The sequence below is a fragment of the Lynx rufus genome, unplaced genomic scaffold, assembly GCF_022079265.1.
Source record: "Lynx rufus isolate CCGP_SWC_20201006 ecotype Redwood Valley unplaced genomic scaffold, mLynRuf1.p SCAF_8, whole genome shotgun sequence".
NCBI lineage: Eukaryota > Metazoa > Chordata > Mammalia > Carnivora > Felidae > Lynx > Lynx rufus.
Window position 1 is genome coordinate 26,100,794 of NW_025814896.1, and position 142,588 is coordinate 26,243,381.

A 142,588-nucleotide genomic window follows, 5' to 3' on the forward strand; every position below is an offset into this window, starting at 1 on the left:
ATCTTAAGCAGTGCCCTCCTGGATTTTCAGGATACAAAAACCCTCTCCAAGCTCTTCTCACCTAAAAATTCTAGAGAATGTGAGCCGGAGCTGAAGAACCTATGTAGGGCTTTCTTAGGTTGGGGCTGCTTTTTCTGTCAGCTCGTTCTGATCCCAACAAGAGGCCGGTGAGGGAGGCATTTCGGCCAACCTCATCATCCCCATTTTGCAGGTCAGAACAAGAGAGATCCATTAACTCAGAAGTCACAAAGCTAAGAGGGGCCTGCAAGGACTCAAACCTGATGTTCCCCCCTGTCAGAATTAGACTTGAACTTGCAGGCACATACGTAAGGCCAAAGTGCAAGTCTGAGGGCTGCATCAAACCCGGGTCACCTGAGGTACACAGTAAGATTTTCAATCTTCCAACTCAGAATTTCTGGAGATGGACTTTAGAAACACGTTATGTCAGCCAAGTTTCCCAGCCCATGATTCTGAAGCCCATCCGTTTGAGGACCACCAGCCTGAGTGAATCCTAAATCCAAATCCAGCCAGAGGACCCGTCTGTTTACCTATCCTCAAACAACACGGAACTTGCCAAGCAAACCAAGCAGCTTATTCAAGTTAACTGCACCAGTGACCTAACCTGAACCAGTCAGATCAAAAGACTTCATAGGCCTCAGCCGAAAGAACGAGGTCAAAAGACTTAGGTCAGAGGTGCAGGCAGTAGCAGCTTCACTCCTTCCAGGGTAACTTCTCAGTGCAACTTACCCAACAGTATCTTCACAAGCTCTAAGCATGCCTGGAGGCATCTTCTTGTAGATTACCAACACATGGGGTATCAAATTCCTTCTGAAGGCGCATACTCTTAACTTCTAGAGGAAGTAATATGGATTTAACCCTACGCAAAATCATCAAGTTGGGTTTACAGAGCATCCATGATTGTGGCAGGCACCCTAAAGACCACACAGAAAATTACCTCCTACCCATTTATTTCATACTGAAAATGGCAGCAAGTCTCCTTCTGAACTCACTTCTTCTGGCACAGAATTTTTTAAAAGGAGGGAAAAATGATGACAATTTCAGGTTATTTCATAGATTCAGACTGTGTCCACTGCCTTTGAAACATACTTTCAGGGGGGAAAAAGTGATCTCCCCATGGCATCCAGCAAGCACTATCCAGCAGTACGTTTCTCAGGTGGAATCCGCCTGAAAAGACTTCAAGGCAGACGGGCCAAGCCTTGGACTTCTCAAAAAACCTCTCACATAACATGAGAATGTCTAACAGCAGGAAGCCGAGAAATGTAATGTCAAGAACAGAGAAAAAAGGAACAGGCTTAGAAATAAGCACATTTGAAAAAAACAGTGAAAGATTTGAAAAGATCAGTCCAAATTTAAGAAAGAAGAATTGGCCCCTTACCATTTGAACCTAAAAGAATATACCCAGGGCAAGACAAACTTCAGAAGACATGACACTCTTGAAATACAGAATTTTATTTAGAAACTGTTTAAAGTAGAAAAAAACCCTGTCAAGAAAGACCAGGTGGAAAATGGGTTCCCAATAAAATGGAATTTTAGGGCAACAAAAGTCTAAAAGGCCACAAAAGAGAAATAGCACCACTGTTATTTGAACAATGGCTAGTTACTTGCATTTTTTGGCATTGTTAATCACTGAATCTGGGTTTTCCTCTGAATCCCACACAGAGCATGCACTACACAACAATTTTATCATAAAATATCTGCTTTCTACACACATTTTAGGACAAGCTACCACCAGAAACAAATCAATACAAATACATCAGGGGCTGAACAATCTCAGTAGTGGGTGACACACATTTTGCAGAATTCTGCCAAACAAAGGAACTGAATAGGCTAGGGGTAAAGCAAATGAGGAAGAGTTAAGGAATGAAATATTTTAAATATTAATAATTAATTCAGACACGGTACTGTATTTTCTGCAAAAGAAAATTAACATTTAGTAACACGCTAACGAATTTTATCTCCAAAGAGATTAGTGCACTGGCAAAGTATTCCGATAACAGTGGAGGGCTGTGGACAGCAGGTACCAAGAACACCCAGCCTTGCAGAGCCCAAGGTAGCGACGGCCTTCACTGGTCACTCCCTTTGCCAGAGGTCCAGAAAGAACTTGCAGCGTGACCACCTGCCTGCTGAACTTACACTCTAAGCAGCAAACTTTAAGGAGCCAAAGAGGAGTCCCCAATGGGCAAGGGGAGCAGAGAAGAGAAACATGTTCAATGTAAACTTAAAAGACAGTAAAATGGGACACGACCCCCATTCAAATCCCAGAGATGTGGGCAAGTCCCCAAAAGTAGTTGTTAGATTTAAAAACTGGACACACCTCATTTCCCAAAAAACATAATACATAGAAATTTCAGGGATAACTGGAAAAATCGTCAGAGAAATGTTCACTGAAATTGAAGCTCTACAACTCAAACATGTCAGGGCTGAAACACACCCTCTGTTCGTCCAGGCAACAATGCCTCTTGTTCTCAGGGCAGGGATACAACTGGCCAAGGACACCAAATGGCTTTACAGAGCAACTTTTTAAACTTTCCTTCTGGGCCAAGGTGTAGGCCTTTGCAGATTCAAACAGCCCTGCAAGGCCTGTGAACAGCAGATACCAAAGGTCCAGAGGTCTGGCCCTTCCTTCCCAGACACAATGTCAAACACGTAAATCTGTCACGTTCCATTTTATATTTTGAAATATGGAAGCATATTTTAAATACTCTTAAGGCATTTATTTATTAAAACGTTCTCTGCCAAGATTTCACATTAGCTTAAAATTCAAATCAGTCTTTACATTTCTCTACTGAGGTCTCCACCTCAGTGCATTACATAAAAACACCTTCTCCAGCAATCAGTGTTACCAGCGTCCACACGGGGAGCCCCATGGTCGGCCTCTCTGCTCCCTAGGTGAGCCAGCTAGGTGTTAATACTGCTCCGCTACAAGGTGAAAGCTCCTAACTCAAACTCATTGGAAAAAGAGTGAAACTTCTGCAAAGTGCACTTTAAGAAGAGGTACTTTTTGCTCATGAAAAGAAACCAGTGAGTCCTCTAAGAATAATAAAAGGGAATATTTTACAGTTAAGCACATGATTTGGAGTGAAGAATTCGGATGTTGCTCTGCTGGTCCAGGCTGTTAATACTCTTCTTGCTCCTCCTGTGGGCCCCCTTCATCAGGGATCACAAAGCCTTCCTAAAATGGGGAAATGAGAGGGGAAAGCTATTACTCAGCACCAAGTGAACCATCAGTTTCTACTGTGGGGTCACTTTCCTCATACTGAAAGCCTCTCAAAGTCTACGGCTCTTCCTGTCTCTACCACACACTTGACATTTAATAGCACAAGGCCAGTGACCACTACTTTTCTTAGACAGTAGAAACAATCTCACAAAAGGCAAAAAAACTGAGCACAAATTTACTCTCAAAAGTTGATTTCTTGATTTTGGCGATGATTTCACACATCAAGTTGTACTTAAATGTGTACGGTTCGTTATGTCAATTATACCTCAATAAGGTTGTTTTAAAAAAAAGAAAATTTACCCTTTACCTCATGATGGAGTTCAATGTAACGCCATCTCCCGTCAATAAGCTGTCCCACAGCCTGCTTTTCCTTTCCGCATTCTTTTGATCACACTTAGGAACCACTCATGCAATTGCAGGTGCTGTGGGTTCACCCAAGACACTCACAATACCCACAAGAGCGGTAAGACTGACTCCGCCTCAGTGGCATGGGAAAACAGCAGATTCACGGCTCCCAACTCACACCGGCTCCGGGCATTCTGGCATGTGACAGTGGCTACACCACCATAAAAATCCGACTTCCCCTTCAACTACCATCTTTTTTTTTTTTTTTTAAACTAAATCTCTACAGCTGAATTTACCTAAGATATGACACCACTAAAATAATACTCAGACTAGCCCAAGGACCCCTATATCTTCGTCACCTCTGTTTTCATTAGCTGCCCAGAGCAAGCCCAGAATAAGGATTTATTGAACAAAGTATTTTTTTCATCATGTCTCGATCCCCCCCCAAATTCACTTGATATGTTTAGAGAACAGCGTTAATGACAATACTAATATTACCTTATGTTTGTACACTGCTATACCATAAAACACTCAGATATACACTGCAGTTTGATCCTACAGACCTTGCTAGGTATGCAGATTTACACAAAAGTAAAGCCAGTCAACAGTGAACATAGCGAGATAGCAAATCCTAAATCTAGGGAAAATCAGTCTTCCATGATCAGCTAATGTGTCATGATTAATATCAGCAGCTTCGGTTGTGTAATAATACACACGGATCCCAAGAAACTGGCCCATAAAGTACTGGGAGGAAATGGGAACCAAGCACAAAGATACAATCTGACAGATGTGGGCAGGGAACATCAAAAAGGGGCCAGTACCTGGTTCCCAGGTCATGATAAAATGGAGCTAGCACCTCAGGCTGAGGGGTCCAAGCCGTAGGGGGTGGAGTGGGGATGGTGGCGTTATGAGCATTTTGTAGCACTCATCGCCTATCAGGGGCCATGAACTACAGAAGCAGGGCAAGCCAGCCACCTCCATGTCCTTTTCCTGACTCAAAGGCTCACAGACCTCAAGGCAGAGGCGGAGGTTGAGCAGAGGTGTTCTCTAGCTGACTCTGAGGGGTCAAAGTTCAAGTCTTTTGATAACTGCTATGCTGGAACATACAAGCATCAGCACTGAGTCGGCTGACACCAACCAGATAAAATTTATTTTCTCTGGTGGCAAATGGCAAGAAAACATCATGTCAACACGTACGTCTGTGGCGTAGAGAATGTCCACGATCCTCTGCAATACAGGGTTGTTTTCCCCCTCGTTCTCCTGGCAAATCAATTCAATGTTCCTTAGCTTTCCAAAGTAGAAATCTCTCTCTTTCTCCAAGTCTTCAACAGTAAGTTTCAATACGTTGACCTGCATAAGACATTGAAAAGGGTGAGATACTTGGCATTTATATACCAATAACATATCACACCACCTGCTAACCCAGAAGAAGAGGTGGCCTTCCATCAAACTCTTAACAGGGACAAACACCCACTTTAGCTTAATATCGGTTTTCTTCATCTCCAAAGAAATAATGTGGGCCTGTTCATGGCCATCTTGACTCTAACAACCCCAAGGAAAAGGCAGGCCACACCATGAAACATGAGGGAACTTCTCAGGGACGGAGAAAAGATCAAGGAGAAAAAACGATGGGATCCAGAGACAAATACAGAAGCAGAGTCCACAACCCAGCAAAGCAAGGTGGCCAACAATCATAAACTGTGTGCTTATCAGGGCACTGGTCAGTCAAATCCAAGTCTTTCTGCATGTGAAGGTCAATGGAAAGAGACAGTCTGGTCCAGAGAATCAGGATAGAAATGGTGAGCCAGGAGGGGAAGACTAAAGATGACTACTGCTAGTCAAACACAGCTACAAGTGACAGAGGCCTGGGCATGGAAAACTCAATGGTTCTTACCGGGCTGCCGTATGTTGGGGACGGGGGAAGCGATCCATGACTCAAAAGAAGAGGAGAGGATCCTGGCACCTGTCTCTCTCCCAAGAGAGTTTCAAAAGGGAGACAGGACACGGAAGCAAGGAGCAGACCCACCATGTTCCACAGCTAGCTCCACTGAGCTAGCTCACCATGCGTGCTGCAGAATCCTCCAGGCGCCCTGCTGAGGGGCTCTCATTCCCCCCAAAAGGCCCATGAAGAAATAAATTTCAGTGCTTAGGCCAGGTCTATCCAACCAAGAGCAATAAAAGTCATAACAACTCTCAGGGCCCTTTGCATATTTGAAGCACGATACATATCTTCATTCCAGTGTATTCAAATCTATGACATGTGAATTTGATTTAACTCTCACGACATGAAAATTAAAAGGCATACCACGCAGCACAAAATCCTCACAGGACACACAGGCTGGGGCCACAGAGAAGGCCAAGCCAGGAAATCAAAGGTGCAGCTGCGGAGAACAATTGGGTAGCAGGGAATTCTGAGAGCCAGAAAGGCACTGCAGAAATCTAGTCCAACCTTCTGAACTGGCTGGAATCTGAAGCAAACCACTTCTTTAGCTTCCCCATGACCTCACAAAGCAGCCAGCTACAGTCAAAGGGATCAAGTCCTGTCCCAGGGTGGAAGAAAACTCCCCCTTCAGAAGCTGCCATCACGAAGCCTCCGGAGATGAGGAGCAGGTGACAAGAACCACCAGGACCATTCTGTCAATTACTTAATTTCAATGTTCATCATCAAAGGCCTGAACAGACCAACCCGATTCAAGGTTCTAAACAGTCTTTCACTCATCCTTTATCAACCACAGAAATCACTTTACTGCTGCTTGTTGCTTTCTTTAAACTATCAGCCCCAAAGCAGAACATGCCAGGGGATAGAAGGGCAAGAACTGACCAACCCCACCAGTAGGAAGCTGCCTTAAATCCTCAGTTCCAAGATCCAAGAGCCAGGGAAGAGGCCTTCTAATCACATCAGTGACAGAGGATGAAAAGGAAGTCAAAATGGCTTCAAAAGGTATGCTATACTTTGGAGTCTACCACTCATGATTCACTAGTGCCTCACCCACAAACCCACTCAAACCTCCTCAGGCCTACAAATCATCAAGGGCACCAGAACCCAGCCTTCTGGGCCCTACCTGTGGGGCCAACGCAGCATTCCTCCAGGATATCACTCAATAACTATGTATCCACAAGAAACACACACGAAATACTCAGTATACACTAATAAGTCACTGGCTTTCACTCCCCACTCCTCTAAATGCTTACTAATGAGGTTATTAAAACTCTGTGGCTAGTCATCAATGCCACTCTTAAACTTTCTCTTGTAGTAAAGTAATAGCCATAATCTAGGAAACCCAAGGAGAATGCTTTGGACCTACACTGGCCACTATGGTAGCTGGGGGCCACAAGTAGTCATTTGGGCACTTGAAATGTGGCCAATGCAATGGAGACCGGCTGTAAATATTAAATACACACTGGATTTCAAAGACCTAGTACAGTCTTCAAACATAAAATATCTCATTGATAATTATTTGTAATGATTACATGTTAAAATGATAACACTTTGGATAGATTCGGTAATGGGTCATGAGAAGAAATTTCATGTGTTTCTTTTCACTTTTTTAAATGTAGCTACTAGAATATTTTAAATTATAGATATGCCTCACATTTCTGGTTTGCATTCTCCTTCTTTCGAACAGTGCTGCTTTGGACTCAACCAAAAGTAAATTTCTCCAGGATGCCTTAAGAAGGTGCAATCACTGCAGCTCTCCTAAGGAAATGAACACCACGAGGAAATCTGTGAAGAATACACTGTTGTCCTCTTATCGTAAGAAGCGCATCTTGCTCTATTTCCCACATCAGTCACGTTCCCCAGACTTCTACACCTTTATCAAGGGGCACAAATTCAAACACTTCCAAGGGGCCAGACAGATCATGTAAATGAGCCAAGGGATCAGTGACACAGTATTATAGGTAAGGACTCTGGCAACCTGGAGAGAATCTAAAAAATCCTTCACATTAAAAAAAAATTAAAATGGAAACCCCGTGCAAGCCAAAGTACTTCTGAGGCAGGCGTGAGGCAGCTGGCTCAAACCCCAGCGCAGGTCCCGTGACCTCCCCAGGCACACTGTCCTGGTCTGCGAGGTCTCACAGGACTAACACAAAAGTGCAAAAGTGAAACTGAAGCACTCGGGAGAGCAATGGCAAACCGCTCTCAAAACGTCAGCTATTTTTGTTTTTATCATTAACATCTGTATATTTCACCGAGACAATCGGGCTCCTGTGAACTTTTAAGAAAGACAATTCAGAATCTATTTCACTCTATCAAGACCACAGACAACAGCCATAATAATTACAATGGTCTCTTATCCACTGCCATTTTCCCCATTTATCCCAAACCCCACCCTAAGAACCTGACAGCACATCAGCTCATGTGGCCCGCCCAACTACCATGAGCAAAATATTAGCCCCACCTCACACAACACACAGTTCAGAGAGGTTAACTGACCCCAAGAAGTTAAGTGGCAGAGTCAGGAAAATCCCCAAATGTATAGAACCCAAAGCCTGTGCCCCATCACACAGGACACGAGCTGAGTGAGCCAAGAGCAGCAGTCTCACAGAAGCCACTGTGTCTTCTCCTACAGAGTACAAGATCAACCCTGTGCTGGCCACCCAGCTTTGGCCTCAGCAACACTGCTTTTCTCTGAGATTGCTTCCTGTGTACATCCTTGCCTGAAAACCAACAGTTTCGGGGAAGTCTTTTTCTCCAGGACTTCTGTACTTCACAGTGACCACGCCCAGTGGGCACTCAAGGCAGCCACACTAATGGGGACGGTGACCCAGTCACCTTGACATTCCCATGGCACCTAGGAGCACAGGGCATGCAAAAATCGAAGACTGAAACAAAGCAAAACAAAACAAAATGAAACAAAACAAAATGAAATGAAACGAAACAAAAAACTGTGATCTCTTGGCAGGTTCTTACGTCCTGAACTCCAAGGAGCAGGGTTGGGGTCACGAGAGGTTCCAGGTCAAAGTGAGGTCATTGCCTCTAGGTTTTAAGACTTGGCTTTTAGGAAAGTGAAAGGATTCGATCTCAAACTCACAGAAATCACAGAGCATCCCTGACTTTAAAACTGGAATTAATCAAGAGAATCATCCAAAAGCAAGCCAACAAACAAAACTCTACGGACTGGTGAGAAAACATGTAAAAGTCTAAACTTTGTTCAGATCCACAGAGACCTCTGACAAGTACCTTCAGAACATCTAACTAATCCTGAAGTATGCATTTCAAATCACTGAACTGATTAAGAACAAAAGAGCAGCAGCGGGCTTTCCATACCAGTTCCACCGTAACTTGGATCTCTAGTGACCCAGGATTTCAGCAGAGAGCCCGTGCAGTCTTCTTTTAATTACTATTTAGAAAGGAACTCTCCTTCATCTTTTGTCAGAGCCAAAATTCAAGAGACACTCTCTGAATCCCACAGAACCCTAACAGTTCCAGAAACCTTCGACAGGGTTCTAGCGTAGGGGTAGGTTTCCAAAGACATCGGTCTCCATCACACTAACACATCTTAGAAACGCCTGACCCCTCTCTTCCACCTCCACCTGCACACTCTCAGTCCCCACACAGCACCCAAAGTGCTCACATGCCACGAGGACTGCTTCAGCAGGGGGACGAGGCAGGTCTTTCTACAAGAGCACCGACAGCCCTCCCGTGGTCAGTGCTGCCAAGTGTCCGTCCCCCGAAGTGACTCCCGTCTTGGACAGAGGAGGTGCCTACCTGCTGCATCAATTCAGCTGCTTCGTCATCCCCGTTGCCCACACCAGGATTCTTTCGCACCACACCTGGGCCAGCCTTAGGGGTTGCAGTAGTTCTGTGGGTCGCAATGGGCCTCTGTGGAGCTGAGAGAGGAGCAGAGCTTTTTTTAAGAGGAGAAATTTCAAGACCAAAAGAACGGATGGGGCAAGAGGAGGCTGTGAACAACTGCCCTCCACAGCTGTGTAGTGAAGGGGCCCAACGTAGAGAGCCCAGCATGCAAGACAGCACTCCCACGTTTGCCCAAGGTGGTTTTTATCCTGGCAGCAGAGTCAAGTACCGACTTTAGCCACCATCTTTGGTGCTGGGAATGAGTCGCTCTGTGAGGTCTTTCTTCCACTGGGGTTAAGAGGACTATCATCTGAAAGAGACACAGTCATTCTGGCGCATACAGACAGTCCACCTTAACCTAGCTCCAACCAAATCCACTAACAGGGACAACTCCATGGAGCAAAGGCAAACTTCATGCCAGGAGTGAGCTCACAGCCCCAGCTGCTGTCAGGTGCCCAAGGTTCCCCATCTGGGAAGTCAGATGCCCTCTACCTTAGAACCTCAAGCTTCTTGGCTTGGGAAGGGGAGGGTGGTAGAGACTGCTGTTACCGCTAATTACCTCAAAACCTGCACCTTGTTCACTTTTAGAAGGTGTTTAGGAGGGTTATGAGAGAAAAGCAGCACCCTGACTAGGATTTACAGACTTCTCTGTAAGTAGAGCCAAAAAAGGTAGTGAAGTTAAAACATGGAAAGAGCAGTCAAGTTAAAACAATCAAGGATGGGCTACCTTGAGGTAAATTTATCACCCATGATTTTAATCATGTATTCAGCAACTATTTTGTAAAGCTGCACATTATGCCAGGCTTAAAAATATCTGATCTTCCTGATACCCCAAACTATTCAGTAACCATAAGGCCTTTCACCCACAGGTACAGGCATTCCTCTGGGTGATTTCTAGTCTGCGTTCATCCCCAAGATTGAATGCTTACTACAAGTCTCCACATGCCTGTTACCAGCACCTGAAATACGAAATGCACAGGGTTACCTACACAGATCCCCACTCTAAGAAGCTAACACCCAGTATTTGGAGAAATCAGAACCTTCATACACTCTGCTGATGGGAATGTAAAACGCTGCAGCCACTTGGAAAATAGGTGGTTCTGCAAAAGGTCAAACAGAGTAACCACATGACCCAAGAATTGTGTTCCACAAGTATATACCTTTGGATATATGCCAAGAGAAATGAAAACATAGGCCCACACAGAAACCTATATAGGAGTGTTCAAAGCAGCACTACTGATAACAGCTCAAGAGTGGAAGCAACCCAAATAACCATCAAGTGGTGAACAGATACATGGTACGTGGTACGGCCATACAATGCAGTATAACTTAGCCATTAAAAACCACCAAGTACTGCCACGTGCTACAACGTGGATGAATCTGGGAAACATTATGCTAAGTGAAAGAAGCCAGACACAAAGACCACATACTCTATGATCCTCTTTATGTGAAATGTCCAGAATGGGTAAATCCACAGACAAAGCAGATCAGTGGTTGCCTGGCGTTGAGGGGAAGGGAAGAGCTAGGGGAAAACGGGAAGTGACCGCAACAGGGCACACACGAGGTTTCTTTTTGGGAGTAATAAAAATATTCTAAAATTGGATGTGGTGATAGTTGAACATATCTGTAGATATACTAAAAAGAACTCAATTGTCTATTTTAAATGGATGAATTGTACGGCAAGTGAATCACATCTTAATAAAGCTGTATATCCATAAAGCTATGAAAATTAAGAGTACTCAATGTCCCTCTCTATCTACCAGATGGATCAGCCTCTCTCTCAAGGTACTATGGGATCTTAACTAATATTCTTGCTACCTTCTGGAAAGGAGGAGTTAGCATTTGTAGAACACCTGCCCTGTCCCAAAGCGTATGTGTGTTTCATGAATACACTACAGGTTTTGGGAAACCTACCAGGCCAAAACCTTCTAGAGAAGGTCTCTAAAAACTGCCTCCCAGATTCTGCTGGCATCACAGCAAGCCAAAGCCACTCAGCAGCTCAAATTTTAGGGAGGACAGGGAAGCCTGAAGTAAGCACAGGAAGCTGGTCTGCAGACAGAACGATGATGCAGAGAGCCAAGCACAGTCCCTAAAAGACCTAGGAAACTCCTTCAGTTCCTAGGTATTCACATCTGGCTGTAACTTCCCATCCTAGGGTCCTGTGAAATGTCCTCATGTTCAAACTAAAGCTCTCTTCTATGTGAGCTGACCTGAAGAATTTCTACCCCACACAAGTAAACAGTGTTGACAAAATTAAATTCATTGAATTCATTCAGGCCTCAAGAATAACCCTCTGGGGCAAGTACTGAAATTCCCACTTTATACAGAAAGAAACTGTGGGGCAGAGATGAAGTGGCTTAAACAGAGCGACAGTGACCCAAGAACAAACACAGGTCTGCCTTGTGCCACAACCCATGCTCATACCACATGGCTGGGAGTGAGCTGCTTAATCTCCCAAAGCCAACAGCTGCTCAAGAGATTCTGACTGAAGGCTGAATGAATGAATACTTGGAATACTATTATTTGGAAATGGTGTTTTTGTTTTGTTGTTTTACCTGCACTGCTAGAGCTGAGAGGTTTCTTCGGTTTGTTCAGAGCTGGAGCAACAAGGGAGGGAGCCACTGCAGTTTCTTGACCTTGTCTGGCAGCTACGGGGTCATAGTCTTTTCCATCATAGTTTGCATCAAAAAACTTCTTGAACCACTGAACAAATTCAAAATTGTCCTGAAACTTTCCTTTTACTAATTTGTCCACAGGAATTATCTGCAGAGAAATATCAAGACTATTTAGCCCAAAGCAAGAGGCTTTTGGCAAGCATCAAACATGTCCATGCATCAAATCAGTATAAAGCTCTGCCAAAAGGAGAAAAAAAAATTTTTAGAGGCAAGAACTTAGTGCTAAGTAAGCCCCTGAAAGTTTATAGAGAGAGTTTAATTCAGTTTGCCTTCCACAAAGTACTTAGACCTGGCAACCACCCTCCCAGTCCATCAAAAGGAATTAGAAAGGCAAAAGAATAAGCATCATTTGTATCATATAGAAGTCACATACACATATCCAAAGGCATCGTAAGACATGTCACTGCACTGTGAAGAGTAAATCTCCTATGCAACCTGCACGGCCACAGTGCCTATCACAAAGTATGAAACCTAGAGCACAAACCAACCACCGGTACCTACAATGAACTGTTAAAGAAAATTCTGTCATGTCAACCACATCTCAGTAAAACTGGGAAAAAAAAAAAAAATTCATCCAGAAAAAAAAGAAAGGGGGAAAAAATTCTGTCTTAAAAACCGCTCAAGCGGTCCGTGAGTTCGAGCCCCGCGTCAGGCTCTGGGCTAATGGCTCAGAGCCTGGAGCCTGTTTCCGATTCTGTGTCTCCCTCTCTCTCTGCCCCTCCCCCGTTCATGCTCTGTCTCTCTCTGTCCCAAAAATAAATAAACGTTGAAAAAAATATATATTAAAAAAAAAAAAAACGCTCAAGGTACATAATCAGTCCCAGAACAGATTTCTACAAAACGGTTATGTTTTTCAAGTAATTCCAATCCTATTAAAATATACTTTAAGGACCCTATAAACTTTTTTATTGTACAAGGATCGTGTTATCAGTTATGACCTCAAATTGTTGGACCATTGGCCAGAGTGTAATTATCTTTTAACTCTTCAAGGATTCCAGTGGCAATTGTATTTTCATAAAGAAGAATGTATGTAATAATCTGAACCATATCTACCCCTCTAAGCAAATAAATACAATTTTAAGAAATTGCTTTGTATGATACTAAAGCATTTACAAACAAAATGTACAAACAAAAACTCACTTCTCAATACTCCCTGACTACAGCAGGTGGGGTAAAGGTATATCTGAAACAAACTGGCCATGATTTGATAATTGCTGAAGTTCATGAGGGATCATCGTACTAGTTGCTCTACTTTTGTATGCTTTAGAAATTTTCCTTGTTGAAAAAAATAAAGCATAGGGATGTATGGGTGGCTCAGTCGGTTAAGTGTCTGACTTTGGCTCAGGCCATGATCTCGCAGTTCATGGGTTTAAGCCCCGCATCGGGCTATATGGACAGCTCAGAGCCTGGAGCTGCTTCAGATTCTGTGTCTCCCTCTCTCTCTGCCCCTCCCCTACTCACGCTCCGTATCTCTCTCTCAAAAAACAAAATAAACATTAAAAAAAATTTAATAAATAGAATAAAATAGAATTCTATGAAAAGAAAAATTACTGCATATAATAAGCTACACCTAGTTTAAACTATGCCTGGTAACAAGATGATTTTCATTCAATACAAATGTATGTTCTATGTATTCTATAGAGACAAAACTAAAATAAAAATAAGACTGATTTCACAGCAAATACAGACCAGCGACACCAGCAAGATAATGAGTGATTACAAACTTTACTAAAAAAATGTTTTTCCCCAAAAATGACTTAAAAGAATAAACCATTCTAGGGGAGCCTGGGTAGCTCAGTTGGTTGAGTGTCTGACTCTGGCTCAGGTCATGATCTCATGGTCCGTGGGCTCAAGCCCTGCAACAGGCTCTGTGCTGACAGCTCAGAGCCTGGAGCCCACTTCGGATTCTGTGTCTCCCTCTCTCTCTCTGCCCTTCCCCCACTCAGCCTATCTCTCTCACTCTCTCAAAACTAAATATTAAAAAAATTTTAATAAAAAATTAAAAAAAATAAAAGAACAAACCATTCTAATGAGCGGGGAGGGGAGAAACATTAATTTTGCAGTAATACATTATCTATTAAAACAGAGATAACATTTGTCCTTAATGAAGTCTGGTGGACTGTGTTTCTGGTACCTTCAAATATCATTGGGGGCAAAAGGGAACTTGCCAGCACCCACAAGGGATCTTCCCTATACCCTGCTATAAAAAGCAAGTATTTCTAGAATCTTCTCTATTAGAACTACTTATTCTACCATATGCTATGCTTTACAGATGTAAATCCAGGGATAAAAAGGATTAGATCTCAGACTAATAAAGATTAAACAGTATTATTAAAAAAAAAAAAATCATGAGTACAGATTTACAGGTTGATTCCTCCAAACACGAGTAACTTCAAAATAAAGGAGAAAAACAGGAGAACCAAGGATAGGAGGGTAGAGGGAAACTTTGCTCCCAGTAAATTCTATGTTAACTGGAGAAAAGATAACTATATGAATTGGGCTGGGGGGGGGGGGAAGGGGGAAGGGGAGCAAACGTCCACTAGTAACAATTACTAGTTAAGAAACAACCTAAAAAGAAAAATCTAAATGAAAGAATAAAATTTACTTACTTTGTCAACACCCATTCTCTTAAAACCTGCTTGTAGTATTTTGAAGTTCTGGATGTATTCGTGTTCTAGCTTAGCCTGGAATTTCACTTTTTTCAGGGCAATGGAGCCAGGGAACAGCATGTCCATAAACTGACAATAGGCAGCCCCTGAATGAACAACAAGAGAATAAAATACACACTTAGGTCATTAAATGCTATGATTAAAAAAGCAGGATGAACTTTTGCTCAGACTTATTTAACCCACGTACAATTCAAAAAATTGTAAACTGGACCCTACTGGGGTGCCTGGCTGGCTCCATTGACAGAGCATGCAACTCTTGATCTTGGTGTCGTGAGTCTGAGCCCCACATTGGGGGTAGAGTTTACTTCAAAACAATTAATTAATTAAAAAAATAACAAGGTAGATCTATAAAACCCAAAAGCTTCATTACCACATGACTTCAAAGTCAATTTCTCAAAATCAGTAACAAGACTGGTTTCACCTAAGTTCTAACACACTTGCAATGCAGAAGCCTGTGATGAGGAGAAAAGAAATGTTTCTATGACATTTTAAAACTATTCTTTGTAACAAACCAGCATGACAATAAAATGACCACTATAAAGAAAAATTAACACTAGTGGCACATAGGTGGCTCAGCTGGTTAAGTCCAACTTCAGCTCAGGTCTCATGATCTCAGGGTGTGAGTTCAAGCCCCACATCGGGCTCTGCACTGACCCTGTGGAGCCTGTTTGGGATTCTGTCTCTGTCTCTCTCTGCCCCTCCCCCAATCACGTGTGCTCTCTCTAAAAACAACTTAAAAAAAAAAAGAAAAGAAAAAGAAAATGAATGCCTAGAAGAGCAAAAACAGAAAGAGAGGTGACTCTGGTTTTTTGCAAGGACATACCCTCCTCTCCACTAGCAAGAGTAGGGATTTCCCAAGTACTTTAAAGATCCATCCTCTGACCCAGGTTAAATGTTTTTCTAAGAGGACTGTCTCCCTGAGATTTCACATCTCTACATAAACTTAACCCAACAGTTTATAAACAAAGTTAAATAGAAGACATTTTTGTGTTCTCCCATTGAATTTTTTTAAAGTAACTACAGACAATCATTACATAGATTTCATCCCATTTGCTTTCCAATTTCATTCCTTCCCCCCACTTTCCCATTTTTTCCCATCACCACCCCCAAAAATATTTCCTTGGTGCTTAAAATGTCCATGAATGTAACTCCTCTAAAGCCTACCAGACCACACTCTCCTCAGACAGGGAAGGGTTCCCAGTGCACTGAACTGTCCCTGCAGGGCTAAAGGTTAAAGGGGCCAAAGGAGCCAACCAGCGGTAGGGACAAGAAACCCAGGGACGAACCAAGGGGCATTCTGCAGAGCGAGACTGCTGTAATACGCACTGTCAACTTACTTTAAATCAGGCCAATCTGGCTCCCGGCCAGTTCTAGCATAACAGTGCCATTATCATCATTTTTGGAAAGAAGATGCAAAGGGCAGAAGCACTTCAGTGACCACAGTGACAGTCTGAGTAGAAAGAAGCATCAGAAAGTGAAAGCCTGGTTTTCGAGGTGCCAGATTTACTTTCTTGTCCAACAAAAATATACTGAAGGAATTCTAGGTCCAGGGACTCAATTAGCAGTATTTATATTTTTAAAATAGGGACACCAAGAGCTTCCTACATTCTAGAGGACAATAACCAAGTTTCTTTAACAAAGTAAGAGCATAAAGAAGGGTAATCTGTTACATTTAAAAAGAGTCACAATTTGGGGTGCCTGGGTGGCTCAGTCGGTTGAGCGTCTGACTTCGGCTCAGGTCATGATCTCACGGCTCGTGGGTTCGAGCCCCGCGTAGGGCTCTGTGCTGACAGCTCAAGAGCCTGGAGCCTGCTTCTGCTTCTGTGTCTCCCTCTCTCTCTGCTCCTAACCCACTCACATTCTGTCTCTGTCTCTCTCAAAAATAAACATTAAAAAAAAAAATTAACAAAAAAATTAAAAAAATAAAACAAAAAATAAAGTCACAATTTACTAATTGTAATGTAAATGTGATGCATAAAAATCAGCTTAAAAAGCGCATGCACATAAACCCCCCCCCACACACACACACAGAAAATAATCTATTAAGCATCTATACCCACAGCACTGCTCTACACATGAAAGGAAATTTTCTGAAACAGCAAAATAATGTGCATTTACTAAATGCACACTATTCTCAAGCCATCCATGAACTTCTGGCTAAAGTCAACCAAAACCACTTAAAAGCAGTAGTCATATGCTTCTCAGAAAAAACCTGTTTGATGAACTATCACAGTTCCTTATTTTAGAGCCAGAAGAATCCTTAGAGCCATCATAAATTTAAAAACTGAGGACGAAAAACTGTGGCCCAAGACCACAGAGGCCAGAGAGCAAGCTTAGAACCAGACCCCAGGTATCCTGAACTCCCCGCCCACCGTTCTTTTGCATAGTACCATCATCTTACATCCTCTTAGAACAACTTATAGTTGAATAAAGCATTTCCTAGATGGGGAGAAAAGATATACCATGCTGCTACACTGTAGCTGGCTGAAGCAGAGAAATGATACATAAAGAAAAACATTAATTAACACCTCATAAAAATGGACAAGGTAATTGGACAATTCACAAAAGAAATATAAACACATCTGGGGATCCAGTCGAAGGCAGTTAATTAAAAAAAAAAAATAGGGCAAAGATTCACTTACAAAACTATGCTAACTTTATTCACGGGTGTTAAAAAAAAAAAAAATGGAAGCAACCTTTACGTCCAACAGTAAGAGCAATCAATTAGCACACCATCTTCCTGAGAAATTATGCAAGTATCCAAAATACATTTTTTGGGGGGGTGCCTGGGTGGCTCAGTAGGTTGGGTGTCTGACTTCGGCTCGGGTCATGATCTCGTGGTTGGTGGGTTTGAGCCCCGCGTCTGGCTCTGTGCTGACAACTTGAAGCTGGAGCCTGCTTTGGAGTCTGTGTCTCCCTCTCTCTCTCTCTGCTCTTCCCCTGCTCACACTCTCTCTCTCTCTCAAAACATAAATAAACTATAAAAAAATTTTTTTTAAATACATTTTTTTATTTTGGGGGGGAACTCAAGATTTAATATTAAAAGAAAGAGCAAGATATAAAAAACTTATCTACAAAATATCTTCATATATATAGTCATTTAATATATATGTATAGAAAAATAACTAGAAGAAAATACAACCTACCCGGTTAAACCATACGAAATTACTGTTTTTTAGATCAAAAATGACTAAATAGTGGCCATCTCTGGGGGATGGTACTGGATGCATTCTATCTTTTAAATATTCAATTATGTACTATGGTAAATATTACTTTAAAAAATTTTTTTGTTTTTAAGTAAACTCTACACCCAACATGGGGCTTGAACTCACAACCCTGAGATCAAGAGTCACACCCTCCACTGACTGAGCTGGCCAGGAGCCCCAGTAAATATTACTTCTATAATTAGAACACACAAAAAAAGGGGCGCCTGGGTGGCTCAGTCAGTTAGGCATCCAACTTCAGCTCAGGTCACGATCTCGCGGTCCGTGAGTTTGAACCCCGCGTCGGGCTCTGGGCTGATGGCTCAGAGCCTGGAGCCTGCTTCCGATTCTGTGTCTCCCTCTCTCTCTGCCCCTCCTCCATTCATGTTCTGTCTCTCTCTCTCTCTCTGTCTCAAAAATAAATAAAACGTTAAAAAAAAAAAGTTAAAAAAAAAAAAAAGAACACACAAAAAAAGAAGGCAAATGTTTAAAAGAAAAACATTTATCAGCTGCCTTTCACAAAAGGGCTGAAAACTCCTGGCCTAGAAATGTCTCAACTGGATACAGAACAGGTTAAAAGGAGCCTGCAGTCCAGTCTGCTTTAAGAACAAAGGCTGGCAGCACAAGCAGGGCCCCTCTCAGATGGCTGCTGACCCAGCGATCTGTGGCAGGAGAACAGGCCCACATAATCTGTGGCCTGAAGATGTAGACGGACTTAGGGCAGAACCAGCTGTATGTCACTGAGTCAACCACGAGTCTCACCAACTGCTACGGCACCCCCCTACCAAGATCTGTGCTGCAAGCAGAGAACACGAAACAGTGCAACCCCTACTCCAAAAGCCTGCGAGATCTCAAGTGCACTGGTTCTCAATCCTTTCGGGTGCGAAGAGCCCTGAAGCATGAGACGAAAGCTGTAGCCAACATTCCATGCGAGAGATGCTTGTCTATCAGAAGACTCCAGATGAAGAGCTCCCAAGGTTCTAACACATCACACGGAAAACACACTAACTATTAAATGTAAGCATGTTCAGACTTTAGAGAATAGGTGAGGCGTCAGTCATCTTAAAGGAGGAATAAAATTGGGAAAAAGAGGGCTATGAGGAGCCATTAATGCAGACATTAAGAACAGCCTTGGGCGCCTGGGTGGCCCAGATGGTTAATCGTCCAACTCTTGATTTCTGCTCAGGTCATTATGGGTTCAAGCCCCATGTGAGGTTCTGTGCAGATGGTGCAGAGCCTGCTTGGGATTCCCTTCCTCACTCTGCCCCCTTCTGTCTCCCTCTTTCTCCCACTCCCTCCCCCTCTCTCTCAAAATAAATAAACTTAAAAAAAAAAAATCAGCCTCAAGGGGCCCCTGGGTGGCTCAGTTGGTTGAACATTCGACTCTTGATTTTGACTCAGGTCATGATCCCAGCTTCATGTCGGGCTCCGCGCTGAGCACGGACCCTGCTTAAGATAGTCTCATTCTCTCTCCCCCCCCCCAAAATGAACATTAAAAAAAAAAACTTTCTCTCTGCCCCTCTACCCCACTCACATGCACTCTCTCTAAAAACAAAAAAATTTAAAAATTAAAAAAAAAAATCAGGCTCAAGATATTTTAACATGGGAAAAATAATCCTATTTTAATTTTAAAAGCAGGAAACAAAACTGTCCAACACATACATGCGCTTGTACTTGTTATTTAATTTAAGGGTCTGTACGAACAAGAGACTGGAAAGAAACCAAATGTCCACTGACAGGGGACTGCTCTGAGGAAACTAGGTCTTACACAGACAAAAAAGAAAGCAAAGTGGCATCAGCTATATGGATATGAAACACTTTGGAATATATAATGTGATTACACATGCTACCATCTGTGTAAAAAGGAGGAAAAGAGAACACACACTCATAAAATATGGATGGCTGTTTCTGCCTGTACATATACCCTCTCTCTGGAGCAAAAATGGGAGTGACTAGTTGACAGAGTTAGAAGGAAACTTTTCAATTTATCTTTTTTTATCTTTGTTTATCTTTTTGTTCCTTTTGAATTTTAAACCACTTTGAAACCTTCAGTTATTCAAAAAATAAAAACTATATATACAGTGTATGTCGATTATGTTTAACGCTTATAGGAAAGTACTGAAAGTACAGCTAAAATGAATGGCTTTGGGCAAGTTGCTTAACTATGCCTCAGTTTCTCCACATATAATATGGCGATGACAGTCCTCATCTCCCAGGTTATATATGTAAAGCACTCTGGAAAGTGTCTGGCCTATGATAAGTGCTCAATAAATAAAGCCATAATTAAGGGCGAAAATACATCTAAAAGATAACAATGACTATCACTAATTGTGACATTACAGCAAATTATGGTTTTCTTAATGTTCCATAAGGAAGACCTAAATTACTTATATTAGAAAAAAATTTCTTGAGGCATCTGGGTGGCTCAGTCAGCTGAATGCCCAACTTGGGCTCAGGTCACGATCTCACAGTTCATGAGTTCAAACCCGGCACTGGGTTCTGTGCTGTCAGCTCGGGGCCCGCTTCAGATCCTGTCTCCCTCTCTCTCTGCCTCTCCCCCGTGCACGTGCGTGTGCACACACACGCACACTCCCCCCTCTCAAAAATAAACATTTTTAAAAAAGAAAAAACTTTATCTTTTTTGTTTTAATTACAGCAAAGAAAAATCAAGGAGGTGGTTGAAGAGTCAGGCAAAAAATTGGAAGAGATACTTTCTTGAACAGAGTTGTGACTCAATAAACATGATCTCAGCGCACCTGGGTGGCTCAGTCAGTTAACCAACCAACTCCTGACTTCAGCTCAGGTCATGATTCCAGGGTTGGGCTCTGCACTGAGCATGGAGGCTGCTTAAGATTCTCTCTCCCTCTCCCTCTGCCCCTAGCCCCCACTCAGGCACACTCTCTCTCTTAAAAAAGAAGAAGGGGGGACTGGGGTCTCTGAGAAAGGCTGTAGACCACTGTAGTATGAGAGAGTGGGGGCAGGGGAATCCGAGGGGAACATGTGCCTAGTTAGGCCACTGTGGCAGCAATAAGCAAACTGAAAAGGGGCGGGATCCAAAGCATCCCTCAGAAGACATACTGCACTTGGTGAATTAGCTTCTTTTGAGGCCTGAAACACTAGAAGAACAGTGGAATCGTGGCTCCAAATGAGTGTCTGGAAAACCTGAGGAGAAAAAGTGGAGGAGGCCTGGCTAGGGGCGTGGTCACACTCGGAGCAGCATGAGCAAGCTTGACAGGCTGTTTAGAGAAACTCGAGGGCTCCTGCAACCAGCTGAGGAAAAAGGAAATCTAGCATTTGCCAGGGACTGCACACCTCACACCTTTCCTATTCTGTGCAGCACAGGAACCATGGAGGAGGCCAGGCTAGAGAACAGAAGACAATTAGAGAAAGCGGAGACGAGAACATTCAGTGAGGGCCACTCTACAGGTTCAAAGCACCACGCTGGACCCTTGGAAACATGAAGAGGGGCCTGAATATGGAACAGAGGACTGGTTGACAAAAAGCAACCAGCATCCCCTCTCTGACACAAGCAATCCCTCATCCAAATTATTCTCTGTGATTAGGGGTTTTTCCTTGATGGCTGTTCTTCCAAAATACTTGATGACTAGCTCTCAAAAACAGGGAGACTATGAAATGGAAATACATCTTGAAACAACCTGACAACTCTGTCTCTGAAAGTTATCCTCACCTTACCTCACAAGAGCCAAGCAAGGCTTGTTTCACTGTTGGGACGGGGAGGAGGGTGGGGGGTTCACAATGCTGACAAAACTTGGCCATTTCACAGGCAACTGGCACATTAGTTGTGTAGGAACTCAGAGCTTTGCCCTCTCCAGAGAAAAACCTATCCCTACCCTTCTAGGCTTGTATTTGGAAGAAAATTCTAGTCAGCTTGATGCTATGCTTATCAGAGGTGAGACCAGGAGGGACCAGGCACCAGCTTTGGTTAAAGGCTACTGGGAGGCTGCTTAGGCCTTGGGAAATTCAAGAGTCTGAGGAAGCTCACTTTCTCTATGACTCCAATCCCCTGGCAGCAGGCCTTCTCAGGGACATGGTTTCTGCAGCTCATCCTGTTTGGTCTCATGCTGAAAGCCGAGACCTGGTTTTCTAAGCATCAGGGTGAAACACAATGCAAACATCTGCATACTTGGAGAGAACTCCTAAACAGCTCTCCAGAGGAAAACTAGCTACGAATGAATAAAAGTTTGTTTACAAGTCACGGTTAAGTGTCCTGCACTTAGCACTTTCTGCTAGGGAAAAGCACTTTATCTAGGGTAAGAAAAACGGCAGGCAGCTTACAAAGTGGAAATTCTTCACAGGGGTTTTTAATGAGATAGTATCACTATAATTAATGATATGTAATTCACATTTGTTTAACTCTCTTCCAAATGCTTCTTTTTAAAAAAAATTATCATGTATGCAGCAGAGTGTAGGCTCTGTGGTCAGAAAGATGTGGGTTCAAAACCAGGCTCTGTAATACATAAACTGTGCCCCACGGGCAGTCTCCTCTCTAAGACAAGCATGCACCCTCCCCAGAGAGATCTACACTCACCTCCAGAGTCTGGCAAGAATCAGTATCTGAGAGCTATTTTTACAGACGAGCCTCAGAACAGCCCAATAGGTGGGCCTGGTCCTACTTCCCTAGTTTACAGATGAGGAACTAGAACGTGGAGGGACACGTCCAAAATCACATCGCTCAGAGCAGACTGAAGCCTCTTCATGCCCAGTCCTGACTATTCACAGCAGCTCCCTGTCTGAATGAGATAAATCTGGAGCCAGATCATATATGTACCACTTATCTACACATGAAAAGAGTTCTCATTTTCCAATTAAGTGAAATATACCTCAGAGTATATATATGGAAAGAGAGAAATTTTAGGGAGAAATTGCTGGTGAAAAAGCTGGCCCCAATGAAAATTAGGATGACCTCATCCCCACATTAGTCACAAATCACGGGGCAAGCAAGTGCTTTGAGAGCCTCAAACAAATGGGGATGCGGTGATGGGACTGAGGAAGTGAACGGAAACCAGGGGAAAGGAAGCACAGATCTAAGGCTGACAACCTGTGCCCGCACCCAACCTGTGCCCACTACGACTGAGAAACAAGCATGACTCATAGGCACCATTTCACTACAGAACTTTACATGAAGCCTTCCTCTGACCACCTGTAAAACCCAGATTAAACATCCCAGGGGATATAACAAGCCAAGCAAGTCAAACTAAGAGCAAGACTAGAACCTAGCTATAAAATAAGGAAGTACAGAAGCTGAATTCATTTAAAAAAAAACACACATAAATGAAAGCAGTCATTTTATTTTTAATGTTTATTTTTGAGAGAGAGAGAGAGACAGAGAGACAGAGTGTGAGCGGGGGAGGGGCAGAGAGAGAGGGGACACAGAATCCGAAGAAGGCTCCAGGCTCTGAGCTGTCCACACAGAGCCTGACACAAGGCTCGAACTCACGGACCGAGGGATCATGACCTGATCTAAAGTCAGACGCTTAACCAACTGAACACCCAGGTGCTCCTGAAACCAGTCAGTTTAAATCAATACAAATGGCACCACTAAAGGAGAAGTCTGGAGAGCAAGTAGGGCATAGGAGCTGAAGAACATCGGCTCTTGATTTAAACAAAGGTTCAAGTCTCAATTCTGTTCTTGGTTGTATAACTGGCGACTTGTTACTCAATTTCTCTAAGCCCATTTCCTCATCTGTAAACTGAGATTAATAAACATCTCTACCTCATGAAAGTATAGTGAGAGTTACACGAAGAGATACTGGAAAAACATTTACGTGGCCCTGCCACGTAAGCGTTCAATTAAAGGACTGCTACTGTTACTACCATGAGAAGCTGAGGGTTCTAATTCTCTACCCCACAAACAAGATTAACAACTGAAGGAGCAGCAGAATACACATCTCATCCTTCTGGCATATTTTTGACCCCACCTCCTATCTGTAGTAGATCCAATTCTGGTAACCCCAACACAATTCTTATCATGTCAGGACAGTCAGGAGCAGGTAGCACAACCCTCAAAAGGTGAGACAGAAAGTCTTCAGGGGACATAGAAACCAATAACACCTTCATGAAAAATAATTACCAAGAGCCTGAAGTTCATACCCTTTAATCTAGTAATTCCATTTCTAGAAATCACTATGGAAAAATTAGAAACCACCTAAATGTCCCCAGTCAGGAAGATGTTAAACAACTCCAGCATATCCAAAGAAATCGTACATAGCCATTAAATTTTTTTTTTAATGTTTATTTATTTTTGACAGAGAGAGAGAGACAGAGCATGAGCGGGGGAAGGACAGAGAGAGAGGGAGACACAGAATCCGAAGCAGGCTCCAGGCTCTGAGCTGTCAGCACAGAGCCCCATGCGGGGCTCCAACTCACAGACTGCGAGATCATGACCTGAGCCGAAGTCAGACGCTCAACCGACTGAGCCACCCAGGCGCCCCATACGTAGCCATTAAAAATAAGTCATTTTTCAGAGCACCTGGGGGCGCTCAACTGGATAAGCATCAGACTTCAGCTCTGGTCATGATCTCATGATTCGTGAGTTCAAGCCCCACATCAGGCTCTGTGCTGTCAGCACAGAGCCTGCTTCGGATCCTCTGTCCCCCTCTCTCTGTCCCTCCCCCACTTGTCCTCATTTTCTCTCAAAAATAAACGTTTAAAAAAAAAAAAATAAGTCATCTCTTGGGGTACCTGGCTCAGCTGGTTAAGCAGATGGCTCTTGGTTTGGGCTCAGGTCATGCTCTCACGGTTTGTGAGTTCAAGCCCTGGGTCGGGCTCTGTGCTGACAGTGCAGAGCCTGCTTGGGATTCTCTCTCTGCCCTTCCCATACTCATGTGTGTATGCATGCTTTCTCTCTTTCTCAAAATAAATAAATAAACTTTAAACAACAAAGTCATTTTTATGACAGTGAATGACACCAGAGAACATTCACAACACAGTTAACTGAAAAAAGCTGGGACATATACAAATATATATACGTGCACAGAAAAGTGAAAGCAAACCCCAAGGGCAGTTTTCTCTGAATACTGAAACTATGGGCATTTTTTATTTTCTTCTTTTCAGTTTTCTAAATGTCAATTAGTATACACAAAAACAAAACATGTTTTTGTTCTTGTTTTAAATCATTACCTCTCCGCGAAATCCTTGTTAAACAACAGTTCAATAAAACTGTGGTTGAGATGGCATTTGCAGGTCTTTGGTCTTGTGCTACTTGGGAATAAGAAATGCCACTGATAAAATATAAAACTAGAACAATTATAATTTCCATCTTCAAATAAAATATTTCAAATCTGGACGCACAAGCGTGCAGATGGAAAAGCCGGGCTAGGCAGCAGGCGGCAGGGTGTAGAGATGGTGGCACGCGGGCCAGAAGCACCCTCTCAGCACAGTTCCTTCTAGAAGTGGAACTAGGGCAGGGTTGACACAGAACCTGAACCAGTGGCCTCTGCAGTCAGATACAGGCCTGTGCATTACTAAAGGACCTGCAGGCTTTCCTGGAAAAATGGCGTAGTGGATTTCTCTTACCTGAACACAACTGTTCAATCTTTGTCAGATTCAGCTGCAGAGACTCATTGATCCAGGCCAGCATGTCATGTCGACTTAGGTTATCACTGGTGACGGACGTTGAGTATACGTTCACTGCCATCTTCTACAGGTGAGGAAGCAGGTGAGGAAAAGAGAAGGGCTCACATTATTAGGCATGCAAGGGAGAGCAAGCCATTTCCTGGAGAGTCACCCAAACCTGTAGTACACAATTTTTAAGCTTCACATTCTTCCCCAAGAGGCCAAATCAAACACTACGATTCCACCCACCAGCTTGGAGTGCCACACATAAGCATGACCCTGGATGAATTGCCCAACACCCACCAGCCTAAAAGTTAGGCCCCATTCTAATGTGATTCGTATAAAATTTGAAGATAACAAAGACACTATATAAAGAGATGATTAAATGCTTTATGAAGGAAGGCTAATGCATGAACAAGAATGTTCTCTGTTCAGAAAATGTCAGTCCAGGGGATCCTGGGTGGCTCCGTCGGTTAAGCATCCGACTATTAATTTCGGCTTGAGTCATGATCTCACAATTCATGGGTTTGAGCCCCGCATTGGGCTCTGTGCTGACAGTGCAAAACCTGCTTGGGATTCTGTCTCCCACTCTCTCTCTGCCCCTCCCCCTGCTTGCATGCTCCCTCGTTCACTCGCTCTCACTCTCTATCCCAAAATAAGAAAGAAAGAAAGAAAGAAAGAAAGAAAGAAAGAAAGAAAGAAAGAAAGAAAGAAAAGAAAGAGAAAATGTCAGTCCAAACTTACCCATTACCATATCAAAATGTTCACAGAAGTTTCCTTCAGAGTGGGCTTTTCTCTTTTAATGTTTATTTATTTTGAGAGAGAAAGAGAGAGAGAGAGAAAGCACATGCTTGAGCAGAGGAGGGGCAGAGAGAGAAAGAGAGGGAGAGAGAGAATCCCAAACAGGCTCTGAGCTGTAAGCACAGAGCCCAATGTGGGGCTGGATCCCACGAACTATGAGATCATGACTTGAGCCGAAATCAAGAGTCAGACGCTTAAATGACTGAGCCACCCAGGCACCCCCAGATGGTGGACTTTTATTAATTCTTCTTTTTGGTTTTCACTATTTTCCATATTTTCTTTAAAGACTATATCCACTTTTCTAATCAAACAGTAAATAAAACTTTTCAAAACCCTAAGTACTACAAACATGTTGGGAAATAACCTTACAGTGAAGAGACCTTGCTGCTATTCTCTGCTAAACCACCTGGGGACAGGAAGACATCTAAGGAGCTTCACAGACACTTGTCATTTACCCCGACAACTCTCTGCAAGGTTCACCTCGTTCTCCTCATTTTACAGATGAGGAGAGAGGCTCAACATAGAAACCCTGGGAATGGCAGCCAAACCTGTCCAGCCCCACCATCCACATTCTCTCCCAGCCACTAGAAAATGCTGCCCCTCAACCTTCTGCTAGGCTTTCGGGTGCAAAACAACAAACACACAGAAACACAGTAACTTAAAATGCTATTAAATGTGGATGCCATCATCATCCTCATTCAGTCAACAAATGTACACCAAGCACTGTTCAAGGGCCAAAGAAATGGAAAAGCAAGAGAAACAAGTTGTCTGCCCACCGGTAGTTCACGCTCTAGCGGTGGAAGTCTTGACACACACCAAACCCACAAACAAATGTCATTTCCTATCAACCATTTAGGAAGTAAGGGTGGTGGGGAATGTAGTCAGGGAAAGCCTCTCTGACTTGATGCTTGAGCTTAAGATTCAGAAGGACACAGCCACACTGAGATGTGAAAGGTGGCTGTGGCCCAGCAAGCAAGAAGGAGAGCAGGAACAGAAGAGGATAAAGAAATTAAGACGCCAGATCACGTCAGGACTCCGCAGGCCAAGGTAAGGAGTTTCGATTTTATTCTGTAATTGTTAAAGAATCCATTGTGGGGATTTAAACAGGGTAGAATCACACTCTCATTTAAGTCTGTGAAGGGGTTCAGGGCAGCCCCCCACCCCACGCCCCCAGAACGTGCCACTTTGGCATGTGGATTATTTTCAGCTGAAGGCACTCGAGACCCCGTGTGCACAAAAAACTTTTGTCCCTTCTTTAACCACACAGAAGAATCTAAACTGGGGGTCTTTCCCAGGAAAAAGGGTTATTAGCAGAGATAAATGTTATGAGCGACCCATCTGTATGGTAGGGCAAACATCTAATTACCTGCTCTTATCGCCCTGTGATGTGCATTCCTTTCCTCTGAAATCCCAGACCCCTCCTTAGAGGAACATATAGACCTCATTTTGCCTGTCTTTGGAATTCCCGTGACCATGCAAATTCTCCATACATACACCTACTAAATTTGATTTTCTCCTGTTAATCTGTATCATGTCAATTTGATTCTTAGTCCAGCTAGAAGAACCTTGAAGGGGACAAGAATTCTCATTCCCCGACATGTGAAAAAGACCAAATGACTTAACTGCTGGTAGAGGACTGTGGGAAAGGAAAACTCAAGCAATGTGAGTTAAGGTCACGTTAATCCAGACCGAGTGAAATCTCTGGGCAATTACCAGGAGGACACACAACGAACTATAAAGGACTGGATTTCATAGTGACCTTGACACTTAGAATTTCTCTCATTTCCTGAGACATCAATATTACCAACTGGGGAAACAAAACTCAAAGAAAGCAAATTTGGAACCATCATGAGACCTCATGCTCTCTCGTGGCACTTCCTTCCATCCACCTCGTGCCTACTACATGAGCTGGTTTTCCCACACCGGTTTCCTGCAAGCCTCATGAGTCATAGAGTTACCGAATGAGAGGGCTAGAAGAGACAGTGATCTACCCAACCAATCCCCTCTTTATGAGCAGGGGTGACCAAGGGTTGGCAGGATAAATAACTCATCAGGTCTGTGCTCTCACATCCCATATTCACCTATCCCCCACAGCACGTGGCACAGTGCCTTGCACACAGCGGGCACGCAATAAATGCTATTTGTTTTCAGGTGGGCAGGACAGTGTCAAAGGCAGAAAACTGTATCCATGTACACTTTTTTCAGAAAGCAAACCGTCAACGCTCTTGAGCTTTTAAATTCAGACGATAAAACCATTTTATACAGGAAGCCAACACAATTTAATTCCTGACTCCACTGGGAAATTAATTCCTGATCCCACAGTACTTCATTCAAATCTCTATGATAGGTATTATTACATTGGATTGTCATTATCTCTTCATTTCTGAATCATTTCAGATTTGGGCCAGGAGGCAATATGCTCTATGAAAAGAGCTGAGAATTTCCAGCTAAGAAGACCCGGGTTTGAGAGTGAGGCTGTCGCTCTTTCCCTGTATGACCCAGGGCAAGGTACTTAACTTCAGTACACCTCAGTTATCTTACGAGGGAATGCCACCTATCTAAAAATTACGGTGTGAGGTTTAAATGAGGTAAGGTACATAAAATACTCGGCATGGTATCTGACACATACCAGGTATTAAACAAACAAGATCCAGGCAGGGAGGGGCCTTGTCTCACTCATCCTCCTACCTGCAGTGCCAAAAACAGTGCCCAAGACCTGCCCCACTATCTCTTATCCCCATCCACTGCAGCAGCCTTCAAATTAGTCTCACTGCTTCAATCTGTCCTTACACAGCAGCCACAAAGAATTTTCTGAATCATAAATCCGATCAAGTGTCTCCCCCGTTTAAAATCCCTGAATGAATAAATGTAACGCATATTGTGTGCAAAACACTATTACCGAGGACCAAGGAGAGATACATCCAAACAAAAAGCACGGTCACAGGCTAAGCACTTGTAATCTATTTTGGCCACATTCATACACACTGCGGGTATTGTATGTGTCATGCTACCATAAAATGTAAGCAGCTGGTTAAGCCACGTGTGTCTCCTGACCACACCCCAGCTCAGAAAACGTTAATGGCCTTTCATCATCATATAATTTAAAACTCTTTCATTAGCAGTACATTAATACCTGGTCCCATGTGCTCCGCAAACTCTGCAGCCACTAAATACATGGGGTCAGGCACCCTGTGGACATACAATAAACATCCACTGACTCAACCAATTAATTGGCTCTTCCAGGCAGTCAAAACAGAGCCTAGTTCTCAGAGCTACAGCTACCTACAGCTTCCCCCGTAAGAATTCCATTGCTTGGCTTCAATGGCACACCCCATGACCATCATGCAAGCCTCACCTTTAGAAGGCTCCATGATCCAGGTTTCAACTGCCTTGAAAAAGCTCTTTAACCTCCCCAGGTATCTGTCCTCCTTCACAGTTCTCCTTGCAGGTTCTGAAACCCATTCTGATTGGATGCTGGCTGAGGAGCACCCTATTACTTCCAAGGCACCATAGTGAGCCCTATGGAAAGGGGGAGGGAAGGTGCCACCAGACAAAAGCCATGTGACCCTTTCTGGATCACAAATGGCTCACCTGTGAACAGTGAAGAATACATTCTGCACAAGGTGGTGGTGAGGATTACATGAGATCTAAGTGAAAACACTTCAGTGAAAAGCACATCATGTCTTGAGCTTCTCTGTGTGCCAGAAACTGTGCCAGGCACTTTGACACACCACCACAAGGGACACATTGCTATGAAACACACTAGCTCTCAGGGAGGTAGCATAATACAGGTGTTGAGAGCCTTGACTCTTGCATCACAGATGTGGCTTCAGTCAATTGCTGGACAGTATAAAGCAAATCACTTGACCTCTCAGAGTCTCAGTCCCTTATTTGTAGAAAGGAACACGGGATTGGGGAGCCTGGGTGGCTCAGTCGGTTCAGCACCCAACTCGTGGTTTCAGCTCAGGTCATGATCTCACGGTTCATGAGTTCCAGCCCCGGGTCAGGGCTCCGTGCTGACAGTGAAGAACCTGCTCAGGATGCTCTCTCCCCCTCTCTCTGCCCCTTCCCCGTGCGCACATGTGCTCGTGCTCTCTCTCTCTCAAAATAAATAAACTTAAAGAAAAAAAAAATGAACAGGGGGGCCTGGGTAGTTCAGTTGGTTAAGCTCTGACTTCGGCTCAGGTGATGATCTCACAGTTTGTGAGTCTGAGCCCCACATCGGGCTCTGCTGACAGCTCAGAGCCTGGTGCCTGCTTGGGATTCTTTGTCTCCCTCTCTCTCTGCCTCTCTCTGTCTCCCTCCCACTCAAACTGTCTCTCTCGCTCTCTCTCAAAAATAAACATTAAAAGATTTTAAAAAATGAACATAGGATCTCTTAGAGATAGTGTGATATTAAATGATACAATGCCACAGCAAGCACTTAACACAATACCTGGCACATAGCATATGCCCAACTAGCAAATAGCTATTATTATCAAATTCTATCGCTTCTTGGCCTTTTGGCTAAGATCAAGTGTATTATTATCACAATTCTTACAGCACCCCAACAGGAAGTGAATGCCAGGTTTAGTGTACCTTCCCTTCAATGGGCCTCAGGATCTTCATCTTCAAAATGGGGCAGAGGGTGAACTCTGACCTGAAGCACCTCAGGGCAGCTGTGAAGCAGGGACTGGAAAAGCACTGTTCCTATCACTCTGTTATACTGTCTTCATAGTAATTATATGAAATTATCCCGAAATTATCTTGTCCATATATTCATTTTCTTATTTCCTATCTGTCTCCCCACCACAAGGCAGACGCCTTTGCCTCCTGCTCCCGGGTTATAGCCAACGCTCAGCACAACACCTAGTACTTAGCAGGCGCTCAACAAATACCGCATGACGAAAGGAAGGAGTCCATTGAGCTGGCCTACTTCTTGCCCCATAATGTGATAAAAGCTTTCTGTAGTCTTATCATTGTCCCCGTTTTACAGATGAGGAAACTAAGGCCGTGAGGTTCCAGCACCTGCCCAAGGTCGCACCGCAAGGAATGGAACCCAGGTCTGAATTCAAAACCGAACGCTTGACCACCAGGCGACAGCTTCCTATAGTGGGGATCCCCAGAGCTCCTAGCAGGATTCACTTCAACCACACACACCCCCTTACCCGGACTGGCCAACCCGGAACCGCCCGCTACCGCGGTCCGGGTCCCACACCTAGGCCGCGGCCCAGAAGCCCCCACGCTACCGAGGGGCAGCCCCCACTTCCGGCCCGAGGCCCCGCCCATGGCAGAACTCGGCGCGCGCCCCCCAGCCCAGTCCGCGCGCGCCGGGTCACGGCCCCGCCCTTCCCCCACCCGACCCGATCTGCACGGCCTCGAGGAGGGGCCCAGGCATTGCCCGCAAGGCCCGCCGGTGCCTGCCCGGCCCGAAGCCCACCCGGCCACCCCCTGGCCGCCGCCCCGTGCCCGCTAGCCGGCTCACCGGCTCTCGGCGGGACCGCGTCCACTGCCTGTGCCCGGCTTCGGTTCCGTCTTCGTCTCGTTCAAACCGCCCGACCCCGCCCGCCCGCCCGCGCGATGACCTCACACGCACCCCCCGCCCCGTTACGCGCAGACGTACAGGCTCGTCAGTCCCCGCCGGCTCCTTTTATAGAGAGGGATTGAGCCGCGCGCCAGGGGCGGGGCCCGGCCAGTGATAGACTGCTCGGGCGCCCCGGGGGCGGGACGCCGGCTGCCAGGGCAATCAGCCACGTGGTCTGCCAAAGCCAATGAGTTCCCGCCCCAGTCCGGGTTTGCCTGCCTAGTAGGAAGAATCCAGTTACAAATTCCCCACCCCAGGAGCCAAAAAAAAAAAAAAAAAAAAAATCGGTATTACAATGAATTTCTACAAAAATGGGCTATTGGATAATAAAGATACTTGGTAAGAGCTTTGAGGAAAGACTTAAAAGTCACCTCAGAGACACATCCTGTGAACACTCTGTTATGACCCTGTGATCTCATCATCCGTTTATTTTCCTCTCAGTGCCTATGAAGTCCTCGTGTTTATTCGTTTATGCCTTTGTCTGCCTTTCCTTAAGTTCCACAAAAGCAAGGATCTTCTCAGTCTGTGTCCCACTGCCTGACTTTGCTGAAAGAATGAGTTACACCCACTTTAAAGAAGAGGAAGCTGAGGCTCAGAGACTGACTTGCCCAGCATCACAGAAGCTGACCCAGGTTTTGAGCTGGGTTTTGTCTAGGTATCATTTATTTATGCGTCCCACAAATATTTATTTTTTCTGATCAATCAGGCCCTAGGTATTTCATAGTAAGCAAAAACCAGACATAGCCTCTGAGCTTTTAGTTGTGACTTTTTTTTTTTTTTTAAGTAAGCTCTATGGGGGCGGCTGGGTGGCTCAGTCGGTTAAGCTTCAGACTTCGGTTCAGGTCGTGATCTCACGTAAAGTTCCAGCACAGCCTGGCGCTCTTTGTTCAGAGCGTGGGGCCTGCTTGGGATTCTGTGTCTCCCCCTCTCTGTGCCCCTCGCCCTGATTGTGCTGTCTTTCTCTCTCTCCCTCTAAGATAATTATATATATATATATATATATATAGAGAGAGAGAGAGAGAGAGAGAGAGAGAGGGGTATGTAAGCTCTAGGCCCAAAGAGGGGCTCAAACTCTTGACCCAAGTTAAAAAGTCCCAGGCTCTACCAACTGAGCCAGCCAGACGCCCCTAGCCTCTGAGTTTTTTTGTTGTTGTTTTAATTTTTTTTTAATGTTTATTTTGAGAGAGAGATAGAACAAGCCAGGGAGGGGCAGAGAGAGAGAAATTCTAAGCAGGCTCTACACTGTCAGTGCAGAGCCTGATGTGGGGCTCGAACTCACGAACTGTGAGATCATGAGCTGAAAACAAGAGTAGAATGTTTGACTGAGGCACCCAAGTGCCCCTAGCCTCTGAGCTTTTAAAAGTTTCCAGTCTGAATGTTACTCAGGAGGGTGCTAGCCAAGATTATCTGGGTCAGATTAAGCCTTGACTGCAAAAGGGCAGAGAATAGTGAAAAAAAAGTTTCTCTCCAGCAGGAAAAATAGCTTTGAAGACTTCAACATGGGTTTTTAAGCAATTATTTTAACGTGGGAGTGATCTCTTTATTGCAGGTAGAATATGTGAGTCCCCTCTCCAAAAACAAAACAAAAAGTATGACTTCAAGGCCTAAGCTTTCCAAAAGTATGACAAGTTTACTGAGCTAAAAACTGGTGTTGGGAGGTCTCGGCTGCTTTAGGCACTTCACAAGCTCAAGGGAGAGAAGACTACAAAACTAAGTTATAATACAGTGTGCTTTGTGCTAAGATAAATTCTCCTATCTATCCACAGGGAAGGAGGACTCAGATCAGGAAAGGGCTTCTAATCCTGCCTTGAATGGGGGCAAAGAAGGCTTCCTGGGAGAGTAAGAACCGGAGGACTAGTTTGGCAAGGAGGCTGTTCCGGACAGCATGTGCAAAGACTCAGAGTAAATATCACCAACTCCAGTAATGCCCACCTGTTTCCCTTCTGCGATGCTGAGACCTCAGGATGAACCAAGGCTCAGAGAGGACACTAGGTTATAAGGCCTGAAACACTGGGATTTATGCATGGCTCTGTATATTTCACAAGTTTCAAAAATAAATAACCAAGGGCAATGCGTGGTTCTAGAATGGATACTGGATCAGAAAATATATTTCTGCAAGATCCCTTCCACGGGACTCTGGGGTGCCAGATCCCAAAGCCACCCCCGTCAATCCTCCCTAACAAGGAGCAAGGGGACCCTAACATGATCGAGGGGTGGGGGGGGGGTGGGGGTGGTGATGAACACAACTTGAACACAAGATGTTGTTGCATCATCAGCCCAGCACCCGGGGGATTATTGCCCTGCTCTTCCTTAAGACTTTAATACATGAATAAATATCGGATGTCACCATCACTACCAGCACCCAGGCATTAACACTGCGTTGACTAGTGGCTTGTTATCACAAAGCCATCCCGTACACATGAGGGCTTACTACATGCCAGGCACCAGACAAAGCTCTTTACCCAGATCATGCCCTTGAACACTCACAGCAGCCCTAGGAAGTGGGCAGGATTTATGCTCCTTACCTGCTAAAGATGTTATCTTCCTGGATAGAGCTCCAGACAACTGGAAGACTGTTCCAGAAAAGGCCTACAGGTAACACGAGGTCCAACCCCTTCCCCCAGATCAGAATGTTCGTCGCATTTTCCCCCTTGCCGTCGGGCCAGGGATCATGGAGACACCAACCTAGCCCATCTCGCTTCAAGAACAGCTCCGACAGCCCCTCCAAAGCCAGCCCCCAATCTGCCCCACAAATGGACCAGGCCACCCAAGAGCCCCTCACCTGGAGGGCTAGTCCACCTCCTCTCTTGGGGATTCGAGGCCGGGGCTGTTTATTTCGCTTCATTCTGCCCTGGTATTCGGTGCAGCACTGCACACCAACCCGGCTTAATAGGGCAGCCGAGGCCCCTGGGACCTCGACACCTCAGGAGTGCCAGCCCGCTTGCTAATTGCCAACCGACTCACCATGGTGTCTTGCAAAACGTTTCTCATCCCCCATTCCAACAGTGGCCTTAATAAGGCCCACAACTACAGTCATGGAGGTGGCCAGGACTAGAACACTTTTTACAGGAAGAGACATATAGTTGCCACGTGCAGCTGATGTTCAATTGACTCATTGCATGTGCAGCCGTTTACAAACCTTTTTCCCTCGGCAGGCATCAGCTGACTGAGATGAACCTCGGGAGAGGCACTGAAATTTTTCACTGGCTCCTAGTCCCTGACCAAAGGCTAGATCTAGTAGATCTAGTGATAGGACTGTGGCATGATGGGCTGGGGTATTGGGACACCTGGCTGGCCGGCTGGGAAAGTCCTGCAGAGCAACGGGGATACTCTACCCAAAGAGGTGCGGCCACAGGTTAGACTCCTAGGGCCATTACCGTGAGTCCTGTGACTGAACAGGGACAGGACAGCTTGGGAGTAGTGCGTCCGGGTGCAAGGGATTCCAACCAAGGTGTAGAGAACTGGGAGAAGCAGCCTTGGGATTCTGGAGTCCTTAATCATCTTGATCAGCTACCCAAGAGCTATAAGAAACAGCCTGGAGGGGTGCTCGGGTGGCTCAGTCCATTGAGTGTGACTGTTGACTTTGGCTCGGGTCATGATCCCAGAGTACTGGGACTGGGCCCGGCATCAGCAACAGGCTTGAGTGTGGAGCCTGCTTAGGATTCTCTCTCCCACTCTCCCCGGCTTGCATTCACTCTCACTTCTACACCGTGCTTGCTGCGTGAACCAAGGGCCTACTTCGACTCCCACCTATTCCACTGGAATCAGGCCCTCCCACGTCCCACCCATCTGACCTGCAAAAGAAAGGACACCAGACTGTTAGAGAAATACTGATTTTAATTCAACATAAGGTAAACTCTAGGCATCTGTCATTTTTCAGCCTAAAAATTAGCAAGACTGTTGAAACAAGGCACAATTTTCCCCCATACTTGTTACGTGGCTCCAGTTACAAAAAAAAACTTTTTATGAAAATGTTAAAACATAAAAATAGAAGTCTGTGATTTAAAAAAAAAGTGTATAAAAAAATTCCCACAAAACCTGTCAACGTTGTTCCTTATTCTACAAAATAGCACCAGTAAGAAGAGTAAAAGGTGTTAAAAACCATTACGACAGCATTTCTGAAATGCAGCTTTCCCGACCTCCCATTCCCCCTAAAAACAACTTCTCATGGAATACAAAAGGACTTTAAAATCTCTGGAAGGAGGGTCGAGCTTTTATTGCAGTTTCCCCCTGCAATCTCTTAGATGAGGGGAGAGTGCAGGGAATGTGCTTGTGCCCCGGCTGTCATTGCTTCTCAGTTTAGAAAAAGGCTGAGGAATCGGGGGATCCTACTTCTAATGTGGAGACCTGTGCCTGCAGAGTAGTCTGGAAGGGTGCATTTTGGGGGTGGGCAGGGATGTCTTACCTAAGCCTACTCCTTTGTTCCCTTCTAGTGGGGAAGAGGGAGATAGCGAGAAGCCATACCTGTCTGCATAATATATGGCAATTTATACCCAGCCCACCCCTTCCTGAGCTCCCCGGAGGGTTCTATTGCAGTCACTGGGAGGGATATCGCTAAGGGTGGTCCTCCCTGTGGGTCTGTGGGGGGGAAAATAGCCCTGAATGTGATGATGAGGTCATCCCTGCTGAAATCATCATCATTACAGAAAATACTCTACACGGGCCCTGACAGCGGGTCCCAGCCCTTTATACTGAGGCCAGGGGAATGTGCTAGGGAAAATTCAAGAACGACATAGACATCATCTCCTCTTCTGCTAGCCCTAGGAAGAAAAACATCCAGGGCCCTTAAAATGTCCCTTAGCTACATGTCTACCACTGCAGTCCTGGGAAACAAGGAGCCGCAGATGTTTTTTAAAAATCATAGTCTTGGGATAACTGTCTTGGGTGATTTTTCAGCATTAACCTGAGTATTGGAGGGCTGTTGGCACTGTGGTTTTGGTATCTTAGCCATTGTTTCTCTGAGCGGTAAACCCGGGAGGGGAAAAAAAAAAAACAACCCATCTTACTACCTACTTCAAGTTTTAAAAATTTTAGAAGACAAAACGAGCACCGTGTTTGGCCACTCCTAGCAGCCAGGTCTGAATTGTGCACAAGGAGGCAGCACCTCAGGCTTTTCCTGCCAGGAGGGGGTCGCACGGCTCTGCTCCTGCCTAGGATAGGTGGCGCAACCCCACAACGCGGAGCAGAGGAAGGGCAGAGCTGAGGCTGTACCTCCTGGGTCCTGGCTCTGCCCCACATGCCCCAGTGCTCCTGGGCTCAGGGTGCCTGGGGGCTATTCACAGGCAAAGTAGTCCTTCAGGGGGGCGAAGAGGTGTCGGATGACAGGCACACTCCAGGACCTCCCAAGCAGCTTCTGGCGGGCACCACGGCCCATGTTGGACACATCCGTGTAGTGTACAGGAAAGCCGAAGATCCTGGCGGGAGGCACCAGAGTACAAAGACAGGGAGTCAGAAGCGCCCCCCTCCACCACGCTTAGCACCTCTGGAAGATCTTAAACGTGAACGGTATGGCACTGTTCTTTCTGCCCTTTATCCCATCAGGCCAACCAGGCCTGCACACGAGCCCTCTCTTGACCCCCAGAGGTCAGGCCCACCGGTTCTTCAGCACATGAGGGCAGGGTTCCTCTATGAGGATGTCTGTTTTGTGCATACCCAAGCCTTAGCACTGTGCTCCTGGCGCACAGCTGGTGCTCAGTGGACCTTTCCCATAAGAATGAGTGAATAAATGAATGGATGGATGAGTGAATGCATGCCAAGAAAGCCAGACAGCAAGCAAAGAGACATGTATCTGCCTTCAGACCACAAGATGAGAAAAGTTAGGCAATCTCCCTAATAAGAAATAAGGACACTTCCAGAAATGGATCAGCATGTGCTCAAATAATTAACCGTGACTGCATTGACTTATCCTGCATTTTCTTTCTCTCTTCAAAGCCAGTTGTTAGATCAGGGTCCAAGCTGGACGTAACGCAGGTGGCAACCAAATATACCAAGAGCTTCCTCTATGGGATTCTACCAGTCCTGGTGAGAGGCTACAGATACACTGGACCTCAGTCTTTCCTGGCTTTACAAACTAACCCCTTTAGTGTGCACACCAATGGGCCAATGGCTGAATGGGTTTGAAGAAACCTGCCAGAGACGTAACACCTTAGGCTTCTGTCTTGTTTAGCCTATAAACGACAGCCATCTGCACCAGCCCCCGTATCACAGAGCCAGCCCAGCATGTTAGGGTTAGGTCTCAAAATACAGAATAACCCACGAGATGAATGGCAAGAATACCCACCAGTTTCTTTCTACAAATCAGAACTTAACTTTAATACTAAGAAAACTATTGTTAAATCAAATTAGAAATAAAACCAGCTGTAGGACCGAACTAACTGGAATAAAAGTACTCTTATCAAATCCTTGAGACGCAGCCAAAAATGTAAAAAGGAGTATTCATAGCCCTTCCTACATTTTGAACAATAAGGGAAAACGAAAGAAAAAAAAATTGAAACCACAATAGGAGAATTGAAACCCAAGAGCTAGTTTTTTGAATCAAAATAGTTTAACTACCAACTTAGCCAAGTAAATGGAAGAAGATGACAGACTGTGGCTAAGTAGGAATCAGCTTTAGAACCAACAACTTGGCCGAAGGGATCTTCTCAGAAAGACCAATGGCAAGTCAATGGGGTTTTCTTTAGCTGGTTCCTCATACATTCTGGAACCCCAACATGTTGGGGGAGGTAAATGCCAGGGCAGCACAGCCAGAACACAGAGAGATGGTGCCATCTAATGACCTCATGTTTCAGATTCCTCACCACCACCACCCTTCTGTCATTTCTACCAGGAAAATCAGCACTAACTCTGAAAAGGTATTATTCCCAGCCCCAGGAACATAGGTCAGGGAGACCGTGCAGAATTAAGGCAAGCACCTGGCCATTTGTCCTGCCATCCTTAACCACGTATTCTTCCCCTTTCTCTCTGCCTGTGGGATTTCCCTCTTCACGTGCAGCCCTGCTCACCTTTCTAGCTCAGTGCACCACAAAACATCTTCTTTGCCATTCATGACAACAGGGAAAAGTTGGTTTTTCCCCTGTCTGATCGAGTTCGACTTGGTGGTTATTGTCTGTACTTTCTTTAACTGGAGAACAAAACGACATCATGGAGTGAGCACAGAATGAAGGATTGGGGTCAAGTCAAGGCTCAAAAGCACCTAGGGAAGATGCAGGAGGGAAGGCAGGTGTGGGAGAGAGGGGGGCAGGGATGGGCTCACAGAGGGAATGAGAAAAGGAGAGCTGGAAGGGCAAGAACATTTTGTGTTTCCCACAAACACCAAGAAGTTAATGAACATGAAGGACCAGCCTCACAGAGAACAGCAGATAAACAAAACAGTGACCATGAATGAGATCACATGGGGGCCATGAAAACACCAGAGTTATTGACCAAGCAGGATTAAGCAAAAGTAAAAAAACCCACCCAGATTGTAGAGAATGGCCCACTGGGTTTTGAAGGAATGAAACTTAGCTTGATATAAACATTACATTTATGGAGGTCTTGTAATTAACTATGACTTAACAGCAGACATTTTTTTTTTTTTTGGCAAAGGTAGAATTACTTGTTTGTTACCAGGAGGACGAGCTGAAATAATCTGTGTCTCTATTCACAATTGGAAAGTCTAGTTGCCTTTTCTCATGGTGATTATTTGTTTATCAAGAACCTCTCCTACCGTTGTGCTTAAAGACGGGAGAGAGCAATGACGTGGTGAAAGAGGCCCAGCACCAGGGAGTCATGTGGGGGGCGGGAGGGGAGGGGTGGCAGGAACAAACTGGACACCACGGTCAAGTCCTCGCTTGGAGGTCACCAAGTGTGTTTCCAGAGACCATTTGTTAGAACATCTTACCTTTGCTGTCCTATTGAACTCCAAGCAGTCCTGCAGCTCGAGTTTATCATTCTTTGATGCTATCACGGGCCTGGGAACATCCAAAACCCATTACTTTCTACCAACTACAAAGGGGCCTCGGCTAGGCGCTCCCCAAGGTGGGAGTGAGGGCCAAAGACTGCAAAATGAGCTCTGGCAGTGAACTTGCTACAAATTCCTGATAAAAAAATGAGCCTTGCAAGAGCACATGACTCTGCAACAAAGCTATGGACAGACTAGCCCCTTGAAGAGGCAGCCCAATGTCCCAGAGCAAATGCTCCCCGTTTCCAAATTTTAATATTAGGCAGAGCTCTCCCCTGAGAGCAGGATGAGGGAAAGCACACTGGAAAAGGTCAGGAAACCCTTCCAGTCCAGCCCCAACTGTTCACTGGCTGAGTGACCTTGAGCAAGTTAGGCCCCCTCTCTGGGCTTCATCAGGAACTTGGGTTAGGTCTTTGTGGGTCTACTCGTTACAACTAGCACATCAAACCCATGATTTGGTGGCTTACACTGGGGGGTGGATGGGACCTCCAGAAGCTTTCATGGCTAAAAGGAAGTACAAGTAAGAGAGACAGGAGGTGGGTTCACAATACTACCAATCACTCTTTTAACTTTTACCATTGAAACCTGCAAATGGAGAAAGGCAGACAGATGCCTGAGAAGGGGAAGGGCTAGAAATTGAGGAACCAAGGGGTTAAGCAGTTCCAGAGCAGAAAACCAGCAGAAGGTCTGAATGCACAGAGTTCACGAACACCACAGCAACCCCTGTGTTAGGAACTTCAAGGCCAAAAGGCAATCAGATGTAAGAATGAATATGGTGCCCATAGGAGGGGCCTCTGAATCACACAAAACATTCCCCTAGATTCTGTCAGAGATTCCCTTGACCTCACCTTCCAAGCTTCAAAATGCCTGCCTACCCGAATCTTGAGTCTTCCATGAACCCAAGGGAGTGAAGGCAGCTTGGACTCTACACAACCAAGGTGTGTAGACTAATGGCTGGATTTGGGTCTGTGATCACCAGGTGATGGCTGGGTCACCCCTCCTACAGCCCTGCACAGCACAGCTGTAGCCATTCAGTTCTCACAATTGGGCAGAAAGCTGTGGAGACTGCAGACTCCTTTCATCTGATACCCTACACCCAATGGGTCGGCAAATTCTGTTAGTCCTACCCTCACGTTACCCACAATCTGATCCATCCGTCCTGCCGAATTCCACAGGACTCCACCACCACCCCCCACCCAGAGCCATACTCACATTGTGTTGAGCATGTATGGGTGGTGCCTCCTGGGGCCCTCCTCTGAACACCCACCCTCACTGGTCTCCCCATTGCTGCCCTCATCCTGCTATTGTCTATCCTTCTATGAGCAAGTACCATGAACATGAGATCCAACTCTCACCTGCTTAAAACGGTTCACGAATTCCTATGCGATGACCCAGAAGGGCCACATAACTTGGCCCATACTTCTGAGTCCTTTGCCTTACAGCCCCAGCCACTCTGGCCCCTGGAACAGTTCTTGAGCCGGTCTTCCAATGCATTCTTCAACATCGCCCCTTCCCCTATTCCTTCTTCCCGGAATGTTTGTCTTTCCCTCTAATAGCCACGTGGCTCTATTCTTTCATTTAACGCCCTGCCAGAAGGAGAAGCATCCCCACTGGTTCCTACGATGCCCCCACCTCCAGCCATGACTGCAAAATTATTTACTGTCTTCTCTACCCATCTGCCATGAGCATGTCAACTCCATAAGAGCTGCGACTGACATCTAATGTGCATACCACTAAGCTGGCAGCACACACAGCAGTGGCTGGCACAGAGGGCTCAAGTGTTGAGTGAAAGAGCCCACTTCAGGGGCTCCTGGGTGGCTCAGTCGGTTAAGTGTCTGACTTCGGCTCAGGTCATGATCTCGCGGTTCATGAGTTCAAGCCCCGCGTCAGGCTGTGTGCTGACAGCTCGGAGCCTGGAGCCTGTTTCAGATTCTGTGTCTCCCTCTCTCTCTCTGACCCTCCCCCGTTCATGCTCTGTCTGTCTCTGTCTCAAAAATAAACAAACGTTAAAAAAAAAAAAAAGAAAGAAAAAGCCCACTTCATCCAGACATGGACATTTTCCATTTCACTGGCTGATCAGCCAAATAAAAACACAGCCTACCCAACAGAAATCCTACAAGCTATTCCAGCCCTTCTCCCCTCTGTTCACACTTTGCTAAATGCCTGAAAGTTATTATGCTTTCAGTCCTTCTTTCTAAAGGAGAAATTTCTTTAAGCTCAACTCATTTGCAAGTCTGGGATGTCACATTAACCATCACATTGTGTATCTTAATCAGCAGGTTGTTCTCCTGGAAACCACATATAGGAGATAACGAATCCTCAGCAATGCCGTTTACTTTGTGGCTTTGAACATGAAAAGACTGATAAAAAGTTGTGAAAACTCTTGATTAAGAAAATCCAAAGGAGACAGGTTAGCACAGTTCTGCCACCTGGCTGGTCACCACAGGCCTCATCCAGGGATCACTTCATCTAACAATTTACTTTTATTTCCCAATTGGATACCAACTGGGAGAACAGGTGGGGCATTAGCAGTCTGCTCTATCCCAGCTCCAGGCACTTTTAAGAACCTGCCCCATGGGCAGAGTGGGAACAAGTCAGAGAAGACTAAGGAATCCTGGCCTCCGATTTCCATGTAGTTGCTGTACTTCCCAACAGGCATCAACCACGACACCAGTCTGAATCCCAGCTGGGGCCATTTCTCAGCAGATTCGGTGCTTTCTAGAAGGTTTGAATGATTCTCTGGGTCACAAGACTTCACAGTTAGGGCTCACACCATTAGTTACATTTAACTCGGCCGTTACCTGACCCAGCTTGAGCCCCTTGTTACCTGTTCATTCCAGGCAGGTTGCCCCAGAAGTAGCGGGCCCTGTGAGCAGCAGACACTTTGATGGCATCGATCATCACTGGGTTACACTGCAGAGAGAAGGGCAGTAGCTGGGAGCTCATGTCAGTATTCAGGTGTAAGCCAGGGTGGGGCTTGACCGGGGCAGGTGACAGGGCAGCCTCTGCTACAGAAGAGGCATGGTTCCCCTCAGCAAGAGGAAAGACCAATTCCCATCAAGAATCCAGCTGGGTGCGCCTGGGTGGTTCAGTCTATTAAAAGTCTGACTCTTGATTTCAGCTCAGGTCTTGATCTCACAGTTGTGGGATCGAGCCCCGCATCAGGCTCCATGCTGATAGCATGGAGTCTGCTTGGGATTCCTTCTCTCCCCCTCTCCGTCCCTCCCCTGCTCGCGCTCTCTCTCTCTCAAGATAAATAAACTTTAAAAAAATGGTAAGAATCTGGCTGGAAGACAGAAGTGCCCAGATATTAATGGTGGCAAGAGACACCCGACCGGACCTGCAGGTTCGAAGAGAGGATATACCCTCGGACAAGCCAGATAATTACAGAATGTGCTATATGTACAGGGAGTAAAAGTAGCTCAAAACTGAAATCTGTCAAGTTGGAAGGTGGGTGCAGGAATACAGTTTTGGCAAAATATGGCTTCCGTCAGCCCTCTGCCAGGTTCACACACCATGAGGGAACTAAGGAGCCAGTTCTATAACCTCTCTAGCTGACCACAAGCTATAAAGTTGGGAGAAAAGGAATTAAATGCATAAAAAGCATTTACTATAATGCTTGATGATATTGTGTCAACGAACTGCTGGCAGCCCCTTAAAACAGCAGTTCTCAGAACGGGGAGGAGAAAAATGACCCCAGAGTGAAAAAGTTTAGTCAAATCCCCTGAGGCTTCTAAAAGTAGGGAGATGAGGATTTCATCATCAGACTTCAGGGGGATTCAGGGTGAGGTCGAGATCAAATTGTCTTCCATGTACTAAAAAGAATCAACCCACCTGACTCCGTTAGTTTTAGATTTTTGGATTTAGCCATGTCCTCCATCTAGAACCCAAAGTCATTCCCCAAAGTGGAAACACCCAACCCAACCCAATGCCAGCAGGACTCACCCACCCATGCACTCTGGATACTCAGGACCCCAGGTCCCTTACCTCTAGGAAACGAGAGATGTCCCTCTTGTCACCGACCTTCATGGCTACCACATTCTCAAACATCCAGAAGAAGGGCCGGTCGTCACCCTCTTTGGGGCGTGTGTAATTCAGCAGGTGGTAGAACTCAAAGAAGAGCCGGCCGGTGCCCTCTGAGCCCACAAAACAAGATGGCAGAGCCAGGTTCAAATCCTTCAGCCCACCCCTCCATAGTGAGACCAGTGGGTTCCCCAGGGATCACCTGACTACAGCTGATACCCTACAGTCTTCCTACCTGCAGTCTTTTGGAATGACTAAGGACATGGGCATCAGCAGTGCAGTATTTACTGGTATCTCTGGGGGACAGGATTTACTATGGACAAGGAAAGAGCCAAGAGGTAAGGTTGGCCAGAAACAAATAGTTCTTTCTTAGACCACTCCTCCTGAACCAGCACTCAGGTGACATAGGGTCAGCTGGGATACTCACCGTACAGGCCTTTCCTGGCTGGGTTCACATTTGAGAGATCATTGCATGGGCTTCCACCAATCACCAAGTCAAAGGGGCCCCATTCTTCAATCTGTGAAAGAAAAACACTCTTAGGGGAGGGATGGAGGTGACGATGGAAGGATGCAGACTAGGTTCCAAGCAACTATCAAGAAAACCCATTTTTTTTAAGTTTATTTATTTTGAGAAAGACAGAAAAGGGCAGAGAGAAATAAGTAGAGACAGGATTCTAAGCAGACTCCCTGCTGTCAGCACAGACCTGATTTGGGACTCAAACTCATAAACCATGAGATCATGATGTGAGCCATCAGATGCTTAACTGACAGCATCACCCAGGTGCCCTGAGAAAACCCACTTCTAGGGGCACCAGGCTGGCTCAGTCAGTGGAATATGAGATTCTTGCTCTCAGGCCTGTGGGTTCAAGCCCCACAAAGGGTGTGGAGCCTACAAGAAAGAAAGAAAGAAAGAAAGAAAGAAAGAAAGAAAGAAAGAAAGAAAGAGAAAGGAAAGAAAGAAAGGAAAGAAAGAAAGAAAGAAAGAAAGAAAGAAAGAAAGAAAGAAAGAAAGGAGGGAGGGAGGGAAGGAAGAAAGAGAAAGAGAAAGAAAGAAAGAAAGAAAGAAAGAAGAAAGAAAGAAAGAAAGAAAGAAAGAAAGAAAGAAAGAAAGAAAGAAAGAAAAAAGAAAGGAAAGAAAGAAAGAAAGAACCCACTACTAGAATCTTGTTTGGTCATTTATGTCCCCCAACTCCATTAATGACCCAGGAAGACCTAATGCTGCAGACACGCTAAGATCTAAATCTTTATGAATAATTTCCAACTTGTGGATCTTGGTACTAGAGCTTGACGTAAGCCCAGGTTCTCTCTTCTACCATAGCCCTGGGCATGGAGAAGGGGACCACATAGCCATAAGGACTTGTGGGGCTCAGTGCTGAAGGAGGAAGAGGGGGTGGGGCAGAGCCCAGCAGGGGTGCAGGCAGCCCTCACATTTCTCTTTGTGATGTTCCTGACGTCATTCACATATTTGATGTTGCCCTCATGCTTGACAGTTCCAACAGCAATGGATTCTTCACACACTTCGGAGGCGACGTACTTCTCCACTTTGATGCCCAATTCTTTCAGGACCAAGTACCCTACAGGGCGTCAGGGACAGAAACCACGTTAGGGTTGTCCTCCAAGGGGCCCTCCCTGCAGTTGATTCTAAGCCATCTCTAGAGCTCAGACCAGACCCGGCAAGGACATGGCTGTCCTCGAGAACTCGGGCGGATGGCACAGAAAGCACACACTGGCCACACCAGGCTCCCTGGTTTGTGGAGTTTCATGAAGAAAATGTATGGATAACTGGCATAACCCACCGGCAGGATCTAGCCAAGACTCCAGCACCTACCACCCAGCACAGTCAAACACAGACACACGGACAGGAATCCTCACCAAAACCATGTTCAGAAAACTCTTAAGGTCTGGTGGCATGGCCAAGGCTCAGTCCTACTATGGGTTATCTGTGCCGACACAAACAAGTCTTTATAAGGCCCAACAGAGTGGAGAAAAGCTACCAGTAATGACCGGACCCAGTCATTAAAAGCTGTCACTGAGTTGGGAATCTGGACACCAAAGTACACACATGAAGTACAAATGATGCGAACTGCACAGCAGCTCATTTCTACTTCTTCCTGCTCTGGTAATATGGAGATGTTCCTAACAATGCATCACAGGGTGGCTTTGAGGATTAAATGAGTTAAATTGGGCCAACTTTCCAGGACCAACACGCACGTTGGCTTGTGCTCATTCTATACTTGGGCAACCTGGGGATGTGGAAGGGAACCAAGACTACAGATACTCAGAACTGCCTAATTCACCTCCAACAGATCTATGCTTATGGAATGGAAAATCACTGTCCAAGATACTTGTGCATAATACAAAATACAACACAGCTAAGATATACTTGTCTTCGAAAGGCCCAAAGGAGGGCCAGATAGGTGAAATGGTGGGAGAGGTTTGAGGAGAGAAACAAAGAGTCAGTGGCTTTCTGAGGACAAGTGACCAACAGGTCATCCCAGGGGGTTTTCTTAGCATTGATGACGGGACACCTGGAGCAGGTGAGCATCCCTAGGTGAACTCCAAACTCACCTGTTGCAATTCCATCAAACAGGGATAAGACTCGAATGGGCCGCCTTCGGGCTGCGGGAATCGCAGGGTATAACTTGGGGGCTTCCTGCCAGGTTAAAGAAGGAGGTCATGGAGGTCAAGGTGCAGGGGGAAGACTCAACCTCTGGTGGAGGGGAGGGCTGACCTTCCTCTGAGAGTCACAAGCCCTGTGCTCTGTCTGCAGCTTCTTAGCTGGGATCCCCTCGGGAGCTCTGGCACAGAATGGCCACTCTACCCTTAGACATGAACACAGATGCGACTTTGGTACAGATACACACACACACAGAAACACGTTACCCTGTCCAGGAATGACCTGGAGCCTCCCTCCATGGACTGCAGAAAGGAGCCCAGTTCCACTAAGACTTAAGAGTTAAGTCACAGGCTTCCCTTCCCTCTTCAGTTCCACTAAGGCTAAGGCTTGGTTAGTTCTATAACCATTCCTTCAATCAATGAGAGGCCACAGAGGAGGGGAGAGAGAGCCCTAGAGAAGCTCGAGAACTGTGCAGAGGATGTGGTCTGAGGCTCTCAAACGCTCGTCCGGACAACGCATCTTTTCCATTAACTCTTGCTGACAGACTTCCAAAGCGCGCTTGGGGTGGGTTGGTGCTGGGGGAAGAAGCCTGTGGCTTACGTATTCGAGCCCCGTGTCGCTGGTGAAGAAGGCCTGCAGGCGCATGTTCCAGTCCTTCCGGCGCCGCAGGACGCCGTGACAGCGCTGTGGGAGGCACATGTAGCAGCTCCAGGGCTCCTGCAGCTTCGCATCTGCTGCCGTGCCTGTGCCCACCAGCACCTCCAGGCACTCCACACAGAAGCACCTGTGCCAGGTAGCCAAGGGGGGGCCGCCTTAGCCACCGGGCAGCCCTCCTACATACCCCACCTTCCCTAGAGAGAGCAACGGATTGCCTGAAACCTTCCTGGGGCCCCAGTTGTGCCTCCCTGTGGGTTAGAAGGCACGGGGTCATGATCTGGGCTGCGCTAACCTCTTCCTTGGATGCCCATGCAACCTCAGCCCACAGGTTCTTTGCACAGAAAAGCTCCCCACCAGAAATGGCCCATCTCCAGGGGGCCACGCCCACCCTCACAGACCTATGTTTCTTTTCTTTTTAAGGTTTATATTTGAGGAAGAGACAGCACATGAGTGGGGGTGGGGGAGGGGCAGAGAGAGGGAGACCCAGAATCCGAAGCAGGCTGACTACACGGGGCTTGAACTCACAAGCTGTGGGATCATGACCTGAGCCAAAGATAGATGCTCAACTGACTGAGCCACCCAGGCACCCCCTCACAGATCTATGTTTCTAAAGCCCATCCCTACACCCCAGTTCTACTTTAGGACACGATGACCATGCCCCTGTGGGATACTGGCTTGGGCTCAGCACCATGGCCTCGGATCCCTCAGGGCCACAGACCAGGCCCGCAGCCCATGGCCCATGCTCACCGGCAGCAGCTCGTGTTGCTGCACAGAAGCAGCTCACGGCCCTCACAGCACACAGTGCAGTAGGACTGATAGCCATCATCGTCGTACATGTAGAACAGCTCGAGGAACCGGTCCTGGCGGCCAGAGAGAAACGTCCATTAATTCAGAGATCAGGGACCACCAGGTCCCGCTGGCTCACTGGCTGAGGCCCTAGGACGCAGCCACAGAACAGATGACGGGTGGCTTGGTGTCCTGTCCAGGGACCCCAGCAGGGGTCTGCGTGCCGCTGCAGGATGGCCTCCCTCTGCAGCACCTAACGCTCAGAGCAGGGGTTGCAACAGAGGCTTCTCTATTGCCAACACGTGGGTGCTTTCCTCTGGGCCAGTACAGGGAAGTGCAGTGGGGAAGGGGCAGGAAGGCCCCAGGTTAGGACTTACCCGGCATGTCTGGCAGAGCCCACCCTCAAAGAGAGGGTGAAAGGACACAGGGTTTTTCCTACCGCAGGACAGACAGCTATCTGTAAGAAAGACAGGGATGCAGCTTTTGGCAAGTAGGGTCACAACAGCACAGTGGAAGCCTGGAGTCTAACCGCTCTAGTTACGTACTCCATGCTGGCTAAGTAACTCCTCACGCTTTGTTCCTTTCAGCAACACTTCAAAGTCGCAGCGCCCACAGTCCCCATTCCAGAGATGGGGAGAGGCCAGAACCATAGCCCCAGGCAGGAAGTCCCATGAGATGGGCAGAGGCAAGGCCCAAATGGAAGACCTGAGGCAGGACACCGAGCAGGGGCCACTCTAGCAGTGGGATGTTCTTGGGAGGGCCTGGCCTGAAAACTCCCGAGACTCTTTAAAGAGGAACGTGAGGGGCTCTTGGGTGGCTCAATCAGTTAAGCATCTTTTGATTTGGGCTTAGGTCATGATCTCACGGTTTGTGAGATCGACCCTGCGTTCGGGTCAGGCTGGGCACCGACAGCATGGAGTCTGCTTGGGATTCTCCCTCTCCCCTCTGATCCCCTCTCCCAGTTGTGCACGCTCTCTCTGCTCTCTCTCTCTCTCTCTCTCAAAATGAATAATCTTTAAAAAAAAAATGCCCATCGCTTGTCATCTGGTCATGATTTCAGGACATTGGTCCCTTCCCATTAGGATATTCTGCCTCCCCTCATTTCAGCAGGTCAGGAATGGCCCACATCACTGACCATGTGGGCAGGGTCATTAAAGTGCCTGAGACCAAGCATCCCCAGCCAGGAAGCCCAGATGGGTGACAGAGTGTTGGGGGATAGGAGGATGGCGGGCCAAGGTTTCCGGGACTGTCAGGGACTGCTCCAAACCTGAGCTCTCCCCAGAGCGCTGTGGGTCAGGAGCGGTTGTTTTCCTACCCAGCACTGAGAGAACCACTCAAAAAGTTATTTGCTGACTAACGGACATCAGGCTGAGGAAGCAAGAGAGAGTCCATCCATCCTCAAACATTCTGAATTCCTTCAGATACATTCTGGGCAATTCCAGGGGCTCGTTCCCAGCCAGGACAAATGGACCAGAGTTAGCCTGAGAGAGTGATGGTGGTGAAGTCTGTCTGCCTTTTACCTCAAATCCCATTCTGGCTCTTCGCTGAGAAAGACTAAAGATGTCATAGGTCATGGTTTCGTTTGGAGTTCCCTGAGGACAAACTGCCAACCCTCCCCTTCCTACATACTCAAGGGGGTAGGATCAGTCTCTGTGAAAGTCAGACAATTCACTGCATTAAATGTAGCAACTAAGATGTCCGCACCCCAGCCCAAGGTCAAGGCACAGAGCACTGGGTTAAACTCCCACAGGGCAGATAAACAGGCCAGGGTACATCCTAGCACTACTCAGGGCAAGAAGGAAGACCACTACAAAGGAGAGTACATTACCTTCCAGGCTACCCTTGTTGTTGCTAACATCCAAAGCCATTTGTTCTGTTGAGAAAAGAGCAGATGGGACATGGCGTCAGGTAGCCTGTTACTCATCAGCTAAGCCACACTCGCTTGCTGAACGGCCCTCCGTCCTGTCCCCACCCCCCCACCCCCCCAAGTGGGTGAGCTCAGGCCACCAGCCTCCTCACCGCCCCACAGTCACCTCGACTCTGGTCCTCCTCTCCTCGGTCTTTTCCATTGTTATAGCAGTTTGTCTTGAGGCGCTTGGGTGGGGGGCAGTAGTCCGAGGTGGCCGAGTCATCGGCTGTGCGTCTTCGGGTCTTGTTCTCTGGGAAAGGTGAGGAGATGGCAGCCGTGGCTGGGGTGTGGGGGCGAAGGGGGGTGCGGGGAAACCGTGACCCCAGGACAGGACCATGCCTGGGTGCCAGCCGCACCTGGGCCATGACATGGGTCCACACTGCGTGCCCGACCGCCCCTCTATGGACAAGTCAGAGGAATTCAAAATCCCTCACTCTGTATTTATTTACAGGGGTTTAAACAGCCAGGAGTATAAGAGAATACATCCCCATAGACCCAGCACCGGGAACATCAGACAAAGCCTGGCCTCTGATGTGCAGCACGCTGGCTAACAGCCACAGGTAGTGACTGAGCACTTGAGATGTGACTTGTGCTGACTCAGCAAAGGCATTTTATACTTAATTTTGATGTAAATTTAACAACCGCCCATTGAAGGAGGCTGGCTGGCTCAGTAGGAAGGGCACTCTTGATCTCGGGGTCATGGAATCAAGTCCCACATGGGGTGAGAATACTTACATAACTTAAAAAGAAAAAAAAAAAAAACCCTGCCCAATTAAGCCAACCAAACAGCTCATTTGGAACTCGGACATCTCTAAAAAATATATCACTTATTTCTAATGAAAAATTCAGCACACAAATTGAGATATCATAAGACATGTAAAAATATAGATTTAGAAAAATCCAAACTCATAATTTTTATATTGACTTAGAAATGCCAAAATGTTGGAAATATTAGATTAAGTACATGATTTATATTAATTTCACCTGTTTCTTGTATTCTCTCCAACGTTGCTACCAGAACAAATTTAAATTATATTATATGGCCATTGTTTCTGTTTCTATACATTCCTTTTATATTTTTATTCAACCTGTAAATATCTATAAGGAGCATGGTAAAGGAAAATTATAGTCATCAGAAATCGTAAGAACCCTTTAGTGACAAAATTACATTTGACGGTGCACATACCATTAGAGTTGAGAAATTAAGGGAAAGCAGGAATCCAACTAGTGTATAGAAAAGTCTGGGAGGGTGTGCACACCCAACAGCGTTAACCTGGAGGGCAGTTGTGAGGGATGGGAGTGAAGGGGTAGGTGTGAGCTCAGGTTGACTTTTTAACAGATTGGATTCGTTCCCAGTGACCACTGTATATGCAAGAAATTGAAAGAAAGTGCAGAGAAAACAGTGCATAGTCAAAATACGGGAAGGGAGTACCGTGTTTCCTCGATTCTAACTTCCCACTGCCTGCACGACGCACCTTCGACTTATTAACCACTTATTTGTGGGGAGAGGGAAACAAAACAAAACAGAAAATACTATGTTAAACGTATGGATTGTTAAGACAAATAAAATCCTGGATTTCAGACATCTGGGATTCCTGGGAGTGACAATGTGAAACCACACCTAGAGAGGAAATACGGTGCCGGTCAAACCTTTAGCATGGATGATGCTGCCTTCTGAATGGAGGTGGCCTGTGGGGTTTGGGGAAGGGTTAAGTCTTCCCACGTTTTCTACAGTAAGCATAGCTTAATTATTGTTTTCCTTTTTAAACAAAAGGGCACTAATGGGGCAGCTAGGTGGCTCAAATAGTTAAACACCCATTTTGGTATCAGCTCAGGTCATGATCTCAGTTTGTGACATGAAGCCCCAAATGGGGCTCTGTGCTGCTGACAGAGCGGAGCCTGCTTGGGATTCTCTCTCCCTCTCTCTCTGCCCTTCTCACTCTCGCAAGTGTGCTCTCTCTCTCTCAAAATAAATATGCAAAAACTTGTAAGAGAAATTTATAAAAGGGCATCAGTGACAATTCCGTCTTGGCCTTCTATTTACTCAAGTTTCTGCAACAGACTCAATCCCGATTACGCATACTTGACCTTTAGCAAGAAGGGTAACCAGGGAAGCTGGAAAAGGCTGGCCTATTCACTTTTCCAGCTTCCCTGGCGGTTCACAGGGTGAAAGCGCACCAGGGCTGCCAGCTCGCTGGGAAGCCGGGGTAGGGTAGGTGGCAGCAAGGGGTGACTGCATCTCCCAAGACTGTCCCCACCAGCAGCTGATGGTGGGTGCTGCCCAGGGGCCCAATCCCACCTGGTTGCTTGTTGTTGGGTTTGAGGCCCTCGATCCCGGTGGGCTTAAAACCCCCGTGGGCCCACTCCAACATGGGCTTCAGCTGGTCCTCCAAGGAGTCACCAGGATTGGTGGGGAAGGTTTTGCCAGCCCGCACCCTGGCTTTCTGTGGAGATAAAGAGGCGGGATGAACAGGAGGGGTGGATGCTTTCCAGGCCACACCCAGGGATTCACCCAGCGGGGGTCTGCATTCCTCTTCACACTGGCCCCTTTCATAGCCTAGCAGCTGTCCTGGGCTATGGTATGTGACTGGGGTTGGGGGCGGGGGGTGTGCCTGTGTACGGAGACAGGCAGGCAGGAGGCCATGCAGAGAATGAAGTCTCTCCATGCAGGCACCAAAGAGCATCTCTTCCCCATTGGGCTTTGAGTGGTCAGCTCCCTCTCAGAGGCTAGAGGGATCAGAATTGGCTCTGTCACTTTTAGATATAGGAGAGGCATCAGCCACAGCACAGTCTCATTGCCTCTAAGAAAGCTCCAGATTTCTTGTGTTTTTTTTCCCCAATGAAGCTGGGGAGACATCAAGTGTTAAGTCCTATTACAGAAGCACTATGATGTTTTACAGGTCATATAAGCGCAAAGCCTGGCTCACAAATGCTGGACCGAGGCCACTGGCCATTTTCTTTCCACGTCAAGGAAAAGGGAATGACAGCCTGGTGGATCCCCCACAGACAAGGGGAAGAGGCCTCAGCTGCTCTCCAGCAGCTTTTGAGGCTCTGGAAAAGCTCGACAGATAGGAATATGGTCTCCCACCTCCCAGTGCTCTTCCCCCCCTCTAGCAGTACACGGAGGAGGGGGCGTAGAGCCGGGAAGGCATGGAAGTCTCAAATCCCTTCCTTTTCTTCTCAATCATCAGGCTACTGTCATATTTGCACGCACTTCATGTGTCCCCTCCATGCTAGCACTGGCTGTGCTGTGGCCTGAGCTGGCTTTCTGTACGTCACTTGCTTTAACTCTGCTCTTGGGTCCAGACCCCCACCACCCACCACCATGTTACCTCCAGAGCATGGTACATGGCCTTCCTGTAAGACACCAGCTTATTGAAGGTCGCCAGGTTAAAGTGCTGGCTGAACAGCCCCAGGGCCACTAGCTTATCTGCAGACACCTGAAAGAGAAAGCCATCATCAACACCCGTCTGCAGCCTGTATCTCTCCCAGGCTTATTCCTGGGGATCATGTTCACAGACTGAAAAGGAGGTTAGAGAAAGTAGAAAACAGAACTGGTACACAGCCTCTGACATACCCTATAGCCAGAAGCACAGTGAACATGACACTCCAAATGGGAGAAAGTAGGATTCTCCAAATGGAGGATGCGCCCCGTATTTGTGTTATGTTCTGAGACCAAATGACCCACAGGTCCCTTGTGTGGGCCCCATCTCAGTGTTGACATGCACAGTGGATGTTCTAATATTGGTGCTTTTGTACATGTCCTTCCCTCCTTCATGAGCATGACAAATGACAGCTGAGATTAACTATTTAGCGTTTTATTAAGGGAATTTAATGTACATGTTTAGAGAATAGTGTGGCAAAAGTAAGCACTTTCTAGTTATGTTGATTTGTTGATATGTGCCTTCCATTGGGGCTAAATACCCATATATTCCCCAAGTCTCCAGGGCCTGCATGAACTAATCAGGCCGCCAAAGGGAGGGGATGAAACTCCTGTCCTGGGATGCTGATTAGCACTGAAAGACAGGTGATGTCTGGTTCCCCACAGCGCATGCTCTCTGTCATGCCAATTTCCGTTTTGCGCTTATACCTCTAATCCTGACCTTCCATGGCAGGGAATTGCCACCACGTATAAAAAACTGGCCGGGGGGCGGGGACCGGGGGGGGGGGGAGGCTGCTGAGTGGATCAGTCGCCTAAGCGTCCTATTCTTGATTTGGGCTCAGGTCACGATGTCAGTTTTTGAGTTGAGTTCCGCGTCAGGCTCTGTGCTTACACTGCAGAACCTGCTTATGATTCCCTCGCCATCTCTCTCTCTGCCCCTCCCCACTTGAGTTCTCTCTCTGTCTCAAAATAAGCTTTCAAAAAAAAGCATTTTTTTTTTTAATTTTTTTTCCAACGTTTTTTATTTATTTTTGGGACAGAGAGAGACAGAGCATGAACGGGGGAGGGGCAGAGAGAGAGGGAGACACAGAATCGGAAACAGGCTCCAGGCTCTGAGACATCAGCCCAGAGCCTGACGCGGGGCTCTAACTCACGGACTGTGAGATCGTGACCTGGCTGAAGTCGGACGCTTAACCGACTGCGCCACCTAGGCGCCCCTCAAAAAAAAGCATTTAAAAGAAATTAGGGGTCGGTGTGATTGTACATTGAAAACACCAGTGCTGTTCCCAGTCCTGAACTGCTCTATTGCATGCAATGTGTACCCCAAACACCAAGACCTGCACTGCAACCCTACCCTATAATGCTAGTAGCCCCCCCACATCATCTTACTAACATCAGACCAGCCTTGCAAAGCTCAATTTGTGTCTCACTGGGCCAAAGCAGTTACAAACAATCCTTGCTGCTTCATTTCACAGAACTCATAGCCCACATCCTTCAGTTAGAGGCTTCAGAAAGAGCACAAGCCCAGGACATTTGTTAACCTGCTCCCTCTGCTGGTCAAACAGAGTATCTACGTGTATTCTGCCTACCAGGGGGACTCAAATCCTCCTTGTCCTGCCTATTGGGAATTTCAATGTGTTTATGGCAAATGATCCCGAGGAAGCCCAAATCGTGGGAAAAAAACAGAACCTCAACTTGATGCTGAATCACACAGACGTACTGAATGGCCCTCCATTACCACATCTGCCTCCATCCCAGCCCAGCTTGTTGTTCCTCATCTAACCTCTGGACGTGCTGACGGTTGGAGTAACATTTTGAAAAGAGACCATCCCAGGCAAAGTATTGCCTACACTATTCTCATCAAAACCTGAGATCTCATAGTGTGCTTTGGACAGGTAAGAAATCAAAAGTGGCTGATTCATGCCCAACACAGCTATTGTCCCACAGACTCTCATCAAGAAAGAACATAAAGTGGTTAATGTCAGCAACAAGAGGCGTCTGTGTGGCTCCATAGGTTAAGCATCTGAGTTCCACTCAGGTCGTGATCTCACGGTTCGTGGGTTCGAGCCCGTGTCAAGTTCTGCGCTGACAGCTCAGAACCTGGAGCCTGCTTCAGAATCTGCGTCTCCCTCTCTCTCTGCCCCTCCCCTGTTCCCACTCTATCTCTCAAAAATAAAATAAACCTTAGATATATATATCACCAACAAAAAGAACATAATCATGTTAATCATACCAAAATTAGATATATATAATCTATATATATAAAACATTAGATGATATATATATCATCAGCAACAAAAAGAACATAATCAACAAACTCTGAAGTCGGTACTCTGAGTTGAACTTTTTCAGAACTGTCACCAGGTGACCCTAGGCCCAGCCAGACATGCTCCTCCCCACATGCCTCCAGGGCTAAATGATACTCAGAGGCAGAGACCACCCTTCCTGTCTCTTCTAAGCTTCTCCAAAGATCTTTGAGGGTGCTTACCCAAGTGGCCATTCCCAATTCCACAGGAATCCATAAAAAGTAAAAAAGAGAGCACAAGTGGCCACAAGTGGATTCAGAGAACGTTCCAGCTTTTTGTCTCCTAGAAGAGCAGACAGAGCTCTAAGCCCCATGAGACCCTAAATATGTGTTTATGCTATTTAACAAGAAATTTTTATCCTTCCTAGACATACTGAGTCAAATAGCCTCATCCATCTGGAGAAAGCAATCACGGGCCTTTTATCGTAAAACATCAAGCGTACAAGGAAGGGAGGAAAACACTGCAGGTCTGTGGCCCGGGAGCCTACCTTGCACCGGACTCACCTCGGAGAATTTGCCGTCACCAAACCACTGGACCCACCGCATGCCGGACATGGCCTGTCGCTTAGAGGTGGCCTTCCATGACACCACCATAGCAGGCCACCAGGAGAAGCCTTTGATCTTTCCCCACACAAGGTCCCCTATTCCAAACTCCTTCCCATCCTAGAAGGAAGAACCACAAGAAAGAATCCCAATGAGACAGACTGCCTGGGCCAAGGAAAAGTCCTGCCCACCCCACTGACCCCAATGGCCACTGCTGAGGGACCAACTTGGGGCTCCCTCCAAAGTGCCCAGCATGGGGGCCCCTGGGAGCCTAGGTACAACCTCGGCTCAGGTCATGATCTCCATCTCCTGGTGACTTGGAGCCCCACAGGCTCTCTGCTGTCAGCGTGGAACCCACTTTAGATCCTCTGTCCCCCTCTCCCTGCCTCTTCCCCCATGCTCTCATGGGGTCTCTCTCAAAAATAAATATTAAAAAACAAGTGCCCAGCTGAGGGGCGCTTGATTCTTGAGGCTGTGAGTTTGAACCCCACATTGGGTACAAGGATTACTTTAAAAAAATTAAAACTATGAGTTTGAACCCCTTGAAAATAAGGGACCAGTTTGGTTATTTGATAGGAACATGGAATTATATTAGATTTACAACATTTCACAAATACATTTAACCTAGTATCTAGGAATGAAAGTTGCCGACTGAAAACTCACAGAACATAACCTGAGAGTAAATAATGACAATCACTGGGTATTCCCAACACAGGCCATTTCACAGGTTATTACAAAGGCATTGAAATGCAAAAAAAAATTATGGATGTTTGCACATAAAAAGCTTACCATAAAATGTGAGATGCCCATGAAAACAAGTTATGAAAATATACCTATACTCTGATATACATAAGAAAAAAATGTTATCTACATGATATAGGCAGACACGGATGTATATATGCAGCAATGCTGGAGTGAAATAATTGGGCCCAACTGGTTAATTATGAACTCTACACTAGATGGGTTATAGACAAGAAAGTGAGACAACTCCAGTTCCTAATAAGTGAAAATGGCTGGTCTCCAATTGTACGTAAAACAGGACAAACAGAAGCATGTACAAACAGGGTACACTTATTTGGGGGTACAAATGTGATGTTCGGGAAATCAATTAGGTGTTTGAATTATGTCTGGCAGTTAAGTAGGGTGAAGGAAGGACTGGTGTATATGGAAAAGAAATTCAAATATTAGAATAGATGTGACCAATAAAAGACGTGGGAGTAGGCTCCTCTGGGTGAGTGGCTGCCCTTCCCTACTACGTAGGCCTTCCCAGTGGTACCTGATACTCGGTGTTGTCGGCATCTGTCCCCTCCGCGTCCACCTGCGGGGACTCCAAGCTCTCCTGCTGGCTGTCCTGGGCCAGGCGGGCGTAGGGGGTACTGCTGCTCTGGGGCATCACATCATCATCTGTGAGGTCAATGGTGAGGTAGGGGCTGGCGGGGGACGGCCACGGTGTGCCTGCCAAGGATACTGTCCGCCGCCTCAGGGACTGTGGACAGAAGGACACAGATCTTGGGCCACAGCAAACCAGGCAGGTGACCGGAGACCGGTGTTCCCCCCAGTTGGATCCCGGTCAAGCCTGAAGCGTGAAGGTGTGAGTTGAGAACAGACACCACCAAGGACGGTTTTCCAGGAACGAGTGAGCACCCCTTGAGTGGTGGGAAAAAGCAACCTCCATCAGAACAGGGACAGAATCATGACAGATAGGACAAAGGCAGAGTAAGCATGAGTGATGTCTAGAGATTCCAGAGCCAAGCTCAGAGAGGGCCACTGGTTTCCTTAAATGCTTATTGTGTGCCCAGCCTTGCAACAGGAGTGGAGAATTGTTGTGACCACTGGGGTTGCCTCAAGACAGTCAGTGAAGATACTAGCGAGACAAAACAGTTCTGGAGTCAGTGGAGTTGAACTCATTCCCAAGGAGGAGCAAGAACCCAGTCAACAGGGAATTCTCACATTCCACCAGGGTTCCATCCAGGATCAGGCCAGGAGAGAAGCTTACCCAGCACCCGGGAGCGAAAGGAAAGGCAAGACCCTGAAAAGGTGCTGAGTGTGAGGAACAGATATAGGTTAAACGCCGGCTGCTTTCAGTGGCACAGTGACAGAGGCGGATCTTCCACTTAAGAGACTGGGGGTGTCCGGGGAACCAACCCTGGTAGCTGAGAACTCCACGGGGGACTCATCCACGTGACTGCGGCCCTGCCGGCCTCGGGTGGAGCGTGGGGAGGGCCTGTGCCTCTCACGGCTGGAGGCATTGTTGTTATTTCGGGTTCGGACCTGGAAGCAAGAGAGGATAAGCAGGAGGCCTTTGGTGACTACAGGCATGGAGTTTCGGACTTGAGGGGTCACCTCAAGTCCCCAGAAGTGAAGAGGTGGGGGGTAAGCAGGGAAGGACTCTGGGCTGAAAGGATCTCCCCCAGAAACTCCCCTGTTACTGGGGGAAGGGGTAGGGTGCCAGCAGGGCTGCCGATGGTCCACAGCAGATCCCGCACTGCCCGTCAGAGGCAACTGGCACCTGCAGATTGAATGGAAAATAACATCGTTTACCCCAAACCAAACATTTTGTCCCCCCAAAGCATTAGAGTGACTGTTGTCTTCTTCTGGAAGGTAGTGGATCAAGCAGCTGGATGAGAAGCCCTTAGGCTCCTTTCTCAAAGTGGCATGAGCTTGGGTGGTGCACTCCTGTATTCGAATCCTGCACGCAAGAATCAATGTTTAACCTTGGGTTAGTTACCAGATCCTTCTGTCCTCTGTAATGGGGATGACCTCCATCATATGCTGGGGGAGACTGTAAACTAGACCCGCCACGGTCCTCGAGCATCAGCCTGTTCTCTAATGGGGTGGGAGGCCACTAGCAACGATCGCCTACCTGTTTCCACACCACACACTAAGTCACAGACCCCACTTACAGAAATGAGTCCCAGAGGGAATAGGCATTTCTCGGGCACTTGCAGCCAGGAGTGTCCGAAAAGAGCTGAAACACCTGAAACACTACCACGGGAGAGAAGACCTTCACTGACTATCCGTGAGCCTTGCTGTCTGTCATTCTCCACTTTCAAAACATGTATTCACCTCTCTCTCCAAAGTTCTCTCTGGAGGATGCAAGACCATTTTTTGGTTTTGTGTGTGTGTGTGTGTGTGTGTGTGTGTGTGTGTGTGTGTGTTTATGCAGGCCTATGTCTGGTTGGAAGTGCCTGGGCTCAGAAGTGGGGGACTTACAGCTGGGCTTTCAGACCGAGTCCTGGTTTCACGGAAGAGTTTTGGCATCACTGGAGTGTCAGAGCCATCCCCGTCTTCCCCTTCGCCATCTCCATCACCCGTCAGATCCTTTATGAATGAAAGCATTATGAACTTTAAATGTTATCAAAAGGTGACATAACCCCAAACGGTTTAAGAATGAAAAGTCAATCGTACTGAAAACAATACTGGCCCAAGTTACCTGGAAATATTTTCAAAATATTTTGTTCCAATAAGACATTACAGTGGCTTACCCTGGGGATCACAAATTCAAGACATGATCAAAAAAGAAAACCCCTGGGGCGCCTGGGTGGCTCGGTCGGTTGAGTGTCTGACTTCAGCTCAGGTCATGATCTCACGGTCCATGAGTTCAAGCCCCTCGTCGGGCTCTGTGCTGACAGATCAGAGCTTGGAGCCTGCTTCAGATTCTCCATCTCCCTCTCTCTGCCCCTCCCCCCTCTTCTCAAAAATAAATACACACTAAAAAAACACACACACAAAAAAAAACAGTGGAATCAGAAAATCTAAGATACAGTATGAATGCAATCTGGATCTGCACCTTGGGGAGACTGATTTGGCTAGGACTAACAGGGAGAGCTGGTCAATTTGCACAATTAAGTGGGAGAAATCAAAGGCTCAAAGGAGACGCTTCCTGATACAAGGACCAGGAAGAAATGGCACCGATGAACCAATGAAGAACCCCTAGAACATGTCCCATGCTGCACAGCAAAACCCAAAAACCTGTGCACTGGTAAGCAGCCTGAGTTTTGGATGTAATAGTAAGAACTTGATTTTTTCACTTCACTTGCCAATTTTGAGGCCTTGAGTGAGTCCATTTCACTCTTTAAAACTGTAACAGTACTGGGATGCCTGGGTGGCTCAGTCGGTTAAGCGGCCGACTTCGGCTCAGGTCATGATCTCGCGGTCCGTGAGTTGGAGCCCCGCGTCAGGCTCTGGGCTGACAGCTCAGAGCCTGGAGCCTGTTTCAGATCCTGTGTCTCCCTCTCTCTCTCTGACCCTCCCCCGTTCATGCTCTGTCTCTGTCTCAAAAATAAATAAACGTTAAAAAAATTTTAAAAACTGTAACAGTACTTTTCTTACAGCACAACAGAAATATAAAGAGAATCAAGCAACACAGGCCTCACTCAAGGCCAGACTCAGAGGAAACGCTCAGGCCGGAGGTTCCGTTGCCACTCCTGCTGATGGTCCACCGGAGCTAAAACAGGTGTCCTGAGCACCCAGTCCCAAATATCCACACAGCTCTTATGCTCATCCTCTGGGCGTCCACTGGTTGCCCTCCAGCAGAACAGAAGCCGTGCGAATGTGAATTTACACTTGTCCGTAACTTTGTCCCCAACGCTGGACACCGGCTCTTTCAAAAAAGTAACCAAATTGGAAAAAAAAAAAAAAAAAACCAACTCTACTATGATTAATAAGAACAAGAAAGGCATAAATGATGTCGGGAATAAAAAAAAATTATGGGAAGACTCTAAGGTGGAAAAAAAATTGATCAAGTAGAAACCTTGACTTTGCAGCAGCCGTTAAAAGACATTGCAATGATTGTTAGAAGTTCCCTAAGGCAAGTTCTTTCCAACGTGAGGGGAAAAAAATCCGTGAGGCCACATAACCCTGAGATCAAAACCAGACACAAATATATTCCAAGAAATAAAAAAAAAAAAAAAATCACACATCCACTTTATTCATGAATAGATGTGAAAGGAAATCAGCTTGAAAACACACCACAAACAAGTTGGGCTCATTCCAGGAATAAAAGGAGCGATTTTACTACATTAAAACTTTATCAATGTAATTGGATCCTCCGGACAGGGAAAATGAGAATTTCAGAAATATGCTGGGAAGCATTTAGTAAAAAACTTTATAATGGAGTAAAATTAATGTTTATGATTAAAAAAAAAAAGACTTGGCATGTAGCAGAAAATGCCTCCATGGATGAGGTTGTTCAAAGCCCTCTGTGTGCTTAGCAGTTTTCAAATCCGTCACTCAACAAGTATTTACTGGATGCCACTCAAGGGAATTCCCGAATCCTGCACAAGGGACGTGAGGACACATACCTGAGTATAACTTAGCAGACTGGAGACCTCCCTCTTGGACAGTCGTGAGCTTGATCTTCGGCCTGGAGAAAAGAACCGGTCTTGTCTTTTGTGGAAGGGCCAGCCTCCGGGCCGGGGGGCAGCCGCGTCTTCCCTCGCTGACCTGCTGTCCCCTGTAGTCTCCTCTCTGGGTTGGGGGCAGAGATCTCTCTAGACCCACTGGCATCCTCAGAGGGTTAACTGAGCCCCTCAGGATCTGATTTCCCTTCAATGTATTCATAAGGCAACAGGGCACAGGGCCAGGCACATAATAGGACCCAAAACAATGACTGAAGGTACTCAGCAGGAAAGGCATCAATTTCCTTCCAGAATTATGGCCACCAACTGCAAGTAACGAACAGTCCAGTGCCTGCCATATCGGCCACATTTCAAGTGCTCGCATGTGGCTAGTGGCTATTCTAGCGCACCACGCCGAAACAGAACACTTCACCCTCGCAGAGTGTTCTATTGGACAGCACAGCTCTAGAGGATTTCAACAACAGGATGGGACAATACAGGCGTTTCCAAACCAGCTGGGTCAGGAAATCTCAGTGGGGTGGATCCCAGGTGATGTGATCCAGAACTGTGGAGGGGAGGGGCAGGGAGGGCAGGATGGCAAAGGAAGCAAGCCTCAGATCCTTCCCCACATATGTGGCAAGTGTCTTCTTGCCACATAATCACCTGCAAGGGGAGAGGGGTCCCTCTGCAGAAGAGCCAAAGACCCCAGGCTATGCTGCAACCTTCCCCCCCCATCATGACTGGAAAAGGACAGGGGTCATCACCCCGGGGTTACCTCCTCAGAGTCCCAGCTGAGGGGAGAGGAGAAGGGGGGCAAGGGCTGTGGACAGGGATGAGAAACGGGCTGGGCTCTGCCTCCATCCATTTTTCTTTCCTGGGAGATGTGGCGGGGCTTGTCAGACACCAGAGCCTCTCCCCACAACCTGCCTCGAGCCTGCTCGGAGGCTCATGTCCCAGCTGCAGGGCCTGTCTGTCCCACCCCTCCTCCCCGCTAGCCCGGCCACCTCTGATCTCCGGGGTGCTGATAGCCTCCAGGATGGGGGGTGAGGGCGCATCCTTGGAGTCAGAAGACTGGTCGCTGCAGCCCCCGTTAGTGATGATGGAGTCTTCCCTCCCGCTGGCGTCCTCCTCTCTGTTGAGTTGTCTGGTGTCTCCCTTCATTGTTTCCTGCAGGAGGGCCAGAATAGGTAGGGTAGCAGGGAAACAAGGGCACAAGGGGGCAGCACACCCCAAACCTCCCACCAATGGCTCTACGTCCTCAGGCCAAGGGAGGCCCCTTGACATATTCTCCGGGTGATACTCCTACCCAAGGACCCCACCCAGGCTGCCCCCCCCCCACCCCGTAGGCTGCCCCCCTCACCAAACTCGGAGGCTCAGGACTTGGTTCCATGTGGCCAGGCGGCCCGAAGGCTCAGACACCAGCACCCAGGACAGAGGAGGGGGCTGGGCTGTGGTCTGAGGCTTAGGCTGTTCTGTGCAATTAGCCGGCCACTTCAAACAATGCCATTTAGGACCCGCCTGCCCGGGTCTGCCTGCAGCCAGCCTTGGTCCCCTCTGCCCCTGGCCCCCTCTCCCTGCCCAGCCTCCGCAGGGCCTCAGGAAGCCAGTGCATTATTTTCCCTCCTGACCCCTTTGTTTGCTCTCTCCCTTCCCCTCAATCTCCAGGTCCTCTTCCCACCCGCCCCCTCCTCCCCCACAGAACAGCTTCTCTCCTCTCCATGGCAGCACAAGCCCCGCCCCACCCCAACCTCAGGGGCCCATTGGTCTGCTGGCCTGTCGCTCACTCCCCTCCTCCCTCACCAGCTGGGGCTCAGAGTCCCAAGTTCCCAAGAAGGGAAAGGATGGAGGAGCACAGGCAAAGGACTGGGGCAGTTAACAAGGGGCATGCTCCCCATCTGATCCAGCCTCACCCCACCTCTGGGCCTTTGTCTCCCCACTGCTGCCCGTCCTGGTAACTGCATCATCACCAGGCTATTCAGCTCAGACCAGCTCAGGCCAGGTCCTCGCTGAAGGATTGAAGGGCTGTGCGACCTTCATCCTGGTCTTCAACAGATGTTGGCTGCAAGAGTGTGCACCTTTCATTTACGCCTATTAATGTGATTATGGGCCCATTTTATAGAAAAGGAAAACTGACACACAGACAGGATTAGTCTCCAAGGCCAAAAATCACACCTAAGAGGTAGGGCACCAAGGCAAAACTAGAACCTAGGTAGTAGATGAGGCCCCCAGACACCCATTCCTTACTTTCCCCCAAACTACTCCAGAGGTATTTGCCACCACACCCTATTGCTCTGGACTGAAAAGCTTCCTGAGCTCTTGGGAAAAGCTTCCTGAACAAAAGGCTGCTCATCAGCACTGAGCACTCCCAACCCCTGTGCCCCATCTTGGGAACTCACCACACCGTACCAGATGACGCACACTAGCCTCCCAGGGTACCTTCTAGAAACATCCTCTAGGCTACAGGGTGGTGGACTGCAATAGTGATGTGGCACCACATCCACCAGGGGGCGATGTGGGGAGCGGTCTGAATTGGCCTGCAGCGCCCCCAGGTGGATGGGCGGTGTGCCCTGGGGTCCGGAAGCCATCCTCTGCACCTGTCCGTCCCCCAGGCCAGGGCATGGGGAACTAGACCCCTGCTGTATTTCCCATAAGGCCCAGGGAGCAGCACCTCTGGAAATCACCTGGGAGCTGGTCAGAGCTGCAAAATCTCAGGCACTGGCCCTAGACCTCCTAAGTCAAGACCAACATGTTCGAAACACCCCTGGGTGATTATGTGCAAGTTAGAGAAGCATTGTTCTGGTTCTAAATGTATACTGATCCATAGCACATGGTGGCATCTACCTACCCCACGTGGTCCAGGGTGTACAGGGCCACACTTCTTGGTCTGTTTTCTCTTGATACATGTTAAGGAACCTCACCAGCCCCACGGAAACAGAGGAATGCCTGACCTGGTCTGATCAGCTGCTCCTCACCCCCATTCACTGCCAAGCCCTGACCCGGAAGAACAGGTTGGCTGACCTACGGCCAGTTCCTGTGAGGCCAAGCTGCCAAAATCCGAGGAAAACTGCTGGAGTGTGGTTCCAAGTAATAATTAATTCCCAGCGTCTTACCCTTGGCCAAGCCAGTGAACTAAATAACCTAGGTAGCCTGACACGAGGAGGGCGTCTGCGTCATGGGGTGTAAGACACTAAAGGGTACACAGAAGCTTGGGGAGGGGGGGAGGGCAGTGAGGCCTTCCAGTCAGAAGCTGGTAACAAGCAGGTCAGAGGCTGAAATTGAGGGCCATTACTTCCCTCTCACCCAGGGCCCAAGATTCCCTCAGACGGCCCTTTACTGTGTCAGTCAGGAGGCTCCCTCCTAGACAGGCCCAGGTGGAGCCTGCAGCCAGGAGTGGACAATGATTAACTACCTCGGGCCTTCCCCCAGGGCCTCAGCAGCGCCAACCTGTCCCCCAGTCTACCAAGCAGACATGTGAGCAGAGCACCCTTCCCAAAGCCGCATGCCAACATTCAGGAAAAATCTCCTGCCCCTATAAACTAGGCACATGAGGACTGGAGGAAGGTTCAGGGAAGGACACCAACCAGCTCTAAGTGTCCTCAGCTACCTGGGCTAGCCCGGGAAAGCTGTTTTAACTTTATTTTTGAGAGAAAGAGAGTGTGAGCAGGAGAGGGGCAGAGCGAGAGGGAGGCACAGAATCGGAACCGGGTGCCAGGCTCTGAGCTGTCAGCACAGAGCCAGACGCGGGACTCGAACTTACGAACTGTGAGTTCGTGACCTGAGCTGAAGTCAGAGGCTTAACTGACTGAGCCACCCAGGCGCCCCAGCGGGGAAGCTATTTTAAAATACTCCCCCTCTCCCAATGTATAATTCGATTATGTGAGTTGCATCACCCCGGGTGTGCACTGACATGAACTTGCCTTGCTGTCTTACTGTCACAACACACACCGGCGTCCAGAACCTGCGCAGGCTGAAAGGTGCCCAGCTCAGTGCCTCTCCCTGACCAATTCTACACACAGGATGAATGAAGCGCGCCTCCAGGCATGTGCTACAGCTGCCTCCTCAGCCTGGAAGCCCTCCCCATCTCTCTCTACCACATACCTCCCTGTTGTTCAGACTCCAAAACCACATCGTGACAGTCGGGAAGGCTTCTCCCAATACTCCTGCTCCAAAAAGTAATAACCTGGCCCTCCTCACACAAATCCTCTCACCTAAAGATACAGTAATTTTCTTTCAGCATTTACTACCCTATATGCAACACCCTCTTCGGTGCTCTAGCTGCATCAACTCATTTAATCCTTCAATGTGGTGCATAGTATCCCTATTTTACAGATGGACAAACTGAGGCACAGATTAAGCAACAAAACACACACTTGTTAGGCAACATAATACACACGTGACCAGCGTGACTTGTTAACGTGCTCAAGTCCAGGGAAATTTAGAGAAGAACACATAAACTTAACCACATGCTCTTGAGAACAGGAAGAAATTAGTACCAGAGACCGGCGTGTAACGAATGGTAAAGACAAATCAGCGTCATCTCTTCCCAACACCTCTTGGATAATGTGGCCCCCAAGACAAGCCAAGTGCTTTACCTAGTGTGATCTTTCCAGCGCTGGAGGATAGCCTGGCTGGGTTACCCCCCTGAACGAGATGGCACCTTCTGGAGGGATTTTTCCAGAGTACTTGCTGTGCTAGCCGAACAACCGTGCCTTGCCACCCCACTGTTGTAACAGGGCCCAGGTCCCGACCGGAAAAGCTAAAGGTGGTACAAACCGCTCTCTCAGCCCCCACCAGATCCTGAGGCAGGTCCTGTTATCGACCTGCTTTGGACAGGCTCAGATGAATTAATTAAGTCACCCATCAAGGTGGCAATGCCAAGACTCATGCCTAGGCAGTCCAGGGCACATGCCTGTAACTGCCGTGCCAAGACACGGCAGCCGAGAATTCTAGTTAGGGACACTGCCTCACCCATCCCAGAGACTGTGGGGAACTTTAGGGCTGAGGGACAGGGCCCCCGTGATGCGTGGTGAACTCTGACCCTTTCCCAGAAGCTGGGGTCCAGCACATGATTTGGGGGCGGGCAGCAGCACAGGGTGGGCTCACCCGCAAGGTTCTCCCTGCAAGGCTCTGCCTCATTAGTGCAGGGTGCCTGTGTCCCAACTGAACCAGGTCAGACGTGTCCAAATGCAATGTGGCAGACAGAAGGGTGGGTGGCACCCCCAATTAGACTCAGGGAGGAGGCTCAGGGACTCATCCCCCCACCCGACCCAGCTATAAGGCTGAGGAGTGATGTCATTCACTTCCTCCAGGCTGGCACCAGCAGCAGTCATTTCACAGCATCTTGTAAATGTTAATTGCATTAATTAAATGCACAATACAGGAAGGGGGGAGGATGGTGGACACGATGGAGAAGTAGGTAGAAGGCAGGGCCACTTGGGCATCCCTGCCCCACGTGAGTCCCCCCCAGGGGTTAGAGATCACGTGAAGTAAAAGGGAGGTTGAAAGATATTCCCATTCACCTTTTAAAGAAATTTCGTCTTCTCCACAGCCCCTGGGAGGGAAATCTAGACTCCTGTATCCTCCCCCTCAGCCGCCCAAGTCTTTCTTAGCTGTTTCCCTTGTCGGAGATAACAAAATAGCTGAGATGGAGTAATTACTATGTATCTCACCGAAAAAAGAGAGAGTTTACTCTTATGATGCCCCATTTTGCAGATGAGTAAACTGAAGCTCAGAGGTAACAGATGGGCAGATTCCTTGCCCAGGCTTGCACAGCAGCTAAGTGATAGAGATTTAGACTTCACTCAGGAGCCAGATCTCAAAGACATTTTAAAACCAATATGCTAAGTATAGTTACAAAAGTGAAACCTGGGTAGGGACACCTCACCCAGGTGAGCAGAGAGAAGGAGGGAAGTGGGAACAATTAAGTACAACAGTCTAAGAGGCTGGAAACAGGCTGCCCACCTGGCTGGTGGCAGAGTATGAGGTCACAGAGTTCAAGGTCTTTACCTGACTTTTAGGAAATCTTTGCTAAATTCCAGAAATTACCAGATCCATGGAAAGCTGGAATGAAAAAGCCCTCAATGGCTTTCTCAAACCCCAGTTTTATCATTTGTGAAATGAGATGACCTCCCCTAACTCCCTGGGTGGTTGGTGCTAGGGACCCCCAACGTAGAGGATGAAACCTTGAGAAGAACCCGGGGCTTACACATTTCCGTGTGCCATCCTGCCAGACTTTCCAGCTCTGCCTCACAAAAGCATCCCTTCATCCTGGGGCATTCAGAAGGAATGTGGACAACTGCTCCGTGCCTCTAGGCCATGGCTGCAAGCGCCACTTTCATTGTGCAGTAAAAACTGAACTTTGGTATATTGATCAGAATTATTAAAATAATTGATCCCAGCAGGGGTCAAATTAGACAAATGCAAAAAAAAATGGCTATAGGAACATGTTCCTTGCAGTACTGCTCATGTTAGCAAAATACTCACAAACATCTAGATGTTCTTCAGTGGATGGGAATTAAATTATATACCATTACCCTTATAGATAATTCACAGAAAAAGAAAAAACTGGGGCACCTGGCTGGCTCAGTCCGTGGAGTGTGTGACTTTTCAACTCAGGGTTGTGAGTTTGAGCCCCACTTTGGGTGTAGAAATTCCTTAAAAATAAAATCTTAAACTAAAGAGAGAAAACACAAGGAATATACAGAAAGATCTGCAAAGAAAAGGCAACTTAAAGCGGAGTTTCGAGTCAAGCTTTTTACCCTATAAACAAACGCAGCCCCCTTCCCCTACAATTATTTGGGAAACCCATGGAAGGGTGTGCAAATGTGGAGCGGAAACCAATGGTTAACTCTGACAATGATGGGTGGGAAGCAAAGGAGCAAAGGATTCTGGGAGCTGCAGTGCTCGCTCCTATAGTCATGTGTCCCTTAGCAAAGCCAGAGTGGAAGAGCCCACTGCCCTCTCCCCTAAGGCGTAAGTGAAGACCAAATTTCTATAAAGCCACCACCTTGGGTCTGCCCCTCATAGTAGTCTGCTCCTGCTGCCACACAGCCAATGCCTTAAATCTCAACTGTCCTCTTATAGAGGCAATGGGGATAGAGTGAGCCTTTGAGATGGCAAACTGACAATACCTAAAAATGCCAAATGTTCCATATCCTGTTACACAGGACTCTTCTGCTACAAATCAACCCAGCCCAAAGCTCTTACCAAGACCTGAGTGCAAGCATGGTCACTGCTGTCCCGTTTATCATAGCAAAAGCTCCAAACAAATGACTGCCTAAATCCCATGCAGCCATAGTGGGGGATGGTAGTGAGAGGCAACGAATGAGGGAATGACGGGAAGATGAGCTTTGTCAAGTGACAGTCCGTGCAACACAGTCTCAGTTAATACGCTAGCATATGCATTAAGCCATGTTCCTCCAGCATTTTGTTCTCTAACTGTAAAAAGTCAGGTCTCCTGGGAGGGTAGTTTGTGAGTGAACTACCATATGCTCATGTTACTTTTACAGTCAGATACTGTCCAAGAAACGTTTCTTTCTTTGAACATGGCCATTCAAGGGGCGTCTGGATGGCTGAGTTGGTTACATGTCTGACTTCAGCTCAGGTCATCATCTTGCAGTTCATGAGTTCAAGCACCAAGTCAGGCTCTGTGCTTACAGCTCACAGCCTGGAGCCTGCTTCTGGTTCTCTCTCTCTCTCTCTCTCTCTCTCTCTCTCTCTGCCCCTTCCCTGCTCGCACTGTGTCTCTGTCTCTCAAAAATAAACATTAAAAAAAAGAAGAAAAGAAAATGGCCATACAAGGGGCGCCTGGGTGGCTCACTAAGTTAAGCTTCTGGCTATTTCAGCCAGGTCATGATCCTGGGGTCATAGGATCAAGCCCAGTATCGGGCTCCACACTGGGCAAAGAGCCAGCTTGGGATTCTCTCTCTCTCTCTCTCTCTCTCTCTCTCTCTCTCTCTCTCCCCCCCCCATACCACCACCGCACCACTACTCTCCCTTGTTGTGCTCTCTCTCTCAAAAAAAAAACAAACTCTAATGAAAATGGCCATTCAAGTTTAAACAATCTAAATTTACTTGTGTATGGTATGAGGTAGGGATCTCATTTTTCCCTATAAGGAAAGCCAAACACACGTAATGATAAGCATGTCCCAACTCCTCTTCTTTCATAAAGTTCCCCCCATGTATGTAGGATGTTTCTGGACTGACTTTTCCCTTTGGCATTTATCCCTTGCCACCCCTTTTAATCATCATAGCTTTACTAATAAGTGCTCCTATGCTAGGGCAAGCCTGCCAACCTTACCGAAAATTTTTGCCAGTTTTCTCCCTAAAGGTCTTGCACATCCCTTAGTTTACATTTTCTTATTTCTGGTTCCCTCTTCTAGTTAGTCCCCAGGGGATTTTTCTAGGGAGTTTAGCTCTGCACACAAATAAATTTACACAGCATTTCTAGTTGATTCAACATGGGAGGACTTACAGATTACTGCTACCATAATCAGAAAGTCCTAATATTTATATGTGTGTGTGTGTTGTGTGTATGTATGTATGTATGTATTCTTTTAGTATATTTTGTAAGACAAAATTTTGGGAGCACCTGGCTGGCTCAGTCAGAAGAGTATTTGCCTCCTGATTTCAGGGTTGTGAATTTGAGCCCCATGTTTGGTGTAGAGATGACTTAAAGATGGTCAAAAGGTACAAATAAATCCCTGGGAAGTAATATACAGCACGGCAACTAAAATATTATATTGTATGTTTGAAAGTTGCTAAGACAGCAAACCTTAAAAGTTCTCTGCACAAGAAAAAAAGTATAGGGGCGCCTGGGTGGCTCAGTCAGTTAAGCCTCCCACTTCAGCTCGGGTCATGATCTCGTGGTTCACTAGTTCAAGCCCCCATAGGCCTCTGCGCTGATACTCGGGAGCCTGGAGCCTGGTTCAGATTCTGTGTCTCCCTCGCTCTCGGCCCCTTCCCCACTCCCGCTCTGCCTCTCTCTCTCAAAAATAAACATTAAAAGAAATTTTAGGGGTGCCTGGGTGGCTCAGTCAGTTGAGCAACTGACCTCAGCTCAAGTTTTATCATCTCAGGGTTCATGAGCTCAAGCCCCGTGTCCAGCGCTCTGCTCTCAGCTCAGAGCTAGCTTTGGATCCTCTGTCTCCCTCTCTGCCCCTCCTGTGCAGGCACTGCTTGCTCTCTGACAAAAATAAACATAAAAAAAAAAAAAGCCTATGTCCCACATAAACCACTTTTTTCAAAAACTAGCTACAATTACCTGGTATGGGCAAGGGTCTGCCAGTCTCAACAGTGGTGAACAGGCCTGCAGGCAAAGAGCGGGCTGTAGCGGGCACTCCTGAGTATCTTAACCCGACAGACACATCTGTGCATCCTGCCAGTTCTGTGGGTCCAAGCCAGGTGGGGACAAAGGTCTCAAAGAAATGCAACAGCATTGCCATCCACATTCTACTCCCTGCTAGCTGTGTGGCCTTAGGTAATGGTGACAATCAAGCTTAATATTGAGCAATCACTCTGTCCGGCACTTACCCAGAACTTCCCAAGACAGATCAGCACGCTGGCAAAGGCCACTCTCCTACAAGCATCAGACAGGAGCTCCCCCGGGCTTCAGGAGCCATGCTCGGAACTGAGAAGCACAGGCAGACAACGGCCGGCCAACAGCCCATCCTCACGGAGCCCACAGCTGGTTCAGGAGAGGGTGGTAGGACAAAGCCAGGTGGTGGAGGAGACAATAACAAGGCTGGTTCACCCCAAAATCTACACTGCTCTCCCAATATAATTAAGACCCTTTTGCAAGAGCACAACAGGACAGATTTTGCCCACACCTCTATGCAGATTTGCTCAGGGTTTTCCAAACCCTTCCACCCAGTGTCGCACACTGCCTCTTGCATAACCCAGGACGACCCAGAAGATCTTTGTCACAGCACCTGCCTGTTCAGGCTTCTAGCCTAGTTAATACTCCGTTTCTCACCACATCCCGGGTGAGCCAGCTTCCTTCTGCTTCTTTCTGCTCCTCTCTCCTCTAGATTCTAGTGCTGCAGCCACAAAACTCAGGCAGAGCAATGCTTCAGTCAAGCCGAACAGCGCACATTCAAGGAGCCAGGGGCCCAGCACTGTGCTGGCTGCTGGGAACGCCAACTGACCGAGAAAGCATCGTCCCTTCTCCTAGAGCTGGAAGCCTGGGTTCCAGCCCCAGCTGTGGCCCAAGTGTGTCCACTTCCAACAGCAAACAAATGCTGCTTAGGAATAGACCCAATTAGCCTCAGAAGATGGGACTGCAGGGTGGAAGGTAAAGAAATATTTTGGGATCCCCCTGGGTCAGCCTGTTCTGTAGGCCATGCTCCTCCTCCAGCCAGAGGCTTACACAGGATCCCTGAGACTGAGAACCACATTCTCTGCAGCCAGGCCTGTGCCCCTCAGGCAGGACACTAGGAGATCCCTCTCCTCTGGTGACAGACCCAAGGGCAGAGAACATCGTTCCTATTTGGGGAGACCCAGAGGGATGTGCAAGTCATTGTCCCACAGAGAAATAAATGCTCCGGTTCAAGTCTCAGATGACTTTCGTCCTTCTCAATCATGAAGATCAAGCTCAAAACTTAAATATTAAAAATGAAAACTGTAGGGGCACCTGGGTGGCTCAGTCGGTTGAGCACCTGGCTTCTGCTCAGGTCATGATCTTGCGTTTCTGGAGTTCAAGCTCCACACTGGGCTCACTGCTGTCAGCAGAGTCTGCTTCAGATCCTCTGTCTCCCTCTCTCTCTCGGCCTCTTCCCCGCCTGCACTCTCACAAAGGAGAAAAGAGGAGAGGAGAGAAGAGAAGAGAAAAGGGGTGCCTGGGTGGCTCAGTGGGTTAAGTGTCCAACTTCTGCTCAGGTCATGATCTTGTAGTGAGTTGGAGTCCCGGGTCGGGCTCTGTGCTGACAGCTCAGATCCTAGAGCCTACTTTGGATTCTGTGTCTCCCTCTCTCTGTCCCTCCCCTACTTGCTCTGTCTCTGCCTCTCACTCAAAATTAATAAACATTAAAAAAAAAGCCTTTAAAAAAAAAGAAAAGAAAAAGTAAACAGAAAAAAACCCTCAGAAATAAATATTGGAATGAGCACTAAACAGAGAACAATACTCTCAGGGAGATAAAAGATGGATGAGGACTCCATTACACATGGAATTTCTGGGACAAGAAGGCTTCAAAACAAAAGACAAAAGTTAAAATATTAGGGGTTGGAAGCTGAGGACCATCTCCCAAAAAGCAGAACATAAGAACAAATGGTCAAAGAAAATTCCACCAGGCCAGGAGACTTAAGAGTTATAGAATGAGAGGAGAAAAAAACTAGGGAGGTGATGATCCAAGAAATGTATTCCCTCAACCTTAGGAGCCCCCAGCCACCTTGGGCCTCTTCCCATCCCACACCTGCTCAGTATCCACCTGCCCCCAAAAGGAAATGTATTGGTTAAGAACCTTTATCCACTGACAACTGTTTACTCTCCCACCCATCAATTCTCGGTCATTTTTGAAAGCGCATTTCTAAATCTCCTGTAGTCTTTCTATGGCTACCGCTCTTCACACATTTCAAAGGCTATAAAAAGACAATTTTCTGCAAAAGTTGAGTTTGATCCCTGAGTCACAGAACTAAAGCAGACAGAGAGAAGGTAGAGGGCACACAGGGGTTTGAGCTAGGGCAGAGCCCACAGACCACAGTTTTAATGAATGAAATCTCTGTGGGTGAAGTGACAGGCAACTTTGATCAGGCAAGCTAATAATAAAAAAAAAATTAAAAAAAAAACAAACAAACAAAAACAGAAGCCAGTGGTGGCAGATTCCAGAGACTCTGTTCCCCCCATCCCCAAAACTATTCTCCATCTGCTTGCAAAGGCCAGCCCCAATGGTGACCACAGCGCCCTCTAAGGCCTTCACCAATTGAGCCGCCTGCCTTTCCTTGCCAGTCTGTACTCCTTGGATCCAGGTCCCTTAGAAAGGCCTCCTGGTCCTATCTACATAGAAATGGAGGCCCCCAAATAAAAGCAAAACGTTGATTACCTTGGCATTGTGAAAGTACAGGTGATGACTAGTTTCTTCTTGGCATCTGAAGACGGTAAATTTGATTTTCACTTGTATGAAGCATTTTTTGAAGTACTTCCATTCCCTACACAAAACAGGTCCTCCTAAATCTTTGCTTATTCCCTGGAAGAAAACTGAGGAGACTGTGCGAACTGGGACTGTGTTTCCCTCCTGGAGTAAAGAATAACCACTTGCCAATATTTGAGTGTTTACTACATAACATGCATTTTTTCAAGTTTATTTTTTAAGTAGTCTCTACACCCAACATGGGCCTTAAACTCACAAACCGGGATTAAGAGCCTCATGTTCTTCCAACTGAGCCATCCAGGGGCCCCCGTAACATGCAACATTTACTCAATTTTTTAAGCTATAGCAACTCAACAGACTTAAACATCCCCTGCAATTAGCCAACCATTCTTGGACTATTTTACAGATGGAGAAATTGAGGCTCAAGCCAGTGACTTATAAATGGAGTGAACAGGTATATAAATCCAGACTTGATTCTAATGCCCAGGCCTCTTTATTGCCTCAGACTAATAATATGACCCAATGGATAACAGGCTTTTTTACAATACAGTTGACCCTGAAAAATGTGGGCTTGGGGCGCCTGGGTGGCGCAGTCGGTTAAGCGTCCGACTTCAGCCAGGTCACGATCTCACGGTCTGTGAGTTCGAGCCCCGCATCAGGCTCTGGGCTGATGGCTCAGAGCCTGGAGCCTGTTTCCGATTCTGTGTCTCCCTCTCTCTGTCCCTCCCCCGTTCATGCTCTGTCTCTCTCTGTCCCAAAAATAAATAAACGTTGAAAAAAAAAATTTAAAAAAAAAAAAAATGTGGGCTTGAACTAAAGGTGTCATATATGCTGATTTTTTTCAAGAAATATATTGAAAAAAGTTTGGAAATGTACAATTTGAAAAAAAAAAAAGATTTACCTGCATAACCTAGCAATACTAGGGAAAAAATTAAATTTTTTACATTTATTTATTTTAAGAGACAGAAAGGACGGTGGGGGAGGGGCAGAGGGAGGGACAGAGGATCTAGAGCAGGCTCTGTGCCACAGCAGATGGTGACCTGAGCCGAAGTCTAACACTTAAGCAACTGAGCCACCTAGGTGCCCCGAAAAAACTTAAGTTAGGTATTATCGGAAGAATAAATTATACAATACATGTAACATACAAAGTATGTGTTAATAGACTGTTTATGTTCTCAGTAAGGTTTCCCATCAACAGTAGGCCATTAAGTTTTGGAGGAGTCAAGTTATACATGGATTTTCCAGCGCGTGGAGGCAGAGGGGTCAGTGCCCATAACCCCTGGTCCCATCAGCTACAAAAGGGATCTGATGAGATCAGCCCCCACAAAAAGTTAGACAAATCAGCCCCTCACTTTGCAAAGATAAGAATGGTCTGAAAATGCAATGAGGAATTCTGCACTTCTCTGATCCAGCAACCTGAATTCACAATTAAAAAATAACTCACAAGAACGGGCCAGAGCTGAGGCCCTGTACCTATCAAGTGCTGGGGGAAGGTGGGAGCATTTGTCATGATATAGGACCCAGGAGGAGTTAGAGATTTAAAATGGACTAGCCCAGGGTGGCTCAGTCAGTTAAGCAAGCGTCCCACTTGGGCTCAGGTCATGATCTCAAAGTTGATGGGTTCGAGGCCCTGCATTGGGTTCTACATTAACAGTGCAGAGCCTGCTTTGGATCCTCTGTCTCCCTCTTTCTGCCCCTCCCCAGCTCTCACTTTCTCTCGAAAATAAAATTAAAACCATAAAAATAAAATAAAATAAAATAAAATAAAATAAAATAAAATAAAATAAAATAAAATAAAATAAAAAAATGCACCACCTCAGATGAAATTGGAAAAGGTGTCTGAGCAAGATGGCTTGCATGAGAGCTGGTCTGAGACAAAGGAATCACAAGGTAAGTTTTCCTGGAAAAACTTTCCCAAATCGGAAATGGGTCCCTGGGGCTGCAATGAGGGGTGACAGGCACCGTTGGGTCGCAGGCCCCACGTGGCTGAAGGAAGGAAAGGAAGGCAAGGTACTTCCCCCAACCCTACCTCCCTTGCTCCTCCCTTTCACCCCCTGCAGCTCCCAGATACTCTCCTCCCCTTCTAGGGTTTGAAGGAGGGGCAGGTAATGCCTATGCTTTAGGCGCATGATGCAGCCAGGCCCAACCCCTTTGTCTTGGCCCTCTTTACCCTAAGGAGGAAAGGTAAAGGATCTCACTTAGCTCTGCAATTATGCCTCCAAGGTAGGCCTCAAACTTTTGGGGAACGGATGGTAAAAGCGGCCCCAACCCGTCAAAAACCCTGGCTCCTTTCAAAAAGTAACAAAGGCGTTCCTTCCTGCCAACTCCCAACAGGAGTTGGAAAAGCTTTGGAAGGATTTGGAAAAGCTTTCCTAACTGAAAGGAATAGGGTACCTTGGTGGAAAATACAGGATAGGTAGGGCCAGCAGAGGTCCCTCCCTTCATCCCCATTTCTCATTAGTGGCTGCCCTAAAAAGAGGGGCTATTGGTTAACTATTTCAGATGTCAACATCCATCACCTGCTATGCCAAGCACTATCCCATCGAGCCCTTTCCCCAAGCCCAGTGTGGAAGGAGCTATTGACACCCATCAGACATTTAAGGAACATAGAGGGTTAAATGTTAAATCATGCATAAAACTGGTTTCATTCTTACACAACCTAGGGTTATTAGTAACACTGTTCCTATTTCACAGATGTAATAACTAAGGCACAGAGGGAAATGGAGTTGCTGGGACATTTAAATGCACGCCAAAGACTTGTGTGCCGCTAAAGAGGGCAGCCAGCTTACCCCACATGCTAGCTAAGGATGCCAACAGTAGCAGACTTTTATTGAGTAATTACTGTATACCAGCCCTATAAAATAGGTATCATCAATTCAACCCTGGAAAAACAGAGGCAGTCTTGGAATCCAATGGTGGGGGCGCAAGAAGCCAGAGCAGGTGTTGGGGAGGAGGGCAGAGGTAGGTCGGTGTCCTGAGCCCTCCACCTGAGAGCGGCAGAAGGGTTACCCCTCCTCGGGAAAATTTCCGTCAGTCTAAACCCACAGCATCCAGAAATCAGGAAGCGGTCCAAATTCACTGTCCGTAATTCTCATTAATGCATGCACTCTCTCAGCTGGGGGCGGGGGTAGGGCGTTGGGGGGGGGGCGTTGGGGGGGGGCGCGAGGGAAGTGGGGAGATGGGGAAACACAGGAGCCCAGTCTCTCAGGCCAGAGGATAAGGGGACAGGGCAGAATGGAGGCACAGGCCTGGGGCTGGGCCCAGAAAGGCTGCCCTTCTTTGCCACAGGTGAGTAAATCCAGCAGGAAAGCCCGAGCCCAAGAGCGGCTCCCTGTCGCTAACTTGCTAAGTCCACCCTGCAGTCTTTCCTGGTTTCCACTTTCTCTCCTACGAAGTGGGACTCAACACCTACTCTCCCTCGTCGAACAATCACACTAGCAGGGAAGCCGGTATCGGGGAGGTGCTAAAGGTTTTGAGACCTCGGTTTGCGGAGTTTGGGAAGTGGGACCGGCTTCATCCCGGAAGAGGGGAAAAATGGAAAGTGAGCCCCCAGGGCAGGCAGCGTGGCCGGGGCAGGGTGGCGCCGCCCCAGCCGGGCTCCTCCCCGGCCAGGTGTGCAAAGGGGAGAGGGCAGCCCCTCCCGAGGACGTCCCGGCAGTCCCGCTGTGCCTCGCCCCGGTGGCTCATCTAGAGAGGACCTCGGGAGGCCACCCCCCTGGTGCACACCCTGGCCCACCTGCTCGCCCGCACCCACACCCATTACTTTTCTTCCATCCCTGCGAGGGGGTTAAACGGGTTTCGCCCGAAACCCTCTAGTCCAAGTCTTAAGGGACGGACGCCCACCTTCCTGGCTGAACTCTCTCCTCTTTCCCCCGCCCCTAATGAGGCTCCCTCTGAAGCCGAGGCCAGGTAAGGACTCCCCCTCCTGATGACCAAGACCCCTTCTTGCTCCACTTTTCTCCGGAGGAACACGTCCTCCCTTCCAGTCTAGACCCCAGGAAGGCCACCCCATCTTCCCTCCCTGAAGACAAACCTCTCTCCCCGGGGTCTTGGGACTACAGCAAGATTATCCCTGCAAGACATAGCACCCCCCGCCCTATTTTTCCTTCTTGTTCCAGGTGGTCCAGTGGTCCTCTCCTCTCCTACCAAGCCGGGTCTCTAGACGGATGGGAGCCGCTCCCCCGGACGTCCCGGAGAGAGGGTCCCTCCTGCCAATCCCGGGACCCCTCTGTTGTCTCTTCCCTCCCCCCACCCCAGCCCCCGGAGCCCCCGGACTGGCGAGCCTCCCCCGGACCACGGGGCGCTCACCTGCCGAGAGCCTGGCTCGGGCGCCGCTCCGCGGTCGAACCGCGGGTCGGGACAGGCTGGCGGGAGGCCGGCGGGCGGCCGCGCAGGGCGCTCGGCTCGCGAATCTCCGGCGCCGATCACCGAGCTACGTTTACTTGGGCCACTTAACCCCCGCGCTGCCGGCCGGGCGCGGCGGCCGCCCGCTCGCCGGCCTGCCAGTGGGCCGGTGGCGTCCGTCGGGGGGCGCTAGGGGCGTCCACGCGGGCCGGGTCCGCGGGGCTGGGGGGCGGCTGCGACGCGGAGGCAGCGCAGGCCGGACCAGGCAGCTGGAGTGGGTGGGGAGGGGGCGGTGCCGAGGCCCCTTGTAACCCTGGCCCGGCGCTCGCCCCGCCCCCGCCCGGGGGCGCCCCCGCCGCAGCCACTCAGAGCGGGCCCCGGGCGCGAGCGGGGGGAGCCGGGGGTGGGGACGAGGGAAATTTGAAATCACTTCGGAGCCTCCCCTCCGCCCCTCCTCCACAGGCACCGCCTCCTGTTCCCCCCCACCTTACCCCTGGCCTGTTAAATTACCCACCTCTCGAACCGGCCCTGATGGGGAGCTCGCAGGCATCCCCCCAACTCCGGGACTCCACCGGGGACCCTGCTTCCCCGCCCCCACCCCCACCCCCCCAAGCTGGCTCGCGCCGGTCTGGATGCAGGGCCCAGAGAGGCAAGCGCCCCCACTGGAGTCACACAGCAGTTGAGTCTTCCCTCTACCCCCACCTCAGCCCCAATGCTACCAGGGCGCTGCCTTGCCCCCGCCAGTCAGTCACCCCCTCTGGACCCTCGGACCAGTCCTTCCTTCCTTCCTCCCACCCTGCTGGGCCTTTGTCAGCCATCTTGAGGGGAGGGGAGAGGAGAGCAGACAGGGAAGGCAGTCAGGTCCTTGGCTGCCTGGGTTCTCTGGTCCCGCAGGCCTCACCAGCAGAAGGAGAAGCCCCACTCTGTTAGGTTTTTCCACTGCCTCTGCCCTTGAAGGGCGTTGAACTTTTGGAAAACAGCTCTCTTACTAACATTTATCGCACCCTGGTATTTATATTCATATATTTATTTGTCTGCTTATTGTGCGTGTCTCTCCACACTTTAGACTGTGAGGGCAGGATGGATCTCCGGGTATCTTAGCACACAGTAGGTGCTTAATAAATATGCATTGAATGAATGAGTGAAAGAACAAATGGATGATAACATGATGGCCTGCAAGGCCCTATAGGAGCTGGCTCCTGCCTGCCTTTCCCTGCATCTCCTATCCTCCTCACCACCACCCCCACCCCCCCCTTTAGGCAGCCTTCTCACCACTCTGCTCTGAAACGCATAGAGCATGTTCCTGGACGTTCCTTGTCCAGAGATCTCTACATGGCCAGTCTTTCACCCTTCTGTTCTCTGCCAAAAGGTCATCTTCTAGAGAGGCCTTCCCACTCTGCCGCCAATCACCCCACATAACAGTCTCCCCTCTCCATCCCTCCTATTTCATTCCCTAGATAGCACTCTGAGCTCTCTCACATTGTTTTGCCAACTTCCTTGTTTACATCTTTCTTTTTTTTGTTTTTTTCTTGTGACACAGGTACCATAAACTATCCTCCATGAGGGCAGAAACCACATCTATCTTGCTCCAAGCTGGATGTCTAGTGCCCACAGGAGGCATTCAGTGCAAGTTTGTTGAATGAATGAATGAATGAATGAACACAGGTTTCCAGCCTCCAGGGCTCCAGATCGCTGAGTAAAACCACAGCTTTCTCCCTTCATCTCTTACCAGGCCTTTGCAAATTACTACATGGCAAACTCTGTAGAAGCTACAAACATTTCTAAACCTATTGGATCTTGTTCTACCTAGGAACCTGGATGGAGGTTGAGGAAATACGAAAGTGAAATGGGAGAGCCTCCCGTGAAGGAGCAGCGAGATCTTCTTGGCCTCTGACCCAAACATCCAAAATTGGCTTCCAGTCAGTTGGTGTAGGAAGAATGGGATCTCTCAAAGGACCTGGGGCTTGGCCCCCGTCTGAGGTATGCCGTTAGTGGAAAGAAATATATAAGCTGGTGGGCCTTTGGGGAGGGCTGGTGGGCCCATTTTCTGATCCATAAACCAAGATCTGCCACATGGAAAAAGATGTCTGTACCACCAGGAGTGCCTGGGAGGCCTAGGTTAGGTGCCAAAGGGGTGGTTTTCCGGAACATGCAGACATCTCTGGCAAAAGCAGACCACCTAACTTCAGAAAAAAAGTAGAGGATCCGAATGAGCAAGTGTTGACTCCTATCATCTGGAAAGGAAGGAATGCCAGAATGGGCGAAGGAAAAATGGCAGGACGTCTCCCAGGGCACAGCACTTTATACTTTGCAAAGTTCATTGGTCATGGTCACCACCTCATTTGAACTTCACAGCCACTCCATGAGGAGTCAGGGCAAGGAGAATCAGGCACCCCATTCCAGATGAGGGGTCTGAGGCCCAGAGAAGAGATGGACTTGTGCAAAGTGGGTCAGCCAGGCAGCCTGACCTTGACTGAGTACCTGCTATGTGGCAGGTGGCTAGCTAGGAATTGAGACAAGAAAGCCCATAGCTTACCTGCTGGGCGGAGAGTATCAGAAAATGAACACATATAAGGAAATAAGAGAATAAGATCAATCTGGGAAGAAGATAAAATGGAGACAAGACTGATGTAGCCAGGGGAAGACCTAGGTCAGGATCCAGCTTGTGGACAGCATGTGGTAGGGACAAGCAGGACAACAGTGTGGCCAGAGCTGAGGGAGTGAGGAGGGGAGAAATAATAGGGGGCCAGGTCTTGTGGGACCTAGTAAGCCATGGCAGGGGATTTGGATGTCACCATTTGAGCCACGATCTGACTCAGATGTTTAAAACACATCCAGGTGGGGAGATGGACAGGGAAGGGACCTGGTCTCGAGAACTGAGGATATTGGCCTGGACCATGGTGGGAGCAGAAGAGGTGGAGAGAAGGGACTGAATTTGGGATAGGTTGTGGGGATTGGGGCAAGTAGTGCTGATGGCTCCAGGGGGTAGAGGAAAGGATGGCACCAGGGATGACCCCTAGAATTTCAGCCTGAGCACCTGGGTGAAGGGGTGGTGCATTTACCTAAAGGAGGAAGGTTTACATAATGCGGATTTGAAAGGGAGCTCAGCAAGTCTGCCTTGGCCTTGGCTGCACGAATGTGGAGTCACACTGTGGTCTGGGCTGCTACCCAGGTCCCCTGACTGTGTCCAGTGCTCCTCTCACTGTCTGAGTGGTAGGGCATGCCATCTACATATCCCACACCACACCCCTCCTCCAGGGTGGTGGACCCATTCTCAGAAGGATGGACCCACGTGTCCTAGAAAGGGATTTTTCATCACACACTGTGGTTTGAATCCCACCTCCAAAGTTGCCTGAATCTGATAAATCACCTGGTCTCTCTGAGCCTCGGTTTCCCCAGCCAGAGAGAGAAAATACTTCATTGGCACAGGGAGCATTAAATGACCTTAAATGAAAACATTGACGCTTGGATTACCCAGTTGGGCAGACAAGGCTCCAGGCCCCAAAGAAATATTTTTATGAAAGATTTTTCTTTCTTCCCCCAGACTCCCCAAGATTTTGCTTTTTGATGTTTAAAAAACCATGTAGCTAGGGTGCCTGGCTGGCTCAGTCGGTGGAGCATTTGAATCTTAATCTCTGGTTGTGGGTTCGAGCCCCACATTGGGTATAGAGATTACTTAAGAATAAAATCTCTAAGGGGCTCCTGGGTGGCTCAGTTGGTTAAGCAACAGACTCTTGATTTCAGCTCAGGTCATGATCTCACGGTTTGAGCCTTACGATGGGCTGCACGCTGACAGGATCAGCACAGAGCCTGCTTTGGATTCTCTCTCTCCCTCCCTCTCTCTGCCCCTCCCCTGCTCACTTGCTCTCTCTCTGTCTCAAAATAAATACATAAACTTTAAAAAAAAATCTTTAAAAATAGGGGCGCTTGGATGGGTCAGTCGGTTAAGTGTCTGACTTCAGCTCAGGTCATGATCTCATGGTTCGTGGGTTCGAGCCCCGTGACAGGCTCTGTGCTGACAGCTCAGAGCCTGGAGCCTGTTTCAGATTTTGTGTCTCCCTCTCTCCCTGCCCTTCCCCCACTCACGCTCTGTCTCTCTCTGTCTCAAAAATAAATAAACATTAAAAAAAATTTTAATCTTTAAAAATAGTAATAAGAATAAAAAAATAAAATCTTTAAAAATAAATAGTAAGTAAAAATAAAAATTTATCTAAGCAGATCACAATTATACTCACGATGGTAATCAATGTTTATAAGGAAACAACAAAAATTCTGTGATTAAAGGTCATTTGTTTCGTCATCTGAAAAAACACATAGATAAGGGAATGTCCTTGCTCTTAGGAAATAAACACTAAAGTATTTAGAGGTAAAGGGGCACAATATCACCAATTTGTTCTTAGATGGTTCAGAAACAATAATATGCATATATATACGCATAAAGCAAATGGAGCAAAATGTAAACAAATGGAAAATCTAGCTAAGGCATTCATTCATGAGTTCCTTGCACTAGTATTACAACTCTTCTGTAAACTAGAGCTTATGCAAATAAAAAGATGCCCCCCAAAAATTAGCGTTAAAAAAATGAACCAGGGGTGCCTGGGTGGCTCAGTTGGTTACGGATCTAACTGCAGCTCAGGTGAGGTCAAGCCCCGCACTGGGTGAGCTCCAGTCCCAGTTTTGGGTTCCTTACTGTGCAGAGCCTGCTTGGGATTCTCTCTCTCTCTCTCTCTCTCTCTCTCTCTCTCTCTGTCTCTCTCTCTCCCTCTCTCTCTCTGCCCCTTATGGGATTCTCTCTCTCTTCCTCTCTCTCTGCCCCTCACTCACTCATGCTCTCTCTCTCTCAAAAATTAATTAATTTAAATTAAATTAAAAACTAAAATATAAAAAGAAACCACACAGGGGCACCTGGCTGGCTCAGTGGGTAGAGCGTGTGACTCTAGATCTAGGGGTCTTGAGGTCAAGCCCCACACTGGGTGTAGAGATTACTTAAATAAAATTTTTTAAAAAGCACACACAAAGGGGCCCCTAGGTGGCTAAGTCGGATGAGCATCTGACTTCGGCTCAGGTCATGATCTCTGTGTTTGTGGGTTCGAGTTCTGCGTCGGGCTCTGTGCTGACAGCTCGGAGCCTGGAGCCCGTTTCGGATTCTGTGTCTCCCTCTCTCTGTCCCTACCTCACTCATGCTCTGTCTCTCTCTCTGTCTCTCAAAATAAATAAACAATGAAAAAAAATTTTTTAAAGCATACGTAAATATCATGCTAATCAACACATTGATGGGTTTACACTTAAGTTGTGGTTAAATATGGTACTTGTGTTGAATTCTACCACTGTTTTCTCAACTCTCAAAGCAGCTACAGGTTTTTAATAACATACAAAGTGCTAAGCACTGTGCTTGTTGCATAATAGGTTTTTCACATGTGGTAGGTATTTTTATGAGCAAGTGACTTCATCTCTCTATGCCTCGATTTCATCATCTATAAAATGGAGGTAATTAATAAGAGCACTTCATAGGATTGTCGTGAGAATCATATAAGTTAATATACAGAGGGCATTTCGAACCATAACAACCATAAACATGCTTAGTAAATTTAAAAAATACATTGTTATTTTTTTCATGTTTATTTTTATTTTTGAGAGGCGGGGGAGGGACAGAGAGAGAGGGAGACAGAGGATCTCAAGCCGGCTCCACGCTGACAGCAGAGAACCTGATGCGGGGCTCAAACCCACGAACCCATGGGATCACGACCTGAGCCGAAATCACGCTTAATCAACTGAGCCACCCAGGCGGCTCCCAAAATACATGAATTCATGCTGCTCCTCTCCCCTGCTTTCCCAGCTCTTGGCAGGTGCAGAGAAAAAAGCTCTCGCTGCCTCCCCAGCATCACATAGCCCTGTCCCTTGGGTTCCAGGCTGCCAAGGCAAACCCAGTTCACCGCTGGATCCACAAGCAATGGCTAGTATGGTGAGCCCCATATAATAGTTGAGGAAACTGAGGCTGTGCAAGGTAAGGAGGTTTGCCTGAAAGCCATAACTGGCCGGTGGCAGAGCTGGAACTAGACTCCCAGCTCAACAACCCCCACCCTGTGCGCCGCCCCCCCCCCCTTGTGTGCTATGCTAAGGAGTTTGAGCCTCAGTCAACTCCCAGTCTGATTGGAATAATAATAATAGTAATGACTGCTTCCTGGAGTGACTGCCGGCATTCTCTGAGCCCAGGTATGTGAAAGAACTCTATTGTAAACTACTCAGTCTCAATTGTAGTGTCATTAAAGGCCACCTTCATTTGCAAAGTGGGTTCCTCACCTTTCATTTTCTGCTGGAACACCCAGATTTCTCTCTGCCCCAGTCGACCCACAGAAGGAATTCTTTTATGCCTTTCAAACCTAAAAATGGGCCATTGAAATATCTGCTTTAAATATACCTGCCTAGACAGGTACACAGAGTCTGGCCAGGTATTATTCATTAGTTATTATTAACTAAGCATGCTAGTCACAGCCATCAAGGGAATAACCCTGTGCCAGGCACTGGGCTGAGTGTTTTACACATATTATTACACACTGATGCTTGCGTCCCCTTTACGAAGTAGAAAGCGGTGTTATCTCCATGTGACACACGGGGAAACTGAGGGCCACAGAGGCAGAATAATTATTCCAGGTCATACTGCCAGGAAGTGTGCTGAGAGCAGAGATTAAAGCCGTGGTCTTAACCACTTTGCTACCCTGTAAAAGTTTTAGCATGATGCCTATGAGGTGGCACTGGTGAGCAGGTGAAGGGACCCTGCATCTCCCAAAGAGCCCCTCGCTCCCTGCACAGCCCCATTGACTTTCCTTTGCCCGAGGAAGTGAGTCCGCCCATGCCTTCTCAGCCAGGGAAACTCTGTCCTGAGGCTCTGCTCCTGGCATCTTCCTTCTCCTCCTCCTTTCCCTCCTTCAAAACAGAGAAATGCCCTGGGGTGGGCATGGAAGTTAGGATAGGAAGTAGGCCACTCTTCCTCTCTCCATTCCCTACAGAAGCAGTTCTCTCCTTGCTGCTGTCACTGAGGAGGATGCCTTGGTGGAGGAGGGTGTAGATATCTATGGAATGGGTGGGAAGGGCTGGGGGCAAAGCACACAACAAAAATGGACTCAGTCCTGGTTCTGCCCTCCTGGAGCTTACAACCAAGTAGGGAAACAGACACTAATTCAATTTATCTCCTAAACAATTAGGAGGTTACAGCTGTGTTAAATGCTAAGAAGACAAAGACACGGTGAATAAGAGGAAACGTTTTCGGTTTTAGGGCCTGAGAAATCTTCCCTGAGAAAGCGATGGTCCAACAGCGCTCTGAGGGGATGCAGGCTACAAGGTGGAGGGAAATGTGTGTGTGTTCTGGGCACTGGGAGTAGCACTTGCTAAGATCCTGGAACACAGAGAACTGAGAGGAGGCCTTATGTGGCTCGAGCAAGCAACTGGAGAGAAAGAATCCGGTGAAGAGGGCAGGGCCAGATCACGAGACCTTAAGCAATGAAATCATTGGAGGGTTTTCAGCAGACAGATTAGTAATGTGATCAGATGTAAATAGAGCATTTTGCATCGTGTCTGGCACAATGGTAGCTAATAGAAAGCAAAAAAGCCCTCCCTTCATTCTGCAAGTTTCTGTACCTGTAGATAATATTTTATCCCAATTTCTCCAGACATCAAATGAATGAATGCTCAAGTTATTTATCATCATTATTATTCATAGTGGTAACAATATTACTCCTAATTTGCTTCCCCTGAATTGCCTAAGGAGATGATTTTTTTGAAAGGTATGAGACACAGTTAGGAGAACACAGCCCTGGGGCACCTGGCTGGCTCAGTCAGGAGACCAAGTGACGCTTGATCGCGGAATTGTGAGTTGCAGCCCCATGCTGGCCGTAGAGGCTACATACGTACCCATGGATGTACATACATACACAAACTTGAAAAAAAAGAAAAGGAAAGAAAACACAACACTATTGCCCACCACTGCCCTGAAACACACCCCTCAGAATGGCCCTTTTAAGAAGAGGCCCCACTGCAAAATAGTCCATGATCCGTTTTTGGCTTTTGACCTGGGTCCCAGGTGTGAACCACTTACTGCTTTCCCCATCCTGAGCCTTAAAACAGATAGCATGCCTTACTTTTGAGACAACGTCCCTCCATTTTTTGTGACGATCATGAAATAAGGTATTCACCCATACTTGATCGGTTTCTAACTTTTGGAAGTTCTTTGAGTAAGTCTTGCTTCTGCCACTTGTTACCCAGCAGAGCCACCTCGCCTGGGCTGAGCTTTCCCGTCTCCATCTGTAACGTGTGGTATGGTGAGTGTTGAAAGGAATGACGCATGCCCTCATGTCTGTCCTCGTGCACATTGGCACAGACTTGAGCCTGGAGGTTTTCCTGAAGACACATCAGCTGGGCTGGTGGTAGAGATGGTGACAGGGAAGTACAGGTACCCAGTAACCAGGCCATGTTTACCGTTACAAGTTTTAGGCCCCAGGCCCACCCCAGTTCTGTTTCTGTTCTCAGGGCCTCCGAGAGACCTCAGTCCACCTTCCAGGTTTCAGGGTTCCACCTGAAGTTCTTGTCTGTTACACCCAGGTGGATGCCTAAAGGATCTTACATTATAAGGTCTTTTTCATCCCCCCTACTCCAGTGCCCTCAAGCTTCTGCTCAAAACCCTGACACAGGTCACTCTTGATGCAAAACCCAAAGTCCTGGAGGTAGGATTGAGGCCACGTAATGTTTATGTGTGTAACATCTTGTCCTTTCCTCGGCCAATCCATATGGACAAAATGTCCATGTCAACACATATGACTGTCATTCTTTGTAACTGCTTCCCAGAATCCCACAGGATGAATGAACTGCAGTTTATTTCACAACGGATCCTGCTCATGGACAATTCATCTGTTTGCAAGTTTTTCCCATTACAATCCTGGTTACCAAGAACATTCCTCTATATTTCCTCTTCATATGTATATACACTTCTAGTTTTATAGTTACTGTTCAATTGTCCAAGATGACTATGGAACAATTTATTAGTTACTTTTATAATTTTCCAACATTTTATTATGGAAAATATTCTAACATTCAGCAAAGTTGAAAGAATTTATGGAGAACACTCTTATACCTCCACCCAGATTTTGCTGTTAACATTTTATCCATCCAGCCATCCATCTTACTTTTTGAAGCATTTCAAAGTAAGTTGCAGACATCAGTACACTTCCTTCTAAACATTTCAAAATGCATTTCATTAACTAGAGTTTAACATTTGTTTACACTTTTTTTGTCTTCAAGGTAAGATTTGCATAAAAGACAGGAACACATCTTAAGTGCACATTCCCTGAACACTTATATGCACATATACACAGGTGTGTGCTTGTGTAACCCAAACCCCTATGAAGATACAGAACATCATCATCACCTTGGAAAGTTCTTTTGGCCTTTCCAGGCAATCTCTGCCCCAACTCTTGCAGAGACCATTGGTGTTCTAATTTTTTCCACCACTGATTGCCTGTTCTAGGTCTTTATGTTTTTTAATGAGTGTGGGGATGGGGGGGGGAACACTCCCTACCTACAATTTTTTTCTTCCTTTTATTTTAATGGGAGAAGAAAAGTATCTCACCTCCTCTTCAACGCCTAAAGGAATTTCTTCCTGGTCAGATAAGTTCTATTCCTTCTTTGAGTTCCAATAAGCAATTAACTTCTCATTTCCTGGGACACATGTATTTAGGCTCTGAGCTATCCTAGTGTAGGGACCACAGTTACCCGACAACAGGTGCTCAATAAATGTTTCTTCCCTTGAAACCCTAACTTATTTTTCTCTTACTTTCAAACACACCATAAAGTACCTGTGGGGTTTCCTTTATTTCTGGAAGCTCAGGTTGGACTCCTGAGGGGGGTAGGATGGTAAAGGGAAGAGGGTCAGCAGCCTGGTCTCATTCTTCCATCAACCCACTGAGTGACCCCGTGCAAATGTTTTCCCCAGTCTGGGCACTGGCTTCCCACACTGTCAAACAAGGAAGATGGGACGGTGTGGAATGGGGCCAAAAACCTTAGTGTCATTCTTCACACCCTTCTCTCATGTTTCCACACAGGATCTACCAGCATATCTGACAGTTTTTCCTTCAGCTCTGATACCAAATCTGACCCTCACCACTCTTCCAGTGCCAGCACCGTGGTACAAGCTACGGTCCTCACTTCACCAGAATCCTGCACCGAGCCTACTCACTGAGTCCCTAGCTTCCACCCTTGCCCACTCCTGGCTGCTCTGGAAGAGCAGCCAGGCCAGTCTTTGTCCAAAGCCCTCCTGTGACTCCCCATCCCACTGGGAGCAAAACCCAAAGTCTTTCCAAGGGCCCCCATGACCTTGACCCAATCCCACCTCCTACCATCTTCAGTTCTCACCACACTGACCTCTGCTTTTCCTTGAGCATGCCAAGCATACTCTGACCTCAGGGCCTTTGCATTTACTTTTCCCTCTACCTGGAATTCTTCCCCCCAGATACTTGCATGGCTCATTTCTTCACTACCTTCAGGTCTTTGCTCAAATGACACTTTATTAAAGATGCCTTCACTCACCTGCCTATTAAAGAGCAAGCCTTCGCCTTCCTCCTCCAGCACTCCCCATCTCCACTTACCATTGTCCGATGTGCTATGTATTCACTTACTTATTACTGCCTGTCTACCTGACTCGAATGTAAGCTCCATGAGGGACAGCTTCTTTATCTGTTTTGACCACTGCTATATTTTGTTCACTCTGCACCTAGAAGAGGGCCTAGTTCATAGTAGGTGCTCAGTAAATATGTGGGGGAGTCAGGGAACATGGGTTTGGGACTTACCTCTAGCAATGATCTTTTCTAAGGCTTGGATTCTTCCCTTTAAAAAGGCTCTCAATGTTTTCCTCGTTGTGTTGTTGTGAAATATAACATGTGTTTCCATGTTACAGAGTGCTGCCTAATTAAGAGTGAAGAGGCCTTATGACTTAGGGCACTGGCTTCCAACACCAGGTCACTCAGGTTCCCTGGCCCTTCTAGTACTTGCTTCAGAAGTTTCCTGAGGGTTATACAAGAAGCCATGAGGAAAGTGCTTAACGCAGTGTCTGATATAGTAATAATAACAACTGTCCTTGTTGAGGGACTGGAAAAGAAGGATTCTAGTTCCCGGGATTTGCTCTGGATCTGGACTCTGCCTCCTCTTTTGTTTTGGGATAAACAGACCTGTCCAGACCCGTCCTTATCTCCTCTGGGCAGGCCCTCTCCCTCCAAGCTTCAGGAAGTCCATATACACAGACTACAGATAACCCTGCCTGCAGGCTGGGCTTTGGAAAGTGCTTACTGAGTCATGCTGACCTGGGGAGGAGCGGGAGAAGGCAGGGTGGCAAGCCCCAAACCCTAGGGTTTCCCCCTTGGTTGTTAGGTTTATGCCCACGGCCAGTCAGAGGTGGAGGACTTAGTCGCCTTAACCTCCATTCGTCTTTCAGGTCTACCCACAGATGGCTTACCCCCACGGACACTTCACCCCCATTGAACCTGCTCACAACCTCCCCTCCTTCCTAGAATTTACCACTTTGCAATGTCTTTGAGCGACTTTCTAAATGCAGTGGGTCTCTCCCATCAGATTGTGAGCTGCTGGGGGGAAGGGGGAAGGGGGGCGGGGCAGTAATCTGTCTTGGTCACCACTGTGTCCCCAGCACCTAGCCCAGGGCCTGGGACACAGAAAGTATTCCGTAAATACCTGCTGCCAGAATGACTGAGGGGACTTTTCCATCTTTCAGATGAGAAAGATGGTCTAGAAGCGAAAGTTCCCCTGGTAACTCCTCCAAGGTTACACCCAGGCAGTGTTCTCGGCACCCTGCGGCCATTTGCATTGCAGTCCTACCTCAGGCGAGGCCAGGCATTCATTTTATAATTGTCCTGAGGAGAAAAACAAAACAGACAATAGAGATCCGAGGCCTCATTTTCTCAGGCAAAGAGATTCCAACCATGAATTTGAAATAAGGAGTGAGATTCTCCTAAGGTGGAGGCATTATCACCCCCACCCTCAAAACTAGGAACTTCCCAAGGGTCCTTTAAAAAGCAAATTTCAAAAAAGAAAGAAAAAAAATACACACACATATATATACACGTATATATATGTACACATATGTATATGTATATATATATATTAAATAAAAAGCACATTTCTAGCGGGACCGTTTAAAAGTCTATTGGAGCTTAGGCCAAGGGTCTTAAAAAGGCTTCACCTTTATCCTAGGAGTTCCACTTCTAAAACTTACGTCAAAGAAAAATCTTGAGATTGAGGGAGGTTTTCGAACAGGTGAGCAACTTCTTCTCTACATCCTATTCAAAAATCAGAATTGGAACTGTCCTAGAAGTCCAACAATAGTGGAATGTTTACATTAATGTGCAAGTATAAGGATAGAAAGCTAAAAAGGAAATGACCCCTCTCCCCACAGCTTTCAGCAAGCTCAGAGCCAATTTGAAGCCTAGTCGATAATCTCTCTACTGCTCCACATGTTGGTGAGTTTGCACCCTACCTGGTCCTGATTTACGTGTTTTTTTTTGTTTTTTGTTTTTTTTTTTTTTGGTTTTGGGGTTGTTGTTTTTTTTAACCCTCCTACTTTAAGTGGCTCATTTCTTCAGCCAGTAACAGCCTCCCAACAGGGGAGTTTTGTCTGGTTCACTGCTCTGTCCCAGCACCCAGCATGATTCTCGGTAAAGACATGTTGCATGAATGGACAAATATATCCACAGGGTTGACTTCAAATCTTTGGCAATTTCGCAACTCCTACCCGAATGAAAGGGGCCAACCCAGCAATTCCATTGTAAGATCCAGGAATGCCATTCATAAGGTATCTGTTTGCATGGATACCTCTGTATATGAAAAGGCAAGATGCTGAAGAGTGTAGTAGTGTATGTAGGAGTCCATGGTGTGAACCAAAAATAATAACTCAGAGAAAGAAGACTCAGCCATTCTAGAATGATCCTAAAAGCAGTTTTGGGAAGTTCAGATCTCAGTCCTGCCCCTAACCAGCGTGGGACCTTGGATAGCACCTTTCCTCCCTAGGCCCCAACCCCCTGCCCCCAAAAAACAAGGATAAGAGTTAAGACCTCCTGGTGGGGTTACTGAGAGGATTAAGGAAGAAAATGCAGGTAAACGCCCAGCACCTCGCCCGGAGTGAGTACTCAGATAGATATATTAGTTCAAGTAGAAATTTATTTCCCTTGTGACAGGATGGGAACAAAGATCATTTAACTTCTTTTCACTCCTTTAAAAATGTATTCTGTAAATAAGTTCAAATTGATGAAAGAGTTTCAAGAATACAAAGACTACCCATACACCCTACCCAGAGTCAACAACTGTTCATCTTTGCCATATTTGTGCTTTTAACTGCCTCTCCGGGTTTTTTCTTGAACCATTTCATCCCTCTGTACCTTACTTTCAGCATGTAATTCTGAAGGACAAAAACATTCTCCTACATAACCAAAGTACAAAGGAAGTTGAACATTGATACGATAGGATTATCTACTTTAAAATCATCTTCAAATTTCATCAATCGTCCGAATAATGTCCTTTTTTAAATTTGTGGTTAAAAAAAAAAATAAAACCTGCATAACATAAAATTTACCATCTGAACCATTTCTAAGCATACAGTTCAGTAATGTTAAGTATATTCACGTTGTTGTGCCAATAACATATTTTATGGCAATTGCTTACCTCCATCCAAGACCACACATTGGATTTAGTTGTCTTGTCTTGTCTTTTTTTTTTTTTTTTTCTTTTAATCTGGAACAATTCCCCAACATTCCTTTTTTGATGACTTTCATGACATAGGTGTTTTGAAGAGTCTAGGCCAACTATAATTTTGCATTCCGTTATGTGCTTTTATAATAAAGGAGCTAGTATTGGAGGTCTGATGAGTATAATAATAAATGGAAACACGAAAATGTCCGTAGTATTTTTCTTCCCCAGTTTTTGGTAGGAGGAGGACCTGGAGTCTATCCCTTCTGTTATAAGGCCCTTGGGTGACATGCCAGATCCTAATGGTGATGGAAATGTTCTCCATCTCCTACCAGTGTTAGTATTTTGCTTTAGAAGATAGGATCTGTACGTGGAGGGAAGCTGGGTGAAGGTATGATGGATCTATTGTTTCTTACAACTGTACATAAATCTACAATTGTCACAGAATTAAAAATTTAATTTTTTAAAAATGCTTTTTGGCATTTCAGAGCAGGAAGGGTCAACCCTTCTCCCAGGAAGAACCTGGCCCTGTGGTGGAATTCCCAGCGGGAATCCTCGTGCCTGAGAAAGGACTTCTTAATGAGCTCCTTTCACTTGCAGGGGTGGGGGGAGGGCGCCTCCTTTGCCCTCCACAGGGACATTTTAAAGTGAATGAAGGGAGCAAGGTCTCTCATTAAGGCTGAAATGGGAGCTGCTGGGGGCGGGGGTTTTCTAGAAAGGAGGCCTGGCCCCAGGTCTGCATTTCCTGCGACAAAGTTATGGCATTAACAATAATCACCACTCCTGCAACCAAGAATGGACTGTGAAGGGTAACATTGGAAAGGCCATTTTACCTATTATTTTCATTAACTGCCAAGTACTTAATAAAATTGAAAAATTGTAAAGCCCTAAATAGGCATCCTTGGGGATTAGTTATGAGCATTATATTCTCGCTCAGAAGAATAGTAGGCAGCATCTAATAGCATTTATAGTTGAAGCCAAGAATGGCATTGTCTGAGATTTTGAGGGTTTTTTTTAGAGGATTTGGAATTTTCCTCAAGGCTGAGGGAAGCTGGGTTGGAAGAAGAGCGAGATGCTCTTAAGAGCATCATCAGGGAGACGAAACTACCCCCGCATCCCTGTTTAGGGTGAAATGCTAATTTCTGAGATCAGTCATGGTCTCTCCCTACCTAGAAAATTTGGCCATTTTCTCGCTGTTTAGAACCCAGAAAGTCTGAACATAACATTCCTTGACCCTCATAGGAATTTCTCATAAATAAATCATCAGAGGTGGGGAAAAATGCTTATTGCCATATTTCTGTAAGATTAAAAAATTGGAATAATAATAACAAGCATTTGTTGTGCACCTACCATGGGCCAGTTGCTGTGCTGTTTCATGAACTTTGTCTCATTTCATTCTTTCAAGTAGGTTCTATTTTTGTCTCCATTCTTACAAATGAAAAAAGACATGGAGGCACAAAAAGCTTAGTATTTTGCCCAAGACAACATTATTAGTAAGTGAGGGAGACAGATGTGCAAATGACAGCAATAATGCAACGTGATAAACTTTAAAATAGAAACAATATGAGCGACTATACGTAGACGATGTTACGTGTTGTCCACTCGGGTGTTTCAGGTAAAGCCTAGCACATGGTAAGCATCTAAAAATGGCTGTTATTATTTATACTTCAAACTTGAATGTGCCCAGGAATCACCTGGAGATCTTGTTAAAATGCAGATCCTGAATCTGCAGCAGGTCTGGGGGTGGGGGACGGGTGCTAAGAGTCTGCATTTCTAACAAATTCCCAGTTGGTGTCCATGTCATTCAAGGATCACACTTTGACTATCAGAGAGTAAATAGGTTGGGGAAGTGGGAAGCGCTGAATATTTAAAAACAAAACAAATCACAGAAACCCCAAGGACCTGTGATGTGGGAGAAAACTGGAAAGTAAGACAGTCATTGTGTTACTACAGTGTTGGACAGCAGCTTTGAGTGGATTTCTTTCCCTCTATTTTCTTTTCTTTTCTTTATTTATTTTGAAGGAGAGAGAGAGAGCACGCATGTGAAAGGGGTAGGGAGACAAGGAGAGAGAGAGAGAGTCCCAAGCAGGCTCGCACTGTCAGCTCAGAGCCCGAGGCAGGGCTTAAACCCAGACACTGTGAGATCATGAGGTAAGCTGAAATCAAGAGTTGGATGCTTAACTGATGGAGGCACTCAGGTGTCCCCCCCTCTTGTCTATTTTCGGTCACATGGGTTAATTCAATTCCATAAATATTTATTGAGTGCTTCAGCACCAGTCACTGTGGGAGCAGAAATGAAAGAAATCCAATGGTTTCCTTAAGAATTTTTTTAAGTTAAAAATAATTTAGGGGTGCCTGGGTGGCTGGCTCAGTCAGTTAAGCATCTGACTTTGGCCCAGGTCATGATACCACGGTTTGTGAGTCGGGCTCCATGCTGACAGCTCAGAGCCTGGAGCCTGCTTCAGATTCTGTGTCTCCCTCTCTGCCCCTCCCCTGCTCATGCTCTGTCTCTGTCTCAAAAATAAATAAAAACATTAATTTTTAAAAAATAAACATTAAACTTTTTTTAATAAATAATTTAAAGAAACATACTTAAAAGCACATTTCATTGTATGTAAATTATACCTCAACAAAGTTGATTTAACACTTAAAGATATGAATAAATATCTGGGGCATACGAATAATGCTAGGGCATTATATGTACTCAGGGATATTTCTTAAAAGGTTAAAAATATTTTAATATAAAAATTCCTGGAGGGTGAGTCAGGGGGCTTGAGTTCAGTTCCTATCTGTCCGTAACTTGAAGGTTTACTCTCTTCCAGGTAACTTGGAGTTGGACAAGTAAGTGCTCTGCATATATTTTCAAAGCACTTTGTGCTTCTTGGCATCAGTTAACAATTTCATGCACATGTGAGTTTCCCATGTGTGTGTCTGCTATCCTGAGTAAACTCTGACTTGTTCCAAGTCAGGCACCGCATCTGGTTGCAGTGTGGTATCCCAGCACCTGTCACGGCATCTACTCCACAGTGGACACCGGATATTATCTAATGAATGAGTACATGAGTGAAATAATGACTAAAGGGGAGGTGCTTGGCCTCTAGGTAGAAGGCATTTTGTTCATACCCTTCCAGAGGGTATTTAGTAAAAGGTAGAGAAGAAAGCCTGGTAGGGAAAGCCAGCCAATCCTTTCCACGGTCTCCCATTCCATGTTTCTAGGCACCACCTCCCTACCCTCAAAGTTGAGTGCAGGGGTAGGTGAAGAGGCTCTTGGACTTGGGAGTCCTGTCCTAGGTTCCAGGGAGCATCTCTCAGTTTTCTTCTCTTTCCAATGGAGATCAGGGTAAAAGTTACTTGGGGCTGTGGGAGGTCCTTGGGAAGAGACAGACTGGGGGTTAAAGTGTTTCAGGGGCTGCAGTGATTACCACTGTCGTAATAATCTCACTTCATGGACCTGACCACCACCACCCTTCCTGGTATTATCACAGTATTAGTACTTCTTTGGGGCAGTGTCCTCCACTCCAGAGGTTCTCAAAGCGTGGTCCCTATGTACTTGCTGGAAATCCAAGTTCTCAGGCTCCACACTAGACCCTTCCAGATGAGATGCTTTGGGGGTGGGGCCCAGCAATCTGCTTTACAACAAGACCTCCAGAAGATGCTGATGCAAGCCCAACTTTGAGACCTTACTGCTCTGCTCTGATGTAAGCTCTCCTGGGGACACTGGGCCTGCACTGTTCACTTCTCTATCCGCGGGGCCTGGCATGGTCAGCGTGCAATTAATATCTGCTGAATGCATAATAACTATCATAATGATAGCCACTAACCATTGATTGAGGGCCTCCTTTGTGCCAGGCTATGTTCTGAACGTTTTAGGAGGATTAGCTCAGTTAAGCAGCCGTCGCTGGGATCACGTTACAGATAGGGAAACTGAGGCTCAGGGAGGCCAAGGGTATTGAGGTGTTCTGGGGTCACCTAGCGGGAGATCCGGCATGGAATCCCGCGTTTCGCGGCTGGGCTCCTCAGGCCTCTCCAAGGGTCGCAGCGGCCGCACGCCCCTGCTGCTCAGCCAGGGCGCCCTGCCCCGCCCCGGGGCCCGCGCGTGTCCGCGGCTCCGCGAGTGCCCCGCCCCGAGGCCGGCCGGGGGAGGAGCGCGGCGGCGGCCGGAGGGCCCGTGGCGAAAGTGCGGCTGCGGAAGCTCGGCGAGGCGGACGGCTGCGAGGGAGGAAGCCGGGAGGCGGCGGGCGCTGCGAGGCCGGGCCGACGCCATGGGCCGCCTGCACTGCACGCAGGACCCGGTGCCCGAGGCCGTGGGCGGCGACATGCAGCAGCTGAACCAGCTGGGCGCGCAGGTGGGCCGGGCGGCCGGGGCGCGGGCCCGCGACGGTCCCGAGGGCCGAGGGAGGGGAGGGGTGTGGGCCGAGGGCCGCCTGGGGGCGGGGAGAGTCCGGGGCGCGGTGTGGCCTTAGGGACATTCAGGGGCGGGCTGAGAGGGAAATTGGGGTCTGAGGACAGTTCGGGGGGCCGAGGGCTCTAAGGAGGCCTCAGGGCCAGCTGAGGGGTCCCGGGGGCGTGGGGACTCAGACGTGGGACTTCCGGGAGGCGTGAGAACGGGGAGGGATCTCGGAAGAGGAATTGAGGGGAGCCTCGATGAGGCTGAAAGCATTGTGGGGAACCGAGGGAACAGACTGGGGTGTCGGGAGGCCTAGGGAGTTTGGGGAGTTGTGGAATTTGAGACGTTCAGTAGGGAGGCCAACTGGGGAGACTGAGGGTCTTTGCATCCCCTGGGAGCCCGGGGGTGGGGGTGGGGGAGCCTGGCGTAGGGGCAGGTAATCCGGGGTCGCATGTGGGTTTGGGTAATGGCCAGGCCAGGGTGGGACTGTCCTACCTCCCAATTAAGAGGAATACCTGGCAGTCCTCAAAGAAAGAAGCCATATAATCTACACAGTGGAGGACCCCTCCCCGCCCCCCACCTTGATAGTGGAAGTGGGGAGGCTGATTTTTGCTTGTTTGGGCAGCAAATGCCAGCCAGCCGACTTCCTGTCCTTTTGCTGGCCTGGATGCCCTTTTCAAAGCACCAAGGCAGCGAAAATAAATAGGTTAAAATGACACTTCTCACCACCATTGTAAAGGTACATCTGTTTCCCCCCACCAAGTCTTAACTTCCCAGGAGATGGGGTTCCCTGTCCTTCATCTCAGCATCCCCTACAACCTACTGTTTTCTCCTAAAGTAATTACAATGCCAGACATATTCTGAAGCCCCTTTGTCCAACAGAAATAAATTGCGAGCCACATGTCTAATTTTACATTTTCTAGCAGTCACATGTAAAAATTAAAAAGAAGGTGCCTGGCTGTGACTCTTGATCTCAGGATTGTGTGTTCAAGTCCCACATTGGGAGTAGAGATTACTTGACAATAAAATCTTTAATAAATAAGTAAAGAAATAAATAAACAAAGCTAATTTAGTGTTTTCTTTAATCCAGTATATTAAAATACTATCATTTCAACATCTAATCCACATAAAAAATATAAGGGGCGCCTGGGTGGCGCAGTCGGTTAAGGGTCCGACTTCAGCCAGCTCACGATCTCGCGGTCCGGGAGTTCGAGCCCCGCGTCGGGCTCTGGGCTGATGGCTCAGAGCCTGGAGCCTGTTTCCGATTCTGTGTCTCCCTCTCTCTCTCTGCCCCTCCCCCGTTCATGCTCTATCTCTCTCTGTCCCAAAAATAAATAAACGTTGAAAAAAAAAATTAAAAAAAAATCAATGGGGGATATTTTACTTTTTAGTACTAATTTTTCTGATTCTGGTATGCATTTCACATTTACAGCATATCTCAAATTAGACTAGCCTTTTTCTTTTTAATAGGGTTTTGAGTTTTTTTTTCTTTATTTTAGAGAGAGAGCCCAAGCTGGGGAGAGGGGGAGAGAGAGAAAGAATGAATCTCAAGCAGGCTCCATGCTCAGCGTGAGCCCAACAAAAGACTGAATCCTGCCACCCTGGGATCATGACCTGAGCTGAAATCAAGATGCTCAACCAACTGAGCCACCCAGATGTCCCTAGACTAGCCTTTTTCAAGTGTTTAATAGCTACATGTGGCTAGTGGCCACTGTTTATCATACAGCACTTCTAAGTGCTTTTATGTATATTATGTCATTGAGTCTTTCTAGGCAGTAGGTTTTATTATCATCCCCATTTTACAGATTAAGGAAACTAGATCACAGAGTGGTTGAACAAAAATAGCTGTCATTTATGGAGCACGTACCATGTGGCAGGCACTGTTTTCAGTGCTTTATGTGTAGCAACTCTAAAAGGTAGGTGCTGGAGCGCCTGGGTGGCTTGGTCAGTTGGGTGTCCGACTTCGGCTCAGGTCATGATCTCACGGTCCGTGAGTTCGAGCCCCGCGTCGGGCTCTGTGCTGACAGCTCAGAGCCTGGAGCCTGTTTCAGATTCTGTGTCTCCCTCTCTCTCTGCTCCTCCCCTGTTCATGCTCTGTCTCTCTCTGTCTCAAAAATAAATAAATGTTAAAAAAAGTTTTTAAAAAAATAAAAGGTAGGTGCTGTTATAATTCCCATTTTACAGATAAGAAAAATGGTTCAGGGAAAGAAATTGACCTGTTTGTTTGTTTTTTTTATGTTTATTTATTTACTTTTGAGAGAGAAGCAGGGGAGGGATAGAGAAAGGGAGACACAGAATCTGAAGCAGGCTCCAGGCTCCAAGCTGTCAGCACAGAACCCAACACAGGGCTTGAACGCCTGAAACGTGAGATCATGACCCGAGCTGGAGTCTGACACTTAACCGACTGAGCCGCCCAGACACCCCAGAAATTGACCTGTTTAAGGTCAGGCACTGGGGGTGGTAGAACCCGGAATTCAGGACCTGATGCTTGATTTTAGATTCCGGGGGATTAAATATACAGAACAGAGCTTTCCAGATGACCTCCCTACCCAGGTTGCTTAGCTTTTACTTGTATGTGTGGCAGGATTTTCTGGAAGACTTCCATGTGGAGAATAAAAAAGATTCTGCTGCTAAAAAACTTTTTTGAAGCGACAGGATGCTATGACGCCTAAGGTTACCTCCTCCAATTTGGTATTCATGGAAAAATATAAACCACGTCCTTTAAAATCAGAGCTTGCTTTTTACTCATTCTAACCTTAAACTACACTCTGGACCTTTAACCCTTTTCTCTTAAGTTTATTTATTAATTTTAGTAATATCTACACCCAGTGTGGGGCTCAGACTCACAACCCCGAGAGATCAAGAAGTGCGTGCTCTTCTGGCTGAGCCAGCCAGGTGCCCCTTTACCTTGGCTTTTAACACAGAAAGCTTCTTCCTGATGAGCAACTTAGCAGAGTCCTTTCCCTGCCTTTTGTTGGGTGATCAGATTTCCCCGAGTACCCACTCTATTAGCCGAATTTATTTTGAAGTCTGAGGCCTGGATATCAAGGAGAAAAAGAATCATTGTATTAATGTGGGCATCACCATTTGTTGCTCACTCTGTGGGTATTTATCTGAATGCCCTACTGTGCCCAAATAGCCACAAAACACAGTGAGGTGTGCAAAGGGTTAATGGACACAGCCTCTTATGCTGGGGAAATTTTGATCTGCTAGGGCAGGTCAGAAAATGGAGACAAAGTACAGTGCTGAGTTCACCTAGATACATCCTGTAATGGCTTGGACCAGTCCTAGGTAATGTGGAGCCTTGAGAATATGATTTTAAAAATCATAATTTGGGGGGCACCTGGGTGGCTCCGTCGGTGAAGCGTCCAACTTTTCACTCAGGTCGTGATCTCACGGTCTTTGAGTTCGAGCTCCTCAAGCTGTGCTGACAGCTCAGAGCCTGGAACCTGCTTGGGATTCTGTGTCTCCCTCTCTCTCTGTCCCTCTGCTGCTCGCTCGCGCTCTCTCTCTCTCTCTCTCTCTCTCAAAAATAAATAAACATTAAAAAATATTTTAAAAATAAAATAAAAATAATTTTTAAAATGGTTATTTGAGAGGAAAATCAGAAAAATATAAAGAAGAATGAGGCGCCTAGGTGGCTCAGTTGGTTGAGTGTCCGACTCTTGATATCAGCTCAGGTCGTAATCTTGCAGTCTTGGGATCGAGTGGAATGTCAAATGGACTCTTGCGTGGGGAGCCTGCTTGGGATTCTCTCTCTCCCTCCCTTCCCCCATCCCCCCTACTCCCACCTCCCCGCTGTCCCCCTCACGTGGGCATGTGTGCACTCTCTCAAATTAAATAAATGAACATTAGGAAAAAAAGAAACGGTCTGTAATCCTCTCATCTAGCTATAAATGAAAGCAACACATGCAGTTAGAAAATTTAAGCAGTATTCAGGGTATAAAGTTAAAATACCTGTTTCTCTTCTCTGCAGAAATTGACATTTTAATAGTTTCTTGTGTATCTTTGGAGAAAAAAAAAAGTCTGCCTCTGCCTGTATATATATGGGTAGCCTTTAAAACATTTTCTTTTTTACACAAGAGATTAGACTAGCCTTTCTCTTTTGCATGATATTCTTTGAAATGCATCTACCATAATTTGTTTAACTAGCCCTCTGTTAATAGACACTTCAGTTGCTTTCAGTCTTTTGTTTTTCTGAACAGTGCTGCCGAGGAACTGCTTTGTGTAAATGTGGCTGGGTTTACCTTTGGGAACATGTCTGAAGGGTGTTCTTCCTGCAATCAATTACTAGGTCAAGAGATATGAGCATTTAAACATTAGATATGACTATCAGGGCGCCCAGGTGGCTCAGTTGGTTAAGCGTCCCACTTCAGCTCAGGTAATGATCTCATGGTTCGAGCCCCACATGGGGCTCACTGCCATCAGTGTGGAGCCCACTTCAGATCCTCTGTCTCCCTCTCTCTCTGCCTTTCTCCCCACTCGCACTGTCTCTCAAAAATAAACGTTTTTAAAAAATAAATTAAAAAATAAAAATTAGATATGACTATCAAATTGCTGTCTGGAAAGTTTGCCCCAGTTTGTCCTCCCATCAGCAGTGGGAGCACATCTGTTTCCTGGCACTTACTTGCATCAGCACTGGTGTCATCAGACCTTTATTTTTGAAGATTTGATAAGTAAAGCAGTGGCATTTCCTTATTTTGCTTATTTGCAATTCTCATCTGGAATGATCTGGAGCATCTTTCCATGTATTCGCTAGTGAGAACAGTTAAGATTTTGATTTCTCGATGGTGATGGGCAGGTGAGCATTCCAGAGGGAGACAGCTATGCAGATACAAAAAGGCAAAGAATGAGGAAAGTATTTAGGGAGATTTATTCAACAAATACTTAACTATGCACTTTCATTAACTAAGGCTCTGTGACCATACAAACGTATACAAGGAACCTTCTCTGCTAAGACAAGTCTTTTCTTATCAAGATTTAAAATCGTAAGTGCCCTCAGGCAAGGTTCCAAGGGGAGCCTTAGAAGTTAAGAATCTGGGTAGGTCACTTTCTTGTTGGGAGGGTCATTGTGTCTTGGCAGAGCATTGAAGGATAAAGGAGGGTTTGGAAAAGTGGAGATAGGGATGGGGGACAGCATGTCCTGCAGACCAGATTAAGTTGAGGCTCCCCTTGAGAGGAGACATGGGGGAATGAGGCCTCACAGGGAGTTGAGCCTGAATGCTAGGCTGAGGCCTGGAAATAGAAAAGCTGCTGGAGGGCTTCACAGCTGCTCTCTTTCTTAAAAGGCTCAGGGTGGCAAAGGGTCAGCCAAAGATCTGATGGTCCACAGATTCACAGCTGAAAAAAAAAAAATTAAATAAAGGAAAACTCACAGTTTGAGGACACTGTCTGAAGCTTGTCCCTGACTTTTCTTGTTTTTACTATATAGAATCAGCAGTTAGGCAAAGCTATTATCATAAATACCACAGAAAGACAACCCCTGGGTCAGCATTGGTTAAAATGTTTCCAGGGAATATCTATGAAGTTTTGAGAAGGTAGATACTTATGTGCCATTGGCTGGTGGAAATGTAAATCCATGCAACTTCTTTGCAAGGCAACTTGGCACCATTTTACACAGAATTTAAAATGCACATATTATTTGACCTAAGAAATTTTTAAAAAGTATTTTGTAGACATGTATGTCAAAAAAATATGTGGGAGGATATTCATTGCAGCATTGCAGTAACATCAACAAAGCACATGTGCACACACACGGATACACACACACACACACACACACACTAATGTTCATCCCTAGGGAGCTAAATTATACTGTCTATGCAGTTGAATACCATGTACTTGTTAAAAGAACTGGGTAGAGGGGCACCTGACTGGCTCAGTCGGTGGAGCGTGTGTCTCTTGATCTCTGGGTTGTGAGTTCAAGCCCCCTGTTGGGTGTAGAGATTACTTAAAAATAAACTCTTGGGGGGAAAAACTGGGTAGAATTATATCTACTGACAAGATCAATCTCTAAGATATAATTGAATGTAAAAAGGCAAGATGCAGTGTGTGGGTTCACTTACATCCCATTTGTATTTATTTAATTTTTTTTTAAGTTTACTTATTTCGAGAGACAGAGAGGGAGTGCAAGTGGGAGAGGGGCAGAGAGAGAGGAGAGAGAGAATCCCAAGCAGGGTCCACACTCAGCACAGAGCTCAATGCAGGGCTTGAACTCATGAACAGTGACATCATGACCTGAGACAAAGTCGAGAGTCAGACACTTAACTGAGCCATCCAGGCTCCCCTAAAATAAAATCTTTAAAAAAAAAAAAAAAAAGAAGAAGAAGAAGAAGAGTCTGTAAGGAAGTGTAAATTTTACTGTTTTGTTATATACATAATAATGTTTATTGTGGGGGAAGAAATCCAGAAAATATGGATAGAGAAAACAGAAGAAAATAAAAATCACCCAAAATCTCACTCCACAGAAATAACTGCTTTAAAAAACAAGGTAGAGGGACACTTGGGTGGCTCAGTCAGTTGAGCACCCGACTTCGACTCAGGTCATGATCTCATGGTTTGTGAGTTCAAGCCCCACGTAAGGTTCACTGTTGTCTGTGAAGAGCCCGCTTCAGATCTGTCCCCCTCTCTCTGCCCCTCCCCCACTTGTGTTCTCTCAAAAAAAAAAAAAAACAGAGAAAAAGTTTATGAAGTATGTTAACATTTGTGTGGGGCAGAATAAGAGATTATATATTTGGATTGGCTTATGTTTGAATAATAAGTATGTGGAAATATAAACAAAACAACTGCTATTAATCTTCCAATGATTTTCCTTTCAGGCTGTGTGTGTGTGTGTGTGTGTGTGTGTGTATTTGGACCCTTGAGATGTGCATGTGCATGTGTGTGCATACACTCACAGTCTCTCAATACGTATCTCCCAGGTGTTCCACTAAGATATACAAGTTTTTCAGACAATATGGTGATACTGATATGTTGACACTGGGTAGTGGGTATTGTGAATATTTGAACTATAAGATGATCAGACAGGTGTCAGCACCTGTGTGTTCTCTCCAAAGGGTCTATATGTGGATGAGATGTGGGAACACTGACCCAGGAGTAGAATTTTGCTGATGTTCTGTGTTATTCTCTTCACAGCAGTTCTCAGCCTTGACAGAAGTGCTTTTCCACTTCCTAACTGAGCCAAAAGAGGTAAAGTACCTTGTGATAAGGAGAGTGCTGAGTGTGGGTCTACAGCCCTGAGGTGCTTAGAAAGTGAAGGCCTGGCTTGTTCCTCTCTGCAGGTGGAAAGGTTTCTGGCTCAGCTCTCTGAGTTTGCCACCACCAATCAGATCAGCCTTGGCCCTCTCAGAAGCATTGTGAAAAGCCTCCTTCTGGTTCCAAATGGTGAGTAGCCTCTCTTAGCAGCTGAGGCCAGAGACGTTCTTTGAACAGTGTTTCAGACCACGGAGTTGGCAAGCGTGCTTTGGGCGCTGAGCCAGTGCATTCAATGGAGAACCAGACGTGGGCGGGACTCAGTCTAGGAGGGAAGCCAGGTACACAGATCACCGCAGTAGAGTGAACTAGAGGTACAGCTAAAAGTGCAGTCTGTATCCCAGCTTCCATCCCCAAACTGCTGTCTGGTCCCCTGCACAGTGTATAGAAATCGAGAGTAGGCAGTTAGCTTCCTTTTGTGAAATTAGAGCAATCTGGCAAAATATTTTGAATTTACTGATTTTTAAAATGGGGCTTATCTATATATATTTTTAAAGATTTTATTTTTGGGGGGGCGCCTGGGTGGCTCAGTTGGTTAAGTGTCCAACTTAAGCTCAGGTCATGATCTCAGGGTTTGTGAGTTCAAGTCCCACGTCGGGCTCTGTGCTGACAGCTAGAGCCTGGAGCCTGCTTCCGATTCTGTGTCTTCCTCACTCTCTCCCTTCCCCGCTCATGCTCTGTCTCTTTCTCTCTCTCTCTCTCTCTCTCTCTCAAAAACAAATAAACATTAAACATCCAATGTGGGACTTGAACTCACAACCCGGAGATCAAAAGTCACATGTTCTACTGATTGAGCCAGTCAGGCAGACACCCCACGGGCTTGTATTTTTTTTTTTTTTAATGTGGTAAAATATGCATAACGTAAAATTTACCATTTTAACCATTTGGGGCTTATATTTTGTTTTTAATTTTTTTTTAACGTTTATTTATTTTTGAGACAGAGAGAGACACAGCATGAACGGGGGAGGGGCAGGGAGAGAGGGAGACACAGAATCGGAAATAGGCTCCAGGCTCCGAGCCATCAACCCAGAGCCCGACGCGGGGCTCGAACCCATGGACCGCGAGATCGTGACCTGAGCTGAAGTCGGACGCTTAACCGACTGAGCCACCCAGGCGCCCCGGGGCTTATATTTTGTATGTGGTTTTTCATTTCAGATTTCTGGAAATTAATTTCCGTTTTTTTTTGTTTTTTTTTCCAAAAATATCAGGCCACAATGGATTCAAAATAGAAAAGGTCTTCCATGACAGATGGTTTCAGAGGTAGAGTTTGCCTAGAGCAATCAGGAAAAGTTTCTAGCCAGGAGGGAGGCAATCACAAAGGTTTAGCTGTAGAGATATCCATTACAGCACTGTTTTAATGGTCTAGAACAATTAGAAACCAATAGCCCAATAGTTGGAGATTAGTATAACGTGCTGTTTCTACAGGGGAACATCATGGGGGTCAAAAATTCATGTTCTGAGTTAGGTAGACGTGAGTCTGTCACTCGATGAGTAGTGTGACTTTGTCCAAGTACCCTGTCTCCCAACCCCAAGCAGCAGCCCCTCTCTCACGTTTTCCCCCCAGTCTGAGCTTTTTCTTGGTGTGTGGAGGGGGCTTGTTTTGAAGACTGAGATAATATAAAACATATGCTTAACATAGTACCTCAGTAAAAGGTTGCTCTAATTTTTGAAATTCTGTAATTATTTAAAAAGACGCTATCAAGGAAATGTAATGATATGGAAAATCTTTCGCAGTATAATAGTTTAATAAAAATAACAGTTTATAAAACTGTTTAATAAAAATAATAGCTTATAAAACTACCACAGTCCTACTTTTGTAACAAAAACAAAAAAGAATATTAACTGTGACTATATTATCTGGGTGGAGGGTCAACAGGTTGTCTTGTTTATTGTTGGCTATGTTTTGCCTAAAAAGTTGCTAGAATTTGGCAACTTAATTAAAAGTTAATTTTATGTAAAGAGAGGGGCGACATTTGAGCCCAGTCTCCACGAATGAGTTGATGCTGACCCAGCTGAAAGTGGGTGAAACAGCATCCCCGGTTTGCACGTTTTACAAATTGGTAACGGGCTGATGTTCCCCAGGCTCTCAGCCCGGTGCTGTGCTGAAAGTTGGGCGCCCTCCCATGTCACTGTACAGGTCCTTTCCTTTGCCTGTCATAGGTTCCTGATGTTCTGGGGGCTCGAATCAGAACCTCCCAATGTTTCCAACTGTGACATTTTCCCATCCTCTGTGTGTGTGATTCTCGCATTTTTTGCTCTCGTGGCGGGTTAAAGGCACGTGAACCAAAGGCTGTAGGAGAATGTGCGGTCTTTTGTAACGCGGGCATACATTTTTCATTGCACACCTACAACAGTGCAGAGCTGTTGGAGAGTCAGAAGGGAAAGATCCCCTTTGACTCTCATGCTGCTCTTGTCTGCAGACACCATCGCAATTTAATTTTGCTGTGTATCCTTTTATATTTTCACACGCGTGTGCATTCATGTTCTGTTTGCCGTAAATGGTGGTAAACCATAAAAGTGCTCGTGCAGCTTGTATTTTGTCATACCTGTTACGTCATGGGGACCTGTCCATGTGAACCTCATTCTTCTCAGGGCTGTATGTGCTGTGGACTGGATGTATCTTTTAACCATCTGTCTCCTGTGGCCGGACATTTTAGTTCTAGCCCTTCACTCTTAGAAACAGTGCCGTGGTGAACATCCTTAGGACATTGTGCCCTCCGAGTGTGAGCGTTAGGATAGCTGCCCGGCATGCAGATCTTCTTTCTCATTCTCTAGCCTACATCTGTGGGAGTGGGTTTGTCTGCAGGTGAGGACCTGTCCACCCAACAGCTGTTGTGGACACTGATTTTTCAGGAGACCTCTGTCTTCTGGCGTCCCTGCCTCCCTCCTTTGCTGTCTTCCTTAGCTCTGCTCCCCATGCCCCTCAGCCCTGTCAGACTGCCTTCCCCCTCCCCAGCCCGGGAACTCCCATCAGAAAGCCTTCCTAAACCACTTCAGTCTGCAGTGACCTCCCTTCCTCTCAGCTCCCGAGAGATGGTATTTATCTACAGTGACCATTTTGGGCCACAATCACTTACAGTTTTCTATTGTTCATGCTGTTTTACATGTGTCTGTTTTGTGGCTTCGACAGAGAGCTTGTTCTTTGAAGTCAGAGGAAGATCTCGTACTTCTTTCCTGAGCCAAGGTTACAAGTAAAGTGATGACACGAAGTGATGCTCAGTATATGCTGCGTGAGTTGAACTGAACTTGGGGGATCCTGTCGCCTCCCAGGGGATGTCGGGCGTACGTTTTTCAGGCAAGATTGGTTGTCATTGTTTACAGCAGATCATTTTATATAGGTGCAGAGAACCCCAAGGAACTCAGCATACCAATCAAGAGATGGGCTTTGCAGTCTCACGTGGATTTGAGGGTTGATCACATCACCTATGTAGCTATTCAGCCTTGGGCAAATCAACCTCAGTTTCACATCTGAAAAATGGAGCAATAAGAGCAGTTTATGGTGGTGGCATTAGGAACGAATGAGTTAATATATGCAAAGCACTTAATTCGGTGCTTGCTAAGCTTCGCTTTATGTATTGTAGTTGATTTCAGTCCTATGACTCCTCAGACTACGAGGACTGAGCAGCTGAGAGTGTAACTTGTAAGTCACTTGTCCTTTTCCTCAGCCCGGAATAAGTTCTTAGTCCTTCGTGCCTTCTTGTGGCAGTGGCGTCTCCAACAGGGCTCTTCCATCCCAGGTTCCAGCCTGGCCTGGAGTACGGGCTGCAGCACAGCGGGGGGTCACGCTGCACCTCACAACTGTTTGCTTCACATGATGGCATCTGTAGCCCTCAGAGTGGCGTTCAAGGCCTTTCCCAATCTCATCTGAAATACAAGGGCCTCGAGGTCCTCACCTCCTTCCTCATCCCGGGCCTGCCTTGCAGTAAGACCTCCTTGTTAGAGCTGGAGGAGCCTCAACCCTCCAGATCAGTTGTCCCCAACTTGGTGTTTTCATCCAGAAAAGGCTTATGTGGTCAGCTAGAAGCAGGAAATACGGTCCCCTCCCACTCCCCCAGCCTTGGAACCTTGAAGAGACACACACATTAACATATCTTGGGCTCTGAAAAGTTCTGCAATAAAGAAACCTGCTTATCCGGTATCTGAGAAACAGTTAACCATGAAACCCTCCTCCTCCTCCTCCTCCTCCTCCTCCTCCTCCTCCTCCTCCTCCTTGTAGGGGGAGGGTCAAGTAAAACCTTTTTGTAAAGGCTGATCTGGTCTAATCTTTGTCTTGTAGATAGAGACAGAGCCCTAGAGAGAAGAAGTGACTTGCTTAGGATCTTACAGTAGAAAAGCTGGGGCTACTACCTCCCTTGGTTGGTGTAAAGCCCAGTGGTTTGTGTGTGTGTGTGTTTTAATGTTTTTCTTTTACTAACTAGTGTGTAATTCTTAAAAAAACACCTGACTTCAGGGACACCTGGGTGGCTCAGTCGGTTAGGTGTCTGACTTCAGCTCAGGTCATGACTTTGCAGTTTGTGAGTTGGAGCCCATGGAGCGTCGGGCTCCGTGCTGACAGCTCAGAGCCTGGAGCCTGCTTTGGATTCTGTGTCTTCCTCTCTCTGCCCCTTGCCCGCTCACACTCTGTCTGTCTCTCTCTCTCTCAAAAATAAATGAACATTTATGGGGCGCCTGGGTGGTGCAGTCGGTTAAGCGTCCGACTTCAGCCAGGTCACGATCTCGCGGTCCGTGGGTTCGAGCCCCGCGTCGGGCTCTGGGCTGATGGCTCAGAGCCTGGAGCCTGTTTCCGATTCTGTGTCTCCCTCTCTCTCTGCCCCTCCCCCGTTCATGCTCTGTCTCTCTCTGTCCCAAAAATAAATAAAATTTGAAAAAAAAAATTAAAAATAAATGAACATTTAAAAAATTTTTTAAGAAACACCTGACTTCAATAGTTATCAGCCCATAGCCAGACTGTTTCATGTACAACCCATCCACTTCCCACTGCTCTCCAAACTGGATTATTTTAAAGCAAGTCTCAGGTCATATCATTTCATTTCTGAATACCTGATTACCATCTCTAAAAAATAAATTTTTTCCCCCTTATCAAACCACAGTGCCATTATCTAAAATTAAAATATGCAGTCAGTGTTCTAGTGTCCCCATTGTCTCACACATTTTATTTGTCTATAGTTGGCTGCTTTCATCAGGATCCAGGGAAGGCCCCGCATTGCATTTGGTTGCTGGATGTCCCCTCGTATGCTTACTTGTCACCACGGCTACTTAACAGCTTTGAGATCTTGAGCCGAGTTACTGAACCTCTCTGAAAATCTGTTTTCTTCAGAAAACAGAGCTCCTAATAGTAGCTCATATATCATTATATGAATAAAGATAATAACTGTAAAATCCTTCAGTAAGCGGTGGCCGCACTGTTGCTAATATTATGATTGTTGTTATCATTATGAGTTGTCTCCCAGACACAGGGAGCTCCCAGATTACAGATTATTTGGCTGTAGGGCTACTACTGAAGTCTGGTTTTATTTTTTTATTTTTTAAAAAAAAATTTTTTTTTTCAACGTTTATTTATTTTTGGGACAGAGAGAGACAGAGCATGAACGGGCGAGGGGCAGAGAGAGAGGGGGACACAGAATCGGAAACAGGCTCCAGGCTCTGAGCCATCAGCCCAGAGCCCGACGCGGGGCTCGAACTCACGGACCGCGAGATCGTGACCTGGCTGAAGTCGGACGCTTAACCGACTGCGCCACCCAGGCGCCCCTGGTTTTATTTTTTTATTAAAAAAAATTTTTTTTTACTTTTTTTGTTTTTTACTTTTATTTTAAAATTTTTGAGAGACAGAGAGAGACAGAGCATGAATGGGGAAGGAGCAGAGAGAGAGGGAGACACAGAACTTGAAGCAGGCTCCAGGCTATGAGCTGTCGACACAGAGCCTGATGCGGGGCTCGAACTCATAGACCACGAGATCATGACCTGGGCTGAAGTCAGACATTTAACCGACTGAGCCACCCAGGTGCCCCTATTAAGAAAAAATTTTTTAATGTTTACTTATTTTTGAGAGAGACACACAGTGTGAATGGGGGAGGGACAGAGAGAGGGAGATACAGAATCTGAAGCAGCCTCTAGGCTCTGAGCTGTCAGCACAGAGCCCAGTGCAGGGCTCGAACCCACGAACTGTGAGATGGTGACCTGAGCCAAAGTCAGATGCGCAACTGACTGGGCCACCCAGGCACCCCAAAGCCTGGTTTTATTTTAATACGTAGCAAGATATGTGGCCCTTGTGGACACTCAGTAACTGGTTTTTTTACGAAAAGCTGATAACTCCCCTTCATTTCTCCCAAAGGAGTTCTTTCTGGCTGGGCAAAAATAGAGTAATCAACAATGAACAATAGTCACAAATGGTATTAAACAGCTGTAGAACTAAGTTCCCCAGGACTCCCAACCTCACTTCCCTCTATTACTTCTTTCTATGGCACTTTTTAGTCATATTCTATATGGCTTTCTTACTTGTGACATTATTGTGGTCTTTCTCTTCCTGATAGACTGTAAGCCTCACGACCGCAGACATTGATGTTTGCCAGCATCTAGCATCGTGCTGGCACTAGTAGGTGCTCAGTAAATGCATGCACAGTGACTATGACTTCTGTCCTTCCGTGAACTTCAGGGAAGTGGATTCAGCTGGTCAGCCTTCAGGGTCAGTGATGGCTCACTAAATGTGGCTAACCCTCATTTCCCATCTGCTTCCTTCTCCTGGAGTTTTAACCAAGGCTTAGTTCTTTTCCTTGAGTTTCCTTTATTACACAGAATAAGCCTATGTAGATTTTTGGGCTAGTAGAACAATTCGCTAATTTCCCAACTGTTTCCTGGTAAAACTGAAACTGTCCCCCTGGACACACTGTGTTGTCCCCCATACTGTTTGATGGCAATAAGGGTTTACCAAGGCAACTGTTCCAGTGACAATTGGTGCTCAAGGATTTTATAAACCATCTCTGATGGTTATATGTGTGGTTTTTTAATGTTTATTTTTGAAAGCGAGAAAGAGTGTGAATGGGGGAAGGGAAGAGAGAGAGGGAGACACAGAATCCGAAGCAGCCTCCAAGCTCTGGACACAGAGCCCAACATGGGGCTTAAACTCATGAACTGTGAGATCATGACCTTGAGGCGAAGTCGGACACTTAACCGACTGAGCCACCCAGGCACCCCTGGTTAGATGTGTTTAAAGATGGACATTCTCAGATTTCCCCAAGTGGCATGTCCTGGGGACTCCAGCTCTGGATTTACAGTTTCTTTCTGTCTGACATAGAGTCAAGGCTTCAGGCCTGTCTTGTGCTTAGGGCAAAGGTATCACCAAAGGAGAAAGCTGAAAAAGAAGTTAAGAGCTATAGTCAACAATTCTGTATTATAAACTTCAAAATTGCTCAGAGGCTAGATCTTAGAGTTTCTAACCACAGAAGGGAAATGATAATTATGTGATGTGATAGAGGTATTAGCTAATGCTACAGTGGCAGTCATATTGCCATATATGAATGTATCAAATCAACAGATTGTACACCTTTAACTTACACAACGTTATAGGTCAATTATATCTTAATAAAAAGAAAGGAGGATTGATTAAGGGCTTGAGGCCTAGCATGATGCAAATATATATAGGTGTGTGTGTGTGTATATATATATACGCACACATGTATATATTTTTTAAGATTTCTCTTTTTTATTTAAAATTTTTTGAATGTTTGTTTATTTTGAGAGAGAGAGAGAGAGAGAGAGAGAGAGAGTACATGCAGGGAAGGAGCAGAGAGAGAGGGAGAGAATCCCAAGCAGGCTCTGAGCTGTCAGCACAGAGCCCGATGCGGGGCCCCATGTCATGAACTGGAAAATCATGACCCGAGCGGAAACCATGAGTCAGATGCTTAACCCACTGAGCAGCCACCCAGGCGCCCTGCAAATATATTTTTAAAGTACGACGTGGGACACAACAGTGGGCACAACGGACCAAATCTTTAGTCTCATCAAACAGACATTCTAGTGGAAAAATTGACAATAAATATGTAACATGAAACTGGGTAGTTTATAAATGCAATGCAGAAAAGCGTAGCAGTAGGAGGGTGCCAGTGAAGAGCGGCTCCGCCTGAAATGGAGGGGGGATGTTCAGGGAGAAGCTGGAATGACTGTGTGCAGATTTGAGGAGGAGTGTCCCCAGCAGAGGGAACTCCAAAGGCAAATGCCAGGAGGTAGGAACCTGCCTGGCATGTTGTAGAAAAAGCTGAGTGAGCAAGGGAGAGAAGAGCTTAGGGGTTCTAGAGGTGGCCAGCCGCTGCCACGCGTGTATTTCAGTGTACTTTCGGGAGTGTATCTGTTGGGTGACTTCTTGGCAGTGCAGTTGTTGACTATGTGCCTTTGCCAGATTTTCTCCCCCAAAGCTTAATCTTTCTGATCTTTAGTTTTCCTGGTAAATTAAAGGCTTCGATAGCAATCCCTCACTTAAGAGTACTTTGGGATCATCAAGCAAAATATTGGATTTGAGCTAGGTATACACTAAGGGGCTGTACATGTGGTAGTTATGAATTAATTGAATTGGCTAGGAAGTGGCCTTTTTCTAGGGCCTTTATGGCCAGGGTTTCCTGGTGTCTTGCCTTTTTTATTTCCCTATGGCTTCCTTGCTCAGTCTGATTTTGACGATAAAAGATTTCCTCCCTTTGTTTACATGGTTTATTTTGCAGCGGACAGGCTTTAGGATTGTTTTTCTGGAGTGAGATGGGGGTGGGGAGTTGGGTTTAGGGTATTACTTCAGGGCCTTCCCTGGATGGTGGTGGATATCTTCTTATTCTTTAATTAGTCATCTTCTGGAAGACTAAGAAGTGGAAAATTTTAAAGTGGTTTCCAAATTGTGACTCTAGCCTGTAGTCTGAGGTTAAACACTGAGAAGCCCAGGTTGCTGGCGACACTTTGTTTTCAGGAATTGGAGCTCGCAAGCAGAACAAAGCAGCCCCCACAGGGGAGTGATCGCAGGGCTTGTGAGGAGCTTTGCCCGGCCCCTCTGGAAGTAACTTGTGAATCATAGAGGCCAACTGTTTAGTCCGTCTTGGTTTACGTCCTGAAAGCAGGTTCTCTATGGCAGCGCTGGCCAGCGCAACTATCTAGGTAGATGGAGATGGTCTCTGATCTGTGCTGTCCAGTACCGTGGCCACTGGACCCATGTGGCTGTCGAGGACTCAGAACAGCTAGTGCAACTGAGGAACAGAATTTTAAATTTTGTTTAGTTTTAATTAATTAAAACCTAAGAGGGTGCTGGGAGAAAGAAAGAAAGGAACTTTAAATAGCACACATCTTTATGGTTACGTATTGCCCAGCGCAGTTCTAGGCTGTTGCCCTTACGCCCAGCCTGACGTCGAGCTCCCCGATGTTGCTCCAGGAATCTGAGGCCTTATTCTTGCCGCTGATCAGGGACCCCCCAGCCCCAAGTCCATAAAGTCCTTTCTGTTGTCTCTAGCTTCCTTCGTACTTTCTGGAGGGGTGAACACCCGTGTTGTACAATAAATAGAACCTGCTGTCACATTCTCCAGTCGTTTCCTTTCTGCATCTTCTCCGCAGCTGGGTTGAGATCTTCCTGGAACCGGTCACGTCTTTGTGTATCCCTTTTGCCCGTTGATGCCTACTGCCAATTGATTACTGATTTGTCCTTTTTAACTGCTTTCTCCCCTGTTTCCCAGGTGCCTTGAAGAAGAGTCTCACAGCTGATCAGGTCCGGGCTGATTTCATAACTCTGGGTAGGTCATCACCGAGGGAGGTTGCTCAGGGTGACAGGCCCAGTGGCTCTTTACGATGTTAAAATCTCCTTCTCTTCTCTTATAGGTCTTAGTGAGGAGAAAGCCACTTACTTTTCTGAAAAGGTATCATAATTCCTCTTAATCAAGGTTAATTAAGATTGTTTGCTTTTATTTCATGAATAGAAACAAATGAGAAATGCCGACTAAGGAGAAACCACTCATCATTATGTGTCATTTCCCCAGCTTACTGGTTTTCATTTGATTTCATGCAAATAACATACATACAGCATTTAAACAGCACTATTTGGTGCATCTCTAATTTTTTGCCTCTGATTTGTCTGACTTTAATTATCATACAGTTTTTGTTCCAATTTGGAACAAATCTTGGAATGAAAGAAAACATTTAGGGGCACCTGGGTGGCTCAGTTGGTTGAGTTTCTGACTTCAGCTCAGGTCATGATCTCGTGGTTCGTGAGTTCGAGCCCTGTGTCGGCTCTCTCCTGTCAGCATGGAGCCTGCTTTGGATCCTCTGTCCCCCTCTGCCTCTCAAAAGTAAATAAAACATTAAAAGAAGAAAAACATTTATATCGTCTTCTGCCCCTCTTTGCTTCCCACATCCCCCAGATCTGTGCCTATAGGCCAGGCCCTTAGTTCTGCATTCTTCGCCTTGTCTGTGTAAATAAATACATTGCCATGTTGGGGGCAGAATGAAGAAGGGGGATTTTCCCCATTGTTATGACTTTGGCTTTTTGCTTTTGTTTCAGTGGAAGCAGAATGCCCCCACCCTTGCTCGATGGGCCATAGGACAGACTCTGATGATTAACCAGCTTATAGATATGGAGTGGAAATTTGGAGGTAACTAGTTAGAGCCAGTCCTGGGTCATTTGGGGGATGTAGGGCGGGGGTGCAGAGGCTTTCAGATAGCTTCCAGGGGGAGGACAGGTCCTCAGTCCTCAAAGACGATTGGGGCCAGCAGCGGCTGCTCTGTATTGCCATTGGGCAGCTGTTTCTATCCATGGCTCTCAGTAAGTTGACTTCCTGAAGAGCACATTTTGCTGTCCTCATACTCGTCCCCACACGGCTTCTGCTGGACAGCCTGCAAGATTGGGGTGTTCAGAGTCCGTTGTCAACCCATCACTTATTACTTTTCTCTTTTGTGTCACAGTGACATCCGGGAGCAGTGAACTGGAAAAAGTGGGAAGTATTTTTTTACAAGTAAGTTTCCTGATCTGTGAAAATGGGTAGATTTTTGACTTGGTTAATAATTATAAAATCGACATTGGATTTTTTTTTAATACCCAGTTTGGATGTGGAGGTCCTGTGTATCTCTGAGCAGTATTGTCAGCCAAAAATGTGGCCACTGACACGCCTACTCTCGGATTAATAGGATCCTGACATTGTTCTTAAAAGCTCGATTGTTCTGTAATCATGCAAATTGTTAGAAGTTTCAGTGATAGACGCCCAGACCGCTCCCGTCCTACTCTCAAGTCCGAAGCTGGATGCTTTGATATTTAAGTGGAAGGATTTCAAGAATTTCTTTGCCCAGTTGTCATCATTTTAATTTCAGCTTTTTATTTCTTCTTTTTTTAATCAGTTAAAGTTGGTGGTTAAGAAAGGAAATCAAACTGAAAACTTGTACATAGGTGAGTCTGAATTCCCATTTGAGCCTTTTCACTCTTCCCGCGTTCTCCTCAGTCTGTGGGCTCGTGAAGCACCACAAATCATTTCTTCTAGCACAAAGTCATAACCGAGCTGTGGAGGAGCCATTCCGCTGCCTCTCCTCTCATAAATAATAAGCCGTCGGCAGGTTGGAGACCCCACAGTTGAAGGGCCTCTTTGAAAAAGGGAAAGCGCAGGGAGAAGGGACGGCAAGACTGAAGAGCAAGCAGCCCTTGCTGCAGAAGTCGCGTTGAGCGTCCTGACTAATGTCCTTTCATCTCTTTGTGCTGTGGAGTTAGGCCGCTTTTAAATTCTGTATGGAGCCGAGAGAACCCTTCTCTGCTCAAGGCTCTCAGTTCTTTATTATGGTCAATTACCCATCAAGAGCTGCTTAGATGTACTAAGTCAAAAAAGAAACAGAAAAAACTCTTTGGGTGGAAATTCGTTTTCTCGGATGATTCTGTGGAGTTGGAAACATGTACCTGAAGCTGAATTTTCTCTCCCCAGAATTAACCTTGCCCCAGTTCTACAGCTTCCTGCACGAGATGGAGCGGGTCAGAGCCAGCATGGAGTGTTTCAGCTGATGTCTGGCCCCTTTCCCTGCCCCCTCCCCTTCCATGGGTGGCTGCTCTGAGAGGCGCCTCACCCACAGGCCTGTGGGGTGCTGATAACAGCCCTGCTTGCTTCTCCTTCTCGGGAGCCCAGGTGCAAAGGTTTCTGGAAAACAACAGGATTAAGTACTTAAAGAGCCCTACACGAATACTCTGTGAATCCTTTGTGAAGGGAACCTCCAGCACCTATATCTCCCAGGACACTTTTTAGGTATTCAGACAGGCTATTGCTTCTCAGATTCAGGGGAGGAAATAAGTTGTCACTTCCCCATCAAAGTTTCAGAGTAAACAGATGGTGCCATCACTCAAGATGCCCGCTGATCACCCTCCCCTCCAAAAAGCAAGGGCTTATTTATGGCTGAGGAAGAGGCGGACTCGATGGCTGACACACGTGGGGAGCCCCAGCAATCTGTGCGCGCCCTGCCTCGGTGGTGGTGGCGGTGGTGGTGGTGCATGGCTAATCAGTTTTGAACGGGGCACCTGTGTATAAATACTTGCTTCGTCTGCTCAGAAAAGAACCGAGGCCAACCTCTGTCCTCGTTTCGGGTTGTGCCCTGTTGTGTTGTAATGAGGCTATTTTAGCTTGTTTTGGTTCAGGCTGACCTTCTCTGTTGGTTAGATGTTGAATAAAAAAGGTTCTGAAGAAAAGGTGTGAATCCAGTTGTCTCTGTGCATGGATGAAAGAGTCATCTGCCTCGCAGAACACTGTTGCTCTAATCTGCAACGCTTATTTTCCCGGTTTTGGGGAAGGCCCTGCATCTTCTGTGAAACTGTCGTCCAAAGTTGGAATCTGTAAGAGCAGTTCAGGGGAGATTCAGGTTAAAAACATTACAAAGATCGTAGCGTATGAATGCCTTGTGTTCCCCTGACTCTGGGCCCCCACCTCGTATGTGATTTCTCCCCTCCTGCCTCATTCCTTCTCGGGAATTTTTTTTAATTGAGCATAGATGATACATGGCCGTGATCGTGTAGTGGTTAGTACTCTGCATCGTGAGTAGATAATACGTGCCCGTGGTTCAGAAGGTACATTGTGAAGTAATTTGTGCGTCACGCCCATTCCCTAGTTCCCTGGTGCCTTTCCCCAGAGGTAACCACTGTTACAGTTTATTCTGTGCCCTTCTGGACTCTTTTCTTGCGTTTGCAAATACACAGGCATAGGGTCTGATTTTCTTCCCACACAAGTGGGAAGTACACACGGCATCCTGCGTCTTGCTTTGTTTTCTACTTACCCTGGAAATCGTTCCACATCAGAACAGAGAGAGCAGCTCTCTGTAACAAATGTACCATGTTTCTTCACATGGATGATTTATTTAACCGGTTTCCTGCTGGTAGGTGTTTAGGTTGGTTCCATTCTTTTTCTCTTATTAATGATGCTGCATCTGAATATTTTTGTAGGTATGTCATTTTGCATGTGTGGAAGTGTATTTATAAGGTAAACAAATGGGTGTGGAATTGCTGGGTCAAAGAATATGTGCATTTATCAAAGAGTATGAAAAGGAATAAAACAAAAAGTTCTTCTGCCTTATCCCATTTACTCAGTTTCCCTACTACTCTCCTCCAACAGATAATCCCTGCTGTTTCTTTTTTGTTTTTAATTTTTTTAATGTTTTATTTTATTTTTGAGAGAGAAAGACAGAACACGAATGAGTTGGGGAGGGGCAGAGAGAGAGGGAGACACAGAATCTGAAGCAGGCTCTGAGCTGTCAGCGCAGAGCCGTGAGATCGTGACCTAAGCCGATGTCGGACATCAACTTAACCAGCTGAGCCACCCAGGCACCCCATGCTGTTAGTTTCTTAAGTATCCTTCCAGAGGGTTTTTCCCCAACATATAACCAATGAGAATTTAAATGTTTACTCTTTTTGTTTTATATACAGATGATTATACACTATATGTACTATCCTTAATATATCTTGGAGAACTTTCCATGTCAGTATATAAAGTGCATTCTTTCCTGTGGCTGTAGCATATTCACAGAACCGTAGACAGACAGATTGATTGACTTTCAAGGATTGGCTCACATGATTGTGGAGATTTGGTAAAGTCTGCAGGATAGGGGTATCTGGGTGGCTCAGTTGGAAGAGCATGAGGCCCTTGACCTTGGGGTCGTGAGTTCGAGCCCCACATTAGGTGTAGAGATTACTAGAAAAATAAATAAACTTTAAAAATATATAAAGTAAAAAATAATGGGGCGCCTGGATGGCACAGTCGGTTAAGCGTCCGACTTCAGCCAGGTCACGATCTCGCGGTCCGTGAGTTCGAGCCCCGCGTCGGGCTCTGGGCTGATGGCTCAGAGCCTGGAGCCTGTTTCCGATTCTGTGTCTCCCTCTCTCTCTGCCCCTCCCCCGTTCATGCTCTCTCTCTGTCCCAAAAATAAATAAATAAAAATAAATAAATAAATAAATAAAATCTGCGGGATAGGCTGGAAGAATTTCTTCTTGCTGGGGGAGGTAGGGATAGCCGTCTTTTTTTTTTTTTTTTCCTTTTTTAATGTTTATTTATTTTTGAGAGAGAGCATGAGCAGAGGAGGGGCAGAGAGAGAGGGAGACAGAATTTGAAGCAGGGTCCAGGCTCTGAGCTGTAAGCACAGAGCCCGATGCAGGGCTCAAACCCACAAACCACAAGATCATGACCTGAGCCAAAGTCACGCTGTACCTACTGAGCAACCCAGGCACCCCTTGGGAATCAGTCTTTGTTCTATTAAGGCCTTCAACTGATTGGATGAGGCCCACCCACACTATGAAGGAGAATCTGCTTTACTCTCATATAAAAGTCCACCAATTTAAATGTTAATCTCATAAAAAAAAAAAAAACAGTTTCACAGAAACATTCAGAATAATATTTGGCCAAATATTTGGCCCTAGCAGGCCGGCCAAGTTAATACATAAAATTAACCATTACGGTGCCAAACTGACATATAGAGATTGTTCCAATGTATGCACGATTACCAAATTAATCTTACAAATACCAAAGAAGGGCAAATTGGTGCCTTTGGACAATGTCCAAATGTGTCTGTGAGATTTCTGGGGGCCTCATATGCCTGAAACCATGAAAATCTAACGTAAAAAGAATTCACAGAATGTCAGAACAGGAAGACACCCTAAATATACATACAATCTAGTTAAATCCACTCATATTTACAAATGGGGAAGTAGAGTCCTAGAGACTGAAACTGGTCACTGGCTAAAGGTGAGCCCTGTGAGCCATGGGTGTCCTGCTTGGTTCAGAAATGCAATCCTGAGAGACGTGAAGGGGATTCAGCCTGGCAAGTGCTGGTCTCAGTCAGGATACTCCATAACGGTTGCACCCAGCTGGCCACTGGACAGATTCTGACCAAGGAGCTCCTTGGCCCTGCCCAATTCAAGCCTTCCGGCCCCACCTGGATCGCAACAGTGGCTTCCTGATGGCCCCACCCCAGGCTTCAACCTCACAGCTTCTGCTATCTGGCCTGTTTCCTGTGTGAGCATTCTTGTGGGCAAGTCTCATGTCAGTAGACAGATCCAAATGCTCGTGACTCTGCATGGTATCCAGGGGAAAGTCCAAACTCCTTAGCACACCAACCCCCCACAGTCTGGTCCTGCCTATATCTTCCACCCCTCCATCCCCCTTGCCTCCTGGCACGTGTCCTGTAGAGGAGTGTCTGGTCTACCAGCCTACTGACAGCTGACAAGCCATGAAGCCATCTGCCTCTTTTCCCCTTGGGCCCACAGTGCTTGCCAATGCTTCGAGATGTAGCATCCAGGGCACTTCAGAGGACCTCCTCTGACGTCTCCGGGCCATAATAAGGAGAACTCTGGTCTCTGCCAACACTTCCACTACAGGGGGCACCTGGGTGGCTCGGTTGGGCATCTGGCTCTTGATTTCAGCTTGGGCTCTGCGATTCTCTCTCTCCCTCTCTCTGTAACCCCCACCCCCATAAATAAGTTGACATTAAAAAAATACTGGGGCGCCTGGGTGTCTCAGTCAGTTAAGCGTCCGACTTCGGCTCAGGTCACGATCTCGCGGTCCGCGAGTTCGAGCCCCGCGTCGGGCTCTGGGCTGATGGCTCAGAGCCTGGAGCCTGCTTCCGATTCTGTGTTTCCCTCTCTCTGCCCCTCCCCCGTTCATGCTGTGTCTCTCTCTGTCTCAAAAATAAATAAACGTTAAAAAAAAATAAAAAAAAATACTTCCCCGGGGTGCCTGGGTGGCTCAGTTGGTTGGGCGTCCGACTTCGGCTCGGGTCATGATCTCGCAGTCCGTGAGTTCGAGCCCCGCATTGGGCTCTGTGCTGACAGCTCAGAGCCTGGAGCCTGTTTCAGATTCTGTGTCTCCCTCTCTCTCTGACCCTCCCCCGTTCATGCTCTGTCTCTCTCTCTCTCTCTCAAAAATAAACAAACATAAAAAAAAAAAATTAAAAAAAAAATACTTTCCCTAGGGGCGCCTGGGTCGCTCAGTCAGTTGAGCATCTGACTTCGGCTCAGGTCATGATCTCGCGGTTTGTGAGTTCGAGCCCCGCGTTGGGCTCTGTGCTGACAGCTCAGAGCCTGGAGCCTGTTTCAGATTCTGTGTCTCTCTCAGGCCAGCTCCTAACCTCTCAAAACTTTAGTTTCCACATTTGTGAAACAGGTATAGTTCTCACCTCAGAGGGTTATTGGGTGGCTCATAATGCCTGCTCAACTAATGGTGAGCTCTTCATTATCAACTTATTGTAATTATTTGTTTCCAGGATTCTCTTCCCCACTAGCCTGTGAGCTCCTTGATAAGACTTGTTTTTCGGCTCAGGAACCCTAACACTTGGCATCCCAACCCCCACCTGGTCACAGGTCCTGTTGTCAGTCGAAATGAAATGAGGCTGTGTGCAGATCATCTGTGGCAGGACTGTTAAACAGGCCTGGCTTGATCATTGGTTAGTTTTAACATAGATCATAGATAAGTCTTAGTACAAGGCAGCCTGCCAGGCTGGGTGCCCCTCTTCCAAGGGCCTTCTTCCAGGAGCCGTTGAACACCTTGCTCCATGATCCCACCAACGTTCTTGGAGCGCCTCCTGTGGGCCAGGGCTCCCCTGGTCCCTGTGGACAATAAGCTGTCTACGCCGGTAACTGGCAGTTTGTCTTTTCAGTGCCTCTAGTTCTATGCAAGAGGAGGTTATATCTTCACTCCCAATTGTTCTAGTGCAGATTTCATTATGAACCCCAGGAGCTCCTCCAGTCACTTTATCGATTGGAATTTCATTCCAAATATCATCTATTGAATCAGGGGCATTGATCAGAGGGCCTGTAGACTGTTAGGTAGAGATTCTGCTGCAGTGCTGGGGCCTCTGAGCAGGGTCTTTCTTACTATTAGCACTTCACCTTTGCATTGATTCACTCTTGTTCCTATTCTGCTTAAAAATCTGCTGTCTGTTCACCTAGTCTTTGGCTACAGATTCTTCTTATTTTATATCTTATTTACTTTTGGAGCATAGCGTTTCTTAAGATGGCAATAGTCAGGCCAAAAGATCAATCAGCAATACCTGTCTTCTTTCCCTGGAGGAAAAAGGACTGCCCTGGTTGGGGTGGAGGAAACATTCACTGTTCAGTTCTGACACAGAATTAATTTTACTCTGGTGATTTAAAAAAGAAAAAAAAACAAACAAACAAACAAACAAAAAAACCCAAAACGTGATGACAAGGAAAATCCCCAAACAGTTCAAGTGGTCAGCTGCTCCACTGTGGGACCAGCTGCCTCACACACGAGCATTTGCTGGGGTGTCAAAATGACCTTTTGAAAAGGCAGATAGCCGAACAACACATATCTTCCTGAAACATATTTGGTCTTTTCTGGATTGTATTTTTTTTACATTTGTTATATTTCACAAAGATATTTCAGAACTGTGAAAAGCATTACAGATAATGTCTGATGGATGATACCTTGTATTTGGATGGCACTATAGTTTTTTGTTTTTTTTGAGGGAAGTCAGATTTGTTAAGGCATAACTCATGTGCAATACAATTCACTTTTTTTAAGTATACAGCTTAATGAGTTTTTTTTAATGTTTTTTAAATTTACTTTTGAGAGAGAGAGCACAAGCAAGGGAGGGGCAGAGAGAGAAGAGGACAGATGATTTGAAGCAGGCTCTACACTGACAACAGTGAACCTGATGTGGGACTCGAACTCACAAACCATGAGATCATGACCTGAGCTGAAGTAGGATGCTCAACTGACTGAGCCACTGAGGTGCAGCCAGCTCAATGAGTAGGTGTATGTAGTCATGTAACTATTACCACAATCAAGATACAGAATATTTCCATCACCCCAGAAAGTTCCCTCCTATTCTTGATAGGCAATCCTCTCCTCTTACCCCCAGTTCTGGTAACCACTGACCTGATTGTTGTCCCTATAGTTTCACCTTTTCCAGAATGTAAGTCAATCATTCAATATGCACCCTTTTGTGCCCAGTTTCTTCCACTTAACATGTTTTTCAGATTCATCTATGTTATTGACACATCAGTAGTTTATTCCTTTTTATGCCTGGCTTACATTCCATGGTATGGATACACCTCAGGTGTTTTGTTTGGTTTTTATCTATTTACTGCTAACCAATGGAATGGGTTGTTCCCTGCATTGGTGATTATGAATAAAGAACAGTAATATAGTTTTTTCAGCATTCATCCTTTCACATCCCTCATCTTCTGAAGCCCAGGACACCCTCAGAGTTGGGAGTTGTTACATCAGGTCGGAGAAAAAGGACACACCAAGGGTTATGCTTACATGGGGTCACCGGGCAATATTTGGAGTCTTGGTCATCCAACTCCCAAATAGAAAGGGTTTTTGTTTGTTTTTTATTGAGAGATAATCCACATTCCATAAAATTCTGTAAAATTGGAAAGGTATTAACAGAATTACATAAACTGGGAAGTATTATACAATCTAATCCCCACTGAAACATCTCCAAGAATATTTTATTTCTTATTCTGTGCTAAGACAGGAAGAATCTTAAAACATCATTTAAAAAAAAAATTCGAGAGAGAGTGTGCAAGCAGGGGAGATGGGCAGAGAGAGAGAGAGAGAGAGAGAGAGAATCTCAAGCAGGTCCACACTCAGCGTGGAGCCCGGACACAGGACTTGATCCCAAGACCCTGAGGTCATGACCCAAGCCAAAATCAAGAGTTGGACGTTCAACTGACTGAGCTACCCCAGGCACCCTAAACCATTTTTTGATCCATATTGGGCTCTTTTTGAATCATGAGTGATCCAATGATGACTTAAAGGTAGTAGTCTAAAAATAAACATTTGTAATAGCAACTAATTGAGAGCAATCTAGTATTAGGTAATCGGAGATTTGTTGTATACATTACATATAGGTATAGAATGGGATAGCATGCAGCCACTAAAGCTGATACTGAAGAAGACAGTGTGTGAAAGGGATCATGGTCATGGTGTATAGGCAAAAAAAAAAAAAAAATCAGGTTATCAAAACAGGTCAAAGCGAACCCACTCTTGTAAAAAATGTTTACGTAGAAATGTAATTTTTAATTTAAAAATAATTTTAATTTTAATTTTTTCTTTTGCTTATCTGTAGTTTCTAAATTTTTCAATATAAGCATATGATTCATTTATAGAGGTAATACATGAAAGGTGCACAATCAAAAGTTCAAACAGAACTGAAAATGATGAAAAGTGAAAACAACCTCCTTCCCTGCCCCTCAGATTGCTAAGAACAGCTATTATTTTTGTAAAAACTTTTTCAACCAAAACAGTTGAACTTCCTCCACACCAACGACCTGAATTATTTCTGTCCCTAACATTTCTGCCCTGTCCCTAAAAAGGCCATGATGTGGCTGATGTGGGCCCATAACCTGGGAGTCCATTCTTCTAGCTGGTGGCCCCACTTCTCTCCCACAGCCCCTCTGGAGCCAGCTCTGTACTGTGTCTTTTCATTCTTGTGCCCCTAGATTCAGCCCTGAGCATCTTGACGGTATATTTAATTCGGAAAAACTTTCAGGTATCTCTACTCTTATAAAATCAAGAAGGAAAGAAGAAAGGGAGGGAAAGAGAAAAAGAGAAAAAGGAGTAGAGGAAGAGAGGGGCGCCTGGGTGGCTCAGTCCGTTAAGCCTCTGACTTGATTTCGGCTCCGGTCATGATCTCGAGGTTCATGGTCTCAAGCCCCAAGTCAGGTTTCTTGTAGGCCTCCTTGGGATTCTCTCTCTCCCTCTCTCTCTCTGTCTCTGCTCCTCCCTTGAGCCCATGCGCGCATGCACACACAGTCTCAAAATAAATAAGTAAACAAACAAACAAACAAAAAAACCGACAAAGAACCTTTAGTCCTTAGTCCTCGCCTCCCAGAACTTGCATGACTTTTAATGCTTCCCGCTGATGTGGTAGAATGAGTTTGAGCTTTGGAATCAGACTTGGGTTCAAATTTGCCTCTTACCAGCTGTGTTCCTGGATACGCTTGTTCCATGAGAATACGTTGGCCACCTGATGTGCACCAGCTCAGATGCTAAGCTGCATGTGACTTTGAAGAGGTTCGCCTCACCGCTGTGCACCTTTGGGTTCATCTGTAGAATTGAGTGGCTGCCTTATATACAGTGTGGTTGTAAGGACCGACTGAGGTGGCCTCTGCCCGGTGCAAAGCCCAGGGCCTGCTCCAGAGGGGTTGGTGCATTGTCACTGCTGTCACCCATCTTTGGGTTGTTGGTAAAGAGAAAAAGGGAAATAAAATCATTGGTACTGGGTAACTGCACCCCTTCCCTAAAATTTTCACCCCAGGACTGAAGGAATGGTTAGACCTGTGGTTCTCAAAGTGTGGTCCCTAGACCAATAGCATCAGCATTCCCTGGAAACTTGCTAGAAATACAAATTCTTCTGCCCCCGCTCTAGACCTACTGAGTCAGGAACTCTGGGGTGGGACCCAGTCATCTGTGTTTTAACCAAGCCTCTGAGGGTGATTGTGGTATACGCTCCAATCTGAGAACCCCTATATTACATACACCATCCCCTGCCTTTGAGAGACCCCTGAACACGTCTTTAATAAACACAGAATATGACCAGGCGAAGGGAGACCCTGCTAAGATTCTACCTCTGACAGAGATGCCTCTGAAGCATGGGTTGAGGAGCCTTGAAATTTAGAGACGTCCCTTAAAACGCGTTGGCTTCCCCCAGGAGCACTTCATGATGAACTCACCCTTGAATTTAGTAAAGAGTTTCATCTAGTGGATTAGGTTGTTCTTCAATTTTTTTTTTTTTTCATCCTGCTGTACGAAATTGCAGGTTTGAGACTTGTGGAGTGCTTTGTCTGGATATCAGAGAGAAGGGAAGACAGATTCTTCCCGTTATACTTTTTTGTTTGTTTGTTTTGTTTTTGAGAGAGAGCGAGAGGGCATACACACAGGGGACGGGCAGGGAGAGAGAGGGAGACCCAGAGTCTGAAGCAGCCTCTGTAAGCACAGAGCCCGACGTGGGGCCTGAACCCACCAACCATGAGATCATGACCTGAGCCAAACTCAGATGCTTAACTGACTGAGCCACCCAGGCACCCCCTGTTATACTCTCATACGTTCCCTTCAATCAATGGTTTTTTGAGCTGTTTGCTGTGTATATGGCAGCCCCAGTTTCAAAATTCTGCCCCCTTGTCCCTTTGGGAACCCTTAAGCTTGTGAGATCTTTTCCATAGGTTTTTGGTTTGGAAGTAATAGTCCCTGTAACTGTGTACGAGGCATGGTGCTGGCGTGGCGGGGGGGTGGGGGGGGGGCGCAGAGTGAATTAGGATATCTAGCTTCTCATCATCAAGGAACTTGAAATCAAGGTCAAGAAACTCAGGCAACACACCGGAAATGGTAAATCTGTCTGGACAGGCTGTGCACGGTGGACAAGGAGGAGCACCGGCCGGGGAGGAGAGGGGGTGAGTGGTTGTGGAGGCCTCACTGCAGGCTGGTCCAGAGTCAGGAGCTGTCGCTTTGCCCTGACAGACTGAAAGAGGGGGAGTGCCAGGGCCACACATTCCCTTCTCATGGCCCAGTGTGTTGAGGAAGATCAAGAAGCTGCCTCTGGCCTCTTCGAGAGACCATTTACCTACTGTTGACTAAATAAAGGCTTACAGAGGCTTATAGAATAAGGCGGCTTTCACATCAAAGGGCTCTTACAAAACAGCTTGGTGATGAGTTAAGTACAAATGAATCAGAAACAGATGGACTCAATTTCCTAGAAAATACCCCTGGGCTTCAACAAGAAGAGGAAAAGTGCTCAGCCAAAGGCATTGTGGGTTTTTGCTGATCCTAAAATATGCTGAACGATTTCGCCGGAAACAGAGCCAAGATGTTGGGACTCTGTCAGGCTCTAAGTCACTGGGAACTCCAGGCTGGGATCCTGCCAGCACATCAGCTGATTCCCAGCAGCCCCTCACCTGCTCTCCCCAGTGGCCTGGAAGGGGACCCTGTCGACTGGGTTTATGAGGGCTGGACAGAGCGCCAGTGAGACCTTCCTCTTTCCTGCCTCAGTTCCAGCTATAAAATGCAGGAGTTAATTTAGATGATCTCTAAAGGCCTTTTCAGTATGAGTGTTCCATGAGTAATAATAACAATAATAATTGCCAACATTTGCTGAATGATTCTTTATGCCAGGCACTACCTAAAGTGCTGTATATACATTGGCTTGTTCCACTGCTTTTGAATAACCCTGACTTAGAACTATAATGATCTCTATTGTACAGATGAGGAAACTGAGGTTCAGAGAGATTAAATAGCTTGCCCAAAGACCCACAGCTGGTATATGGTAGAGTCTGGAGTTTAACCAAGTGATAAAGTAAACGGTAATTCCTAGACTGTCAATTTATAGATTTCCATTCTTGTGGCAATCCTCTAGTCCTTGAGTTGGTACAGAAGAGTCTCCTCTCTGCCCTGCCTGAGGCTCTGTGTCCTTTTGGGAGTCTTTTGAACCTGGCCACAGTAACCTGGAACTACATCTGGTCCCTGCTTACCCTCTGCTCCCCCAGACCACTACCTGCCTGGGCTCAATACTTGGGATGCCCAGCTTTGTTCTTAGGGACAGTGCCTCCAGGGCAGTGTCACAGATGCCCACTGGAGGAAGAGTGCAGGGCATACCCAGGAGCCTCAGAGGGGCATGTCTGACTCAGACTGGGGAGAGGTACCAGCAGGATCTGGGCAAGCAGGAAAGGTGGGGTGATGGTACTGCTGAGGGAACGGTGTTGCCTTTGCAGGGAGGTGACAGATGTGACAGAGACCCAGGGTTAACATAAGATAGTAAAGGACCAGATCCTAGCAGGCCAGCCTTAGGACTTGGTCCTGAAGGGAGTCACAGCCAGGTGTTACTCAAAAGAGTGACAGGAGCATTGTGTCCTGCCTTCTGGTCTGGCCCTCCTCCTAGCTGTCTCCCAGCCCGAGTGGGAGTGAAGGCCTCAAGGGCAGGGGACGTGTCCAGCACAGCCCATAGTAAGTGTTCAGTGTTGCCAAGAGTGCTGGTGACAGAAGTTGGGTGGCCTTGACCCTCAACATCCACTTCCCACAAGATGATCCAGGTCCTCTGACTTGGGTCAGCTGGAGTAATCTAGAAAACGAGGATCTAGGCAGTGGTTCTTAACTCTGGCTGCACCACAGAATCACCTGAAGAATATTTGAAAACACCAATGTCAGGTCCCTGGCCCTTGAGTCAGGATCTCTGGCAGCAGAGGGGCCTGGCATCAATGTTTTCAGAAGCTCCTCAGGTCCCTTGGTGTGCATCAGAATCCCCCAGGGCCTTTGCTTCGCCCCATTCCAGACTTGTGAGATTAGCATGGGATGGGGGCATGGTTGGGGCATCTGCATTTTTAATAGGCTCCCTGGGTGATTCTCATGTATACACAATGTTCAGAACACTTGATCCTATCATTTGGATGTACAGTAGAACCTTGGTTTGCAAACATAATTCATTCTGGAAACATGCTTCTAATCCAAAACACTTGTATGTCGAAGTGAATTTCCCCATAGGAAATAATGGAAACTCAGAGGATTCGTTCCACAGCCCCAAAATATTCATATAAAAATGATTACAATAATGTAATATAATGCAAAATAACAAAGAAAATACAAAATATAAAGAAAAGTAAATAGGGGCGCTTGGGTGGCTCGGTCGGTTGAGTGTCCGACTTCGGCTCAGGTCATGATCTCACAGCTCGTGAGTTCGAGCCCCGCGTCGGGCTCTGTGCTGACAGCTCAGAGCCCGGAGCCTACTTCAGATTCTATGTCTCCCTCTCTCTCTCCTCCTCCCCGGCTCATGCTCTGTCTCTCTCTCCTTCAAAAATAAATTAAAACATTTTAAAAAAAGAAAAGAAAAGTAAATAAATTAACTTGCACTGACCTTTGAAAACCTTCGTGGCTGGTGTGAGAGAGACAAGAGAGAGGAGGGTTGTTTTGTAGGACCACTTTCACTATCACTAATGGATATTGACTACAGTACAGTATTAATAAACTCTGTCATATATTGTAATTAACATAACTGGCAATAAGGCAGCAGAGGAAGGGGTCTATATCTGCAGTCAGCTTGACCTAGAATGAATCAAAACATCCCTAAGTTTACTCTTGTTTGGAAAAGCAAAGGACTGTCTGCAGGTGCTTCAAAGTGACAAAAAATACGCCAGTGCCAGTTGTGGGCACCTGTGGGCACGAATGTTCTGAAACATCACTGATTTCCACCAAACACCACAGCCTGAGACTGAGCATCCGAGCATGGGAGACGTCACTCACAGTCCGAGCAGGGGAGCATTACCCACAAACCTGCAGAGAGAGAGAGAGAACCATTGGCTCAGTCGTCATCATGTGACATCTGGTGCCACGTCGTACTCATATTGCAAGACATTGCTCGTTCATCAAGTTAAAATTTATTAGAAATGTTGGCTCGTCTTGTGGAACACTCGCAGAACCAAGTTCTTCACAATCCAAGGTTTTTACTGTATTTGTTTTGCCTTCTGACATAGGTCTGGGTCCTACTGGGTGCTCGTAAATGCTGATTAGAGATTGATCAGAGGGGGACCCAGACAAGCTCGAAACACCTGTCATGAAGCCATGGGTGTTTGATGACTCTGCCATGCTTGGGGCCACAGACAATGGGACGACGGCAGTTTGTGGAGTGTCCTACAGAATGCTGTCTCACATCATCATCCACAGGGCGGGGGGCTCACCTGAGTGGGTGGAGCCCTGTGCCTGGGCTCCAGACTCTTGGCTCCACCCCCCCCTCCAGTGTCCTTCTGACCCCTCTCTCATGAATGTCAGATAAGAACAATGAGGGGCACCTGGCTGGCTCGGTTGACAGTGCATGGACTCTTGATCTCGGGGTTGTGAGTTCGAGCCCCGTGTTGGGTATAGAGTTGACTTAAATAAATAAACTTAAAAAAATCGAGGTAAAAAAAAGTAAGAACAGTGAAAGGAATGGACATGTTCTGATCATTTGACTGGTCGACTTGGTGATATAGTCAGAGGACAGAGGGACTTGAGTGCCAGCCTGAGGGGTTCTGATCATATACGATAAGTCCTTCAGTTACTTATATAATGAATATTTGCCGAAGGTCTGCTTTGCATCAGGCACGGAGACACCATTGTGAGCAAAACCAACCTTACAGGCTTACTCTACACGTGGGTGCAGACAATAGATAGGTAAAGAAGTACATAATTGTAATATGGGTTGGGAACTATTTTAATGCAAGGATAGGGATAATGTGTGGTGGGGGGAGGCTTCTTGTGGTGGTCGGGGAAGGTCTCTCTGAGGAGGTGACAAGAAACCTAGTCCTGGAGAATGATAAGGAGCCTGGCGACTAATGTATGGTAGACAGAAGGCGTGGTATGTACAAAGGCCCTGCGGCATGCTTGGTGGGTTTGAGAAACAAGGACGCCAGGGTGGCTGGAGAAGGACAGCAAGGGGGAGTGTAATGAGGACAGAGGTTAGCAGGGCCCAGGCACACAGGGCTGTGCTAAGGAATTGAGTTCTTCAGGAGAGCAACTTGCATTTTATCTCCCAGGTAGGAGTACATCGGGGTTTGAATGATGGGAAGTGAGAAGGACAACTTACGACATCTCCATTTGAGGGGACATGGGCTTCAAGTCTGAGGATGTGTGTGACCTGGGGCGAGTCACTTCACCACTGTGGACCTCAGTTTCCCTTTGTGGGAGGACTGGCCCAGTGATCTATGTCTATTGAGGTGTCCTGGGAGCCTCTAGCTACCCATACATACACTGAAGATAAAGAAGTGTCCACCGCTGACATTGTCCCCGGGGCAAACAACCAGTAGATAGGATTTACCAAGGCTGAGCTGGCCTGATTTCACATTGGTCTTTATCCCAGGAGGAGAGTGTAAAGTGGGCGGGGGAGAGGCGGGAGGGAGGAGGCTGGAGGTAATGTCGTTGTGTTGTGTAGCTGGCTCGGGGACAGTGGTTGGGGTGAGGCCAGGAGCCGGGCGCTGGGAAGGTGTCATTTTTTATGAATGATTTCCTGACAGGTAGAGAGGCTGACTCAGCTGGCAGCCTCCCGCAGGCGGGTGTGTGGGGCCTGCTTTTCCGGAGCCTCGTACTAATCTGCCTGGGGCAGCTGGCCCCGGGGAAGGAAGGGCCTCCCGCCCGCTCGGAGGGGAGGGCAACTGTGCATCTCTGGCGGTTTTTCTACCCCAGAGCTTTTCTTAGCTTGTCCAGCAGGACCCACCAGGCCTCTCTCCTCCTCCTCCTTTCTTTTCCTTCCCCCGCTCCTCCCCACCGTGCTCCTCCTCAGAGGCCTGCCGTCAGCAGCTTTCAGCTCCAGTGCCCGCCTCACTCCCGTGCAGCTCTCAGCAGCCTCGTGTCTGTGGGCAGCGTGTGTGTGTGTGTGTGGGGGGGGGGGTTGTTGGGGGGAGAGGAAGGCTGCTCCCTAAGAGCCCCTCTGCCCAGCAGGCCTCTACAGCCAGCAGGTTCTGGGCGGGACTGGAGGGAGGGGGCTGAGCTCTCAGGAAGCCAGGGAGACTGGTGAGGACAGATTCTGCCTCCTCCATCCGTGCACCAGCCCTTGGGAGCTCTCCCCCAGAGAATTCCCTGACTCACTCTGTCATCTCCCCAGGGTCAGAGAAACCATTCCAGAAAGAAGCCCTGTGCTTGTGGCCAGCGTGGGAGGATTTTCAAGCCCGTCCGAGAGCCTGGACAGATGTGTGTCTCTGAGCTTGGGAAAGTGAGGGAGAGGGGGAAGGGAATCTGTGGAATGTCTGACCGCCTACTAGGCACCAGGAAGGACCGCCGGGGGCCCAGGTGGAACATTCCATCTTGTAGACACCTTATGTCATCAACTGCTTACTACAACATTAAGAAGCAGTTATTATTTTCCCCATTTTAAATATGAAGAAACAGGCTCAGAGAGGGGAATCCAGTTGCCCAAAGACACACAGCAGTTAAGTGGCGGGGAGTGAGGCTTCCAACCAGTCTGCCTAGCCCTAAAGCCATTCCTTACACTTCATCCCCTTCCTCTGGGAGGGAAAACCTGTGAAGAAGATGAATTTGGAGGAAGAGTCCCTCTTAGTGTGTGCCATAGAGAAGGACGAGATGGGGGAGTCAGGGATTAGAATCAAACTTGCTGTGTGATCTTGGGCAAACTGCGCCCTCTTTCTGCTCCTCCATTACTCCATCTGTACCAGAAAGGGTTTAAACTAGATGCGATTGAGATCCCGGCCCGTGCCAAGGGTTTCCTTCTGAAATCACCCGCCAAGGCCCAGAGCTTTGCAGGGGGGCTGGACGCTGACTGACTTGGCTGAGAGTCCTGCCTGGCTGTGGCTACCAGAGCCCCTTCCTGGGGATCTTCCACTCTTCCTTCAAAGCTGGTTCAGTTCAGGGAAGGAAAGGCACTGCTGGTAAGTGGAAGCTGAGCTCTGACTCCTCTTTGCCTGAAAGGTCTGCGTGACCTTGGGCAAGTCACTGAGCCCAGCCCTCAGAGAATGGGGTCCATGACCCACATCCTGCCTCCGTACTAGAGGCTCAAGGGAGAGGAGGATGCCAAGTGCTCTGGGACACTCTGGAAGGAGGAGCCCCCTATTCCCTCTCAGGTGTTGATTAGATTGGGTCTGCTGTAATTATCAACATTTGGAAGCAATTTGCAGCCGGCTGCAGGCGGTGGGGGCGGAGGGGAGGGGGCAGCCTCTGGAGGGCCTGGAAAATCTAGTTGCTGAGGAGCATCTGGGTCAAGGTCTTCTCCTCCCAGACTTATCTGCAGGCTGAGTCAGGCCTGCCCCCTCATCCTTGTCTTTGTGGCACAGCCGAGGAGCGAGGCCCCACCCTGCTAGCTGAGAGGGGCTAGAAGTAGCAAGGCTGGTTAGTGATGCTGGAAACAAGACGGAACAAGTTGGCAAGTTTAAACATATCGGGTTCCTGGAAGCACCTGTCAGTGCTCCCTTGGGGGACTGTCTCTGGAAACCGGCATGCCAGCTTCCTCCTTCCAGACCTGCACTTACTGCCTGGGGGCCCATGAGCAAGTTGCTCTGCGTGCCTCAATTTTGCCGTCTCTAAAATGGGAGCAATTCCTGTGCACCTAGCTGGCTCAGTCAGTAGAGCATGAGCCTTTTTTTTTTTTTTAAACTTTATTTATTTTGAGACACTGAGTGCACGCGAGAGAGAATGTGAACAGGGGTGGGGCAGAGAGGGAGGGAGAGACACAGAAGCCCAAGCAGGCTCCACAGGGGCAGCGCAGAGCACGACGCGGGGCTCGATCTCACAAACTCTGAGATCACGACCTAAGTGGAGATCAAGAATCGGATGCTTAACCGACTGAGCCACCCAGGCGCCCCGAATGAGACTCTTGAACTCAGGGTCTGAGTTCGAGCCCTACACTGGGCGGAGAGCTTACTTTAAAAAAATAAAATGAAAAGGATAAATAAAATGGAAGCAATTCCTACTCTGGGGCTGCTGGAGTACATGAAGCCAAGTGTGTATTCTTGGCATCCAGGGTGAGTCAGTCCGTGACAGCCATCGCTGCTGAGGGTGGCTGTTACTGTTGGCATAACACCTCACAGCCCACCCCCTTGCATTGTGCTGGACACTGTCCCCGGATGGAGGCAGCCGTCTCCTTTGCCCCCCGACAGCACTGTAATGGGACTTCCATCTGAGCACCTGCACTGCACTTGCTTCTTTACCCATCTGTCTCCCAGCTAGATGGTGAGCTCCTGTGATTCTAGGGCTGTGCGCCCTACAGCCGACACCCATTATTGTTGGATGGATGCTTTAACAGTCTTCGCAGGGAGAGGAGGGGAGGCAGGGCCCTTCCTGCTTCTGAGCCTCAGGGTACTACTGTGTGCTTCCCCCCCCCCCCCCGCCCCTTACTTTGCCGAGTTCCTGCTGGGAGCGTGGGGCTGATGTGTTCCCGGCAGAACCCCTGGCACCGGGAGAAGCAGACGATTGCCCAGACTGCCTTGAGAAGGAGCCAGGCTGCAGATCATGCACTTCCTCTTCCATTCGCACCTGCCACATCCTGAACTGGTGGTTCTGTCCCTCTGCGAGAGCTGATAAACGGGCCCGTGGGGGTGCCCAGAGCCACTGCCCATCGTACCACCCCCAGCATCCTAGAAGGCCCCAAACCGAGGAGGTGCTTGATATGTGTTTGCTGGATACATGTTTATGGGCGGGGCTTTCTTCCCAAAGCACGTACTACTGTCAAGGTAGATAGGAGAGCATGTAAGTAATATCCTTGAAATTGCCAAAGACACCCTGAAACCAGCTCTGCAACTTCTACCACTGAGGCTTGAGCTCGTACTGGACTGAGAGGGCTACAAACTGGAAGTGAAACCAATGTGAGGAGCTGGGCTCAGGCTCTCTAGGGGCCCCTGATGCCCTAGCACCACCAAGACCCCACACTTCTGTGATGGCGCTAATCAGCAGGTAGCAAGGAGGCCAGGAAGCAGTGGGAGCACCGTGCGGCTGCCACCCCATCGTCTCTGCCTGTTGAGTGACACCGAGGGCGGTGCCGGCTCAGCCCACGTGCTCTCGGAGCATCCTGGAGACACCAAGAGCCAATTCAATAAATGCTTATTGAGCACCTCCTACACACCACTGGGCCTCCAAGATGGATGTGATGCACCCTCTGTCCTGGAAGCCCCAGGGTGGACACGTGACCCACGGCAGGTGATTCAGAACCATTTGGACAAAGGGTTGGGTGCCTTGGGTGGGGGCAGTCAGGAAGGGGTGCCTAACAAGCTTCGGGTCCATGTGTAAGTCACCTGGTGCTGTGCCTTGGCTCCCCCACCTGTCAGGCAGTCCTGGGTGGTCCAGCCCCTGCCTCTCCGTCACCCTCTCTGCTGCTCTGGTGTCCTGTGGCCTCGCAGGCTAACCCCTCCTCGTTAGGCAGGTCTCAGCTCAGTGTCATCTCCCCCAGGAGGCCTGCACACCTCGGCATTCCCTATGGCTCTTTGTTTTGTTTTTAAAATTTTTTTAATGTTTATTTATTTTTGAGACAGAGAAAGAGCATGAACAGGGGAGGGTCAGAGAGAGGGAGACACGGAATCTGAAACAGGCTCCAGGCTCTGAGCTGTCAGCCCAGCGCCCGACGCGAGGCTCGAACTCACGAACCGCGAAATCATGACCTGAGCCGAAGTCGGATGCTTAACCGACTGGCCACCCAGGCGCCCCTCCTATGGCTCTTTGTGACACTTGACATCAGGTGTGACAATATGTTTATGTTGCACCTTTTACTCTCTCTCCCAGCCCAGGGCTTGGTGCTGAATACATATTTGATGAGTGAGTGAATGAACAAATGGGTGAGTGAATGAACAAATGAATGAATGAATGAATGAATGAACGAATGAACGAATGAACGAATGAGCAGGTTTGCCAGACCCTGTGGGGCCTTGCTCACCACACTAGTACTGCTCCTGGAGAGTAGAAAGACTGGAAGGTGTTTTGTTTTGTTTTGTTTTGTTTTGTTTTTGTCAAAAGGCCTTCCTGTCACTCTCCCAGGAGGGGTGGGAGAAGAAGGAGGCAAGAGACCAGAATAGAGGCTGTCACCATTGCTTTCCTCTCTGCCTCCCTTCCAGGCCTCACCCCTTCCAAAATGGAGTGTTTTCAGCTCGAAGCCCAGCTCCTCATGAACTGTCATTATAAATAACCTAGAGGTCAGGAACAAGAAAAATTCTTTGTATTTCTTTTTTCCTCCTTAAAAGATTAGCATAATGAAAAGCTGCTGTACAGGGGTAGGCAAGAGTATGGCATGCCTGAGCTAAGAAGGGCATGGGGTCCTCAAGACTGGAGGCCGGGGCTCAAAGAGAGGCACTCCCAGAGCCCAAGCGTCCCAGTGCCCTTGAGGGCAGTGCTTGATGCCCAGAGTGCTGGCAAAGTGAATGTAGTGAATGTCCTCCTGTCACAGTGTCTGGCCCAGACTGGAAGGGGAGGAGCAGCGGGGGGAGAAGCAGCGGGGGGGGGGGGGGAGGAGAGGGTGGGAGGAAAACCCAGGGGTACCTAGAAACCCAGAAGGAGTATCCTGTGGGAAACTGACTTTTTGTTTTGTTTTGTTTAAGTAGGCTTCATACCCAACATGGGGCTTGAGCTCACGACCCTGAGATCGAGAGTCGCGTGCTCTACGAGCTAAGTCAGCCAGGCATCCCCTGACTGTGGAGTTTTGAGAGATGGAGAACTGGACAGAAATAATCCCAGCAGAACAATGTGAGGATAGAAGAGTTAGAATTGTTTTCTGTGTGTTTGTTTTTGGTTAAGGGGCACTGTTTGTGAGGAAGGACAGAGAGGAAGCCAAACATGTAGATATTGTCAACAACTAAAGCTTCTTGGGCGAGATGAAGCAAAAAGACTGGCCTGTTTTTGAAGAAGGTCTGGGTATTGTCATTTGTTGTTTTTAAATATATATATGTTTATTTTTGAGAGAGAGAGAAGGAGGGGGGTAGAGGCAGAGGTGGAGGGTGGAGGGGGACAGGATCTGAAGCGGGCTGCAGCAGGGAGTCTGACATGGGGCTTGAACTCACAAACCGTGGGACCATAACCTGAGCAGAAGTCTGATGCTTAACCAACTGAGCCACCCTGGCACCCCTTGTCATTTGTTTTTGTCATTTAAATCCAGACGCTGTGGGCTAAACTGACTGAGCCCCTGACCCAGAGGTGCCTCCTGGTGGTTGGTTCTAAAAATGCTCAATGTTTTCTGGCTTGCTTTTTCTCCCTCATTCAAACAAGGTACTGTACTTTTTTCCTGAGTACCAAACAAATAAATCTAAATACAACATATTTTCTATAGGATAAATTCCTGAAAGCACAAGGGCAGGGTTGGTGGACACCAGCATTTTATTTTTTACTACTTATTTTACTTTATTTTTTTAAAGTTTTTTTTTTAATGTTTATCTATTTTTGAGAGAGAGAGACAGAGTGCAAGCAGGGAAAGGACACAGAGAGAGAGGGAGACACAGCATCCGAAGTGGGCTCCAGGCTCCGAGCTGTCAGCACAGAGCCCGACGCGGGGCTTGAACTCACGAGCTGAGAGATCATGACCTGAACCGAAGGTCAGGCTCAACTGACTGAGCCACCCAATCGCCCCAATTATTATTATTTTTTAAGGTTTATTTATTTATTTTTGAGAGAGAGAGGGAGAGAACCAGTGGTGTAGGGGCAGAGAGAGAGGGAGACAGAAGATCTGAAGCAGGCTGTGTGCTAAGGACAGAGAGCCCAATATGGGGCTCAAACTCAGAAACCACAAGATCATGACCTGAGTTGAAGTCAGACGCTTAACTGACTGAGCCACCCAGGCACCCCATGAGCATTTTACACGTAGGCAAGTTATGTCTAAGTCTTTTTCCAAAAAAGTTTGCACCAGTTTGCACTCCCTTTTTGGTCCATTTAATGTTTACTTATTTTTATTTTTGAGAGAGAGACAGAGACAGAGACAGAGCATGAGTGGAAGAGGGGCAGAGAGAGAGAGAGGCACAGAATCCGAAGCAGCCTCCAGGCTCTGAGGTGTCAGCACAGAGCCCGACGCCGGGCTCTAACCCACGAGCTGTGAGATCATGACCTTAGCCAAAGTGGGCTGCTTAACTGACTGAGCCACCCAGGCGCCCCCCCACCACCACCTTTTTTGGTCCATTTAAACATAAATAAGATGAGACAGGGTAGATCACTTCCCCGAAGTGTCCTGTCCATAAAATGATGGGTCTAGACTTTAAAAAAAAAAAAAAAAAAGGAAAGGAACCAGTCTTTTTTGGGCAGCACGGCGCCTACCCTGCTTTCGAGAAGTGGGTGTATGTTAGACTCGTGCTCAGCTAGCAGGCAAAGGCTGAGAGAACAGCTGCTGGCAAAGTCTTCCCGGACAGCGACCGGCCCAAGGTCACACAGCTAGTGGGTCTCAGCTGGCTTTGCTTCTCAGACCTGTCTGATCTCCAAACGCTTTGCTGCGCCCACTCCTTCCCTCCCCCGCATCTCCATCCATTCCATCAACAAACAGCTTTAAGTGGCTAAGGTGACCAGGCTCCCTGCTTCCTGTTGGGGATGCCACAATGAGCAAAAGCAGACGCATCCCTGCGAACTTGAAGAATCTCACCAAGAAACACACAACTGCAAACAGAGCCAAGCGGCCTGGGCAAGAGGCCCAGAGGAGCACAGGGTGAGGAGGGGAGCCTGCAGCTGGCCCCAGCTCAGCCCCTGTCTTTATCTTAAAAGCACGAGGTGACCCTGAAGGGTTTGAAGCCAGGGTGGGTGACAGAGGGAAAGAGCGAGCAGAAAGATCTCTGTGTGCTTTTGAAGTTGCTGTCTGAGTCTCCCTGGCCCTCACATGTCCCCTGGAGCCCCACCTGGGCCTCTGGGCCCACGGGACCTGTTGTGGCTGGGGCTCCCCCGCTGTGGGGGCGCGTGGCCGTTGAGCCCATCTCCGGCAGCCAGGTCTGAAGTCCCGGCCACTTCCGCCCTTTGCTGTCCCTGTGGTTGCTGGTGGGGCTGAGGCATCTTGGGCCAGCGTTGAGGGGAGCAGGAGGGGCAGCCCGACTGTCCCAGGAAGGGCTGAGGGCCTCCCCCCTCCCAGTTTGTCTGTGGTTCTGAGGGCCCACTCCAGCCTCTTCCTGCCCTTTGTCCCGGGTCTAGTCAGGAAGGCATTTTCCAGGGCTTCTCCCCACCCCCTTCCCACTTCCCTTCCCCACCTTCCTCCCAGGCCGTGAGGGGAGGCATCTTGGGGCTGGCCGGCTGCTTTTAGGGACACTCCCTTCCAGCTCCCTTGTCGCTGCTGGTTTCCACTCTTCCCTTCCTCAGGTCCTCCATGGTCTCCCAGGCCTGACGCCAGCTGTGCCTCCCATGTGTCTCAGTCAGAATCCATTCCCCAGCCACAGTACTTACCGGACTCCTCCTGGCGGCCAGCTCTGGGTAGAGGAGGGGACAGAGGGTGGGACGCTCCCTGCCCTCTGGAGCCCCCAGCCCGGTGGGCAGACAGCAGAGCCAGGCCTGAGTGAGCAAGAGAAGCAGTTTTCTGCAAATGCGTGTGCAGAGAGCTATAGGCTTGGGGGAAGAAGGGGAGGGAGGAGTGGTGGTCAGTGGAGGAAGAGTCCATGGCTTCCTTCCCCTGGGATTTCCAAATACAAGGCCTAGTGTGATGAGGAATTGTCTGGGCAGGGTGGGGGAGGGGGCTGTGAAGAGAAAGAGAACAGGAGATCGAGACACCCGCACATGATGGTTATTTAAAATCTATTTAATTTGGAAAAAAAAACTTTAAGTTTTATTTATTTAAGTAATCTCTATACCCAACATGGGGCTTGAACTCACAACCCCAAGATCAAGAGTCATGTGCTCTTCTGACTGAGCCAGCTGGGTGCCCCAAAAGCTATTTAATTTGAAGGGTTATTCTTTATTTTGAGATGATGACCTTCCTGTTCTTTTGTGTTTTAATGTCCTGTCCAGGAGGTACTTTGTTGTTTATTTGTTTCATTGCTCTGAAAAAAAAATTTCTTTTAAAGTAAGCTCCGCGCCCAGTGTGGGGCTTGAACCCATGACCGACCCTGAGACCAAGAATCAGACGCTCCACCACCTGAGCTAGCCCGGTGCCCCCTCTTTTTTTTTCTATTGTAGTAAAAAGCATATAACATGACACCTGCCCCTCTTGACAAATTTTTAACTGTGTGGTACTGTATTGCTAACTAAATGCACGATGCTGGATGGCACGTCCCTGGTATGTATTCATCTCGTGTGACAGAGACTCTGTACCCGCTGGCCAGCAGCTCCCGCTTCCTCCTTTCCCCAGTCCCTGGGAACCACCACTCTAACTTCCTGTTTCTGTGAGTTTGAATTTGACCACGTCAGATCCCTCCTATAAGTGGGATCTTGCAGGATTTGTCCTTCTGGGAGTGGCTTATTTCACTTAGCGTGATGTCCTCAAGATGCATCTGCGTTGTAGCATGTGACGGGATTTCCTTCTTTTTTATGGCTGAATTATATTCCATAATATGGATAGACCACATTTTCATTATCCATTCATCCATCGGTGGACATGCAGGTTGTTTCCACCTCTTGGCTTTTGTCACTGATGCTGCAGTGACCGTGGGAGGGAAAATACCTTTTGAGATCCTGATTACAGTTCTTTTGGATAAATACCAAAGGTGGGATTGCTGGATCATATGGTAGTTCTATTTTTAATTTTTTTGAAGGACCCCCATACTGTTTTTCCTAGCACCTGCAGCATTTTACATTCCCACCAACAGTGCACAAGGGTTCTCTTTTCTCCACAGACTCCAACATTTGTCTCTTGCCTTTTTGATAACAGCTGTCGAACATACGTGGGGTGATACCTCGTTGTGGTTTGATATCCATTTTCTTAATGATTAGAGATGTTGAACACCTTTTCATGTACTATTTGTATGTCTTCTTTGGAGAAATGTCTATTCAGGTCCTTTGCCCATTTTTAAATCAGGTTTTTTGTTTGTTTTGCTATTGAGTTGTTAGGAGTTCCTTATATGGTTCGGATATTACCCCTTACCAGATACATGGTTTGCAAATATTTTCTCCCATTCCGTAGATTGTCTCTTTGTTTTGTTAATTGTTTCTTCTTAAACAATTTTTTTCTGTTTTTTTTTTTTAATTTATTTTGAGAGAGAGAGAGAGTGCGCATGTGTGCGCACGTTGGGGAAGGGCAGAGAAAGACGGAGAGAGAATCCCAACCAGGCTCTGTGCTGTCAGTGCAGAGCCTGATGTGGGGCTCAATCTCACGAGCTGTGAGATCATGACCTGAGCCGAAACCAAGAGTCTGACACTTAACTGACTGAGCTACCCAGGCTCCCCTTTTAAAAAAAATTTTTTGAAATAAGCTTTATGCCTGGCGTGGGTCTTGAACTCATGCTCTCTACTGACTGAGCCAGCCAGGTGCCCTCAGTTTACTGTTTCCTTTGCCCTGCAGAAGGTTTTCAGCTTGATGGCGTCCCACTTGTCCAGTTTTGCTCTTGTTGTCTGTACTTTTGGCATCATACCCGAGAAATCACTGTCAACACCAATGCTATGAAGCTGTTCTCTTATGTGTTTTTCTAGGAGTTTTATAGTTTCAGGTGCTACATTTAAGTCTTCAATCCATGTTGAGTTGATTATTGTGTGTGCTAACATAAGGGCCCGTTTACACTCTTTTGCATGGGTATCTGGTTTTCCCACTACCATTTGTTATTTGGTTTTAAGGGCCTTCCTTGGCAGAATCACAAATGTTCAGTCCTTTGCAGGTTCCCTAATGTTTCTTTAGAAATGTTATTGGTCTGTGAAATCTTGTGAACCAGAGTCTCATAATTTTGTTGTAGTGTCCAATTATATTTTAAAAGTTTGAATGTGTGGTCTGGTATGCACATAGCTCTTAGGAGATGAATGGGTCAGTAAGGAATGTTCCAGAAAAAATCTGAGCTGTAGGACTTATGTCCTTAGAGGCCACATCCCAGTCTGACTGGCAGTTAGTTCCTTTTCCCCAGAATGTGAGCACTTTGGAGTCGGGACTTCACAGAGTAGGGGCTCAGCTAACATTTGTTCTCTTCCATGCAGCCAGGGATGCTGAGATCAGAGAGGTGAAACCCTTTGCCCCCGTCACAGAGCGGGTCAGCCAGAGGTGGCTTAGCCTGGGCTCTCCCAGTTCTCAGGCCAGTACTGTTTTGACTGCACTCGAATCGGCCTGTAGCTCTGTCTGCATTGAATAAAATTTTCTTCCCCTGTGGCCCAGAGTGGTTGAGAAAGAGGTTTCTCTTTCTCAACGGGAAAGCCTTGATTTTGCAGAGATGAGGCTTGTACCATCTCGGCGTCTCCCCCAAGCTGCCAGCACGACATCTGGCACATGCAGAGAACAGGGTAAATGTCCGAATGAAGGGATGGCCAGCAACTTCAATTGTGAGGCAGCCATTAGAGCCAGAAATGAGAACATTTAGATTCTGCTTCCTGCTCTGCCTTAGGTTTGCTGTGTGACATTAAACAGGTCCCTTCCTGTCCCTGTGTCTTAGTTGTCTGGTCTGTTAACACCGAAAACAAGCATAGTGACAGGCTAACGTGTAATGAGTGCCTCCTATGTGTCAGGCACTGCCCTAAGCACTTATATAGGGTATAAACCCCTCCTGGCCACCCCCCAGAGATCAAGATCATTCACACATCCACTATACGATGAGGAAACAGAAGCCCAGAGGGGTCAAGTATCTTTCCAAGGTCACACAGCTAATTAGAGGGCAGCAGGGGTTCAAACCCAAGCAGGTCAGTCCCAGAGACCACTTAATTATTATATGATACGAGCATCTAGAAGATTTATCTTTTCTTGAGTGATTCTTTGGGATACAGAAAGTGGCAGCTGTTTCAGTTCTGGGCCCTTGGCAACATGTTTTTGGTCGATTCTTTTAGGCTTTGTTAAATAGCTACCATGCAGATCTCTTCCTGGAAGGGAGGCAACTGTTGAGACAGGGTTACTTGGGAAGAATTTTGGCAGAGAGGGAGGGAAAAAGCAGATGGCAAGGCCTCTCCCCCTGTCTCGCCGCCTCTCCATGGCCTCTCCTGTGTTCCCTGAAGCTCACCGTGGCTGCCTTCACCAAGGTACAGGCCACCTTTGGCCCTGACCTGGGCATGTCTCTGGACAGCCAATCTCATCTGCTCTGCAGCACTGCAAGTGGCCAGAGTCAGCCTCTAAAAGACAACAATGGATCACATCACACCCCTGCTTAAAGCCTTCCTGTGGCTTCTCAGAGCTCTTGGGATAAAACCCAGCATGACCCCTGCCCGCCTCTCTGACTTCATCTCGCACCTCCCCTTTGCTCAGCACCCTGTAGCCCTGCTGTGCTGTGCCAGCCAGTGGCCACTAGCCATATGGAGCTGCTGAGCATTTGAAATGTGGCCAGTCCAAATTGAGATGTGCTTGTCCATATAAAATACACACTGGCTCTCTAAACTATAGTCCAAAAGAGGGCGTAAAATACCTTATTAGTAATTTTATATTGACTATATGTCTATTTTTTTAATTTTTAAAAAAAATTTATTTATTTTTGAGAGAGAGAGAGAGAGAGAGGGAGGGGCAGAGAGAGGGAGACAGAGAATCCCAAGCAGGCCCCATGCTGTCAGTGCAGAGCACAACACGGGGCTTGAACTCGCGAATGAACTGTGAGATCATGACCTGAGCTGAAACCAAGAATCAGACGCTTAGACTGAGTCACCCAGGCGCCCTGATATTTATTATATGTTGAAATGATATTTTTATATATTGGGTTAAACAAAATACATTATTAAAATTAATTTCACTTCTTTCTACCTTTAACAAAATTTTTTTAATGCTTATTCATTTTTGAGAGACAGAGCGTGAGCAGGAGAGGGGCAGAGAGAGAGGGAGACACAGAATGCAAAGCAGGCTCCAGGCTCCGAGCTGTCAGCACAGAACCCAACACAGGGCTCAAATTCATGAACTGTGAGATCATGACCTGAGCCAAAGTCAGACGCTTCACTGACTGAGCCACCCAGGCGCCCCTACCTTTTTTTCTTTTTTAAAGAGAGAATGAGCACGTGAGCAGGGGAGCGGGGGAGAGGGACAGAGAGCGAGAATCTTAAGCAGGTTCCACACTCAGCGCAGAGCCTAATGTGGGGCTTGATGCCATGACCCTGGGATCATGACCTGAGCTGAAATTAAGAGTGGGACGCTCAACTGACTAAGACTCTCTTTTTTTTATTGTGGCTACTAGAAATTGTCAATTCCAAGCATGGCTTGTGTTCTGGTCCCATCGGACAGTGCTGTTGCAGCCACACGCTGGCCTTTGTCAGTTCCTGGTCTGCCTGAGGTCTTCCCTCAGGCAGGCAGGGCCTATGTCTGTCTGCTACTTTCAGTGCCCTCTGCAGTTGCAATCTTTCTCCTTTTTAAAAATAAATCTTGATTTTCTTATTTTATTTTATTTTTGAAATGCTCATATATTTATTTATTTTATTGAGTTTTTTTCCTTAAGTGTATTTATTTTGAGAGAGACAGAGAGTGTGTGAGTGGGGGAGCAGCAGA

The 142,588-nt window shown here is 47.0% G+C and overlaps 3 protein-coding genes across 3 annotated transcripts; 1 reads left to right on the top strand and 2 right to left on the bottom strand.

The window, feature by feature from the left end:
* Nucleotides 1-1,454: 1,454 nt before the first annotated feature.
* Nucleotides 1,455-31,844, bottom strand: MAPRE1 (microtubule associated protein RP/EB family member 1). Its single transcript, XM_047068358.1, has 7 exons — nt 31,768-31,844; nt 25,464-25,587; nt 14,665-14,810; nt 11,936-12,143; nt 9,294-9,415; nt 4,781-4,933; nt 1,455-3,193 (listed from the first exon to the last, which is right to left on the bottom strand). Exons 2-7 carry the CDS (start codon nt 25,582-25,584, stop codon nt 3,137-3,139), a joined length of 807 nt encoding a protein of 268 aa, XP_046924314.1. The 5' UTR covers nt 25,585-25,587; nt 31,768-31,844; the 3' UTR covers nt 1,455-3,136.
* Nucleotides 31,845-35,685: 3,841 nt separating this feature from the next.
* DNMT3B (DNA methyltransferase 3 beta) lies at nt 35,686-77,902 on the bottom strand. Its single transcript, XM_047069332.1, has 22 exons — nt 77,758-77,902; nt 62,371-62,533; nt 61,331-61,392; nt 59,241-59,348; nt 58,173-58,298; nt 57,304-57,513; nt 55,989-56,147; nt 53,130-53,237; nt 52,097-52,241; nt 49,922-50,047; nt 49,717-49,761; nt 48,266-48,345; nt 47,850-47,962; nt 47,046-47,229; nt 46,397-46,481; nt 45,257-45,402; nt 44,256-44,346; nt 43,793-43,941; nt 42,633-42,718; nt 39,746-39,815; nt 38,868-38,986; nt 35,686-37,280 (listed from the first exon to the last, which is right to left on the bottom strand). The coding sequence occupies exons 2-22, from the start codon at nt 62,525-62,527 to the stop codon at nt 37,139-37,141; spliced, it is 2,511 nt and encodes an 836-aa protein (XP_046925288.1). The 5' UTR covers nt 62,528-62,533; nt 77,758-77,902; the 3' UTR covers nt 35,686-37,138.
* A 17,812-nt stretch (nt 77,903-95,714) lies between these two features.
* On the top strand, nt 95,715-115,841 carry COMMD7 (COMM domain containing 7). Its single transcript, XM_047067619.1, has 9 exons — nt 95,715-95,876; nt 103,052-103,105; nt 103,198-103,300; nt 112,867-112,923; nt 113,009-113,046; nt 113,688-113,778; nt 114,089-114,138; nt 114,518-114,566; nt 115,090-115,841. Exons 1-9 carry the CDS (start codon nt 95,793-95,795, stop codon nt 115,164-115,166), a joined length of 603 nt encoding a protein of 200 aa, XP_046923575.1. The 5' UTR covers nt 95,715-95,792; the 3' UTR covers nt 115,167-115,841.
* The last annotated feature ends 26,747 nt before the right edge of the window (nt 115,842-142,588 follow it).

What these genes read in the sequence shown, in the direction of transcription:
- MAPRE1 (XM_047068358.1), bottom strand. Translation starts at nt 25,584, where the DNA reads ATGGCAGTGAACGTATACTCAACGTCCGTCACCAGTGATAACCTAAGT. An exon ending in GATTGAACAGTTGTGTTCAG is followed by an intron (nt 14,811 to 25,463) that starts GTAAGAGAAATC and finishes TTGTTCATTCAG; the next exon opens with GGGCTGCCTATTGTCAGTTT. An exon ending in AGAGAATGGGTGTTGACAAA is followed by an intron (nt 12,144 to 14,664) that starts GTAAGTAAATTT and finishes ATTTCTCTGCAG; the next exon opens with ATAATTCCTGTGGACAAATT.
- DNMT3B (XM_047069332.1), bottom strand. Translation starts at nt 62,527, where the DNA reads ATGAAGGGAGACACCAGACAACTCAACAGAGAGGAGGACGCCAGCGGG. An exon ending in TGGAGTTCTCAGCTACCAGG is followed by an intron (nt 57,514 to 58,172) that starts GTTGGTTCCCCG and finishes TTCTGTCCACAG; the next exon opens with TCCCTGAGGCGGCGGACAGT. An exon ending in GCGACACGGGGCTCGAATAC is followed by an intron (nt 46,482 to 47,045) that starts GTAAGCCACAGG and finishes TTAACCTGGCAG; the next exon opens with GAAGCCCCCAAGTTATACCC.
- COMMD7 (XM_047067619.1), top strand. Translation starts at nt 95,793, where the DNA reads ATGGGCCGCCTGCACTGCACGCAGGACCCGGTGCCCGAGGCCGTGGGC. An exon ending in TCCTAACTGAGCCAAAAGAG is followed by an intron (nt 103,106 to 103,197) that starts GTAAAGTACCTT and finishes TCCTCTCTGCAG; the next exon opens with GTGGAAAGGTTTCTGGCTCA. An exon ending in GGCTGATTTCATAACTCTGG is followed by an intron (nt 112,924 to 113,008) that starts GTAGGTCATCAC and finishes CTTCTCTTATAG; the next exon opens with GTCTTAGTGAGGAGAAAGCC.